Source organism: Crocodylus siamensis, chromosome 5 (assembly GCF_052110815.1).
Source record: "Crocodylus siamensis isolate JL-2025a chromosome 5, ASM5211081v1, whole genome shotgun sequence".
NCBI lineage: Eukaryota > Metazoa > Chordata > Crocodylia > Crocodylidae > Crocodylus > Crocodylus siamensis.
The window spans coordinates 143,693,931-143,794,869 of NC_143399.1; the positions used below are offsets into that span (position 1 = coordinate 143,693,931).

The 100,939-nt window shown below is 44.0% G+C and overlaps 1 long non-coding RNA gene across 1 annotated transcript; it reads left to right on the forward strand.

The window, feature by feature from the left end:
• Positions 1–16,147: 16,147 nt before the first annotated feature.
• Positions 16,148–68,162, forward strand: LOC149864693 (uncharacterized). Its single transcript, XR_016442709.1, has 4 exons — positions 16,148–16,204; positions 41,817–41,910; positions 42,606–42,680; positions 67,130–68,162. It is a non-coding gene; the product is annotated as an uncharacterized LOC149864693 (long non-coding RNA).
• Positions 68,163–100,939: the final 32,777 nt, after the last annotated feature.

A 100,939-nucleotide genomic window follows, 5' to 3' on the forward strand; every position in this document is an offset into this window, starting at 1 on the left:
GGCTTTTGAAACCTCTGTACTTATACTTGGTGCCACATTTGTCTCCCACCCTCAGGACCATGGCTGAGCCTCCCATGGCAAAGCCCCCAAAGGGAAGATGCTTCATTCCACCCCTGCATCAGTCATATTGCTGGCCATGGCACTGCCAGATAGGTTCATGTAGTTGAACCTATCTGGCTACCTGTGGCTGGGCTACACAGGGTTCTGCGTCCTGTGGAAAGACTCCTGAGAGGAAGGGGCCATACTGGCACACTTTCTAAATAGACGGCCAGGATTGGTGCCTCTTTCACCAGGCCCTAGTTATGCTACTGCTTCAGATTATAGAAATTGATCTCCTTGTCCCCGTGCAAAAGACAGAAAATACAAACTTTTCATGGCAGCCTTAGCAAGGCTGTCTGCCTGAGACTAGAATCCACTTCCTGAACCATGTTATACACTAAGTGGAAAACATAAATAACCATCTGTACCCTGTTTCCAGAGTTTCTCAGAAACTGTTCTTGAAGGGCACACAAATTCTTTCTATGTCAATCTATTTAGACCCAGTGCAATTATTACACTTCTGACACATCGGGTGCATCTACACAAGATGCTTTACTGTGCAGTAGCGTAGTTAACTGTGCAGAAACTGCACGTATCTACACATACGCCTGCCTACTGCACAGTAAATGATGCTACTTGCAAGTAAATTTTGTACCTTCAAATGCAAGTAGCAAATTTACTTGCAAATAGTAACTGTGCAGTAACACGCCATGGGTTATGCACCCAGAGCACCGTGTGCCCTAGCATGTCCTGGAGGGTGCCACACATCTCCAGGACAGCCTCCCCAGTGGTGGCCTTGCCCACCCCAAAGAGATGGCCCACATAGCAGAGTCTGGCAGCTTGAGCAGGGCTGTAAACAGTGTGGGTCCTGGCCCAGTCATAATATTGATTGCACATGTTCCAGAGACTTCTAACCTCTAGCCATCCTACACATCTAAACTGCTGAACTTGATGATGCTAGGACCTACTTAGGAAACTGAGGCATTCACAGTTGAAACTTTGTTATATAACAACAGAGTGGGAAAATTATGTTAATAAGTTTGTGTGGTAATAATTAATACTATTGGTCCAAGGAAGTGATGTTATTGATTGATTGGAATGAATGAGTTGTGAGTGGACCACTGGCATGATTGACAGGTGGCGTGAGGTGACCACCATAAAATAGGTTTTGACCATTTTCTCAGCACACGTGTGTATGCGGTGGGGAGTGTGTGCGTTGAGAGGTTGTGGGAGCTGTGTATATGCAGGTAGATGCGACTGACAGTTCATGACTGGCTATATGCCTGGATGTTGGCATGTGTTGGGCGTCCTGGCAGAGAGCCTGAAAGATTGGTATGGTGCTGAATCTGCTGGGCTGTGGTAGAAGCGAGTGGTGCCCGTGTGTGAGCAGCTGGGGAAGACTGGGAGTGCGGGTGCTGAGTGGTGTATGAAGGAATAAGGACAAGTCCGCCAAGGTACACCTGAATTCCACCTGAGACACTTACCTTCGTTCCTCCCATAGGACAGGTAGAGCATGACCCTTCCCCTCGGAGTACTTCACTTGTGGAGGCAAGGATAGAAATCCTCACAGTAGGCCCTGCTGCTTTTTGCCGCCACTGCTGGTGACAGGCGAGTATTGCTCTCTGTACATACTTGTATATAGTGTTATGTTAAATGGCTGTTGATCTAATTCATGTTGTTATGATTGTTGATACCTTTGGCTTATAATACAGATTTGCTTACTAACCCTTAGTTTGGTGTTTGTCTTCACGAACAGTAGTGGACCTCAGGGTGGGGTGAGGCTGCAGGCCAATATTCTGAGGTATTAACCCTGTCAGGTGTAGTCAAATCATAGACCCCTGGCACTGTAGAGGCCTAACAAGCCTCTGCCCATGTAATTACCATAGCCCTTGTGCCACCCTCTGTACAGAAAAGTGGCCTGGGTCATCCAGAAGGCCTCCAGTCACTGCTCATCATCTCAGGTGTGCTGGAGGAAGTGCAGCCAGCAGTCCTGGCTGGCCAGAAGGGCGAGGGCAGCCCTGGTGGTGGTGTCCAGCAGCCCATTGTCAGCATCCCTGCTGGGGTCTGGACAGCTGGATAGGGTCTAGGTGGCAACTGCACAGTGGCAGCAGCCCTGGGATGGAGTGCTGCAGTTGGGCAGGCAGTCACTGCATGTGGGAGGCCCCAGATAGCTGTAGCCTAGCTGGTGGTCTGCATGGCAAGTCAGCAGGAGCCTGGGTTGCTTCTTGCTGCTGGCAGGGCCTGGAGCAGCCATAGTGCAATAAGGCAGAGGCAGCGAGGAGAGTGCTTACCTGTGCTGCCCCTGTGCTGGGCACACCGCTGCTAGCCAGGGAACAGAGAGTGGGGCTGGCTTTTCAAGGTGGCTGCAGCTGCAGCTGGAGCCTCCAGCTCCCCTTGGTGATGGCAGGGGCTCATTGCAGGGAAGTGGCATCAGCTTGTTGCTAAGTGCAGCAAATTTCTCCCACATCCCTGAATGTATAGTCACCTGGCCAGGATTGTTCATTCACAAATAAACTGATTTCAGATGAAATGCATGTGTAGATGCACTTACTGTGGCTATGGAAACCTCCATCAGTACAATGAGGCTATCTTTGTTAGATCGTTGTCCAAAGGAGTTCTGTATAACTCGGTGACATTAATTGTTTATAGAGGCTGTGTGTCCAAAGGTAGATTTTGTACTTTGGCCTCTTGGCCACTGTCTTTGTTCAGAAGGCAAATCTTTCCAGGTTTTGAGCCATCATCACAGTCTTTTTATAAAAATGAAATGAAGGATAAATGCTACTCTGGCACTGTGTGTGTGTGTGTGTGTGTGTGTGTGTGTGTAATCAATAATAATAAGTATATTGATGATGTATTCGATGGTGATTAAGGTAGATCTGCATAAATAAAAGTGACTTAAGTTTGCATTGATGCATGCAATTTGAGTCCAGCTAGATGGAAGCAAATTTCCCTATAAGCATCTAAGTACAGATATGCACCAACATAGGACTTAAAATAGTCACACTTTTCAGTGTAAAAGGGGTTCTTTTCAGTGTAAAAGGGGTTTAAAGTGGCTCTAAATCAGGGCCATAATATTTTGAATTTTTTGAATCCCCTTGCTAGTAGAATTGATCTACAACAGGTATATGAGGGGAAGCCTTTTCCTGAGATCTGTCTGTCTGACAGATTGATTTTGACTAAGGAAACATTTTTACTTGTAGTTTTCTGATTTGTCCCAAGAGCATTGCACTGACTGTAGAAGCTATTCTGATGCAAAGCCATTAAAGCCCTCTTCTTTTAGGCCAGCTACAGACATTACACTTTTATTGGTATAAGTAATCAGAAACTGGTCTATACCCATAACAGAACAGAAATTTGGCACGCACACTAGTTTAAAAATGGCGTAACCTGGTCTAAGATTTTGCCTTTCCTACCAAAGGCCATATATGTTTTCTCTTTGCTACCAAACGAAACTATGCCACTTACAGAAAACTGTGCAATTTAGACTGATTCTGCCTTGAGCTTTTTGAATATCTGGACCTAATCTCTGCCTGTCCATGTGTCAGTATATCACACATTATATGCTCTGTTCTTTATTATATTCATATGTGAAAATGTCAAAGGTCTTTAACAATGCCTATAATAAGAGGCTATATAGCTGTTTATCTGTCATCAGCTTTGTAATCTTTGAGCAGGGATGGATTAATGCACAGGTCTGCAGGGACTGGGCTCAGGGGCCTGTGCCAATTGGGGTGCCAGGGGCAGCACAGCCCAGGTAGGCATCCTGGCTGTGGGCATCCAGGGCAGGCAGCGTGCTCCTTTTCCCCTCTGGCTGGTCCAGGGTCAGAGGCTAGGGGCGGGTGTGGGGCTCCATGTAGGCAGCGGCAACTTCCTGGGGCTGTCTTTTTTGCCAGGAGGCCCATGTGTAGCTCTGCTCCCACTCCTTTTCTCTGCCATCTGGGCCAGTTGCTGGCACCAGTACCACTGGAACAGGATGGGATGGGACAGGGGAGGGCAAGTGAGCAGCCAGGGGCAGCACAGAGCCCATGCCTCCCTCCCCATCCCTGGCCCATCCCACAGCACTGAGGGACCACAGCCCAGACTGTGGAAGGGACTGAGTGGGGTTGGGCCGTGGCCTCCTTCTAATCAGTGGTGCTAACACCCCAGCTCACCCTGGATGTGCTGAGGAAGCTGGGTGGGCCCAGCTGCAGCCCCCTGGTGGGCACAGAGGAAACCTGCTCTCACCTGGCAGGAGCCTTCAATTTTCTTTTTGCCCAGGGCCCCAATAACTCTTAATCCGGCACTGCCTATGTGCAATTGTTTCCTGCCCCACTACTTTTATTTTAGATTTTATTTTGTAGTGACTGCCAGTTCTATATCAAGGTGAGCATAACTGATTGCTTTTGCCAGAGGTATTTATTTTCTGGAAGTATTGTACATCACAGTGAGTGGCAAACCCTCTGTCAATCACCATTTGAGCTCTTAAACCGACCACTGCTCCAGCTCTTTGCTGGTTTAGGCTATTACCTAGGCAGCCAACAATTCTGTATGCTTATATTTTTCTGCATTGGTACAGTTGGTGGCTCAGTGCCTCTGAGACTATTAGTGTTCTGCTGTTGGGAATAGGCATTTCATTCCTAAGCAATCAGTCTGATAACTCAACTAGGATAATTTTTTTTGTTTGGCTTATAGCCTTGTCAGCCAAAGAATTATTTTTTCTAAGCAATTCCTCTCTGGCAGAAGGGAAAAACAGCAACAGAAAGGCATTTGGTCTGACCTTGTGCCTTTGAACCAGAACAGCTTGCTGCAGAGTAACCTGTCAGCAACTGTTTGCGGGGAATCCTTGCTACAGATCAGTGCCTGGCACCATCAGTGGAAATATATGACAAATGGCTATCTTGTTTTTTTAATCTCTCTCTGTCTCTGTCCACTTGTATATGATACCAGGTAATAATTTTAAACTAAAGTGTGTTCAAATGCATTATCCTGGACCAAATTTTTCTCTGTAATCCTAATGCTACCCATGTGACTTGAACTAAAATGAGTGTCCTTATTTGTGCTTTCTATACCATGGAGCCATGTTTTCTTCTCTTCAACTGGAATACATCTGAATGACCTCTTCTGGTATCCAGTAACTTTGGGTTACTTTGGATTTTTGTTGATCTAACCAGGAGCAGAATTTGGCCCTATGTCTGTCTCGGGTTTCTGCTGCTGCAAAGGCTCTTACTGGCAAGAGCAAGCTGATTAACTACAGGCTCTCTGGCTGTTAAATGCAGACAACAATTATCGTTACAATTATAAGCTGTTATTACTTCAGCAGATGCTTCTACTGTTTAGCCTAGAGGGAACTTTTTCATCCTTTTCTTCTGTTCTCTCTGCCCTCCAGTAAGCTTTTCATGAGCAAATGCCAGCATAGCTAAAATCCAGAACCTTGTCATTTGACACCAGACAGAGCGCTGTCTGATTAGCTGGTTTGGGACTTAAACGGCTTTCCTCTGGAGTTAAGACTCTGGAACATTAATCTGCTGAATGCTGCATGTTTAGCAAGTTTTGTGTTTGAATACTGTTTGGAAAGATAGTTGTGTTTACACAGATTTAGACTTTGAAAAAGCAATTATGTGTGTAATTGATTATGTAGGTAATTGCTAGCAGGCGAAAATACTTTTGGAAAAAAAATATGCAAGTACAATTTAAGCTCTATTAATATTCATTGAATTATCTGCAACTGCTATATGTAAAAAGCCTAAAAGTGCTTTTCTTATGGAATTCTTGCTTTTGTGGAATTTTTAATAATCCAATACTGATTAAGCATTTTATAGGTGGCCAGTTCCTTTAAGAAAAAAAAAAAAAGTAGCTTAAAAAAATAAAACTTGGTTTAAAAATCATGGTACAGTATTTAAAAGGTAGCACGCCTCTTGCTGCTTGTATCTGATGGAGTTTTTTAGGCTTCCACTTTCACACCCCTCTCTGTCTCTGTTTCTTTTTCTCTCTTTGTCTTGGCTGAAGGAAAAGTTGTCTTCCCTGCGGATGCTCTTGCTGCCCTGGAGGAATATTTGATGGCAGCTCATTAACTAGAATGTCCCACTTCCCCATCACTACTCACTTCTTCGTAAAAAAAAAAAGATTTAGGGTTGCTTTAAGGCCAAGCAAGCATACATCCATACCCCTTGCTCTACTACAAATGTGCACAATTTGTGCCCGCAACAAAGGTGATAATAGTGCCTGTTGCTTTATTGCAGTGGACATTTGTTAGCTTTAGGCAGGAGAGTGTGGGTAGCCCACACCCGCCTGTGGTCTCCACCCACCCCACAAAGGCAGTTCTCGTGGCTTGAAGGTAACCCTTGCAATTTCCTCACAAGATTAGTTCTCTCAAGCCCTGAGTGCTCCTCTTATAGAGATGCACCCCAGGCAAGCTCTGGGATGTGCCTTTGTAAACATGGAAATTTTGGCTTTCCCCGATTAGAGATGCATGTCCCAGACATTCCCCATGCACCCTGGAGAATGTTAACTTCTGTCCCACGGCATTGAGCCCTTTCCCAATGTGGCACGGGGTGAGGTGCATTTTTTTTTTACCCAAAGAAGCAGATCAGCTTTGTTGGGACATATCTTATCGCAGCTTATTTACTTCATTTGGCAACATGTGTTTATATACCTGATGACCTTTTTAGTACTGCCAGGGGTTATAACATTCACATTGTACACGTGATCAGTTGAGCTATGGGGTTAGTGGATTCTGTTACTGCCTATTTTAATGAAGTGCCTAACCACCAGATTGCAGATGCACTTTAGTGATGACCTCTGTGACTGGTTTCCAATCTCTTAGGCTGGAACACTGGGGACATCTATGACAACTTAGTACCATCTAATATTATCCCCTTTATTTTCAAAGAAATGCTTTTTTTAAAGTATACATTGCTGTAATTTCTCTCTCAGGTGGGTGAACCCACCTGTTTAATAAGCTTATTGAAATTATTGGTCATATCTCTGAATTAATTGACCAAAGTGGATTAGTTGACAAGTACAAGAGAGAAAGATTGGACCTTGAACAGGCTTAAGTAATTTTAGAAACAAAGAAAGCTGTGGGACATCTGGCCTGCTTTCCTGACATTTAATGAGCATTTAATGTGACTGGATTAGCTTTAATGTGAACAGGATAAAATGAGATGGCATATCAGCATGTAAAGAATTGTCTGAAGGAGGTTATATCTTCTAACCTACTTGCCTCAGGCCCAATAATTAAGCACTGGATGTTTGACCAACATTACTTGCTGCTAATGCCTAAACTTCTTGGCTTGTTGCATTGTAATGCTGGATTAACATGAGGGCAAACTGAGAAGAAAAATTCTGATTATACCTCCCTAAAGGGGAAACCTATGGAGCATAGACAGTGGTGGAGGAAAAGCCTTGTGATGTTTTCTCCCATTTTTTTCCTGGTGGCGGGCTTGACATATATTCCAGGAAAATATTTTGTATTCTGCCCCCCAGAATTCAAAGCCTGCCCGTCCTCTGGTGATCTATACAGAATGGTTAAATAGTATGAAAATATTTTATAATAAAAAGACTCCAGGAACTTAATCTATTTTATTAAAGAGAAAGTGAAGTAGTGATTTGATCGCAGTCTATGCAGTGCTGATGCAAGGAACGCAAATTTTATGATAGAGGTAGCTTCAAACTAGTTGATCAAGATGGATGCAACAAGATCCAGTGTCTAGAGGCTGAAACTAGACAAATTGAGACTAGAAATAAGGGGACAATTTTAATTACTGAAAGTAATTAAGCACTGAAGCACCTTACCAAGTATTATTGTAGATTCTTCATCACTGAAAATTTAGAAAAACAGCCAATCTTGATTTTTAAAGAAACAACCTAACTGAAACCAGAATTAATTTTGGAAAAGCCAGTGGACTCTGCTATACAGGATCTTGGGACAGATAAATATTCTGACCTTGAAATATCTTTAGGTCTGTAGCAGATTCTTAAGTTTTGATGTACACATGGTGCCTTGTCGTTGTACTCCAGCTTCCTTTTGAAGCATGTCTTCAGTAAGGTTTCTTTTAGGGATCGATCAACTGTGAAGACCTCCTGAAGATGGTCACTGTCTAGCTATGACAGGTCTTTGCAAGCAAATTGTAAGTCTGTCTCCTGATCTGCCATACTTTTATGTGGAACTGGAGCAGGGTTTCCAAACTAGAGGTTTTTTTTCACTGCTAATCTGCTAACTTTTTACTGACTTAATGTAAATGTAACTCTTCTGCCAGGCCCATTTTAGAAGGGTTTGGTTCAAATTTAGGGATTTAACACCAACCATATTAAAAAAACTAAAACTAAAAATAAAGTGTGGTTGTCAGTAAAAAGCTTGTAGTATAATGTTGCTTTCTTTTGATTTCTTTGGTTGGAAAGTGGACTCTGCTATACAGGATCTTGGGACAGATAAATATTCTGAGAGAGGACTCCTCTTAGGGAGGGAAGACTTGCACTTCCATTGAGACACCTGGTGATGTTGCTCTGCTCTGTTTATCCATCTCCAGTTTTTTCTGACTATGGAGTTTCAGTCAAGCTCTGGTTGATAAGTAGTTTTAACAGAAAGTTTAAATATTTAATGCATTTACAGACAGGCATTTAAACCTGTTTATTTTTTTTACTGATTCTCCATAAATATGTGGACAATTGGCAACACTGAACCTGAGCCAATTCAGCCATTCTCTGGGCTTCAATTCACCATGTGCAATTTAGGGATAGTAGAGTACCTTCATAGTTCATCAAGGATACTTGTAGAATCATAGGTTAAAAGGGACTTCAAGTATTGGCGGTGCGTAGGGGATGCATGCAGGTGCACATGACCCCCTGAGATTGGCAGTGCCGCTGATGCTGCCAGCAGCGCCTGTGGGCAGTCACTGCTTGCTACCTCCCCTCGCTACCAACACTGTTGGTGGCATCTGTGGGTGGTCCCCAATTGCTGCTGGCCTCTGATGCTGCCAGTGGCATCTCCATGTGGTCACTAACCATTGGCGCTCACCATCCCCGCCCCTGCCTGCCAGTTCAGCTGCTTGCATGAATGGAGGGATGCTTAGAATCATACAAAATCAGGAGTGGAAGGGATCTTATGATGTCATCTAGACCCCTGTTCAAAGCAGGACCATTCCCAACTAGATCATCCCAGCCCAGGCTTTGTCGAGCCAGGCTTTAAAAATTTCTAAGGATGGAGATCAGACCACCTCTCTAGGTAACCCATTCCAGTGTTTCACCACCTTCCTAGTGAGAACTTTTCCTAATATTCAACCTAAACTTCCCTTGCTGCAACCTGAGACCATTGCTCCTTGTTGGCATCTGCCACCACCGAGAACAGTCTAGCTTCGTCCCCCTTGGGACTATCCTTCAGGTAGTCAAAGGCTTCTATCAACCCCCACCCCCCAAATCTTCTCTTCTGCAGACTAAATAAGCACAGTTCCCTCAGCTTCTCTGCAGAAGTCATGTGCCCTGGCCCTCTAACCATTTTCATTGCCCTCTGCTAGACTCTCTCCACTTTGTCTACATCCTTTCTATAGTGAGGGGTCCAAAACTGGACACAGTACTCCAGATTTGGCCTTACCAGTACAGAATAGAGGGGAATAATTACTTTCCTCAATCTGCTTCTCCTAAATCATGCCTGACCAACGCTTATCTAGTGTCTTCTTGAAAATCTCCAGTGAAGGAGATTTTACATTTAACTCCAGTTAAATACATTAAAGAATGCGAGTACATTAAATCATTCAGTAAATTATCCAGTGTCTGTGGAGTGTTGTGTTCTCTCTGTCCCCTCCTGTCCCCTTCTGTCCTATCTCACTGACTGCCTTCATCATGTTATACCATGGAGGATCCTTCATGAATCCAGGACAAAAAGATGGTGATGTTACAGAGACAGACTTCCTAGCCTTCTCCCTGCCTTCTTCAATGCAGCAGGGGGAAGATTCATGTTCAAGCGGCCCTAGGAGCATAATTTCTGCTTTGTAGCAAAAGGCTAAGAGACAGGTACCTGCAAGAAGTTGCATTTAATTGTAGAAGTCAACATCTACAAAATTCATTGGGTAGCTTTCCTCTTGCTGAGAGGTTCCAATAAAGGAATTGAAACAAAGAATATAAATTTCTATGAATAGAATGTAGTCAAGCTGAAAAAAGTCATTCTTTTGTACGTCATTAGTGTAATATCTAAGATTTAGCACCTACAGATACAGTATTAAAGCTCAACAGAAATAGTCCCAGTGACCTTGAAAATGTCCCTTTTTAAGGTGAAAATATAATCCACCCTGTCTAGAGTAACCTACACAGTCAGCAAATATATAGCAGTTGGTGAATATACCTTTTAGCTTTATAATGTACTTAGAAGTCTAATCAATAAACCTGACTTTGGGAAATACAACCCTTTCCCTCCCTCTGCAACAAATATGATTTATATCCCCTTTCAAACAAGTTTAAAAAAATACTTTTCCTTGCTTTTTAAACATTGACTTGAATAAATTACAAAAAAAATAAGGCTTTTGTTAAAGGAATTGTGACATTGAATGCTGCTTGATAATTACATTTTCTCAGTGTAAATATATTTGCATTAATAAAATACTTTCCTGGCATGACTCTTACCCTTGTGTCTGTGATACTTTATTAGCTCCAGTCACTTGATAAGGATTTGCTCAAAACTGAATGTTTGACAGGGGATTTGAGGCTAGCACGACAGTTGCTTGCTCCCTTTTAATGTTAATGTGAATTTGACCTAAAAAATATGAACTATGCATAGGGTCATAGTCCTGAATTCTCTCTGATTTATTGGGATACTGAATATATTCTATCTTTAAAGCTAAAACAGGGCTATACTGGAATGACCATTCCTGAATAGATTTTCTTGACCAGTTCGTATTCCAGACAATTTTCTTCAAATCTACTGCTGTGGAGGACTAAGGACTGTAAATAACTGGTATCCCAGAATGTGGGCCACATCTTACTATGGACGATCACCTTTCCTTATAATAATGAACAGATTTGTCATTGTGCCATGACCCTGCAAAGCTATGATTGATTAGATGGACAAGTTGTGGGTTGGATACTGTCACTCTGGTTGTGTGGTAACTTACTCCCTGAGCATTGATTTTTAGTGGGAACCCTGGCAGAGCAAAATGTTGGTCCTCTGTTTGAGTAAGGGAGGCAGAAATCAGACTTCTGGGTCAGAATGTGGCCCTTACTGCCCTTTGCTGGCTATTAGCATTGTGAATGTTTGGGGCAGAAGGAAATGTCATGGGGAGAGCAGTTCTGTGAAGAATGCTTTCTCATGTTTTGGGCTGAGTGAGGCCTCAGTCCCCTCTGCTGTCAGGTATAGAGCTGTTGCTGGGTATGTCCATGTCACCCTCACTCTGACCTGAAGCAAAGGGAAAACTTGGAGGCAGAATTGTGCTTTCCCATGCACAAAGCTTATTGCAAAACCACAATTTAGTTCTATAATCAGGAGGGGATTTGGACATGCATTTTTGTGTCTAATGCAACAAGCATTTTATCCTTCTGTGCTTCCCTTCTTCTTCTTTGTATCCTCTTCTCTTACGTTTCTTATACAAGTAGTACTTGACTTGTTTTTTTGTTCCCTTGCCTTTTCCCATATTATCTCTATGAACAGACCTCTTGGTTCACTTCTGCCATGACTTACACATTCCAGAAACCTTGTTCTCTCATTCTCCTTTGCACATACTGTCTGTGTCTGAACAAGATTAGATGATACTGTAGGTAAAATGCTAGCAGTTGTGGTATTGAAATAATGATAATAATAATAGAATAATGAAAATAGTGGCAGGAATTGCTAGGGTCACTTCAGATTTTATTTTTATTCAGGCAGCTATAGAGACAAACTAACACAGGAGGAATACACAGAAATTAAGGCTGTGCGAAGCTGTGGGTGCTGGTTCAGTTTGGAGGAGATTCAGCCCGATTCAGTGGCCGAATCTCCGAAAGCAAATTGAATCAGAAGACCCTGAGCACTGCCCGACCGCCACTCCCAGCTCTTAAAAGGAGAAAAAAAAGCCCCCATTCACCAGCTGCTGCAGTGGTCTTGGGACTTCTGGGGGCTCATGGCAGAGCCCCCCCGCCACGCAGTGCAGGGCAGTGGGGATTGCCCCCCCCCCACCAGGCAGCAGCTGGTAAGTGTGGGTTTTTTTATTTTATTTTATTTTTATTTGTTTAAAGCCAGGAGCTGGGCCTGGGTGGGGGTTGGGGGGCTTGTGGCATAGCCCTCCATGTAGCATGGGGCAATGGGGGGCAGTGGGGATTGCCCCCTGCCTGGCAGCAGCCTGAGTGCTGGTTTTTTTTTCCCCAAAGAGCTGGGAGCTGGGGCCAGACAGGGCAGCCATTGATGGGGCTGGGAGAGTGGGTGGGGGATAGGGCCTATTTGAAGATTCGACTGATTTGGCAGCGGTGGCATCATTGAATCAATTCTGCTGAATCTGATTTGGGACAGTTATTTGAATCAATGAATGGAATCACTGTCCCTCGAATCGTCCGAATCCGAAGCAAATACTAGCTGCTTTGCACAGGCCTAACAGAAATGTCATAAGGCTGAAATTATTACATCTAGGAAGGAGTAAATTGGATGCTTATTCAAGAGTAAATTGGATGCTTATCTTATACTCTATGTGTATTTATTTATTTATATATTAACATATAATCAATATATTAATAGTAGAGTATGTTACATTACATTTTTATTATTAAGTAATAGTTAAAGAATCTGGTAGAGCCTGGCTTCACTGAAAGCTTAGCTTTTCTTCTCAATATATGTCAGGAGTGAAATCCATATTTCTAAATGTCTGTCCCTCTCTTGTTTCTTTTCTAATAGTTTATAGTAATATTTGAGAGGTATCAAATGGCTTGCAGAACTGTTCCATCTGGCCTGCTGGTAATCAGCAGACTACTTGAAGTTACAGAGGGACTGGATAGGGGGCATGGCCTGCTGGAGAATCTGGAGTTGCTGGACCACAATGGATGCTGTTATTGTTGGAGGGGCAGGTGTGTATGAATGATGACTATGCAGATACAGACCTTGCTTGCCCAACTGTCGCTTATTTCTTGCCATCTGCACTGCTGCCTGATCCATGACCTGTGCCACTACTGTTCCTGGATCTCTGCTTCCCAACCCACATGCCCACTTCTGCACAGCCCCCGTGTCACTGATTCTGGACCTAGATCCACTGAAGCTGCTGCTCGTTCCATGGATCCAGCCCATAAGCCCCGCCCCGGTTTGGATCTGGCCCAGAGACTAGGGTGAGTTTCATACCCCTTACTAAACTAATGGGACAGTTTTCCACCACTAGGATGTCCCATATTGTAGCATACTAAATTGTAAGTGGGGGGGAGGGTTGGAGGGGAGGGAGTAAGGATTCCTTCCACATTTAAGCAACAAACAATCTAGTAGCAAGAAGTAAACTTCCTTTACTGGGGCATTCAAAAGACCAAGTTAGTGTTTCCAAAGGGATATTATTCATCACAATAGTTATTATTCTGGTCATTTCCTCCCAGCATATTTGGACCTCTGAGTACAACCACCACATATAGTTCCTCTAGCGTGAGGCATTGCAACTAGAAAATGTGTCAGTTACTAGTGGGAGAAGGGTACCTTCTGTGGAGTATTTTTTTTTTTAAATTCTTTGTGTAAAACACATGTGAAAGATTAATTATCCTATTCCTATATTTCTTCCTATTGTTCAGGCTCAGTTTCTTTCTCCAGGTCTCGTTCCCAAGCCTTCATGTACTTAATCTTCCTAGCTTTCCCTTTTCTCTATTAAAATTGCATGTATTTTAGAGATTAATCCTTTTTCATTGGAGTCTGCATATCTCAATTGCTCAAAGATAATGAGAGTGTTTCTATATATTTTTTTTATTATAAAATTTGTAGTCTGAAATTATTGAGGGAAAAAATAGACACTTAGCTACTTCTACATGTGATGGGGGTTTAGTCCCCTAAATGGAGATGGTGGGTTTTTAATCTTCACAGTTAAAAACCCACCATCTCCATTTAGGGGACTAAACCCCCATCACTAAACCCACTGTTTCAGTTTAGGGGCTTTCATCACAGTTAAGGTGAGGGGCCCAATCCTTTCCCTTCCCCTTTCTGTGGAGTCTGCCAGACTCCCACAGCTGGTGTGTGTGGGGGGGGAAGGGTGAGTTGCTGGCAAGCCAAGTGGCTCCTGAGCTACGGGGGATCCCAGTCCTTCCCTCTGTGGCAGCAGTGCCCCCCCTGGGTCTGCCTGGGTGGTTGGATGCCACCCAGAGGGTGCTGCTGCTATGGAAGGAAGGTCTGGGGACCCCTGGAGCTCAGGGCCCACCAGCAGCTTGCCCCCCCAGCCATGGGAGAGGTAGGCAGGTTCTGCGGGGGGAAAAAAAGGATCAGGCCCTTTGCTGCTTTTTTCTTTTTCCCCCACAGCAGAGCCGCCCACATGAGTTGCTATCAGGTTGTATAGCCCCTGAACTGCAGTGGGGGGCCGGTCCTTCCCTCCACCGTGCCAGTGACCATTGGAGCTGCTCAGGCAGAGTGCTACCTGCATGAGTGCTGCTCCAGCTTGCAGGCAGCACCTGCCAGGTCCAGCTCTTCCCACTGGAAGCACACTGGGTACTGGTCCCTGAGTGGTCTCTGGGAAGAGCTGGATCCAGTGGGTGCTGCCTGCAAGCTGGGGCAGCACCCACACAGCTAGCACCCCAACTGGGTGGTCCCAGGGAGTGCTTCCACTGCAGAGGGAAGGACTCCCCTCCCCGCCCCCCCGCAGCTCAGGGGCTGTGCAGCCTGGTGGCAGCTTGTGCAAGCAGGCTCTGCTGAGGGGAAAAAAAAAGTCACAAGGGTCCTGATCCTTCTTATTTCCATGGAGCCTGCCCACCTCTCCCATGGCTGTGGAGTGAGCTGCTGGCAGGCCCTGAGCTATGGGGGGCCCTAGACTTTCCTTCAACAGCAGCAACACCCCCTGGGGCTGCTATTGGGTGGGTGGCTACTGGAAAGGTGCTGCCTCAGCTTGCATGCAGCACGTGCCTGATCCAACCGTTCTCTGAACCTGAGCTGGGGTAAACCCGCACACTAGCAGTCTGCCCAGGGGGCACCACCACCATGGAAGGAAGGACTGGGGCTCTCAACAGCTCAGGGACCACTTACTGGCAGCTTGCCCCCTGGCTGCAGGAGACATGGGCAGGCTCCATAGCAGGGGGGAAAAAAGAGGGATCGGGCCCCTCACTGCTTCTGCCTTCATCCCAGCTCTCCTGCTCTGTGTGTGTGGGGGGGTGTCATGGTGGTGGTGGTGAGCTGTCAAAGGCTGCAACATGACAAATAACTACATTGCAAACTAAATTACATGCAGATGTGATTTAGTTTGTAATGTAGCAAACTCATTTAAATTGTAAAAAATCCCCCGCACGTGTGCAGCGTGATGCAATTAAACTGCAAAATCAGCCAATTTTTGTCATGTGTGCTAGTGCCCTTATTCCATTAGGGTTATTACAGATGGCCTAATACCTCTCCTGCCCCTGACATATGTTTAAGAAGGCTAGGGAGTATATTCATTTTAATGGAGCCTACTCTGCTTGCCCAAGAAATCTTCATCCCCATTCATTCTGTGTGTAATTTCCTGTGAAGTTCACTTGAATGCTCTGTCGTGTTTTGAGCCAATTGGATGCAGCTGCCTCCTTTCAGCTCGACAACTTGTCCTCCACTGAGATTCCTTAAAGGTTCCCCAGGGGTTCTTTCCTGCCATATCTTTGTTATGGATTATTGCTGGGAAGAAATCCTTTAATGCATCATCTCCTGATTCCCTCTTTGGTCTCTCGCTTTGGTTTTCATCTCAGGGCTCTGCCTCCCCTATACCACACCTTGCGCCAACCAGTGATGATGTTAGTCCTTGGCCAAGGCTAAAGCAAAGTCAATGAGCCACAGCTGGGCTTTTGGCCCTTGTCTAAGTTTAGTCCCACTTTGGATGGTTTACCATCCTTCTTCAGGCCTCACACTGGCCTGACTTGTTATTGTGCTCACCTTGAGGAATCTCCCTCAGGGCCTCTTTCTCTCTCTCTTCTTTCTCTCTCTCTCCCCCCTCAGGGGGCTACTCACAGCTTCACTATCCTTTCTCTCTTCCTCTCTCTACAGGCTTACCGCTGTCCTAGTCTCTGCCAGCATTGTCCAGGATCAATGGATTTGAGTGAGGTAAGTACCCTGACTTCTCTGAGCCAGTCTTAGCAGGGCATCCCACCTTTTAGGGTTGCCACCATTCACCCCTGCCAGGGCATTCATTTGTTTCACACCGCTTTGGGCTCTCAGGAAGCCTCACTTTTGATCCTCCTTGAATGTGGGTCTGAGGGGCTTTCTATGGTCAGCTGACAAAATGTGCCCATGCTGGTTCTGAGGAATGTGCCTGATCCCCAGCAGTATTCTGCTGTTGCTGCTTCTCTCCTTTCTCCGGCACTGGCATGGCTTGCCTTCTGGTGGTGGCATCTCTGCTGCTGTGTCTTTGATCTTTGGCGGCATTCTGCGGCTGCCGCTTCTGTCTCCACTCCAGTGGTGGAGCTATGTTTTGGTTCATGGTGGTGTCCCTCCCACACTGTGATTTTCTATTTTTAAATAGTTATGGTAAACTTGGATACTACATTAATTTCACTATATGTACAGAGATAATGGATTCTTTGGAAGCTGACCTGAAAACTTTATTTTGGAAGACTTTAGTGTGGTGTGAGAGAAATGCCAATCCACTATGGTTAGTACTGACCTAGTGAAGGGACACTTGGAGGGGCTGGACATATTTAAGTCAGCAAGCCCCGGTGATCTTCACCCAAGGGTACTAAAGGAATTGGCTGGTATCATAGCCCAACCACTGGTACAATTGTTTGAGTGCTCATGGCACTCAGGACAGGTCCCAGAAGACTGGAAAAGAGCCAATGTGGTCCCTATTTTCAAGAAGGGGAGGAAGGAGGACCTGGGTAATTATAGGCCAGCTAGCCTCACCTCTATTCTTGGCAAGAACTTAGAAAAAATCATAAAGGATCACATTTGTGGGGGGCCATCACCTAATACAATGTTAAGGGGAAACCAGCATGGGTTTATAGCAGGCAGCTCCTGCCTGACTAACCTGGTCTCTTCTTGTGACCAGGTCACAAATTGCTTAGATGTAGGGGTGGAGATGGATGCTATTTACTTGGACTTTAAAAAGGCTTTTGACACAGTGTTGCACCCAATTCTTACAAGCAAACTGAATAGCTGTGATGTGGATTTTTTCACAGTAAGGTGGGTGAAAAACTGGCTTATGGGATGCACCTAGAGAATGGTGGTGGATGAGGTGGTTTCTCCCTGGAGAGATGTGGGCAGTGGTGTCCTCCAGGGGTGTGTTCAATATCTTCATCAGTGATTTGAATGAGGGGGTGGAAGGCACTCTGTCCAAATTTGCAGATGACACCAAACTATGGGGTACATTTAACGCACTGAAGGGCAGGGAGGAAATCCAGGCAGCTTTGGATAAACTGGGGAAGTGGGTGGCTCACAATAGGATGGAATTTAAGAAGGATAAGTGCAAGGTGCTGCATCGGGAGAGAGAATCTCCAATACATCTATAGACTGGGATGTACCATTCTGAGTACCATAGCAGTGTAAAGGGATCTCAGAGTCTTAGTTGATGCAAAAATGAACATGAGTCATCAATCTGATGACGTAATAAGTAAGGCTAACTGCACTCTTTCCTGCATTAGTAGGTGCATCATGATCAGGTCTGGGGGGTTGATCATTCCTCTCTATGCGGCATTGGTCAGGCCATAGTTGGAGTACTTCATCCAGTTTTGGGTGCCACACTTCAAGAGGGATGTGGATAACCTTGAGAAAGTTCAGAGAAGGGCTACTTGTATGGTTGAGGGCCTGCAGGTAAGATCCTATGAAGACAGACTGAGGAACCTGAATCGCTTCAGCCTACGCAAGAGAAGAAAGCTGAGAGGTGATCTTGTGGCTGTCTACAAACTCATCAGGGTGAGTAGATAGGGAATAGGGGATACTCTGTTTACTAGGGCACCCCTCAGGGTTACTAGAAATAATGACCACAAACTAAAGGAGAGTAGATTTAGATCGGATATCAGGAAGAAATTCTTTATGGTAAGGGTTGCCAAAATATGGAATGGGCTTTCAAGGGAGGTGGTGCTTTCCCCTACCTTTGGTGGTGTTCAAGAAGAGATTAGATGGCCACCTAGCTGCGGTTATTTAACCCCAGCGTTGTTTCCTGCCTAGAGTAGGGGGTTGGACTTCATGATCTACAAGATCCCTTCTGATCCTAGAAATCTATGAATCTGAAAAATGAAACTGAAAATCATTGGGTTATTCCAAAATTATCATTCCTTTCTGTTTTGGGTTATTTAACCATTTTATACTGCTTCTTATAAGGTTGAGATTTTTAAATGAAAATAATATAAAATGCAGAGCCAAAAATCTGATTAAAAAAAAATTAAAATGAAACATTTTGTTTTTCTCCAGTTGAAACTGGTAAAAAAAAAAAAAAAAAAAAAGGCTTGAACTTGTGAATAGTGTCAGGCTTCCTAAAACTACATTTTGCTGAATTTGCTATCACCTGAAAAAGACTTCCTCAGAGTGAAAATTACCAAAGCTTGAGAATATCTAGTCAAGTTTTTAACACTTTTTGTTTTTTTTTAACCTTGTAAAAATTTTTCTAAGTTTGAAAAATAAACACAAACAACCCTTTGGAGAAAGGGAAAATATATGACGTATATAGGGTTTTTAAAATAAATGGTGCCCATGAGGAGATTTCTCTTCAATATTTCATTATCTCACTAGATATGTGGGAAGTGCTTCAGAATATTTTATAATTAATTATATTAATTAATTTCCTTAACATAAATTCCTTTGATATTTCTGAGGAAGGTACAGGTGCCTGTGGGATGAAGTGAGTCTCATTATAGTTCCCTTTGCCATATAGTGAGACCACCTTGTGTTACAGAGTGCCAAAAAAGACCAAGCTTCCAGTACCTTCTTATCCTTGTCTGCTTTCAACTCACTTGTGTCTATGTTCTCTAAGTCTTGCCCAGGGTCCACAATGAAACACAGCTTGATAATTTTGCAGTAGGAAAAGACTTTCAATAGGTGTCAGTAGAATTGGAACATGGCCCAGTTGATATTTAAATCGTAGTTGGCAAACTGCTCACTCTTGGAACAATGTTTCAGCGCCTTGCCATTCACCATACGCTGCTTTCTGTCCTCCTGGTGGCTCCTTTCCATGATCTTTACCTGTTGTGATTTGGGCTTTTGTAGAGGTCCTTACTGCAGCAAGTTCTGCAAAAGGCTTCTGAACTCCTCCTTCCACTGGTGTTGTATGGCATGTGGGAGCAGACATGTTTCTGAGTGGGTAGGTATGTGGATTTGTGAAGCTGAGTGGTGGATGCAGGGGGACAGAGCAACTGTCTCCTTGGTGCGCTGCGAAGCTACCCACAGCTTTGTGTGGTATTGTATTTGTCTGATAAACCTTCTAAACTGGGATGAAGACAAGGATGACAAAAAAGTATGCCTTTACTTGTAAGCAGTGCTTAATATGCATTTCCCTTAAAGGTTAGTCATTTAGGAGATTTACAGGATAATTTAAGAAACTGAGTGTAACACTTAACTCTTGAATACTCCCAAGGTTCTTCACTTTTTTAATGTTATGAATGATTTTTTCTAACATTCTCATAAATTGTAGCATTTTAAAATGGAGACATATTTGCTACAAGAGTATAAATTTTATAGTATATAATTCAGCAAACTTCAGAGTTCATCTGTAGGAAAAGTCTACATACAGAGGAAGTATACACCAAATCTATACCAAAAGGATATATGTAATATTCTATTGGCATTTTGATGTATAGAGAGAGGTAGTTAGCTATGCTTATTTGAAATCTGGCAGAAGGCCAGGTAAAGTTGCACCTTGTAGACTAACTAAGTTAGAAAGGCATACCCTTTCACAAAAAATTAGCTTACTTTGTCAGGCGTTAAGTTACTTTGATGTATGTCAGTGACTTTATACAGGCATTGGTGAACTCAAGGGGAAGAGCTGGGAGCTTATGTTTTCAGGTTTTAAGACTTTTAATTTCTAGACTTCTGAGATTTCCACTATGGTAAAATGGTGTGATTAAAATATATTTAGACATGTTAATTCTTACTGAAAGGAACCAAATGCTTTCTACAAAGCCTACTGAAGTTGGTGAGAGTGGATCTGATGACTTCAAGGGCTTTGGATCATGCCCCTTGTGTACAGATAGATATTAGCGCCCTGCTCTAACTCTTGGTGCTTTACATGATGCACCATAAGTTAGTGTCCCCTCCCACCCCCTGACCGAACAGTCCTGTTGGGTTGTGGAGCAGGGCTGGAGTCAGCCTGCACCAACCCAGGCCAGCAGATGTAGATGCTCCAGCAGCCTCCCAGGAGGCAGCTGGACTGTCTCTTTCCAGCCTTGCCTCTCCTTCAGCTCTGGAGCTGTCAGTGAGGGATGGGGAGGGAGAGGGAGTTCCCAGCTGCTGGATGACCAGAGCTGGGGGAGGGGGCCAGGGAATGGGGCCCCCTTGCCTCATGGGGAGCCCTTCCTCTCAGTTTTGGCCATTCAGCAAGTGGGAGCAGTGAATAATGAGCTCCTGGCCAGAGCTGAGGGGAAGGGGATGGTGGATGGGGAATGGGGCTCCCTTGCCTCATTAGTTGCTGCCAGCTACCCTAGCTGGGACATTGGGAAGAGCCAGGTAAGGCCGGTGAGGCACTGGGCTCTGTTCCACCCTGACCATCCCCCAACTCTGTCCATTCAGCAGCTGGGAACTCCCTCTCCTTCCTGCTGACAGTCCAGAGGGCAGGGTTAAGCACCAGCCCAGCTCCACCCCAACATATAAGATTACCTCTGGAGGGAACACAAATTCTCTAAAGTGATCTACTTTTGAGTGCCTTTAATGTAATACCTGATTTAACCAGCATTAATTTTTCATGTGATTGGCCATTTTTAAAAGTGCTCTGCAGCTGTTCATATGTGTGGTGATACAGCTGTAGAACCCTGTAAGGGCCAGATCACTCAAAAAATGTCACTTCTGTTGGCCTCTGAAGTAATTTTTGAAGGTCCCTATCCAGGTTTATTATTTAACTATTACCTAATAACAAAACTGCTGAAACTATACACCCGTTGGCTTCTAGAGAAATTAGATTAGCAATTTTAATGGGGAACTTAATGACTTAATAAGTTTAATGTGTTTTTTAAATGGTAGAAGACTTGAGAGTTTAGAAATGAAAGGAAGAGGGAAGCTGAGAAAGTTTCTCGAAGAGACTCTTCAAACTTCAGGTAGCTTAATGAGAAAATTAGCAAGGAAATTAATTCCTTTTGGAAAAGAATAAGGATTCATGCCCGCATGAGAAATAGATGGGCATGCCCTTTCCATCCCACCATTAGAATCCTGAGGGTTTACCTCGATGTTTATTAGTGAATGGTTAAATGGAAATCTTCCAGCAATACCAGAACTTAAGTCTCCTTATGAAGGTAATAATCACCTCCATCTCAGCAGACTCCCAATTACTGCTGAGGCGTCTGTTCACTGCTGAAATACAAATAATAATAATAAAAAAATTATCTTTTTGCTTTTAATCATTGTTCATTGTAGATTTGAAATATTTATGGCACAGAGTAATAATTGGCCATAAAATTATAGTGATTCACATCACTTGAAGGTCTTGCAAGTCAGGGCATAAAAAAATATTATATTGGTTTAATATTACGGAACTTGTTCATTTTGTTGCTATTCGACATAAATCTTTGGTTTTCTATTACATTTTAGCTAACTGTACTGAGCAAATGATTTATCATGGAATTGTAAGGTAAACTAATCAAAATCTTTTTGATCCCAGTTCTTCCAAAACAATGTTACTGCTCCACATGGTAAAATATCACATACTTCAATATGAAAGTATTCTACTATGTGAATGAAAGACCAAAAATTGTTGACCTGAACAAGCAAAATACAAGAACATATGGAAAATCATTCAGATTTTGCTGAACTTATTATTTGCTGTTACGCTGTATAAAATCCAGACTTTACCTCTGCATGTTGTTTTCCAGTTTCCAGTAAACTTGGGTTGGAAAATTATCTCTAACTTTAGGGGTATCTAAACCCTTGTCTCCTTATATTTTGGATTTTGAAACCAAATACTGTATGGTAGATTCAAACTCATAGGTTTGGAAATTGCTTTGCCTCCTTTGTCCTCCTGCCAACCACGTTATGGAACTTTTTTTCTCATCTCATCTTACTTTCTAGTTTACCTAATTCTCTGCTTCTACCATCCCAGTCACTCAGCATTGGGTTCCCTTGACTATATTTCAATTTTATTTGCTATGACATATCTTCACAGAGGGGTTTCTGGTACCTCAACCACGTTTTATTTTGGGGTTACTAGCCAACTGACTTCCAGGGCTGTGCGAAATTTGGCCGGCTGTTTTGTTTCAATGCTGTTTCAAGCTTGAAAGAACGAAATCGAAACGAAACAAAGGGCTTTGAAACAGCCTCAGAACAAAACGAAATGAGGGCAGTTGAAATGTTTCAAAAGTTTCAAAACATTTTGAGTTTTGAAGCCCAAGCTGGGCTTGCCTTCAGGGAAACAGGAAGTAAGGAGAGGAGGGGGAAGAGGGGCTCTGTCAGTTTGGCTGCCTGAGATGCTGCTGGTGCTACTGTGCTGCTGCTTACTAAGTTATTATTTTACCTGTTGTCATTTAAAGTGGTGGACCAGGCTGAGGCTGTAGGGGGGGAGAAGACTTCATTGGGGCACACTACCATGTTGTGTAGAGGCCCCAGCACCAGTGAGGGCATGCCTTAACATACACACAGTGTCACCCATGTCATGAGTTTTGCTTGTCAGCAGCCTGAGGTACAATTTCCCAGAAACCTCTGTACCCATCTCCTTGAAACTTGGCAGACTTTGTGGCCTTAGAAGGGCTACCATATCTCAAGTTTCATCTGAATCAGGCAAGAAATGACAAAGTTATAGACAGTTTTGTACTTTCCCATTATAGCCTATAGATGAAACGTTGAAACAGTGAACCAGTTTTGACAAAACAAATTGGAACAGTGCTTTGAAATGAAATGAAACTCTAAATGAAACACCGTCCCATCAAAGCGGACGTCATAATGGAACGGTGCTGTTTCACTCAGCCCTACTGATTTCCGAACTGTCATCTTCCAGAGGAGTTTCAGGGCCAGCACACGGGACAACTTTCTTCTATGAGGTTTTCTGGGGAGACAGCTGGTTTGACACTGAAATATGCTGAAGCTGTGGGAGCTCAACAACTTTCTTTTGGTTGCCTCTTCCATCAGTCCTGGCCCATTTGTGGTTTTCCTGTGGTGGATTTGGGGTGTAATACTAAACTGTGAAGAAGAACATTGTCCTCTTTCCAAACGAGACAGAAAGCATCAAGAATAATGGGAAAATCCTTAGAGGGCTAATGTATGCAGAAAAGTTGGAAAAATAGATTATACTTGCCAGAAGAGAAGGGATCAGGGGAAGGTTAAATACTGAAGCAATCCCAGTGATAAAGGAGAATATGAGATAGTGAATTATACTAATGTCGCACGAGTTAAAGGAAAGAATGTCAAATTACCTCATGTAGTTGAGGGCTGTACAGAGCCCCCACTTGGACAGCTGGGTTGATTTGATGCATAAATGAAAAACCATACTCGTTGCACAGCACCCTCAGGGAAGGCCCATAACTAAATAGAGCAGTTTAAGCCTGTGTAAGGAAGGATTTGACTTCGTTTACTTTTACTTTTTAAAGTAACAAAGGAAATTTAATAAAGCAAATTTCTGATTCTCCAGGACATGATGTGCTCGTATCGTTAATGGGTGAATTGTAACACATAGTACACAAAGCTTAACTCTAACATTTGCTGATTTTTTGAATGCTTCGGTCTGCAACCTTAATTTTTTACTGCTGTGACTGAACATGCTTTATATCTAATGATGATTAGATCAGTCTTTTAAATAATGGTAATATCCAATACAAGTGCACAAGTCTGAATACATTTAAAAGCTCCCTGTTTCACTTATGTATGCTACGATAGTGCTTTTATTTATTCTCTTTGTTAAATTTCTATCATTTATAATATGTAGCTGGATTCTAGTGGTAGCTGAAGCAATCATGATGTTTGTATAGCTTAAGTTTTATGTTAAATTCTCATTCCTTATTTTTTCCGTTAATACAGATTTTGCACTGGCTTCCACAGTATTCAATAAAATCATAGAGCACACACTAAAATAAGTATACTGTCATATCCATGCTGTCTAACTTGGTACCTCTTATGTGTGAGTGGTTCAAATAAATATGTTGTTTGCTAAAATCCCTTAAGTTAAAACAGCCAGCTTACATCATGCAAGACCTGAAGAAGGGCATTTGGTGGCCAAAAGCTTGTCCAACAGCTCTTCCAACTTTATAATTGGTCCAATAAAAGATACCTTACAAAAAGCCTTGCCTCTCAGGCATTTCCTAGATCATCATGGCTATAAGAACATTCCAGTCCTACTATATCACGATTCCTGAAAGTTGGTAACCCTATTCATGGTTTATATGACAACAGGTAGTTTTGATGAAATTTAATTATTTTGAGTAGTAAATTTTCAATGGAAAATAATTTAAATGAAACAAAACAAGTGGCTTTAATGTTTTTAGTTCATTTTGACAATAATGAAACATTCTTTTGTATTTATATAATTGTTCATAATATGTTATTAAGATTTAATTTAGGCTTTTATATATTTTCTGCATTATTAAAAAGGAACAAGACTCCAAATATTACTTTTTTCAGAATTTTCTTTACGTTTTTTCTCTGAATGGAAATTCAAGTTTCTGATGAGCTCTATAACCTTCTTTACAGTTTTAGAATTTCTAAACCATGTTATAGACTTCACTATAGTATTGTACCTCTGTTATAGAATTCTGTAACATGGCTTAAAGTAAATTTATAGGAAGGGAACCATACTCAATATTATATAAAAATTTTTGCAAGTTGTTAGGGATTGACTGCAAGACTCTAAATGGGAAGTGACTGTCAAATGAAGGAAGAAAGAGGCCAGCCTGATCTGTGTCTTGCTAATATTTTTTTGACCATCAATTTGCAAAGAACTTTTAGAGCTTGGACTACCTGAAAAAGTGGCCTACAAACTGTCTGTGAACTTACAGTTTACTACAATTTCCCCTCGGAGGGGAGTAGTGAACTGTGCATCTTCTGTTACGTGTTCTTTTATCTTCAGTGACCAAAATCAATGGTCTATAACTAAGATAATAAATGAGGCATCATGTAGGAGAAAGTGATTTTCATCTGAAATTTGTGTGCTCTTGGACCTCCTACTATATAGTGTTGATTTGTGATCATGTTCACTGAGGAGATTTAATCAATAGTTGCCTACTAGGAGATCATTGAAGTATGATGGCAAACAGTCTGTTGTATCATTTTAAGACTATTATTGAAAGGATATTGTAGCTGCCAGGTCTTGAACAGTTTCTCCCGGGTGGCTTTCGCTTGAGTGGTAGGTGTCAAATACCTCATGGGTTCATGTTCTCGCCTGAGCTGATGTCTTCCGCCCGAGTCTTTAACCCCGTGCTTGCCTGCCACAACTTGTTGGACCTCAGTGTGTGGGGTTGTTCTTCGAGTGCACTTGTTGGCCTGTGGTTCACCCAGCAGTTACTCACAAGGCTCTGCCACCCCTACACCCCAGCCTCTCACCTCCAATGGAGCAGTGTCCGTCTAACGGCCTCCTTCTTTTGTGAGGGGACACCCACGACTTGAGTCTCGTGCTCACGCCTCTAGGCCCACCTTCCCTCGAGGGAATACCTAGGAACAGGACCAAAACCTCTGAGCTTCCTTCTCGGCCTCACTACTCGGGGACCCACTCCCTTCCTGTACACCTGTAGTCTGGAAAACAACTAATAAAAAAAAAAAAAAGCCTCAACAGAATCACTGGGCAACCTGCCCCTTTGATTTCCCCTTCTACCTTTCCTGGGTCTCTAAGGGAATGGGTTGACTTCTCCCTCCCTGTCACCTCAGCATCTGTTCTTTAGCCTGCTCAATGACCCATCCAGATCTGGCGGCGATACCCCCCTTGACAGCAACCCCTCCAGGGCTCTCCCAGGGTCCTCTTCTCCCTGGCAGGACTTCTTTGGCGTTCCAGCATCCTCGCACTCCTACCTGCAGTCCGCTCTGTCTCCCTGGGTCACTCTGGGTATATCCCCAGACAGTGTTCTAGATGTTCCTTCACCGTCCTGTGCGAGCTGGCGTCGAGATGCTCCGCCTTGTTCTCCCTGCGCTTGCCCCGGCTGGCTCTGACCCCTGGGTCTCATGGGGAACAGCTTCTCTGCAGCCGGTGTTGGCAGCGGTTCTCCTCCTAGACCACCCTCTAGCCATATTCAAACCTCGCCAGTGTTAACAGTTCATTACCCTGGGGGAGGATCCCTTGGGCTGGTATCTCGTCTAGCTTCTGGTCTTGCCTCCTAGGGATTGGATCGGCTCCCTCTGGAATCTGATGTCGCCCTTCAAGGGACTCATTCTTCCTGGGTTCCCTCATCACCCCTCAAGGATTCTAGTCTTACCCCTAGGGCCTGGATAGTGACCCTGTAGGGCCTTGACTGTACTCCTTAGGGCTTCTGGCTATGCCTCACCCTGGGGTTGCAGCCTTCCTCAGCTATGATCTATCTGAGTTTTAAGTCCAGTCCCTGCAGGTCTAGTAATCCTCATGCACCCCTCAGATGCCTCTGAGACCTCCCTCTTCCTTATCAGTCCAATCATGTTCCTCCAGTTACAGCTGTAACAGAAAAGTCAGGCTGCATAAGAAAGTCCCTCTCATAGTCAACTCTGAGTTCCTTTCTAGTAATCAGTTCATTGTGGGGTCTCCCACAGTTCCTCAGCCTCAACCATTGTAGGCTCTACATTTAAACACTGTCCCAGCCTAAGGTGCTCAGGTAGCCTATTCTCCTGATGCTCTTAGCAAGCAGTCTGTCCTGCCCTGGAGTTCTCTCCACTGCTACCTACTTCTCAATATTAATATAGAGTCCCTGGCTTCCTGTTATACAGGGATATATTCTAATTTTATATCTTCTTTGTGCTGTCTCACTGCATTTTGTTTACTGTGCAGACCACAGTTTCAGGAACAACATTTCTGTTGAGTACTTCCTGTATGGAAGCATATTTAACTCAGTGCCAAAAGCAGAATAACTTATGTAGCCATTTGAGATCTTCAGTAAGTTGCTGATTGTTCTTTGGTGCTCCCAGTAAACAAGACTTGCTCTATGTCCCCTCCCCCTTCCCTCTCTTACCAGACTACCTTGTGAATCCTATTCCCCATCCACTGTAGAACGAATTTGAGTAACTCAGGTTTCCACTCCCCAAACTGGGCACCTAAAAGTTGAGTATATCAATGCTAAGCACTGCCATGCTCAAGACCCTACATTGATAGGGTCTTAAGCAACTGAATTAGGGGTCTTTGGCAGTTATCATACTGATGATTTCAGTTTTGTCTTGGGACTCTCTACATTCTCTCAAGAGATGCATCCATAACTTGAAGATTTACGCCACATGTTCAGTTAATGGAGGATTTGGGTAAATTAAAGAAAAAGCAGATGGAGAGAGACAATGTATTTTAATTTATTAGTGTTGCATTTCCAGTAAACACTTAAGTTTAGACTTTGCTAGTAAGAGAGCAGGACTGAGATTCCTTTCTAAACCTGAATGTATAGGATTTAAGGTATGTGAAAAATGTCTATTGTTTTCAGCCTGGGGATCACCTGTGGCTTCTACTTTGGTAAGAGGTACTTGGAGGCGGGTGCCTCAAGGCCAATGCAGAGAAACTAATATTTTAAGAGACCAAGGAAAGGTTCTTGCATCAACAGTACAATCTACCTCAATATATTGGAAAAATGCTGAATAAACTTGCTGCTTGTTGCCTTTTCAGAGGCTATACCAATTGTCCCTCAGTTGACATATGTCCTGGCAAACTATCTTTAATCCTAATTATAATTTGTCCCTCTCAGCCTTGTCTATGTGCATGTTGTTATAAAGCTGCACTGTTTGAGGTAAATAGGCCTTCTTTAATAGGTTTAGCATTTGCAAACATTTAATTTCCCAAGCAAAGATAATGCTCAGGTTTGTTCTAAACACTCAACCAGGCAAACATGAATACGCTTCTTCTCAAATTGAAGGCACTGTCCTTGTTAAAGGCTGTTTCTGAAAAAAGCCGATTCTCACTGGAAACCACTTTCTCACATACCAAATCTTTTCAAATTAATTCTTAGTTAATTTACTTGGCAATACTAACAGGAGCTGGCAGTGATTTGAAAAGTATTTAAAATATTCAACTTAAGAATATTAAAGACTGCTTAGTGTGCGAGTCTCAGAGCTTGAATTTTCAAAGGGAGTTAGGCACTTAGTCCTATTAAAATTCAGCAATATTAAACTGTTAACCTTCTTAGAAAATCTGAGTGCGGGTGCTCAGGGTCTTGTTTAGGTCAATAGGAATTGACCAGATTGATTAATTACAGGCTATGTAAGCAAGTAGTCTTTTGGAGACTTCATGGCAAAGACTTGGATGGGCTGATGTAAAGGCATGTGTTATAGTACAGTAAAGACTAAAGCATCATTATTATATTTGAATATAAAAGGCCTGGAAAATGAGTGCAGGAGGAAAAAAACTGGTGTGTGCCTTATGGTGCAGGAAGGATGATGATGAGGAGAAACAAGATTAATCTCTGAGGAAAGAGCTAGTAGGCACTGCTATCATACAACCTGAGTGTGCGTGTGAATACAAACAGCATTTGAAGGGTGGTTTGGACCTACTTAAAAGACTTCATGCCTAATTTTCTGATTAGCCACCTTAAAGATTTCTGTGGCATCTTTGCAGCACCTTAAAGATACAAGGAACGTTTGTGGAAGTTTACTAATATGATGAGAGGGTCATTCATATGGCCCTGCTGCTGCTCATGTTAGCAGGAACATCCTTCAAAACCAAAGGAGCAAAAACAGTTTATCCTAATGTTTTTCCTACTACTTAATAGAGGCTCCAAAATGGTAGCTGTAAGATTTCATTTCTATATTTGCTTTTTACTCTGTACTTGCTTCCCTATGCTCTTTTTGCTTCTTCAGTGACATGCAGTAGAACAAATAATTGGGGAGAGGCCCAGAATGCAAAATTAGCCATTTATGGCAGTGCATCCCTGGGGCCATGCAGCTCCTGTCCTGTGTTGGCTCTGGATTTAGGATTCAGATACCTTGTTCCAAGGGTGTGTGGAGGAGGACCCACCCTCAGACTGACTACAACCTTCCCATTCAATAATAGGCAAATTTATTGATACAGGGTGATAACAGGAAACAAAGCAACACAAACAATCAAGCAAATCTATATATCTACCAAATCCTAGGGCTGTCATGAGAGTTAAAATACATCTGGTCAGGATGCAGTCTCCACTCTGAGGCTCTTTCTTTTAGGTCGGCATGTCAGCATTCTGGAGGTGGCATGTCATAGTCCACACTCCACCTCCCCCCTCCAGTGGGGTGTATGAGACAGGCTGCTAGTATACCTTATATCCATGGTGGCCCTGGGGACCCTTCCTGGGGGATGGGGCTGAGGAAGGAACAGGGAAGATGGGAGGAAAGACAGGACAAAGGGAAGGATGGAAAGGAAGAGAAGGAGGGACCCTTTTTTACTCTCAAGTCTCTGCTTTTGTATTCTCCTTCCCTCCTGATGACTCCATGGCTATCTCTGGTTGGTCCTCTGTGTGGTCACATGTTCATGTGGCCTTCCAGGCCTTTTCCTAATTTAGTCTGTTCCCCCAAAACTGGGACTCAGGCTGCCCTGCTCTGAAGACTCGTTAGCTGGTGTCACTTTATTTCGTGTTATGGGCTGTGTGGTACATACTCCCTTGGTTCCCAGGCTGTTTTCTAGACTGTGTCCTTTTTGGCCTTGTTATGTTAGACAGCCTGTCTGCTTTAAGGTTTATGAGAGACTGTGAGACAGCAAGACCCAAGCGCTTTAGAAATCAGTTAACCCCTGCTGTCCATTTTAAACCCTAATAATGTATGCATCTATACCTATAAGCCAATTCCCAAAAAACAGACCTTTAAATACCATTTCTAAGCCAACACTCTGGTTCCAGATCTTTGGGTACCTTCCCTTTTCTCTTCTCTGCCATGCCTTTATGGAGTCATTTTATTGTAAAAAGGGAGGCTGCCTCAGGGCCTCAGAATGAGTCCTTCTATGTGCTTCAGACAGCAGATCCCTCCCAGATTCAACTGATCCCAGTCCTGCCCCTCAAGCACTAAGTGGGGCCTTCCTGGTTCCATCCACACCCCAGGCACCCATTTCCTTAGGTGCAGTTTGTGGCCGCCTCCTGCCCCTACAGCCATTCCCCTGCCTTGCAGATGTTACAGGTTATCACTTCACTGGGACAACTTGCCCCCAGTGCAATGTTTAACCCCTCAGGCTTCAAAGTCTTTGTCGGGGCCTTGATCTTCTGAACTTTGGCCCCTTTTTCTGTCTGGACTTCCCCTTGGCCCACATCTGCTATGCTGGACCTCTGCTCTTCTGCATCAGCCCCTATCTCGCCCTTCCTGGATTCTTGGCACTAGTTGCCCTCTTTGGGCTTTGGCCCTAGCCTTCTCCACTTCAGGCCACCTTTATTGCCCTTCCTTGCTCAGGATTTAGCCTTTTTGGTCTCAGGCTGCTCCTGTTACCCCTTCCAGGCTCAGGCTGTAGCCCTCTTGGCCTCAGGCCTGCCCTTATATCCCTGCTCCTGACAAGGCCCACAACCTAGCATGCCTCTGAAGCACCCTGCTGTGTCTTAAACCTTGGTGTGCCCTTCAGGCACCCTGCTGTGGCCTCTTTTTCACCCATTATAGTCGCACTTAGTCTACTGGTATAAACTAGAACAAAAATTCAAGCAGCTGCTTTAAACTTAAACTCCACCTCCTGGGCCAGTAACTTGCCTGCAGGCTACAAGTCTGCCTCTAGCTCTCAATTTGCATCTCTTGGGGACAGCCTGGGTGCCTGTCAGTCCCTTTCTGCAGCCATCCTGCTCCTGAGCTCCTCTCCCTGTTACCTGTAGGGTCAGACTGACCGCTTGTTCTCAGGCACTAGTCTTGTGTACCTCTATAGTCCCACCCCTTCCTTTCAGGTAGCTTTCCAGCCACCCACAGGGGTTTCCATTTAGGCTGGATGGCTGCCCTGCCTTTCTCTGTGGTGGCTTAGATGAGCTGTTTGTATCTCTTTCTGTGTTCCCTGGAGGTCTTCTTTCTGGCAGCTAGCCCTTTAGCAGATAGGCTGCTTCCTAGCTGCTGGCTCCCATACAGCCAGCTTAACCTGCTGTAGCATCCCTTAAAGTAACATGAGCCCCTGGCTCCCTGTTATACATCTTGCTTTTCCCTTTGTTCCTCTGGATAATGACCCTCTGTATGCACCACCTAGAATAACAACTATTGACAGTATTGAAAAATGGATCTCCTATTATATGGCTTTTGTAACAAAGACCAATATCAAATGTACAAGCAATAGGAGGGAAAACCTATTAGTCCCATTGCTTTTCAAAGGGCTATACAGGAGGATTGGCCCTTATTTGAGAGTGGAATTATAGCAGGATGGATGGATGGATTCAGTTTTGTCTAATAGTTAGGATGAAATATACTTTGTTTTAGTTCCTTATCTTCCTAGTGAAACTTACTTGCAGATTATCCACTGTATTTTCTTAATAATGGCATCCAGAATCTTTGGATCCCAGAAATGTATCAGTGTGGTATTTTAGTCCATTTCAGAATTGGTTTAGTTGTTATTGCATAAGATTAGTAAAACATTCCTAAAGATTTTCCCTTTTTGTAAATATACAGCATACTGATACTTACAATATACTGATATTTGCATCTTTAACAAACCAGCTTTCCAGTAAGTGGTAGACTGCTTTGTACTTAAATGCCAGAAAATCACACTGTCTCCAATATGCTTTATTGATGAGACCTAAAAAGAAAATTGCATTTTTGTAATGGATGACCTCCTTTCAGTTTACATTCAATAAAACATTTGCATCTGGGCTACATCTCTGAGTTCCTCTAGATCATCAGAATTCAAATCATGAGCAATTTTTCTAAATTTTCCACATCGGAGATAAGTGTTTGTAGTCCTCCAGACACAGCAACTTATCTGCTTTATTTCACCAGCACCCTTATCAATTTGTCACTTTATCTTCTTTCACTGTTAGTAACTGAAGAATTTTAGTGTCCCATATACAGAATGCTCATGTAGATAGTGTCTAGGAGTTCTCAAGTTCTTATTCAAGGGAAGATTTACTTGGAAAATTCCCTCCCCCAATAATCTCCTTCAAAATTTTGCATCTTAGTAGGAACTTAGTGTAGAAAATAATAAACTCTTGCTGTTTGGTCTGGTCTACAACATTCCTTTGCTTTGGCAATTGCTGATATCCTAGGAGAAATTAGAAGTAGGGCTATTAGTTTGTGTTGGGCCAGCTTCAGTCTTTTAAAATTGAATAAAGCTCTGGATTTCTATGGTCTAAGAATTTAAAATGAATTTTGACATGATTCTGACTGGGCAAGTGAAGGTAATAGCTGATTCCAGGAAAATTATCTGTTTTACTGAACTTCTAAGGTATTGATGGGATGCCCCACAAGTTAGGGTGAGATTACATTTTACAGTTAGTGTTAAGAACATTTAACTTAAAGGATAGCATGGGTTATTAACAAGTACTACGTGTTGTCTAGGTGTCTTAAATTATGACACTTTAGATATGGATTATTTTTTAGTTGTGCTACCAAGCTCGTATTAAGTTAACTTCTGGCTGTTCACCTAAGATAAAACCATCAATTTGTGGTCCTCCAGTATCCTACGAGGCACTGTTCCCAGGTGGACTAGTTGTCATTCATGAATTTATGGACCTGGATTCACAGCTGGGGACAGCCAGGCAGCAAGTGAGTAGGGAGGGGGTGAGTGGGGAAGGAGGGGAAAGGCATAAAGTGGGGCTAGTGGCACAGGTGAGTGGGGAGCTGCTGTATTGCCCACTCTAGCCCCAGATCCCTCCCTGCTGCCCAGATTGCTGTTCTAATCAAGGCCTCCATCCCCCACTGGCCTCCAGATTGGCTTCTCTGCCCCCAGATCTCCTCCCTTCCACCCTGACCCTGTACCCCAATCAGCACAAGAGCTGTCAGTTTCAGCAGTGGCTATGGGCTTTATGGCTGAAGGGGGGCAGGGATTGTGGGGGTTGAAGAGGCCCAGCAGGGCTGGATCTGTGCACACAGCTACAGGAAGCCCAGGAAGTTCTCTGCATGGCCACAGCCACTGCTGTTGCTCTTGGGACAATCAGGGCAGCAGTGGGGCAATCCCAGGGGTGAAGGAGCTTATTTGGGAGGCAGGGGGCAATTCAGGGGGTGGAAGGGGAAATCTAAATACGTGAGCCGGGAGGTTGCTCCGATGCACTGTAATCACATTGTGTCAGAGAACTCAATTAATTGAGTCTGCTCTAGCATGGTAATTACTGCACTCCAGCCAGTCTCTGTGTCTCATGTATCAGTGTCCCCACTCTTCAAAATGGCAGTGGAGATGCACAGATACAGTGTACCCCACCGCCATTTTGAAGCACAGGGATACTGATATATGAGACGGTCTAAGCACTTTAATTAGGACGAGACTCAGAACATTAAAAGAAAATTAATATATTAATTATTCCCTAAGTAAAGGGAAACTACTATAATATATTTATTAAATAAGCAATAACTACATTATAGTAATTGCCCTTTAAAAAATAACCAACTAACCAAATAATAAATAACCTAGATATTGGTTATTTATTTAATTTAAAATTCTATCTAGGTTATTTATTAAATTTGCTGTGTATATGGCTCAATATCTTGACCTTCATTCTAATTTCTTTATGCTCACAGTCTTTTTCTAATAAAGTTCTATTCTGTGGGATACCACTTCATGGTTGAGAAATGATCTAACATTTGAGTTTTATTGGTTCTACCATTTCCATAGATATTAATTATTCTCCGAATACTGTCAAAGAAAGACATTGCATACAAGTTGAGCATCAGTCTGAGGGACCTTTTATGTCCAGGCTTTGGATTTAACCAAATAACATAATACCTTGTGTGTCAGGATTAAACACAGTTTAAACACCATTTTAAGTTACCCTCTTTTAAAATTACTTTGAAGTATTACCTTTTGGAAAAGGGAATATTTTAAGCAACCAATTTCCCCTAAAACAATTTTGGAAGGAATTTTAATCTCTATATACATTTAATTTTTGTGAGCTTCAGATGCTATCATAAAGCTAATTGGGTATCATGGATAATAAATAGGAAAATCCAAACCCCAGTCAGTCTCTCTCAAATTTACTCCTACTTCTACATCTAGGCCAAATTCAGTCTCCTTTGAGAACTAACTTCCTTCTTCTCTGCCTCTCCCTCTCAGATTCTTTGTCAAGCCTAGTTCTGAAACTATAGCTTATCTAGTAATCTTTGATCTACCAATCTCCTCTATTGATTTTTTTTCCCAACGGACAGATTGCATCTATTCCTTAATATGATGGCATTTGATACTGTGTGAGCTTCATTTTGCCAGTGTTGCCATACCCATTAATTAAGGCTGTGCGAAGCTTTGGTAGCTGACTTGATTTGGAGGAGATTCGGCCCAATTTGGCAGCCAAACCTCCAAATCCAACTTGAATAGGGAGACCAATTAAAAGGTCTGAATCAAATTGGAAGCCTCTGAGTATATCTGGAAGTTTCAGCACCACTTTGGAGATTCCGCCATAGACTAAACAGGGAGCAATCCTCACCACGCTGGACACAGCTTCCTCAAGCTGGTAAGTCTGTTGTGGTGGGTGGAATGCGGAGGGGAGAGGAATCGGGTGGAGCAGATCAACATCCCCACAGTGAGGGAAGAATTGGGGTTGGGACAAGCTGCCCAGCTGAGGTGGGAGGAGAGGGGGACTCCCACCACTGTGTGCCACCACGTGCCACTGTTCTGGGTGGGCATGTGCCCCGGATCTGTGTGGGGTGTGCTGGGCCAGGCTTTGCTCCAGACAGGTGGTGGAAGGCACTGGGAGCAGGGTCTATGCTTTCCTGCCCCCTCACTCAGCCTCCCTGTACCTCCTGGAAAAGCCACAGCTTCACTCCAGCTGGGCAAGCAGTAGCAGGGCATAGCAGTGGGCACGTGCACCTGGATCAGAGCTGGGCTGGTGGCAGGGGCTATGGGGAATTTTAAGGTGGCTGCAGGCCTCCCCCCTCTCCCCTCCAAGCCCCCACTCCACTGTGCTCAGCAGGACTGGCAGGGCCGGGGCTGATGCTGGGGCTAGCTGCCTGGTACACAGCCCTGGCTCCACCCACCTTATGGAGCGCAGCCCAGTGATGGGCAGCTGGGTCTAGCCTCCCCAAGTGCAGCTCAGCCCAGTCTGCCCTCCACCCCTGTGCAGATCCAGGGGCACATGCCTGCTCCCATGCCCTCCTGGACTGGCGGTGCGCAGTGATACACAGTGGCACGAGCCCCTCTTCCCAAGTCCTGTGCTCCCCCAACCTCAGCTGGGCAGCTTGTTCCAGCCCCAATCCCTCCCTTGATGTGGGGATGTTGATCTGCCTCCCGAACGCCCCTTCCCTCTCACTTCTGCCCACCACAACAGACTTACCAGGTGGCGGCAGCTGTGTCCAGCGTAGTGAGGACTGCTGCTTGCTTAGTTTATGCCCAAATCTCCAAAGTGGAATCAAATCTTTGGATCTGATTCAGCCAAATTGAATCAGGACAGTGATTTGAATCCCTCCAATCAGCCAAATCAGAATCTGAAGAGAATTCTTGCCACTTCACACAGGCCTGCCACTAATATTTCAAGTGTCTCAGACCTGGACTTTGTTTTAATTTTTTAAAATATACTGTATCTTAAATATGAAGCAAATGTATTTGGATTTTATTCAGAGAAAAGTCCAAAGGGACTTGGTAGGGCTTTTGGCTTAGCTAGGGACTGTATAACTCAATCCGGGGTTTCAAATGCATTCTCCAGTTTACGTTTAACAATCCGAATATGGTATGTGTGACCATTCAAGTTCTATCACTCACTCTTTCCTTTCACGTCACTTTTAATTTAGTTATGTTTCTTTCTTCTGTTTTTGTAGTAATGTGCCCAATGATAAAAGACACTGTCATTTTTACCCAGATCTGCTTTGGGGCAGTGTGCATTTGTACTGCTTCACAGGCAGCACTGCAGGCATTCTGCTTTCTTGGAATATACTGAAGCAGGGAAATTACAACATGTTTCCTCAGTGTAGCTAAGCACACACAGGAGGAGAGGATGGTGTCATGGCTCTGCCTATCTCTGCATTTTTACATGACCTCCAAAGAATAAAAAAAAGATCCTGTTATCCACTGGATGTTAAGACTGAATATCTGCTAAGCTTTTGCACAGATTTCTCAAAAACAGTGGTGGGGGGAGGAAGGGGAGGACCTCGCCCCCTTTAACTGTGGGATCTGGAACAGAAGTTCCAGCAACCAGTTTGACCTCAATCAGTTAAGCCTGATACTACATTCAACCATATTTATCTTGTACCAGTTTTGGCCAGTTTGAAACTGGTTTATGCACACTGAACTTCTGTTCTGGTACAGGTTTTGAAGCAGTTTCTAATCACTTAAACTGGTTTATGTGTAATTTCTGTCCCTAGGCTAGAAGTTTACTTGCTTTTTAACTAAGGTAGGAGTTCCACCCTGAGCTTTTAGATACATAATTAGTCGCCCCACTGGGGTTCCTGTGCCACAAAAATGACAGATTCTTTTTTGCATATGTTTGTTGTTCAGTTCTATTGTAATCTTCAAATGTAAGTTGCCTTCCTGCTTTCTTGTGACTTGCACATTTTTAGGATTGAAGCACATGATACCAGGGTGCTTGAATATCTTACCAGGTTTTACCCATCTTGTCTTAGCATGCATATTGCAGCTTGGAAGGAAAAGTGATACATAAACAACGTGTCTAGAAGTTCTTCAGTAAACTGGAGAAAGATGAAGAAAATGAAAGAATCCTTGTCCCTTTGAATGGGATCTCTGTTAAGTCTTGTTTTGCTGGATCTCAAGAAATAGAGTGCACTCGCTGAAACCTGGGGCCTTTGTCTTTTTGTTCTGAAGTGGATGACTCTTATAAAAAGAATTTACAGAGGAACCGGTCCCTGTAGGCTGGTTCACAGAAACCATTTTTGTCCATGATTCATTTGGCTAGTAATTTCAGGCTGGGATGGAAACATCTCAAGGGTTTCTCTATCAAGCAAGATTTTCTTCTTAGTATGAAGCTTCATGACAGGTGACACTTTTCAGAGGAAGACAGCAAAATAGAAAAGTCCAATTTATGCATGTAGAATATTTTGAATGCTCTCATTTCCCTATCTGGTCCCTCTAAAGGCAGATTCTTTTCTAACACACCCTCTTGTAGAAATGTCTTTCAGAACTTTTCTATACTTCTGTTCAAGTCCTCCTCAAACTCTGAATTTGATTTTAGGAACCAATTTTAATTTTCTTTTATCCCTTAACTTTATTTTCTTTCTTTTTAAAGCATTTGATGTTTTGCTAAGTTTCTCTCTGTAGCACTTCTGTAATATGCATAGCTTTATCTCTGACCCATATAATATTGTTCTCTCTCTCTCATTAAATGAGAAGATTTTTATTTCCCTGCTTTGCCTGAGTTTGAATATTTGAAAATTAGTCTGGAGCAGTTTTAATTCATTCTGACCCATTTTCAGGCTCTTCTGAGTGTCTCATGACACTTGGTGTGGTGCAGCTAGGCGTTTTTACTTCTCTTTTCAGTCTGTACATTCCGTACTTAGCCATTTAATTAACAAATTTTTGTTAAAGGAAGGGGATAAGGAGAGATCCAGCTCTATCCAAAGGCCTACAGGTATGCAATTGTACGGGTTTCAAAATAGGTCTCTTCCTACCTGCATTCATTATTATTCCTGGCCCTCTTCATTGGTTCTCTCAAACATATATTAACAACCTTTAAAGCAGCAGGACCTTGGCCCCCTAGTTTACCTCTGGCAGATTGGGGTGTTTATTGTGCCAGGTTTGACTGTAGTTTTGCAAAGAGGTTAGACAATGGATTTGTGTAGGATGGTTTGGATAGGGATGTTCCTACCTTGGATGACCTTTTGGATTTTTTTCCAGTTCTGCTTCTCTCTCTCTCACACGCACTCACTCACACACTTTTTGCAACTGTGTATTGTTATTGTAACATCATAGAAATTTCTAGTTCCTGCTGTAAATAGAGCCAGACTCTGTGCCACAAACTGATGCAGAGTGAACAAAATCTTTGGAATCTGAGATCCTGATGCCAGATCCTGTGGCTTGGGCTACAAGGGCATAATGGAGCTCTGTTTGCCAGTCCCGTGCAAATATGGAATCCTATCACTGAATTACTACATGTATAACAAATAACATTTTATTGACTGTACAAGCAGCTCTTGTACTGCATACAGATGTGACTTTGTGAATTTTTTACTTGATTTACAAATTCCTAATCAAAAATAAATCTTCACCATATGTGCCTCACAGGTGTTGCTTTTAAATAAACTTTGATCATTATTACATTGCCTTAGTTCCAGTTCCACCAATTAGTTAGAAGAGTTCTTTCATCTAGTTTCTTCCTCTCTCTTTGTATTGGGAAGTTTCTTATAATGCATCAGCTTTCTCTTTGAACTAATATCATTCAGCCTATGATGGCTCCTGTTGGCCTGTTCCAAATACCTAGTTAGAAATATGTAAATAGCTACTGATAATCAAGCCTTTTCAATAACTGATTAAAAATCAATTTGGCGGATCCCATTAAAAAAGTTAAAGAATTTACAGCTTTTCTATGCCATTTTCATTGCAGTAGTTTCCATTGGTGATGTCCTTTATTTATTTCAAATGGAGCTTCATAGATTTCATAGACATTTGGGCTGGAAGGGACCCTGGAGTATCATCAAGTCCAGCCCTCTGCCCCGGGGTAGGAAGTCAGCAGGAATCATAGGATCCCAGCAAGATAAGCATCCAAATGTGTTTTGAAGGGGTTCAAAGTGGGTGCTTGAAGCGCTTCCGGTGGCAGTCTGTTCCAGACCTTGGGAGCTTGGACAGTGAAGAAGTTCTTTCTTATGTCTAGCCTGAATCAGTCACAGTGGAGTTTGTGACCGTTTGATCTTGTCATCCCTTGGGGGGCCCTGGTGAACAGTCATTCCCCCAGATCCAGATGAGCACCCCAATAAACTTATAGGTGGCCACCAGATCACCCCTGAGCTTTTCCAGGCTGAATAGCCCCATGGCTCTCAGCCTCTCATCATAAGGTCTGTTATCCTGACCTCTGATCATGCACATGGCTCTCCTCTGCACCCTCTCGAGCTTCTCTGCATCCTTTTTGAATTGCGGAGCCCAAAAATGGACGCAGTACTCCAGCTGCGGCCTCACCAAAGCCAAGTACAGTGGGAGAATGACATCCCGGGATTTGCTTGAGAAGCATCTATGGATGCAAGCCAGCGTTTTGCTCGCTTTACCAGCCGCAGCATCACACTGAAGGCTCATGTTCATTTTGTGGTCAACCATGACCCCCAAGTCCCTTTCATTTGTAGTGCTAACCAGAGTAGCACTACCGAGCCTATAAGCATGGTGCAGGTTTTTCCTCCCAAGGTGGAGAATCTTGCACTTTTCAGGGTTGAACACCATCAGGTTCTTGTCCGCCCACTTCATGAGTCTGTCCAGATCTGCCTGGATCACCCTCCTGTCCTCAGGTGTGGATGCTTTACCCCAGAGTTTGGTGTCATCGGCGAACTTAGCCAGTCCGCTTCTGACACCAATGTCCACATCATTGATGAAGATGTTAAACAGTATAGGCCCTAGGACAGCCTTGTGGGACCCCACTGGTCACAGCGCACCAAGACAATTGGCTCCCGTTGACCACCACCCTCTGGGTCCTACCATGGAGCCAGTTCCCCAGCCAGCGGATTGTGGTGATATCAAGGCCACAGTTAGCCAGTTTAGCCAAGAGGTGATTGTGGGATACCAGATTGACGATTTTTTTAAAGTCGAGGTATACGACGTTGATCTCTTCCCCTTTGTCCAGGTGATAAGTCACCTGGTCATAAAAGGAAATGAGACTGGTCAAGCAAGACCTACCCACAACAAACCCATGCTGGGTATCCCTCACGATGTTGCCTTCAGCTAGTCTGTTAAGGATGGCCTCTTTGATAATGTTTTCCAAGACTTTCCCCAGGATAGAGGTCAGGCTGATGGGCCTGTAGTTTGCTGGATCTACTTTCCTCCCTTTCTTGAAGATAGGCATGACACTGGCCCTCTTTCAATCATCAGGCACTTCACCAGAGTGCCAAGAACTCTCAAAGATCCATGCCAGGGGCTGAGCTATGATGCTCGCCGGCTCCCTGAGTACCCTTGGGTACCAACCCATCAGGGCTGGCTGACTTGAAGGTAGCCTGTTGAGGTGTTCCTTCATGAGGTTAGCTTTGATGGTGGGCAAGGAATCTCCCTCGCCTGGGCCTCCCTGACCCATAGTGGGCAGGGCTGTCCCATGGGGCTGATGAAAAACTGACGTAAAGTACCCATTTAGCAAGTTTGCTTTTTCCTGGGTGTCAGTTGCCCCATCTGGTTTAGCAGGGGTCTAATGTTGCCCTTGTTTTTCCTCCAGCTCCCCACATATCTAAAAAAGGACTTTTTATTTTCCTTGATATTTGTAGCTAGCTGGAGTTCCATCACAGCCTTGGCTTTCCTGATTTGCTCTCTGCAAGTTCAGACTAAAACAGAGTCTTCTTTCTTGGTGGCGGTTCCAGTCCTCCAACCTTTATAGGTCTTCCTTTTAAGACGCAGGAGGTCAGGTAGTTCCCTGGAGAGCCAAGGGGGCTGCTGCGCCCTTTTGCTGCCTTTCCTCCGAGATGGGATGGACTTTGCTTGCGCATCCAGAATTGCTCCCCTGAGAAGCAGTTGTGCCTCTTGGACTCCCCTCTCCATTGGGTTGTGGCCTTTTAGGGCCTCTCTGCCAAGCTTCCTTAGCTTGTCAAAGTCAGCTTTCCTGAAGTTGAGGACTTCTGTACAACTGACTAACTTGCCAGCTTTACGGCAGATGGTGAAGGTGATTGGTTCATGGTCATTGTTACCCAGCTTCCCTTCGATTTGTTAGGTTGCCAATTAGGTCATCTCTGGTTGCCAGTACGAGGTGGAGCAGTGCCTTACCTCTTGTCGGCCCTTCTGTGTGTTCAGCCACCCTGACCTTGATTTAAGATTTTTACTGATGCATATAATAGACTTTACAATGTGGGCACCAGCAAAGGCGGGGGGGGTGGGGGAGGGGTATGTGCATGTATGCATGTGAATGACTTGTGTCTAGTCCTAACAGGTCAGTAGGCAGAATTCTTATGAAAATTATTTTGAATTCCGTACATTTTTGTAAAGCATATTTTAGGTCCAGTCAACACTTCTGATTAATGCTTTTCCACTACAAGACACACACACACCCCCCCCCCCCCCATGATCTTAATTCTCTAGCAACTGTCCATACCCTAAACCCAAACAAACACCAAAATCCCTACTGCAAACAGAATTGTGATTAGAAAAATAAGTACCAGAGGTCCTTTGTGATTTCAGTGTTGCTGTTTCCTTTATATGCAAGGCACTCAGTAGTTGGGTGATGGGTGGTGGTATAAAACACTATGGACAGATTGATTAAAAAAAATATTACTATGCCAAGTAAGTCCTAATGATTCTTTTATTTTTTTTTTCATTTAGAAAGTAAAGGAAGTCCGTTCAGAGGCCCCCTGAAGATAAAATATTGCTGTTGGAAAATAAAACACCTAAACTGAAAATGCTTAGAGTTTTGCCTGTAAGTAGATTATGCCTGTATACTGACTTTTTGATAGACTTCTTGTAACTTCAAATCTATGTCAAAAACTAATTTCCATGATGATAGTGATGCTGTCTCTGTTTGATTCATTGGATTCTTCAGACAGTTTGTTTTCATATTTTAAGAAATGACTAATAATGCAATGGGTAGCCCTTTCTTAACCAAGGGGGGAAGGAAGATCCTATAATATAGAAAATTATTACTGTCTTTGCTGTTTTTGATACAGGAGCTAGTCACACCATTACCTTTTCTATAATTACTGACATCTATAAAATGGATTGTATCCTCCTTGCTCTATTCTGCTCTGAATTTAATAGAGATTTTAATGAAATTTTTGTAGTAAAACAACTTGCCAGGAGGTCGAGAAAGCCAAAAATAAAACTGGGGATGGAACTCATCTAAATGTCCTTTTCTTTTTCATTTATGATAATAGTACTTCAAGATGGAAAATGTGCTAGGAGCAGATTACCAGAGATGGGGAGGAGGAGGAGTGAAGATAACTCAAATACAGCATAAAGCATTGAGAAAATATAGACTCCTTTGCAAAAAGATTGCTAAGGACTCTTCTTTCTGTGGTTTGGCAGTATTATAAATGTTGTGTTGGCTTAAATGATTTCAGAACGACTTACACAGTACCTTTGTACTGACTCTTTGAATGTTTTCATAATCCCTAGAACCCAGACATTTTTCATTGCTACAACAGCATCTTCTCTGAGAGGTTGAGCAGCTGACCAGCAGAAATTGTTAAGGTATCAGAACCACCTACACAATTTTAGTGTCTAACTCATAAGGCCTAAAAATTCTCTAATTGTTTAATAATTGAAACAAACAAGGAAAAAGTGTAACAAAATTTGTAAAACTAGATTATTTGCTTTCCTTTAAAAATATATATTCTGCTTTGAGTAACCCAAGTGAGCTGTGGTGGGATTAAAATATTGTGAACTGAAGTTTCACAAAGGATCCACTTGGATTTCCTTTATTTAAAATATTAAGGAGTTTTAGGGAAGAAATCACAATCCCTGTTAAATGTATAATCTTCTGCTACCTGGTTTGTGCACTCAAATTTGTTTAGATTACTGCAGTGAATAAGAAACAACATACTGTCATCTTTTGAAATTATATGAAGCTCAAGTTGATTATGTATATGTGTGTATTCCAGAATATTAATCTTTTGAGATTCAGTTATGCAAGATAGAGAGCAAACAAAATTTTCATTGGAAGGGATGAGACTCATTCATCTCAAGCACTGGGATTTTTTTTACTTAAGTCAACACAGTTTAAAAATCATGTCCAGGAAAGTACATATGTTGTCCTTTCATAAACATAATTAACATTAAAGAAAAAAAAATGAGCCTGCTGTACTGAACAACAAGCAAAAAAATTGGTATTTTTTTTTTCTAAAACAATTTCAGGAGTGACAAATGGTTCCTGAGGTATCTAGCCCTTAGCACCTGCTTAAGAGGAAATTATGTCTGTGGCCCATCCCCTCCCTCCTCCCCCCCAACTCCTGCATCCTCACTCTCTTGTGTGACTTCTAAGCCTGTATTAGAAATGCAGAGAAGGAGAGCAGATGTACATAGCCAATGCACTGCTATACCAGCCTTGGTAGGCAGGCGTTGGGTTCCTTAAGTACACCAATCATTGAAGCTGGGATGGTGTGCTTGAAGGAACATAGTAAACTTCTTTTGTTTTCCTTTGATGGATGCAGAAGATAGATGAGTACAGAGACGCATTACTAAGTGTTGTACTGTAGAAACGCAAAGCAGCTGTGCAGTATCTAGTTCTAAGAAGTCTAGTGTAAAGGAACGTGTATAATGGCCTTTAGCCCTTGTATAATGGTGTCCATAGCGTCATTAGGAAGCATTTTGAAAGTATATAAGTGTATACTAAATAATTTGGTAGTCAGTTTACTTATTCCTTGACTATGAATTTGCCAAAAGGGCTTTAACAACTTCAGTTGCTCTGGAGGTAGTATATCTTGGGCTTGGGTAAAGAGAATCATTTACAGATCCTAATCACACTATAAGGAACTGTCAGCTGACAAAAAAAAAAAAAAAAGCCAAAGAGAGAGTTCTACCTAACTTAAATACCAGTGGTGGGAGAACTGTATAAATGTTACTTCTTGCTTTTTCATCTTTCATATAGGACAAAGTTTTAACTAAGTCTGTCTAGAAACACTATTGGGTATGTTGGTGGGTTTGTATAACACAGGCATTGTCAACATCTGGTATGTGGCCTTCTGGAAGTAAGGGGCTTTTCCCACATCTGCACTGGAGCTCTATGGCTGGGAGCTGCACCTGTGCCCACCTATGGGGTGGGGAGGAGTAGCAGTGGCCAGGTCCTAGCAAGGGACTCCCTTGGACTGGAGCTAGGTTGTTCTGACCTCTGTTCTGAAAGGTTGCCAGTCTCTGAATTAACTTATCCTAATTTTTAAAGTACCAAAGGAAAAAAAATCTTGAAATGAAGCCTCTTGTTTCTGGTAGAGGTCCCCTTTTCATCTAGGAAGGCCATTTTTTTAGTTAGAGATTTAGAGGTCAAATGATTAGCCAAGTGTGGCAGAGCACCTTTTGGGTCCCTGCCTCTTTAAGGGCTTGAGCAGACTGCAGACCAGCCTGCAGGTGGGATCAGACCCAATCGGGTGGTCACCTGGCACCCAGGAGGCTGCCTGATTGGTGGAGGTCTGGGCAGCCTGGGTAAGAGCAGGCCCTGAGAGCAGAGCCGGCCAGTTGCAACTGGGCAGCTGAAGGATGAACATCACTTGGCTGGAGGTGTCTGTTCCCAGAACATCTGGAGGTTAGGGTGGTCACTATGGGGAAGGAGGAGGTTTCTAGGGACTCAAGGGGGTCCAGAGTCCTGGTTCAAAGTCCAGTCTGCAGGAGATGCTACATGTGTGCCTCCCTACTGAAAAGTGAGTATGGGACTCCAGAAAGCCTCAGCTCCCACTGCCTTGTGGATAACCCTGTGGAGGGGAAAATCTAGGGGAGTGCACCCTAAGAGAAAAGCACCAGGCTTGGGTGACAGCACAGAGGCCAGGAGGGCCTGAGGCTCAAGGCCTGAGGCCTAGTGGTAGGCGTGAATATGAGTGAGGCCCAGGCATGCCACAGTCCCCTGAGCGGGCTGTAGGCAGAGAATGGGGTCTGGGCATGTTGACAGACACCTGAGGCCCAAGGGGCATAGGGCCCAGAAGCCCCAGTGGGGGGGTGGAGTAGTGACCCCAGTGAGGGAGCAGAGTGTGAGGGGCAAGGAGCCTAGTGAGAAGCCAGGAGCCCAGAGTATGTATGGGAGTGGAGGCCTCAGAAAGAGTCAGGGTAGAGGCCCCAGAGAAAGGGGATGTGTCCCAGGCATATCTAAGGACACCTGAGGCCAAGTTTGTGCCAGAGGCCTGGCCAAGGTATGTTTGGAGACACCTGAGGCAATGTTTGGGCCAGTGGCCAAGTGTGGTCCAGCAGTGGGGCTGGGGGAGTTGGAAGTAATTTTTGGATGCCATCTGTGAGGCATGGGACATGGTAAAGGGGAAGTTGGAACCATGAATTATGCCCTTGGCATCGGGGCATTAAATGGGCAGCCTCCCACCTAGGAACAACATTTTAGTTGCAACAAAGGCATGGCAAGTGAGTCAGGTGGGCGGACTGCCCTAGACGGGTAGGCAGGCCGATTGTTGTGACCAGATTCGGGACGGCCCCCTGTTGCACCAAGATTTTATTCCAGTGGTATAAATCAGTAGTTCCTATGATATGAATAATAAGACAACTGGTTCCCATTTCTTGTTTTTTGATTTTGATTTCTATGAGCTACTTGGATGCATAAGTGATCAGGGGAGTGAGCTCAATTTTACTGGAGGAACATTACTAACAACAGGATGCTTTTTGGATGAAGCATTATGGGTCACATTTTATTTGGCTGTTCTGTGGGAAAAGCTCTTGTAAGACTGTGGGAGCACAGGATGAAAATGTCCTCAACAAATCTCATTTCCCCCACACCACCACCCCAGTACCTAGAGAGAGAACAGACCTTTGCCAAAAGGTTTGCAGAAGAATGTTCTTGGACCGAACGTATACGTGAAGGGTGCAATCTCTATATGATCTTTGTATGGTGGATGGTCTAGCAGTTGAATTATTCACCCTGATCATCCTCTCTCATAATATTATTTTTGTTGTTGGCAGGAACACTCTGTGCAGGTCTGGAAGAGAGTAGTAGAACTCTACTGATCAAGTTGTAGGTAGAGAGTAGTGAAGATTTGGGCCACCCCACAAATATCACAATAAAATGTATATTGGTTATGCATAGCTAAGGGCCTTCATCCTGATTTGGCCAACAAGCTGAAACATCACTAACTTACTCAAAGTTTGGTGCTATCTTTAATTCCTATTGTTGGATCAGCTTGTTTCAATATACAACTAGTGTGGTTACCTGGGACGTGGCCAGCTGACACTATCTGATGTAATGTAATCCAAGACCTTTGGGGTGTAAGGGGATTCTGATCCCTTGACCGCAACTGCAAGCATTGCATTTGACACTCCCATAGCTGACAAAACTGGAGATGCATTATCTGAACAATGATGCCTTCATGCAATCTGGATTAAAAAAATACAGGCACTCCCTTATCTTGAGAAGTCAAAATAAAGAAAGGATGAAAATAAGGGAGGGAGGCAAGTTATTTATTATCAAATGATTATCATAGCTCATCCACAATTAGAATTATTTTCAGTGGGCAAATCTCGGATTCGGTATTTTATGGATTCCTGATATCTTTAAACTCTTACAGGCTAATAATATACTTGTAGAGTAAAATATTTCAACTGGCTGTGTAATTTGATAAGACGGTGAAGAAAGTGGCTCAAGAGTTTTACACTATATACTGAGATGCAACAGTATGTATAATATTTTATTACTGAAGAGCTACATGGAAGTTGTGGTACCCTACTATAACACGGCTAGTATACACAGCATTTCAGTGCTCTTTTGTTTCCACTACAGCAGAAACCTTTTTATATAAAACCTTTATGCAACTGCGCATGGCTGTAAACAGCACAACATATAAAGTACACGCATGATATTTTGTTTGTATTGACTTTATTTTTATATTTTAAACAGTTAAGTTTTCCAGTGGCAAGTTTTTGTGTTATGGATATATTCAAATCGGATGACTATATAGTATAAGAATCCTGATTTCAACTGGCGAGTTAGATAAGGCTCTTGAGCTTTTTTGATAGCAAAGAACTCAACATTATATAAGGTGCTGCAAATTGTTTTTATATTTCTCTGTTACGTGTAGGATGGGAAACCAGTGCAACTGTTTTTTTTTTTATACAATATTTTTAACAATGTTTGCTTGGTAAATGAAAGCTTAAATAAATCATGCATCTTTGAAATTCATCTTCAGATGCCACTTGGAGAACATTAAGAATAAATTAAAAAAATAAAAGATGGAAGATCTGTGACTTTACAGGCAGACTTTGCTAGAAGCTAAAGTCAAAATCTGTTTTCTGAATCTTTTTGTAAGGTGCACAGCTGGGCAGTTCAATAAGTCCAGGAGGCAGTGAGGAGCAGGGCCTTATCAGGCATTTGCTTGGAGTGCTTTCATCTCCTTGGCACTTCGTTCAGTGAGACTGTGTATACAGAAGACAGATTGGTGTCTAGGCTCCCAATGGGCTGCATAATATTGCTCTTTCTGCTGTCTTCAGTGACTTCAGTAAGGAAAAACTGCCAATCTCTCTTTTTAGCATGGTTCACTGGAAAATGGTATTTGAAGAATGGGCCAGGAAGAAGCTTTAGGAGTGGAGTTTAAGAATCTCTGTCGGGTTTTTTTGTTTTTGTTTTTCTTACCTATCTAATCTGTCATCTTGGCACCATCACTCTATTCATTGGAAAGAGTAGGGAAAATGCAAAAGCAACAATAACTTGACATATTCCTTGGTTACTTTTTGGGAAAAGCTTTGGTGTTTTTTCTTACAGGAGAACTTATTTTCCTAACTTTCTGAATCATTCCTAGAAGAACACTATGGAAACTGTATCGGAAAGACCTGTGTTATGTGTTGCTAAAATCAGTAGTATTCATAATGACATTAAGCTGTGTGGGGAAGGGGTTCCAAGACTATGGAATTCTTGTAGAGAAGAAAATGTCCTCCACTGCCATTAACTTTATTCATCGGGTTTATAATCCAATGGCAGTTCCAGATAAGCACAGCTGTTGAGGTCCCAGTCTCAGTAAGATAGTACCCATGTGCCATAGGTCTTCAAAATCTGTAAAAGAAATATGAATTTAGCTTTGTAATAGATGGCAGAGCCCAGGAAGCAAAGCATATTCATAAGCCTGCTTATCAGATTGTTTGCCTGCTTATCAGCCTGTTTGCTTGAGCCTGCTTATCAGATTGTCTTGCAGTATTCTGGACAATTGAATATTTAAGACTAAATAGCAGGGCAACATGTAGCCTGTGGGCAGCATCTGGCCTATGGGTTGACTGCATCTGGCCTGAAGAGTTGGAAGGCCTTGCTTCTATGGCTAGGGACAGAAGTTACACCTAAACCAGTTTAAGGGATCGGAAACTGGTTTAAACCTGTAACAGCACAGAAGTTCTGCACATATAAATTGGCTTCAAAATGGGCAAACTCAGTTTCCTGCCCATGCCTGTCAGCCTGGTGGGATGGGAGTCAGGAGAATGGACTCCCCTGGCCCAGCACCAGCCCCTCCAGCCAGGGTCTGCACAGTGTGAGCTGCTGCTGCACAGGGTTCAATTCAGCAGCTTTAGGCAGTGTCACCATGAAAAGTGTTGCCCGCGAGTGCCCCCAGGCTCTTCGCTTGGGCCAGTGCAGGCTTCTGTCTGTCTTGGCCACTGGAACATTGACCTTCCATTCAGTTTCTTGTTGGTTCAATCCATGAAGCTTAGAAAAACCTGCAAAGAAAGAAACGATTCCATCTTGTGTTTTTTGAACATCTGTACTTAGCCTACATGTGCTGAGGCTGGGTAGCAAAGGGCTGTGTTAGGACTGGGCAGCTAGAAGCTGTGCCCTCATGACTGCTGCTTCTCCCCATGCCCTGCTCCCCAGCTGTAGCACAAGAGTAGCTTCCAGCCAGTGGGGAACTAAGAGGTAGCTGGGCAGCCTCCAGCTGTCCCTGTGCTGCAGCCCTGGGGAGGACTTGAGGAGAAGCAGCAGGAGTCTGGATACAGTTTCTAGCTGCCTGGCCTCAGTGCAGCTCCTCTCCAGTTGGAAGCTGCATCCGTACCCCTGCTGGGGAGCGGGTGCTGGGAAAAGTGGCATCAGTGCAGCTCTGAGCTGCTTGGACCCAGTGTGGACAGAAGTAAAACCCCCTTGTTGACCCACCACTAAAGCCATATGTCCTGCACTGGATTGAAGTCAGGTTGCTCTGGCCCCTTGGCTTGAATAGATTGCTATAATCCGTGCTATATAGTGTTCAGCGTTGGGCTGATAGCATCATTGGTATAAATTAGAACAGCCCTACAGCTGTTGTTTTAACACCTGTGTGTTAATACATGTATTTTAACACATGCCATTGCCTGCTTTTGGACTTTTTCCAAAAGATTTTTTTTCTGCCACTAGGTGGCACATTCTCATGCAAAATTTACTGATACAACTTCTGTTTTGGTGTGCTTGGCAGGCTGGATAGAACCTTTTTACAGGGCAGATTTGGCCTGTAGGCTGTATGTTACCAAGACCAGATTTGAAAGGTGCGATTGAATGCATAATTAGCAAATTTACAGAAGGTACCAAGCTGGGTGGAGTTGCAGACACTCTGGAGAAAATTATTATGATTCAGTGTGACCTTGAAATATAGGAAAAATAGTCTTAAATTAATCAAATAAATTCAGTAAGGTCAAATCCTACGTTTAGGCCAAAACAATTGAGTGCACTAATACAAATTATGGAAAACTGGCTAGGCTGCAGTACTTCGAAAAAGACCCAGGGGTTGTACTGGACTGAAAATGTAATATGAGTCAACAAGATGCTGTCATTGCACAAAATAAATAAAGCCAATAGCCTACTGGGCTGCATCAACAAGAGTTTCTTCTGCATGTCGAAAGGAGTGATTCTTCTCCTCTTCTGCACAGCTAAGGTCTCTGTTTAGTCCCGTGTCTAGTTTTGAGTGCTGTACTGCAAGAAAGACATAAATGAATTGGAAAGAGGTCAGTGGAGAACAACAAAAATGATAAGTCCTAGGAAAAATGGCTTATGAGAGTATTTAATTTAGAGAAGAGAAGATGGAGGGGGTATTTTTAACTCTTTAAATAGACGGGTTTAAATAAAATTGTGGTGGACTGCCCCGGTGTGGCTGGAGTTGCTCACCCCGGGAGCCATATCCAATCCTCCACTGAAGTTCAAGAGGCAGAGAGCAGGGAGCACGCCCTGGGGCATGCCTGCAGCCCCTGCCCTGGCAGCCTGGCACCTGAGCTGGCAGTTCCGGGAGAAATGGGCAGGGTGTGAAGAAGCAGGGTGAGAGCTGCAAGTACCATGATGGTGAGCTGCATCTGGCTTGCGAGCTGCAAATTTGGCCACCATGGGACTAGCCTTTGTGGTTGCAGGAAATGGGAAAAGGTCTTAAATTGCAGCAAGGGGAATTTTAGGAAGTTCTTTTTAACTCTGAAGATCATTAAGCACTGGAACAGATTACCCAAGGAGGTTATGGAATCTGCATCTCTGAAAGTTTTTAAGAACAGGTTTGGCATACATATGTCTCAAATAGTTTAGACAGGCTTGTGCTTGCATTAGACTAGGCGATTTCCTGAGGTCACCACCAGCCCCATCTGTCTGTAATTCTAAAATGATTCCTTTCTAAAGATTTCTTTCATCATCACCAGTTTCTCTTCCTACCTGAAATAACATACAACGCCCTAGATTTTTCTTACCATTCAAATAAAAATTGGTGTCACAGTTTTGACACTGTATTGTATAATTTCAGAATTGCCACATAAGAATAATACTATGGAATTTTTTTTAATGACTTGTGTGAAGAGTGAGAACAAACCAAAAATGATTTTTTTTACTGTATAATAGGATGATTGGCAGCTGGAGAACCTTGCATTGCTCTTGCAATGAATAAATTAGTATGTGAATTAATATACTTGGGAGCTTTTCAAGGCCTGATTTTAAATTCTCTACAGATATATTAAATATGGGGAGAAAAATCCCAGGAATAAAATTGCAATATATTTTAATGTGCATTTCTCTATCTCTTTTTTTTTTTCTCTCTCTCTCTCTCCCCTTTTCTGGAGGCACTGTGTAGTTTTGTCCTATTTCAAACCAGAAAAGCTTTTAATGCCATCAAAATTTCTGTTTGAGAATCTGTGCTCAATGGCTGAAGAGCTTATATATGGCACATACATCTCAGTGGTATATAGGACTCATGTTTAAAAAATAAAATATTGCATTATTAATAGAAAATAGTGGAAAATGTTTGAGCAGAACACTAAATACAACTGATCTGTTTTACTGAAAAGATTAGATGATGAAAAAATTAAGATATGAAGAAAAGCAATGGGGAAAAAGATGATGTATCTGATAAGAATGTAAGATAGCACTTCTTATGTTCTTATCAGATACTAGTTCAGAACAGTGATCCATCTAGCCCAGTATGCTGTCTTAACAGTGGCAAACATTGGATGATTTAGAAGAAGAGTGTGTGTACAGTGCTTGTCTAGTGAAATTTATGCCTTGTGATATCCTTCCTGACATGCCCCATCATAGGTTTATAGGTGTCGGAGAATGCATCTCTGACTGTAAATAGCCAATAATGGACGTGTTCTCCATGGATTTGCCTGATCCTTTTGTAAACATTGTTGTGTAGTATATTTTTGGAAAAATGCATGTATAGAAAAATACTCCCTATAGGCACAATCTGATATCTGAAAAAACATATACTCTGACCATCCCATTGGGCAAATATATGAGTTTCTCTCTTGTACTTCATAACTGGATGTTGAATGTAAATGAATTTATCGCTTGACACAAGCCGACACAATCTGCCTTGATTCATAGGAGCAGAATTGTTGAAGCTACCAAATACAGTAAAAGGAAAACTTATTCCTAGTTTTAATGTTGTAAGCATGGTATATATGTATTAGTTTCAACAGTGTTACTCCACACTTACTGCCTCAACAGAAGTATTATAATCCAGTACAAAAATGTAAAGCTAACAAACTTTTACACAAAATATACAATTAGTGTTGTTCAGTACCACAAGACACTATTAAGGCAAAGAGCTTTAGCAAGATTCAGAAAAGATAAGGCACTTATATATATAAAAAGTCTATAGCTAGAATGCATGGGTAATGGTCACAATCTCAGCTATAGTAATTTTGGATGTGAGGCAATTAAGGGGAAATGGGGTAACGGAAAATTTTTGGAAGCACCTTTTTGTAAGCATGGATCAATTGTTCTTTTAATCTTGAACCTTGACTGGCACAGAAGCAACAGAGTAGTCTCTATGCCAACTCCCTTTTCTAGCCACTCTATGTAAGAGAGATGTTACTTGACACAAAAGGAATATAATCTTCGTCCCAGTGTCATGGTCTCTGAAATTTGCCTTTATTCATGCTTGTAGCTGAATAGTCCTTCAGTTACTTCTAGGACTGGTAAGTCAACAAAGTTAAGCTGGTTTCTACTTTGTCTTCAGTGAGTACACTGATGGCATATCAGAGGGCATGAGCTGTACAAGATTGTGGCTGAAGTTCCTGGTTGGAAGACCTTAAAGGGGTGGGGAAGGAGAAACTGTTAAATAGAATTTTTCTCACCTGACCAATAATAGGTAAGATATACTATATACCAAAGGAGGACTAGGAGCCATGTCATGCATTACACCTAGTACATGATAAATGCCATTAAAAAGCAAGCAAACAGGAAAAAATGTGCCAAGTGCAGTCATATCATAGCAAATTTATGACTTTTTGGGCTCTGGGTATCTACAGATCATATTAAATAACATGTGGTTGAACTAATGTCAGCCTGTACCACAGAGAGAATATGAGCAATTGGCGGTCTTCCAGCATCCCAGGATGTACTACTCCCAGCTAACCCCTGGCAAGAACATAAGACGTGACACACTGGGTCAGACAAATGATCCATCCAGCCCAGTATATTGTCTCTGGCACTGGCAGAAGTAGAGGCTATACAGGGAGAAAACTGAACTGGGTCTCTAGAGTAATCTATCCCTTATTGAAGTGGCATCCACCATGGTAGATTCCAGAGGAAAAGCCTATATTCTTTCTATACAATAGCCATTAATAAATCTATTATCCATGATTTATCCAGACCCTTTTCAATCTGGCTCTGCTGTGTACCTCCACTGCATCCTATGGCAATGAATTCCACAAGTTCACTACATGTTGCATAAAAAAGTACTTTTTCTCATTAGTTTCAAACCTGTCACTTACCAATTTCAGTGGGTGGCCCCAGTCCTGGTATTTTGTGAGCAACAGTTCCCTGTTCACATGGTCCGCACCTTGCATGATTTTATAGACCTCTATCATACCCCCTCAGCCTTCTCCTTTCCAAACTGATGAATCCTAACTTTTTTTATCTCTCTCTTGATATGGCAACTGTTTCATGCCCCTGATCATTTTGGTTGCCCTTTTCTGGACCTTTTCTAATTCTACACCCATTTTGAGATGTGGGGACCAGAACTGCACACAGTATTCAAGATGAGGGTTTACCATGGATTTGAATAATGGCATGGTGGTGTGGTGTTCTCCATTCATGATGCCCAATGTTTTATTGGCTGTTTTGTTATTGATGCATCTTAAGCCAGTGTTTTTAGAGGTCTATAGTGGCTCCAAAGTCTCTTTCCTAAATCTTAGCAGCTACTTCATAACCTAGCATTGTGTATGTATAGTTGAAGTTATATTCCCCCAGGTGCATTACCATGCACGTATTGACACTGAAGGTCATCTGCCTTTTTTTTTTGCCTGCTCACTTAGCTTGGTGAGATCTTTCTGCCACTCCTGTCCATCAGCTTGGGACTTCACTACCTGGAATAATTTGGTATCATCTACAAACCTGGAGATTTTACTGTGCACCCTCATTTCCAGGACACTGATGAAAGTGTTGAACAAAATAGGGTTCAACACAGATCGCTGCAGGATTCCACTTTTGACTGCCCTCCATCCTGAAAAATGACCTTTTTAGTTCTACCCTTTGCTTACTATCTTTTAACTAGCTTTCAATCCACAAACAAACCTTCCCATGACAACACAATGTTTTTAAAAGCTTTTGGTGAGGACATTGTTGAAACCCCGCTTCTTTATGGTATGGTCTCCAAACCCAGCCAGATGCCCTCAAAGTCCTCCCTTCTTACATCTCCGGGGAACATGCAGGTTGTTACAGGCAGTAAGAAAGTCAGGTGTGGAGTGAAACAGAGGGGAAGAGACAGAAGAAGAGCTCCAATACCAGCCTCTCCTGGCATAGGTGGAACTTAGGGAACAAACAGCTGCTGCTCAGCCTGGACTGCTGGTCAGCGTGGAGGAAGCAGTAGCAGTAGTGTCTGACCTAGGAAGAGAAACATGGTGGGGTTGAATGAGCACAGAGGGTGTGGAGCAGGATGAGGGGAACTGCAGGTTTACCTCGGCTCTTTTGCTCACACACCTCTTAGGGGGACTTTGCCTCCTTCCTTCCATGGTGATTTGTCAAACTTCTTGCCAGCAGTAGCAGCAGGGCTGTCCTCTCCTCTGCCACTCTCCAGCCCTTTAGCTATGGAATGCAAACAGTGCATGTAGGGTAAATATCATGTTAAGACTGCTCACAACATGTTCTAACTTTAATGTTGCATCACATCCCACAGATTTTACAGGTACTAAATCTCTCACGTGACAAGGCCATAAGACAGCACTTAAGATTGCTTTGTTTCCAGGAGGCAGTTCCATGTTTTTCTTCACTGATGTTGATGAGGTTACATTACAAATATATAGGGAAAGAAGGGCATTAAGGGATTTCCCTTCAAGAGAGGGCAGCAAAGAAGACCAGTAGTTGTTTCATGAGGAAAAATGCCTGCTTACTAGGAAAATGGGTCCCATTCGATTCGGATTTGAATTCAGCCTGAATCAGGGACGGTGATTCGATTAATTGATTCGGATCACTGTCCCAGATTTGATTTGGCCAAATCTGAATCTGAAGATTCGATGCTGATTTGGCGAATCAGTGATTCGGCCATAAACACAACTTTAAATGTTTTTTTCTACATGCCTTGAGGTGCCAGGTATGGCTCATGAATGCTACGATGCTGGGGCAGATAGAGTATCCCAAAGGAGCATGGAGGCAGCCCCCCTGCATGCTCAGCAGTGAACTGCCAGATCCACTGGGGGCTTCTCCATGCCCTGCCCCCAACTCAGCGATAAGCCACGGGGGGGGACCCCAGATGCTCCCCCCGACCCAGGAAGTACCAGTCACCAAGCCGGGGGGGTGCAGGAGGGCCCCCAGTGTGCTCCCCAGCAGGCCCAGAAGTGGACTGGAAGTGCTCCTGGTCCACTTCTGGGTCTGCTGCTGAGTTCGCTGTAGACCTTCCCCCCCGACATGTTCCTGTGGGATGCTCCATCTGCCCCAGCATCACAACATTCATAAACTGCTTGGTACCTAGAGGTATGTAATTTAAACTCTGTCTGTGTCCAAATTGCTGAATCTCTCTGAATCAATTTGGAGGGTTCCGATTTGATTTGGAGAGATTCAAGGGTCTCCCAATTCAATTCAGAGATTTGGCCACTGAATGGGGTCGAATCTCTGCTGAACTGAATCAGTGACCGAAGCATCACATGGCCCTACATCTTATTACTTAAGTTGCTCTGAACTATAAAACAACACTATATTACCAGATAAGTTATTGAGTCTCTCAATAAGTGTGATTTTTCTTTTAAAAATGACAATTTTTTAAATTGCAAAAGGGCATATCTGCTTTTGACAGGGAAGATGGGAGATCCATTGATTTAAAGCAAAGATTAAACTCATTCCAAACCAAAAGCTTTGCTCAAGTGAGTAAGAAGAGAAATTAAAAAAAATATGTACCAATGATTCTTTATGTACTATTTATATTGATTTCTAGGACATGCATCACCTTACTTGGTTTGGTAGCAGCAGCACGATATGGTGCTCATCTGAACTGACTGTTCATACTACGAGCTGATTTACTTAGAACGAATGATGTTTTAATATTTTTTTTCTTTTTGAGAATATGGCTATGTTACAGACTACAGTGTAAGGTAGAGACACCTGAGCTAGCTGTAATTGATAGCAGCCTGAGAGTAGCTTAAGCATTTTGCTTCCTTCACTTTCTCCTTTTGTAATGAACTTACATAAAGAAGGGAAATAAAATAATAAATACATGGAAGCCTGCAGCACATTAAATTTAACAAAGTTCTTTTTCCCTTCTTTGGCTTTGTACTTCAGTTCTTGATTTTATATTCTGTGCATGTGTCATAATTTGTAATGAGAGGAGATCATCAGAGGAGAGAAGTAAATATAGAGAGATACTTGTGGCTGCTTCAGCCTTGTTTGCATTATAATTCTAGTGAGGTTTGAAGAGCATATTTTTGGAGTTATGGGTGAAACACATCCTTGACAATGAAAGTCAGTTGTTTTCTTATAAATTCAGTTTTCAAAAAGATACATTAAAAGATTTATTAAACACTGCTGGGCTGTTAAATGGAAATCAAGTCTAAGTGGATTACTAGGGAGAGGTTAATGTACTGTATAGGGTGATGAACATTTTAAACAAATTTTTAAATTAAGTGACATACTATAGGATTTATGAGTGGGACTGTTGCACTATAGGCAAATGTTACTGCTGCAGCTGAGCTGTCTCACCAGCAGTAATTTTCTGTGTTCAGTCACCCATGTAATCTTTCATGTGAAAGAAAAGCACAGTGCATTTAGTAATTTGGCAGAATGGTTTGAGATAGGCCAGGTTACTATTATTCATGCTTTCAGTCGTTGTCTTGAGCATCATATGGCTGATAAATGGGTTTAGTAGTAATGCGTTAGTTGGAGATACAGGAGAAAATGGACCACTTAAATTTGTAGATGCCATAAAAGCTAACATTCTGAGTGAAGAATACAGCATACTCATGTGGACTGAGTGGAAAAAGAACAAACTAATGGTAGGCAGAAGGAGGAAGAAATGAGACCAAATGAGAGAAGATGCAACAAGTAGTCATAATTCAAATATTTAGAAAATCTAGAAATTAGGGAGTCAAAGGGACAAAGCTTATCCTCAGTATTCCAGTCTAGCACATACTACAGTATATTATCATAACCACAAAATGCATGTTGTCATTTGAAATGACAAGAAATGAATAATGAAATATTGACTATCTTGCAATGGAGAGGCTTTTCCTGTATCCATCTGAAGTACTTTGGGAGCATAAGTTTGACCAGTTTCAAGTATTTGTAATATTTGGAGCAGGGGGAGAGGGGAGAGCTGGAGGTATAGACAGAAGCGCTAGGCTTTCTTGGCCTTGTTTCCAGCTATTTTTTGCACCATTTAGGCACTGGGAAAGCAGCTAGAAGGCTGATGCGCTTAAGTTTTTTTTTCTGGCTGAAACTATAATAAAGCATCTCTGTAAGCCACTTGTTTGGTTACCGTTAACATAGGGGGCATACCAAAGACATACAAAGGAATAAAGCTGAAGCCACAGTACTTCAGTAGTTCCTGATGATTAAAACGGTTCCAAGAGGCCAGCATAAATAAAGAACAGTCTAATTCACAGCAGAACCTCTCAGAGATATAGTGCCATGTCCATGTTACTTGACTGTCAGTTATAGAGTATTAAAATTGCAGTTTTAATCCTAATTATATTTATTCAGAAACAGAAAGTTATTAATATTGGATGTGGCTTGTTTTTTGGAACTTTTCTGCATGTACCATTTTGCTAGGATGGTGCTCTGGACAGCAGGTACACATCGTAAACATTCTGTCCTTTTAAGCCACATTTCTCTGTAGTAAACCAACTAGACTTGAAGAGCACATGAGAAAGATGCATGCCTTTATTAATTGAATGGGAGTGAGTAAACTTGCCCCATTGCAGGTTTCACATAAAACTACCACTGCCAGCCAATCCAGCAAATGCTTGAGCACTTGAGACTCTGATGACTGAGCAAGAACAGAAGTTGTCTCTGAGGAGCAGACAGCAGCTGCAATAAGCTGTTTTACTTGTATGTTGTACCTTTTATTATTTTATCAGTTATAGGAAAGCATATTCCAATCTCTTCCTTGCAGGTATTGGGCACATGTCATATGCGTATTAGCAGTTATTTGCTGACTTGTATTTTGAGATCACTAATGCATACCCAAACCAACTGATGCCATTGTGCAGAGGTGTGACAGCCAGGATCTGTACCTTTGGTGGCAGCAATGGTGGAAGGGGCTAGGCTGGCTGTGGCAGCTGCTGTTCTTGTGCCCCTATGAAGTGAGGGCCTGGGGCTGGTGCCCCAGTCACCCATTGCTTGTTATGCTACTGTCATTGTGCTGCTTCTCTGACAAAAGCCATGCCAATTGTGATGGAAGTCCCCATAGGGACTGAAAAGATGATATAGAAATATCTAGTGGTACTGATGGATGTTTTGCTCCTACAATTTATATTATAATTTAAAACCTATATCTCAAATTGGGATATTATTCTTGAGTAAAACTTTGATTTCACTAGAACCATTAGGAAACCCTCTATCATTATATATTTCTAAAATGCTCCAGCTTTCTAAAAACCTTCAGGTCTAGATTATCATATTTTCAGATAATTAAGGAGTTTTTTAAAGGTTAATGATGAACTGATTACTTTTCCTTTTTCACATGGTTTTGTTCTCATTCACTACTTTTTATATACCTTCAACCTAGTATATTATCCTATGTTTTCAGTCATGTATGTCACCTCCTAAGTTTCCACGATTTATGACTATTTGAAAGCTATTGATAAAGACTTTTTAATACTACCTAACTGAAGTAAATTTTCTGTTTAGTATGAGTATTTTATTTGCATTTGTTTACTTTTTGTAATGCTATAATTTACATTTCTGTTTGTATTTTCTCCTAAAATTATGTGTTCATGAGAACTTTCAGTTCTAAGCTAAACCTTCTGAAGTTTCTATATCCTCTTCTAAACAAAAGCTTTACTGAACACATTCAGAAGGGAAAGAAACAGTCTTGGAGATGAGTTTTAAATGACAGGCCATAACACATGGCAGTATTTACCAACCCAGTCCTTCATGCTAGTGTTTTATTAGAGTCCTGCCACATGATCAGTAACTTGGATTAAGTCTCCCTACCAAACTGGTTTGTTTCTAAGACCTCCAACCTCATCCCTTGGAGTCAGGGAGACTTCTGTCTGTGAACATAGAATCACAGAATCATAGAAAATTATGGTTGGAAGGGACCCTGGGAGGTCATATAGTCCAACCTCCTGTTCAAAGCAGGAACATCCTCAACTAGATTATCCCAGCAAAGGCTTTGTCTAGCTGGATCTTAAAAACCTCCAAGGATGGAGATTCCACCATCTCTCTAGGTCAGGGGTCTCCAAACTTTTTTGATCGTGCACCCCATCAGTAAAATATTTTTGAGCACGCACCCCCAATATACATATAAATAGAAGTTCTAATATTTTCTTCCTGCACCCCAATGAATCGTCTTGCTCACTCCCTGGGGTGCATTCACCCCACTTTGGAGACCACTGCTCTAGGTAACCTGTTCCAGTGCTTCACTTGATCCTAGTGAGAGAGTTTTTCCTAATATGCAACATAAACCTCTTGCTGCAACTTGAGACCATTGCTCCTTGTTCTTTCATATGTCACCAATGAGAACAGTCTAACTCCATCCTCTTTGGAGCTACCCTTCAAGTAGTTAAAGACTGCTATCAAATCCTCCCCCAGACATCTCTTCTCCAGAATAAATAAACCCAGTTCCCTCACCCTGTCTTCAGAAGTCATGTGCCCGAGCCCCCTAACCATTTTCATTGCTCTCAGCTGGATTCTCTCCAACTTGTCCATGTCCTATCTATAGTTGAGGCGGGGGGGCCTCAAAACTGGATACAGTACTCTAGATATGGCTGCACCAGTGCAGAATAGAGCCGAATAATTACTTCTCTTGATCTGCTGGCAATGCTCCTACTAATGCTGCCCTGTACACTGTTAGCTTTCTTGGCAATAAGGGCACGCTACTGATTTGTATCCATCTTATTGTCCACTGTAACCCCCAGGTCCTTTTCTGTAGAGCTGCTCCTTAGCCAGTCATCCCCCAGCCTGTGCTGGTGCATGGTGTTCCATCCTAAGTGCAAGACTTTGCACTTGTCTTTGTTGAACCTCATGAGATTACTTTTGGCCCAATCCTCCAATTCTGAATCTTGGCCCTACCCTTCAGTGTATCTATTACTCCCCACACCTTAATGTCATCTGCAAACTTGCTGATGGTGCACTCTATGTTATCTTCCAGATCATAGATGAAGATATTGAACAAAACTGGCCCCAGGACCCCTCCCTGAGGCACTCCATTTGATACTAGCTGCCAAATAGACATTGAGCCATTGATTACTACTTTCTGAGCTGATGCTTCAGCCAGTTTTCTATTCATTTAACAGTCCATTCACCCAGCCTGTACTTCCTTAGCTTGCCTGTGAGAATGTTGTGGGAGATGGTATCAAAAGTCTTGCTAAAGTCAGGGTATACTACATCCACTGCTTTCCCCACATCTACAAGAGCCAGTTATGTCATCCTAGAAGGCAGTCAGGTTGGTAAGGCATGACTTGCCCTTGGTGAATCCATGCTGACTGCTCCTAATCGCTTTCTTCTCCTCTTCCAAGTGCTTAGAAATGGATTCCTTGAGGATCTGGTCCATGATTTTCCAGTGACAAAGGTGAGGCTGACCAGTCTGTAGTTCCCTGGATCCTCCTTTTTCCCTTTCTTAGATGTGGGCATTATATTTGCCTTTTTCCAGTTGTCTAGAACCTCTCCTGATTGCCATGAGTTTTCAATGATGATGGCTAGTGGCTCTGTAGTCACGTTAGCCAACTCCCTCAACACTCTTGGGTGCATCCTATCTGGCTCCATTGACATGTATAAGTCCAGGTTTTCTAAATAGTCCCTAACCTGTTCTTTGGCACAGCTGGATGGTCACCTCCCCAAACTGTACTGCTAGGTGTAGTAGTCTGGGAGATGACCTTGCCTGAAAACTGAAGTGAAAAAGGCATAGAGTACTTCAGCCTTTTCTGCATCTTCTGTCACTAGGTTGCCTCACCCATTTAGTAAGGGATTCACACTTTCCCTGATCTTCTTGCTGTTGCTAACATACTGGGAGAAACCCTTCTTGTTACCATTCATGCCCCTTGCTAGGTGCAACTCCAATTGCTCTTTGGCCTTTCTGATTTCATCCCTGCATGCCCAAGCAATACTCTTATATTCTTCCCTAGTTGTTTGTCTAAGGGTATGTGTAGATGAAATGGGGGCCCTAAATTGAAGTAGTGGGTTTTAAAAAATACTGCTTCAATTTAGGGCTGGTTAAACCCCTGTGTCATGCACACACCCTGCTGACTTACCTGCCTCTCTGGTGGGGAGGGTGAGCTGTTGGCAGGTGGAGTGGTCCCTGGGCTGGGGGGGAGGGGCCTGGTGCTTCCCTCTGTGGCAGCAGCAGACCTCACCCCAGGTGGCATCCGCTTGCAGGCATGTGGCTTGGGCAGTCCTGGGGGGCACTGCAGCCATGGGGAGAAGCACAAGGCCCCTGCACAGCTCAGGCAGGCAGGGTCCAAGGGGGGAGGGGGCATGGAAATCAGGTTCACCATTTTTCTTGGGTGGAGCCTGCTTTCCCGGGCTGCTGCCAGGCTGCCTGAAGTGTTTCTTGCAGAGCTCCTGAGCTGCACAGAGCCTGGTGCTTTGCTCCACAGCTGTAGGGGCAGCAAACTAAAACACCTTGAAGGAGTTTTAGTTTGCTGTGCCCCAAGTCATCCCTCGGGCCCTGGGGGAGGCACACCTGGACCACGGGTTAGTGAGGATTTAGATAGGGAGCTTCTGGAGGGGTTGGACGTATTCAAGTCAGCCGGCCTGGATGATCTCCACCCTAGAGTTCTAAAGGAACTGGCTGGGGTCATTGCAAGTCCCCTGGTACAACTTTATGAGCACTTGTGGTGCTCTGGTGAGGTACCAGAGGACTGGAAGAGGGCCAACGTGGTCCCCATCTTCAAAAAAGGCAGGAAGGAGGACCCAGGAAACTATAGGCTGGTTAGTCTTACCTCGATCCTAGGCAAGCTGTTTGAGAAAATTATGCTGGCACACATCCAGGAGGGGCCAGCAGGAGACTGCATGCTTAGGGGCAACCAACATGGGTTCATCAGTGGAAGGTCCTGTCAGACCAACCTGGTGGCCTTTTACAATCAGATCACCAGATCGTTAGATGCAGGAGTAGCAGTGGATATAATCTTCCTGGACTTCCGGAAGGTTTTTGACACCGTCTCTCACCCTGTTCTCATTAAGAAACTGGGGGGCTGTGGTGTAGACACCCACACAGTCAAATGGGTCGCCAACTGGCTGGAGGGCCGTACCCAGAGGGTGGTAGTAGATGGGTCCTTCTCAACCTGGAAGTACATGGGCAGTGGGGTTCCACAGGGCTCGGTCCTCGGGCCCGCACTGTTCAACATCTTCATCAGTGATTTGGATGAGGGGGTAAAAAGCACCCTGTTCAAATTTGCTGATGACACTAAGATGTGGGGGGATGTGGCCACACTGCAAGGATGCAACAGGCTACAATCAGACCTTGACAGGTTACAAGGGTGGGTGGATGAGAATAGGATGGGTTTCAACACAGACAAGTGCAAGGTGATGCACCTCGGGAGGAACAACCGGCACCATACCTACAAGTTGGGGAACTCCCCTCTTATCAGCACGGAGGCGGAAAAGGATCTTCATTGACTCCAAGATGAACATGGGCCGGCAGTGTGGAGAGGCAGTCAGGAAGGCCAACCGCACCTTGGCATGCATCCACAGATGCTCTCGAGCAGGTCCAAGCAGGTGATCCTCCCCCTCTATGCGGCACTGGTCAGGCCGCAGCTGGAGTATTCTGGGCACCACACTTCAAGAGGGATGTGGACAGCATGGAGAGGGTCCAGAGGAGGGCCACTCGTATGATCAGGGGACAACAGGGCAGGCCCTATGAGGACAGGTTGTGGGACCTGAACCTGTTCAGCCTCCAAAAGAGAAGGCTGAGAGGGGATCTTGTGGCCTGTTATAAACTAGTCAGGGGGGATCAGCAGGCATTGGGGAAGTCACTGTTTCCCCGAGCACTGCCAGGAGTGACCAGGAATAATGGTCACAAGCTGGCAGAGGGTAGATTTAGGTTAGATATCAGGAGGCGCTACTTCACAGTCAGGGCGGCTAGGGGCAGCTTCCAAGAGAAGTGGTGCAGGCTCCTACCCTGGGGGTGTTTAAGAGGAGGTTAGATGAACATCTTGCTGGGGGTCATTTGACCCCAGTATTCCTTCCTGCCATGGCAGGGGGTCGGACTAGATGATCTGCTCAGGTCCCTTCTGACCCTACAAACTATGAAACTATAAGGTGCATTATGCCACCAAATTTCCTACAGCGACTGAAATTAATGTGAAATATGCTACTGAAGCATGCAAACACCAACACCATTAAAGTAATGCAAAAGCATTTAGCCCACTTTAAAGTGTTGTCCACACAGGCCTCTTGTCTACACATGGCCCAAGGTTCCACTCTTATAAGCTTCCTTTTTGTGATTTTTTTTTTTTGCTTATTGAAGGGTTCTCTTATAATCCAAACTGGTCTTTCACCATACTTAGTAGTCTTCCTGCACATTGGGACAGTTTGTTCCTGCACTCTCAGTAAGGATTCTTTAGAGTACAGCCAGCTCTCTTGGACTCCTCTCCCCTCAGACTAGGTTCCCAGGGGATCCTGTCTATGAGTTCCTTGAGTGAGTTAAAGTCTGCTTTTCTGAAGTCCAGGATCCTTACTCTGTTACTGTCCTTCCTTCCTTTCCTCAGGATCCTGAACTCAAGATCATAAGCAGAGGGGGATATTTTTTTTTTGGGAGGGGGCAGTTGAGTATGTGTGTGCATGTGCATGCATGCCCCATACCGGTGGGAAAGTCTGCGAGGGAAAGGGGCTGGGGTTGGGGCTGGGAGCAGGCAGGGATCAGGAGGGAACAGAGCTGAGCCGGGCCGGGCCTAGAATTGGGGCTGGGGCCTGGTGTGCCCATGTGGCCACCCCTTCCCCCATGATCAAGGCCAGTGCTGATGTCCCCCTTGCCAATGAATCTGCCACCCCCCAGCCCTCCACCAGTCCCAGCCGCTTCCTTGCACCAGCCCTGGCCCTTACTGTGCACTTCCTGGGGGGCCCAAAGCTAGGGTCTGGTGTGGGACCAGTCTCGCCTGTGCCACTGGGCCAGAGGGGATGGAGCCCCTGGAACCCCAGTTCCTGCCCAACATTGCTCCGAGTCAGAACAGCTTGGCACAGCCCTGGCCCGAACCTGCAATGGCAGCCTGCCCTGCCCTACCCAGATTTGGGGGCACATGCCCCCCCAAGCCTCCCAGGGTGTGTAGCAGCAGGAGCCATGCCCCCCAGATGAGCTGCTCGCAGCTCAGTCCCATGCCCCACTCCCTCCCCACCCCTGATACAGCTGCCAGAAGCCCTGGGCAGGGCTGTCTTGTGACCCTACCACTGCCCTGTGTTTGGGGGGCTAATCCCCGTTAGCCTACCCTTTCCACCACCTATGCTCAAGATCCTCTACACTTCAGGTCCCCTCATTTTCTTTAGCTGGTGGGCCTTATGCATGTTTACTTCTGGAACCTAGATGTTTTAGCCTTTATCTTTTATTGGCAATTATCCAAGGTAGTGCTGGCAGTTAGGTTGATACAGAATGCTGGTCACAGGAAAAGGTTGAAATTGCTGAATAAGAGGAACATGAGGTCAAACTGGCTACTACTCTTGCCCCTTAGCTCAGGGGTGGGCAAAATATGACCCATGGGCCAGATTTGGCTTGCTGGGCCATTCTATCCAGCCTGAAAGGCCCCTAAAAAAATTTAGAAAATTAATATTTATCTGTCCCTGGTTCCTGTCAAAATGACAGGACCCAGGGGCAGTAGGACCTAGGGGAAGCCCCAGCAGGCTCCTGCAACAGCAGGCCCACCTGGCCCTTCCCCCACACCCATCCAGAATCCCCTGGCTAGCAGGGGCTTCTGGCCTGGGACCATGTGGCTGCACCAGGAGCCAGGGGAGGACTGTGGGTATCACCCCAGTCCTCAGGGCTGGGCCAGCTCAGTTCCTGTCCTTCAGGGCAGCACCAGAAGGGAGAGGAGGGAAGTGACCCAGCTCCATAGAGCCCCTGCCTACTGGGACTCGGTGCTCTTGCTGCCCTGCTCTTGGTCCTGCCGGCGCTGACCCTGGGACACCGGTGCAGGCCCCAAGCTTCTGTCCCCACTCACTCCCAGTGCCCTCCTTCGCCCTGTGGCTGGTGCCCTGTGCTGCAGCTGCTCACAGCCTGTGCGGGCTCTCCTGAGCAGACACAGGCAGCCCCATGTGGGCTTTGAGTAGCTGCAGCAAGGGGCTCTGGCCATGGGGCAGGGGAGGGGCCGCTTTTCCCTGTGCTCAGCACCAGCTTGTAACCTGCCGCTGCTGCCAGCCTGGGCCCTGCGCCAGCTCCGGGCTCACCCATTGGGGCTGTGTGTGGTGGCAGCAGCTGCTTGGCATGGAGGAAAGAGGCCCCACCATGTGCTGTGGTAGGCTGCAGTGTGGCTGCCATCTCTGTCGCTGTACTACCCACTGTGCAAGCTCTGGGTGGGCAGCAGTAGAAAACGCTGCCTGATGTGGCAAAAGGGGGTGGGGGGAGCACTTTCCTCCACGCCAGGCAGCTGCTGCTGCCCTGTGTAGCCCCAACGGGTGAGCCCAGAGCTGGCATGGGGCCCAGCTGTCAGCAGCCATGGGTTACAAGCTACTTCTGAGCATGGGGAAAAGTGGCCCTGCTGGCACAACGTGCTGCAGCCACTTGCAGCCCATGTGGGGCTGCCTGTCCCTGCTCAGGACAGCCCCTGGCTGTGGGGCGGAGGAGGGGCCACTTTTCCCTCATGCTCTGCACCAGTTTTTTCCCTGCCAGTGAGTGGGGGGTCAGAGTTGTGTGCTGCCCTCTGCCTGTACCATGGGGCTGGGGGGCACTGGGAGTGAGTGGGAGCATGGGGCCCACACCAGTGTCCTGGGGCCAGCGCCGGTGGGGCTCAGAGCAGGGCAGCAGGAAGACATGGACCTGACTGGCAAGGGCTGTATAGAGCCAGGCCAGCTCCCCACTCTCCCTGCTAGTGCAGCCCTGCCCAGCTCCACAGACTCCTGCCAGCCTGTGCCTCACTCTGCACCCCACTGGCACTGGCCCTGGGACATTGGTCCCAAGATGGTGATTGGGGGCGGGGCACCTATCAATGAGCAGGGCTACCCATATGGTTCTCAACAACTTGCCAAAACTGGGTAAGCAGCCCTCCGCCCAAAATAATTGCCTGCCCCTGCCTTAGCTGATCAAAGGGCTGTAGCAAAACCTAAGGTTTCATCTTTTACCCTTCACTCCTGGGAAAAGACATTCCCTTTCCTGGCCTGATTGGCAACAATCCCTTGTAATGATTGGTTTGTGCTGGAGCTTCTCCTCCTATTCCAGTGATAATACATTGTCTCTGTTGTCCAACCAAATGCTTCCTCTTGTTGAGATAGAAGTGAGGTGGCATCTCATAGAGAAATAAGTCTGGAAGGGACCTCAAAATATTATCTAGTATAACCAGTTATCAAACCTGTGACCTTGGTGTAAGCCCCACACTCTTAATCAACTAAGTTAAACTGCCAGCTGCTCCTTGAAGACTTTTTATATCCAGTTGAAGTTCACTTTTCTGGGTCTGTGGTGCTGTTATGATTTTCTAACTGCTCCTTTACAAATTTATTTTGTGATGAAGAAACAGAATATTTTCAGCAAGGATTATTTTCCTTTGGCTTTAATTAATTATGAACACTTGTGTTTGCATGTTAATCCCTTTTAATATGCACACTGGCTATTCAGCTCAAAATATGTTTTGAAATTGACATGACGTTTGGTAAATGAACACTTAGTTTAATAAAGAGTAGCAAAGGAAGTGTTTCTGCTACAGACCATAAAGGGCAATGTCTTTCGGACCCTTTGGTCTTCCTTGTCCAACAAGCAGATGTGATGGTAATGCAAAAATCTCCTTTTTTTTTACAGCAGTCGGGGACCTTGCTTTCAAATCGATCAGTCACAATAAGAGGTGATAAAGTTAAAGTCTGTGCATTAGCCCCTTGTGGTCATGCTAGATGTATAGCATGCAATAGGGAAGAAGAAATGTTTTAAAGAAATGTGATATTACATAAATGCCTGGGAGACCTGAACTCTGAACTATCCCCAAAGGTGCTGTGATGTATGAAGAGGCATTGAGCATTTCAAGCAAACTGTCCTTACTCTGGAGTCTGATAGATGACATTACTAAGATCCACTCTCTCCTGGAACTGTTTGCCATGTATTCAGTCAAAACATTTGGACCTCAAATTAACTTCTTCAGTCATCTCTGGACTCTCTGACTTTCCTAGCAGTGGAAGACTTGTACTCATATTGAAGGACTACTGATGATGATGGCATAACCATTCAGATGTCATTGCTTTCTACTCCGTTCAAATTGCTGGTTTATTCAGATTACAAAGAAATATCAAGAAAAGCAACTGAAGTGATTGCACAGGGTATTTTGACAAGGTTTATTTACACTGTTTTGGGTTTATACTCTGGCAAGTTATGTTTCTAAAGCGGAGAGAGGAATCTGGCCTAATGGAACTAATGGTTAAGGCACTTGCTCAGGAAGTAGAAGTCCTGGGTTATAGGCCCACTCAGACTGAAAGAGTTTGTATCCTATTTTCTATCTCCTGGAAAAGTGCCTTAACCATAGGCCATGGGCAAAGAGGTGGCATCCTCATGGTAAGCATCTCCTTTCTGGGCAATTGAATTTTGAGATGACGATGTATAATATACAGGCCTGAGTCAACTGGAAGGACAGGAGTTTGTTTCCACCCCTGTATCCAACCATGTATACCATTTCCTAGCAGTGCCTGAAGGCAACTCTCTACTCATTGCTTATATCTGCTGGAGGTGTATAAGGCTGTCCGTTGACAGAATAGGAGAGCTGTATAGCTTCCTGGGTAGAATAGAATTGTTTTCTTGATGAAAGATGCATATTTTTAGGCAAGCAAATTAACCTGAGTCATCTCGTAGGCGGAATAGGAATAAGTGTATGACTTTCTGCATATTTAACATTTTACAAAAGTGGTAAATTACTCTGTGAATCATTAATGTTTCCTTTTGCACATTTAGAAATTGCAGCGCAATTTATGTATTGGTTTATTTAAACATATATTTATTCATTATTTTTCCTTTTCCATTGCAATATAACTCCTCTCCTTCTAAAACATATAGTAATGTTGATTTGTTGTTGATCTTCTATAAATATTATTGCTGCACTTTAATGTCATGTAGTAAAACATAGGAATATTGCGATTACATTGTTTTACAACATATATGTTTATTAAAATGCCATAATCTATCATTTGCTTCCTGTGCTTTGAAAAAACTTTTTTTATAGATCTGAATGATGCATCTAAGAAAGTTCCTCTGACTTCAAAAAGGCAAAAACCATAATAGAAAATGTTATGAACAAAATATGAAAAAACATCAAAGAAACACTGGGATAAAACAAAGATTAGTTAAGCAAAACCTTCTGTACTACAATGAACTTTATCATAGGTATTGCTGTATAAGAATGCCTGTAAAACTATGTAGTAGGCATACCTACTTGATTGCCTTTTATGTGGCCTCCTATTTGAGCACTGTAATTCAAAGAAAAGCATATATCATATCTACAGCATAATAATAGGTGCAACATTTCATATTTGGTTATTTATGAATTATGCTTTTATAACATTTTTACATTTCATGATTTTACATTAATTTGTCTAAATATTATGGTCAGTAAATATAAATCTTCATAAATACCGTGACACAGAGCAGAAGTAAGAAGCAATTTAAATTATGTATTTTGTTAACAGTTGATACTTTGTAGTTTCTCCTTTGGAAATTATTTTATCCTAAACTGAAGAATCTAAAGAATCAGTTTTGTTTGAATACCATGTAATTGTATTGTATTTAAAAATTGGTCAACATTGCATGGTGTGCTAACATGTGGGGTGTCACAATGATTTTTATAGTAGCAACAAAAGATGCATTAAACAGAAGAAATGAATGAATTATTCATTATATTTTATTTTTTTTTTCAAACTAAGTACATTCAGAAATCACATTGCTTTCTGTGAGTTATGTTTGCTCTTTATTAAACCATGAACAGTGGAAATACAGATTTTTGAATTAAGTTTCAACAATTAGGACGGGGGACAAAAATCATGTTCATAAATCATATATTTGGAAGAGGTCTCCAGGGGCCATCCTATCCAAACCTGTGCACAGATTCAGGATTTCCTTTTCCTAAACCATGCCTAACCAGCAACTTCCTGAAAACCTTCAGTAAAAGATTTCACAATATCTTTAGGCAGCTGGTTCCATTATACTCCAACTTGTATAGTTAGGAAGTTTTTTTCCTGGGACTTGCTCTAAAACTGTGTTGTAGTTTAGCTTAAACCCCTTCCCTCTTTCCTGCCACGTGGCAAGGAATTTTTTTTGGTCACTTTTTGGGAGTTTTCAAATAGTCATTTCAACTTCCCCCTTGATTTAGTTATTTCGCACTTTCCCTATGTGCCTTCATTCAGTCCCCTTTATCATCTTTGTCGCACTGTTCTGAATCCTATTCTGTTATTGAAATCCTATTCTGTCTATGAAAAAAAAAAATTACATTCTTTTTATAATGTGGTGGCCAAAACTGGACCCCGTGCTCCAGATGAAACCTAACCAGTGCTACTTTCACTCCCGTATCTTGTGTATCGTGCTTCTGTAAATGCAATACAACATTGCATTTTCCTTTTTTATTACCCCCTGGTGTCACAATGCTTGTCTATATTGAGTTTATGATCTACCATAAACCCCAGACCCTTCCCTGGAATGCTGCTTGCAGCATTCAGAGGCCTAGGAAGTCCTAACCTGAGGATTGACTTTTTAATTACCATGTTTAATACCCACTGGTGGACCTGTCTGTCAAGAATTTGTCCAGTCTCCTTTGCACCAAGTATAAATGATCAGTCTCTGCAGTATCTCTGGGGCCATGAGTTCCACAAGTTAATTACACATGGTGGGAAAAAGCTTCTGTTGGATCGATGCGATTAATAACACTGCTAATTTAATACCAAACTTAGATGAGCTCCTTGTGGTACATCACTGATACCAACTTCTAGTATGAGACATTGATCTGTCGATCATTACTCTTTTGTTGGAATTGTGATTGCAGTAGTAACTTTTATTCAGTCCTTACTTCTCCAGATTATTTACTAGAATGTTATATAGGAGGGTGTAAAAAATCTTACCAAATTTTTGTTAGAGTATGTTCACCATATTGCCTTTAATATACAAACCCAATTACCATGACAAAGTTATCCTTCCCTCCTCCCCACTCCCCTCAAATTCATATTTGCTGCTAATGATCATACATTGCATCCTCTAGGTCCAGTACAAATGGATTATTTTTTAATAAAATTCTCTAACTCCCCAATTATTGCAGTCAGGTCAGCCTGTGTATACTTCCTGGTCATCAGGCCTAGAGGACTTAAATTTAACTCTTAAATTTCCTATTGTTATGTGTTGATGAAGAGAAAACATTATTCTTGTCAGCTATTAAATATGATTAAAATCGTGTGTGTGTATATAGGACTGATTTCTATGTGACTAGTCCCTGGATAACATCAGTCTCCTTGCCTCAGTGATAGCCTTTCAAGGGTACCAAGACTATTGCCCATCATCATTTCCTTTAATCTCCCATTTTTTGAAAGTGATACACACAGCTTGTTTGTAAGTATGATGCAAATAAGAACCCTACTTTCACAGCCCCCAGAATTGTTCTTTTAAAGGTTCCTGTGATTATGTGATTGCAACAACTCCTGTAGGTTGCAGGTAGGTATATTTTCTATCTATCTGCTATTGGATGAATGAAACCAGGGATGGACAAGGACACAGCCAGCCATTATGTGTGGGAAAGTGGCAGATTAGGGAGGCAGCACAGTGGCAGTAGGAGCACAAAGCAGAGCAGCAGATTGGGTAGGGAGCAGGAGAGAAAGCAGCACACCAGGCTGGGGCAGTGAACCACAGTGGCACTAGAGAAGGGTGTAAGGCTTAATTTGTGGCAAAAAGGTTGGCCCCTACTACACCAAACAATGAAGAGGAATATGTATTATATTTAGGGTATAGCTTGGACAACCATATTAAACTTCTCTGAGTTTTGCCAATTTCTAGTAGTGTGCCAAGGACAAGGCTTATATAAGAAAAACAAACGTGCCTCTTTTAAAATCAGGACTGCTGTGGCAGTAGGGCTAGGGTCATATATTTAAAAACCTGAGCCTGAACTGATTCAATCTTTGCAGGTTAGGCTGAACCAGTTTCCAACCATACAGACAATCCCTCTGGATGGAGGAAATTCAGGCACATGCCTGCAGGGGCCCAGACTGGAAGCCAGGGGTCAGTAGAGCAGCCCTCCCTGCCTTTCCACAAAGTTAAACTGAGGGGGGCTTGGCCAGGCCCCAGCAGGGCTCTGATTAGGGAGGAGTGTGAACCCCCACCCTGCCTGCAGTCCCAGGCTTTTACCTGCTCACTGCTCAATGACTGCCAGCCTACAGCCCTGGGCTAGCACTCTGAAGCAAAGGTGGGGAGGGGTGTGCAGTGCATGCATTTGTTGATAATGCAGAGCATTTCACTCACCCCCCCCCGCTTCTGTATACTGTTTGTAGCAAACTGACAGGCAAGCAAGGTGGGTGGGGGGGTGATAAGTATTTATCACCCTTATCTCAGTGTTCATTGCCACATTAAGAAAACAACACAGAGACATTACTACCTAGCTGTTGATTCAGCACAGACCCAGCATGTGGTCTGCTGGCTAATACACAGACACCTCAGCAAGGCAGAGGGGAGGCGGGGAATTTATGAGAGTGGAGGGGGAGAGGGAGAAGACCAAACAGCTCTTCTCAAACATTTCCAAGGAAGGACATTAAGATACCTGTTGATTAGCTCCAAAAAGTCTGTCTGCCTTTTTCTGTCCCACAGCAGGGACTGTAGCCAGCATGTGGTCTGCTAGCTAATCCAGAGGTGCCTGCTAAAGCAGAGGGGCAGGGGGGAATAATCCCTGCTTACCACAAGAAGCCAGGCAGATGCAGAAGGGAGGGGCTAGCCCTGATGTGGAGCAGAGAACCCTGCCCAGCCCAGAGAGCATGCTGGAGTTCTGGGGGTGTCTGGGACAGACATTACATAAACTGGTTTGAGCCAAGTCAGTTAACTCTGATACTATTTTCAACCAGGTTTATCTCAAACTGGTTTCAGCCATTTTGAAACTGGTTTATGTGCACTGAACATCTGTTCTGTTATAGGTTTAAACTGGTTTCTGATCACTTAAATTAATTTATGTATAATGTCTGTTCCTAGCCAATATGACTAAACAATAGCAGCTGGTACAAAGAAAATGGATTCATTAAGTGGAATGAAAACAACATCAAAAAACCTAAGTAGGGATTTGTAAAAAGAAAGGAATTGGGTACTGCACTACATGAATAAGGGTGTGAGAATCCGGTCTTCTGTGTCTTTTTTTTTTTCCCCCCCTGGTTATGGAGTGTCTGTGAACAAACGGATTGTTTTCACTCATTTGTGTTTGCCTCACTATCCAAAGTTGCTCAATGATGTTTTGTTTTCACAGTTTGTAACTTATTTGAAGCTTTTTCACTGTGGATACATTCAAGTTGAGTGATGTATCCTCTGATTCACATATTGTCTTGCTTGTTTTGTTACCTCATAGGATGACGAAACCTTTAGGAATTCTTTTCCTACTAAACAAAAGTGTGTTTATATGATTTAAACACATTTGTTCACAAGTCCTCACATTCACTTCTCTCAGTATTAATGTGATCAAAACTGGGTGTAAATTGTTTGTGCAAAGTTTAAGAAGTATGGGCACATGTATGGATGAAGCAAAATTCTATTTAGAAGTTAATACGCTGTTCACAAATATTTTTTCTTGTTGGACCAGTTCTAATAAAATATATGTGGCTGAATCTACCATTAGATACCTTTTTGAATTGTAACGCTTTTGCTTTTTTCCTTTTAATTCTAAATATTTTTCCAAATGCAAAAAGCATTAGAGTATGTGCATAATACTGTCAGTTCTGCTTAACGTATTGCCTTTTAAATAACTAACCAATACATGAAATAAGCTGCCCTAGAAGGACTGAATATCACTGTATGCCATCATGTCAGCAGCAGCACAACCACACACAACACAGCTCACAAAAAAAAAAAACCCACTTCCAAAAGCCTAGCTCTTTTTTTTTTTTTTTTCCAGGTCTATCACTTCCTGTTGTCACTGAAATGATGGGACTGAAACCTTAAGTGATTATACTCCAGAATGAACTCCTCCAGTGGTGGCCAATCCTTGGCAGGTGTGCCACAAGTGTCATAACCCTGGGCACCAGGAGTCAGAGCAACACATAAGGAGGGAAAGAGGATCACAGCAGGATTTGCAGCTGGGGGTCAGTGCTAGCTCAAGGGTTTGGCTCTGTTCTGGGTTGCCACATCCCACTGGCAAAAGGATTCAATGGCAGTGGCTGAAAATTATGGCTTATTATTAAAGCAAGGCTATCTCATTCTTTGGACTTAATGGCTGCACTCCCAATAGGTGAAATGCGAGGGTTTCAAAGCCTCGAGGCACCATGAAACTCATGATTTTGTTCACTGCACTGAATATTTGCAGCACAGTGGCAAAATTAGATACCAGGAAATCCTGTTTTCTAAAAAACCCACAGCAGAAAAAAGTGGAGTGGTGCATGTGGCTGCCATGTGTACTGCCTACCTACAACTGGAGCCTGGCCAGCCAGAGCCACACTCTAGCTGCCAGCCAGACTCCACAGACCTGGACTGCCACTGCTGCAGCCCTGAGAAGCTCCCAGGACTCCAGGTAAGGCTGCTGGGGCCAGCTCAGGTGCTTGCCCCAGCCTTTCCTACCCTACTTGGGGCAATTTGCTACGTGCCAGAGCACATGTGCAGGGGTGTGTATAGGGACAACTAGTAGTGGCACAACTATGTGCTGCTACTAATTGTCCCTGGGGAAATGCACATTCCCACTCATAGGAACACACCCAATTTGTGGCACATTTGTTGATAAGGTTGGCTGCCACTGCTGTTACTAATAGGAGAACATTTAGCAGTGGTTGAAAACAACAATTTCACTTCTGACCTGACAGTTCATGTCTTGAAAGCAAACCTACATAATGCCTTCAGAATATAGCCCTGGGAGCAGAAATTAAGTTTTGATGGGCAACAAAAATATATGCTTCAGAGAGTGCTTCTACAACTCATTATAACTTACCTCTCACCTGTCTCACTGCTAACCTCTTTGCTCCATAGGTGATAATGGTCTACTTCTTTTTTAATTCATTAACATAATTAAGTTAAACTAAAGCAGCTGTTCTAATTTGTTCATAGCTTGAACTGTGACTCCTTTCTTAGCCCTGGTGAACGATGCTTGAAGCAAGAAAACTTTTCTCTGTTGACCAGCTGTATAAGTTGGTCAGAAAAAAAATTACCTCACCTTGTAAATCTTGCTTGTCTTCAGATGTGCACTTGTTTATGGAAACGTGCTCAATACACCAAAACACTTTTTGGGTTTTCACTTACTTCCTAGAAATACGCACATTTACAAAATCACTGCAGGCTGGATCCAAACCACAGCCTCCTCTTGGGATGGGTCTGTGGCTGCAGCAGTGGGACCAAGAGCCCTCATAGTCTACAGGAGGCAATGCCCCTTTCTGGCCATGCCCTCCCAAACTTCCTGTAGCCCAGCATGCTAAAAGGAGCTGTTCTGCAGGCTGTGTGTTTGACACACTTGATTTAAAACATTTCAATCTCATACAGTAAGTACCAGCACTTATGAACTAATTAATAACTGAGACTGGCAGATTTGGTTTGGTAGGATTAGGATATAATATAAAGATATGGCAGTGTGGTTGCATGAGAGTCATTGTGTCAAAATGTTGACTTATAGTCTTGAATTTTTTCCTTGCCAGTTGAGTGGAGGGGAAGGCAAAATAACTAGTTTAGTCCTTGATATTTTTACATTTTAGAAGCTCAAACTCCCCAGGGTGGGAGGTATGTGTGATGGGAGCTCCTCAGCTATAATTAAGGCTCTTCTGCAAAAAAGGAGTACTGGCAGGTTTGAGTAGTGTGCTGATTAATGCTTTTCCCCCTGCTCCCTCCTCCCAATATTTTTGCATAAACCATTTTTCTATATAACTTTCTATATAACTAAAAATGGTGGCATTGCTTTTAAAACTCAAGTTTTGTACATATTTGAAAATTCCAAGATCTTATTTGTGACAATTGATGAAAGGAAATAGATGAATAAAAAGTTACTCTGGAGATGTTCTTCTGACACTGTACTGAGAAATAAACTGAAGAGCCAGTAATACCTTTAAATAAAAAATGTACTGTGGTATGAAAGGTCTCATGTAGCCTTAGTGCATTTATATACTAAATAATTACTGAATGAATGTAAATGATCTAGTGTACCCTTTTCTAATGTGAAATGCACAGATTATGTGCATGACTGAAGGAAAACTGCCATACAGACCTGCCTTAGAAATTGTAACCAACTATTCAAGGTTAAAGACATTTGGAGCTGGGACAGGATGCACAGGTTCCTTCAGATACAAGATAATGCTGACACACACACTGGGCCACACCACCCAGATTAACTGGGTGTTTTGGGACTACCATTTTGAATGTCCTGTGTAAAAATAAATAAATGAGAGAGAGATTGAGGGAGAAATCGCATGTTTACTTTCTGACTTCACTGTTACTTAAAAAGCATCTTTGAGGTTTTTACCTGCTCTTCTGAGTTTTGAACCAAAAATACAACTTCTGAAGTTGTTTAAGTGGTTAACTGGGCTCTGAAACAGGGTGGGCTTTCCCTTTAAGGAGGTGCACTCAGGCTGGCTAAGAAAGGTCAGATTTAGGGCAGTTGGCTAAGGAGAGAGTAAAGCTCCCAGAAGGGACAGCGGAGTGGAGGAGTAAGCAAATTGTGAAGGGCATAGCTTGCTTCAAAGAGAAGCCAAACTGCTGCACTAGTGTCAGAGCAGGAAGGATTTCTGTTCCTAAGGTGTGTACAGAAGTGCTGTGTGAATGTTTTACAGCACTGTAATTTAGAGCACTTTATATAGCACTATAAAGTTACAGTACTTTTAAACATGACAGAAGTACAGTGTTTGGGGGGGCAGGGAGTAGCACCTTTGAGCCTCCCTACACTTTCCAGGATAGCAGAATGAAACAGCTGTTTTGAATCTAAATGAAATTCAATATGAAACGCTGTTCTGTTGAAACCTCGAAACTCAAGACAAAACGGAATGATGCCATTTTGCACAGCCCTAGTGACCAGTGTATAGAAGTTATTTAAAGTGCTGTAGGTTGCTAAAGTGCTTTAAAATATAGTGCTTCAAATTTAATACCTCATTTAACAAAGTTTAATTTAAAGCACTATATCCATTTTTAAAGTGCTGTAAAGCCATGCACTTCTATTAAGGCAACAAAGTGCTATAAATGGCAAAAAAAAGCAACCTCTGTACACAGAGGACAGAGGATTTTTGTTTTGTTTGTTTGTTTGTTTACTAGGCCTGTGAGAAGTGGCTAACATTCACTTCAGATTTGGTTGATTTGGGGGACAGTGATTCGATATGGTGATTCGAATCACTGTCCTGGATCAATTCGGCCAAATCTAATTTGGAAATTCAGCTAGTGATGAATCAGCTGAATCTCTGAATCAAACAGGCCCCATCCCCTGCCCACTCTCCCAGCCCAATCAATGGCTGCCCTGTCTGACCCCAATGTCCGGGCCATTTAAAAAAAAGAGCTGCTGCCAGGTGGGGGAGATCCCTGCTGCACCCCACAGCCCAGGGGGCTCTGCCACAAGCCCCCAGAGCCCATGATGGCTCCTGCAGCAGCTGATGAGTGCAGGGATTTTTTTTTTTTTTTAAAGTACCAAGGTACAGCCATTGATGAGGCAGCCATTGATGGTTATTGATGGGGTTGGGAGGCACTTGCGGGGGGAGGGCTAGGGGAGCAGGCAGGGGATGGTGCCTGCTGGGGGTTCCCCCCATGGTCCCCTTTCCCTTCCTCCAGCCCCCTCCCCCCACCCTCTACTTACCGGCATGGAGTCCAGGTCCAACTCCCTGCTGTGGTGAGCAGGGACTGCCTGAATCACTGAATCTCCAAATCTTTCTCTGAATCTTTTCTGAATCTATCCAGAGACTTGAAATTGATTTGGACCTTTTTATTGGTCTCCTGATTCAATTTGGATTCAGAGATTAGGCTTCTGAATTGGGCCGAATCACCTCTGAATCGAAGCGGCACCCAAAGCTTTGTGCAGCCCTACTGTTTACTTAAAGACTGAACATTGTTTCAGAAAACAGGCTGAGAAGCTCATAAGGATGTTCTCCTATAAAGGCAACAGGTGCCCAGCAAACGATTTAGAGGTTTCCATGTCTCATAAAATTAAAGTAGGGTAGGATATGGCCTTTAGGATTTCAGATGGCCTTAAATTTTTCCCTACATTTTCACTCCTGGTTGACTGTATATGAAAAAGTGGGCGTGAACTCAATTTACAAATGCTAGTTTAGCATTTGTTTGCCTGCCACTTATGGCATTTATAGCATTGTCATAAATGCCAATGCTAGCTTGGAATTTATTTACCTGCCATTTATGCGTGCAAATTAATGTCTGCAAGAGCACAGAAATGAATGAGCATGGAAAGCATTTGCCTAGGCAGGCTATGTCTGATTGTTATCTTCCATCAGCCCTATACTATAAGATGGTGCAGGACCTGCAAGTCCCAAATGATTTCCAGATGCCAGGGCTTGACCATTTACATCTAAGCTGTGTGCACATGAGAATGAGAATGCAGTATATGAATCTAGATGTAATGGAGTCCTTTTGTGACTGAGGTTCTAATGCTGTGATGTGATTAGATTAAGTTTGTACTATTCCTGTTCTCATTACAATCCCTGTCAGAAGGCTGGATTCATGTGGTGCCATTTTCTGTTCTCATTACCCTTTTTGTCACAAGAATGAAGTTTTTAATCTGTCATACACCCAGCAAATGACAGCAACCAGCAACAGTATTATGGTGACCTTTCCAGTGCTCTACAGTTTGATGGGCTGTCCCTTTTTGCTTTGTTCCCTTTTCAGCTTCTCAACCCATGAGCATGAAAGGATGGTTATCCATCTTAATTGATAAAAAATAATAGGGTTGCCTGTCTTCAAAAGTTTGAAACAGTTTCTAAACTGTTCTCCTTTCTATCATCTATAGATTAGGAAATTTCCTTTTCCTTTTTTCTTTCTCACATGGCAGAAATTTGAGATGGGGTAGGAATGAAGTAGTGGAGTGGAGGTTATCTAGTCATGTCTATGGTACAATGTACTTTTGGTTGCTTTGTCCTCACTATGATTAAGCAAGTAATGAGCTTCCACTGATTATTACCAAATTGTAAAACTGGTTATTACCATTTTCTGATTTTTTTTTTTTTCCAGCCTATTTTTTCCTACCATTAACTTAATGCTGTTACTTTAATGATGCCCCACTTAACAGCCTTAACTATTTGTTCCAATTCCTGTCTTTTCTTTGTATTTACTTTCAGCTGTGTTCATGTGTGTGCCTGTATGCATACATTTAAAGGAGGAAAATACAAAACAGGAACAAGAACTGGAGGAAATGATTAAGATTGTTAAGGGAGCATAACACGTATACATATGTATGCATTTGAACTATATATATAGTTGCCTTAAGTACCCTGCTTGGTAGTCATTTCACTAAGGCATTTTAAAATTGTTTTTTAGTTTCTGTAGTCCACATTAATATCCTTCCTGATATTGGCTCACTCAATTGTGAATTGCTTTCTTACATTAGTTTTCCACAGAAGAATTTGCTCCAGCTTGAGACTTCTCTGTGATGTGATATCCAGAGCAAACCATCTGCATGAACATGTACAATCAACTTCCACAAGGTGTTAGGGTGCTAACTGTGAACACTTGAATTTGCTGAGCTGTAAGGATGCACAGAAGCCTGTGCTAGAACCCTACATCCCAACCTAAGAGGAAGTATATAGCTGTGCTTTCTTAGAAGCCTATCAGGAGCCAGATATGATGCTAGTTACACCACTGCTTTTGTAGTTGTATGCCTGAGGTGGGACACTTTATAATGTGAATGTGTTAATACTATTTGATAGTTTCTGGAGAGTGTAAAGTATTAAGCATCATGATTATGTTTTCAAAAATGCAAGTGTACATAGATTTTTTTTTTATTAATTGATTGAATGGTGCTGTTCCAAACTGTTAGACCCAACTACCATGCCCCATATTAGTTTGTCACATTCTATAGCTACATTCAACCAAGGTTACCATTATAACAAACACATTTGAAAAATTCCATACTTTGTCAAACCCACTGGCCACTTCTAATCTATTTTCAAACAAAGCATGCCCTTGCAAATAAACTCCAACTATGTCAGTTGTCTTGCATCCGTATGTAAACAAGTATATTTGCTAACTGAATACATTTGCCAAATAGTAGCCCTGGTTCAACTGCTGAGAAATCTCCTTCATTATGCTATTCCTTTCTTCTACTGCAGTTATCTAAAGAAGTGATAGTTTTGTGTGTTAACTATCTCTCATCGCTACTGTTTCATAGATTCATAGATGCTAGGGTTGGAAAGGACCTTCATAGATCATCAACTCTGACCCCCTGCCCTAGGCAGGAAAGAGTGGTGGGGTCAGATGATTCCAGCCAGATGCCTATCCAGCCTTCTCTTAAGGACACCCAAGGTAGTGGAGATCACCACCTCCCTTTGAAGCCCATTCCAAATTCTGGCCACCCTTACTGTGAAGAAGTTCTTCCTGATATCTAGCCTAAATCTGTTCTGTCAGTTTGTGACTGTAACAGGGTCCCGACTGAAACCCTGGTACTAGAGGGACTTTGGTAGCTAGAGATAATGATTACTCATCGGGGAGGAGGCATGCCATGCCCGCCGAGAGCCAATGAGACTCAGGCCCAAAGTATAAAAAGGGGAGAAGGCCGGAGAGAAATAGTCTTCGGGCACCACAAGCCAAGGAGACGCTGTTGAGGACCCCCGCTATGAAGGATCCAGAGGGAGGATCCCAGGCGCAAGGGTCAACACAGCAACAATGATGGAGTCCCGGGACTGACTGCCCTCCTCACTATGTACCTGAAGTCCATGCCAGCAGCAGTGAGTCGCGGAGGAGCAGAGCCGCAACACGGCAAAAGCCATGGTTCCGCGCCAGGATGCTGCGGAGCTACCCAGGAGGCAAAGGGGTGTGGGGGGATGCCTGACCTGGCCCCTGAAGAGACAGGGACTTGGCACCTGCACCTGAAGAGAAGGAGGTGGGGGTAATCGACTGATAGAATGCTGCGGTCCCCAATCTGGCCCAAGACACGGCAAGGGACCTTGGCATTGCCACTACTGAGCTGCTAACAGGGTAATTAGCAGCAGGTAATCGGAACTCTACACTACACTTACTGACTGTGTAAGTTGGCGGGGATCGGCCTGGATGCCCAGGGGATCCCTGAGATTGGTCTGATGGACTGCTTCCTCCTCCAGGGGTTCCTGTAAACAAAAGAAAGACAGAGAGTAATAAAAGCACCTGTACCGTACTCCGATCCTGCGTGGTCCTTCCCTCAGGTACCGGCTCGGGTATCATCTCCTTCCTCCCTATTTTCATAAAGATCAAAGTCATGGCAGGAGAGAATCAACAGGCTTAGGGGGTACCCTGCGTGGACGTGCTGACAGTGACCATTGTTCCTTGTTACCCCAAGAGGCACCCTAGTGAACAGGGTATCTCTGGTTCCTTGCTGAGCCCCCCTAATGAATTTGTGAATTTGTAGATGGTCACAAGATCACCTCTCAGCCTTCTCTTGTGGAGGCTGAAGAGATCCAGGTCCCTTAGTCTCTCCTCATAGAGCTTGGCCTGCAAACCCTTAACCATATGAATGGCCCTCCTCTGGACCCTCTCAAGGTTATCCATATCCTTCTTGAAGTATGGTGCCCAAAACTGGATGGAGTACTCCAACTGCATCTGACCAATGCTGCACAGAGGGGAAGTATCACCTCCTTGGCTCTATTTGTCATGCATCTGCTAAGGCATTATAGTGTGGTTAGCTTTGCTGATGATTTTGTCACACTGATGACTCATGTTCATCTTGGAGTCCACTATGACTCTAAGATCCCTTTCCACTTCTGTGCTGCTGACAGGGTCATTCCCCAGCCAGTAGGTGCGCTGGATATTTTTATGCCCTAAGTGTAGCACTCTGTATTTGTCCTTGTTGAACAGCATCCTATTGTGTTCTGCCCACTTTTCCAAACTGCCCAGGTCTGCCTGCAATCCTTCCTTGCCTTCCAGTTTGTTCACTTCACCCCACAATTTAGTATAATCTGCAAACTTGGACAGAGTACACTTCATGCCCGAATCCGAGTCACTGATGAAGACATTGAAGAGTACAGGTCCATGGATCAAGCCTTGCGGGACCCCACTGCCCACATCCTTCCAGGTCAATACTGGCCTGTCCACCACCACTCCCTGGGTGTGACCCCAAGCCAATTTACCACCCATCAGACTGTGTAATCATCTAAGTCACAGCCTCTTAATTTATTTATGAGAATGGGATGAGATACTGTATCGAAGGCCTTCCTAAAATCCAAGTGAATGACATCCACCTCTACTCCTGCAACTAAACATTTTGTGACCTGGTCATTAAAAGACACCAGATTAGTCAGGCATGATCTAAGCCTGCTGGGGGTTGGGATTATTGCCACTTGGTAGCCCACTGGTCAACCCTTGTAAATCCAGCAGGCTAAGGCACTTAAGGGAACCCACCCCTACCCTAGCCCTGGAATGATCTGTAGGGAAGGCAAGGGCCCCCAATGGACACTTGCCTGCCTGTACACCAATGCCAGGAGCTTGGGGAATAAACAGGAGGAACTGGTCCTCCTGCTAAACAAGAATGACTGTGACCTCATAGGGATAATGGAGACCTGGAGGGACTCCACCTATGATTGGGCCACAGGTATAGATGACTATACCCTGTACAGGGGTGATCGTGCAGATAAAAGGGGTGGGAGTATAGCCTTCTATGTCTAGGACAGCTACACATCCCTCCATATTGACATTGGCACCAAGGAAAGATGACTGGAGTCTCTCTGGGTCAAAATACATGGGGAATGTGGCTCAGGGGACATCATGGTAGGAGTTTACTACAGACCTCCTAACCAGAAACAAGAGCTGGGTCAGGAATTCACAAGAGAACTGGCTGAGGTTGCATGCTCTTGGTGCATGGTTATCATGGGAGACTTCAACTACCTGGACATCTCATGGGAAGAGCATTCAGCCAGGTCTGATTGGTCGCAGTTTCCTCACATGCGTGGATGAGCTCTACCTGACTCAAGAAGTATATGGGCCAATGAGAAGTAAAGCGTTGTTGGACCTGGCACTGGCCAAAGGGGATGACATAGTCAGTGACCTAAGAATTGATGGAAAGCTGGGTGATAGTGACCATGAGCAGATCACCTTTTACTATCCATTGCAAAGCTGGCAAGTCAGTCAGCAATATAGAAGTCCTCGACTTCAGGAAAGCTGACTTTGACAAGCTCAGGAGGCTCATTGTTGAGGCCCTAAGGGACCACAGCTTGACAGGAAGAGGAGTCCAAGAGGAATGGTTGCTCCTCATGGGAGCAATCCTGACAGCACAAGGCATGGCCATCTCATCTCAGATGAAGGGTAGCAAAAAGGCACAGCAATCCCTTTGGCTCAGATGGGAACTTGAGGACCGCCTATGCCTCAAAAGAGAGACTTATAAAGGATGGAAGGTTGGAATTACCACCAAGGAGGAGTACTTGGCACTGCTCAGGAAAGCCAAGAATGCAACTGAGCTCCATCTGGCTTCACATAGCAAGGATAACAAAAAGTCCTTTTTTAGATATGTAGGGAGTTAGAAAAAAAGCAAAGGTAACATTGTACTCCTGCTGAACCAAATGGGACAGCTGATAACCGACACCCAGGAAAAGGCCAATCTGCTTAACGGGTACCTTGCATCAGAGTTTCATTAGTTCAATGGGACCACCCTGCCTAGCAAGATGTGGGATGGCCAGGGTGAGGGCATATTTATACCCAGCATTGGTGGTGTTTTAGTAAAGGATCACCTTGAGAGGCTGGATACCTTCAGGTCAGCTGGTCCTGATAGATTACACCCTAGGGTACTCAAGGTGCTGGCAGGTGTCATAGCCCAACCATTGGCAAAAATATTCAAAAATTCATGGCACTCAGGTGAAGTACCTGAAGACTGGAAGAAGGCCTATGTACTACCCATCTTCAGGGTGGAAAGTAGATCCCTGGAGTTACAGGCCAATCAGCTTGACCTCAATCCCTGGTAATATTGAGAAAATTATCAAGGAGACCCTTCTGGATAAGCTGGCTGAGGGCAACATGCTGAGGGATAGCCAGCATGGGTTTGTCCCGGGTAGGTCTTGCTTGATCAATCTCATCTCCTCCTATGACCAGGTGACGTATCACCTGGACAAGGGAGAAGAGATTGATGTCATATACCTGGACTTTAAAAAAGCCTTTGATCTGGTGTCCCATGACCTCCTTATGACAAAATTGGCCAACTGTGGCCTTGGCTACACCACGGTCCGATGACCGGGAAATAGGCTCCGAGGTTGGACCCAGAGAGTCGTGGTCGATGGCAGTGGGTCATTATGGCGCTCCATGACCAGTGGCATCCCCCAAGGCTCTGTCTTTGGACCGGTTCTTTTCAACATCTTTACCAACAATGTGGACATTGGTTTCAGAAGCGCACTGGCTAAGTTTACCGATGACACTAAACTTTGGGGCATAGCGTCCACACCTGAGGACAGGCTAGTGATTCAGGCTGACTTAGATAAGCTTAGTAAGTGGGTGGACACAAACCTAATGACACTGAACACTGATAAATGCAAGGTACTCCATGTTGGGGTGGGGGAGGAGGGAGGGAGAAAACCTGCAGCATATTTATAGACTCGGCAGTGCTATGCTTGGTAGCACCACTGCTGAAAGAGACTTTGGGGTCATGATTGACCCCAAGATGAACATGAGCCACCAATACAATGTTGCTGGTAAAGCAAACAAAACCCTGGCTTGCATCTATAGATGCTTCTCAAGTAAATCTCAGGATGTCATCCTCCCACTGTACTTGGCCTTGGTGAGGCCTCAGCTGGAGTACTGCATCCAATTTTGGGCTCCGCAATTCAAGAAGGATGTTGAGAAGCTTGAGAGAGTCCAGAGGAGAGCTATGCACATGATCAGAGGGCAGGAGAATAGGTCTTATGAATAGAGGCTGAAAGCCATGTGACTCTTCAGTCTGGAAAAGCACAGGCTTAGGGGGGACCTGGTGGCTGCCTATAAGTACACAAGGGGTGTTCATCAAGATCTGGGAGAACATCTGTTCACCAGAGCACCCCAAGAAAAAACAAGGACCAGCCATCATAAACTCCTACAAGACTCTTTTAGGCTGGACATAAGAAAACATTCCTTTACTGTCTGAGCCCCCAAGACTTGGAAAAGACTCCCTCCAGATGTGGTGCAAGCACCTACTCTGGACTTATTCAAGAAATGCTTAGATGTTTATCTTGCTGGGGTCTTTTGACCCTAGTTGACTTCCTGCCCCTGGGGCAGGGGGCTGGACTTGATGATCGTTGAGGTCCCTTCCAGCTCTTACATCTATGAACTCTATGAAATCCACCTGCTATGAATCCATGCTGATTGCCCTGCTGCATTATTTTTCCTGCTGGACTTGCACAAATAAGATCCTTAATAATTTTTTCAAAGACTTTTCCAAGGAGAGAGGTGAGACTATTGTGGACTGTTGTGGAAGGACATTGTTAGGGTAATGATATGGATTTTGGATGTTGAGGTAATGACATGGAATATGGGGGTGCTGAGTGTGCAGCTGAATGAAGGCTTTTCCTGTGTCTCAGCAAAAAGCTGCTGGTCACAAGTGTCGGGTAGTCACCGGGTACAGGTGTGTATCCCTACATCCTGCTGACATTCACTGGTCCCCTTAGGGTGGCTGCATCCCTTATGGTCGATCTGGGTGAGGTCTGGTGCCCTTTCTTCCCACCCACCACGACTTTGATGATAAGAAGAAGTTTATGAAAGGGAGGTGGCGACTACCCGTCCTACACCTGGATTGACCAAGGGGGCTGCCCCAGTGCCCAAAGCCTCAGGATAAAACTGATGAAAAAACCCACTCAAAACCAATTTCTTTACTCTCCTCTCATTTTTTGGGGGGGTTAACTGAAATCTTATTGCTTGGTCTTTGTCTTCCTTTGGGCACCATCAAAATCTGGTCCCAAATGGCTGGGGCTTTGTTACCCCTCGGAGTCTGCCGATGGCTTGGTCTCTGCCTGGGATTCCTTCTGGATACTTTGTTAATTGTGACTGTGCCAGGCTTAATTGGCGGCACATGCTGCTTAATGAGGAGGGGAACTCCCTCTTCCCCAATCAGCTGGTATGGAGGTGCAGTCGTCTCAGTCCATTGGCTTTCCGCCTACTCCCGATCCAGTCCCGATCCCTTTTGGGGGCACATAATCCCGTATTCCATGTGGAGGAGGCTGGGTCCCGATCCACAGCTCCAGCTTTTGCAGCCTTCCTCCTACGTCTCCGGTTCCCAGGCTTCTTCCTTCTCCTTTCCTGCTGTCCTTCTCTCCTCCCTGGCTCCGTTTCCCACCCCTGGATATAGTTTCATAGTTTCTAGGGTCAGAAGGGACCTGAGCAGATCATCTAGTCCGACCCGCTGCCATGGCAGGAAAGAATACTGGGGTCAAATGACCCCCAGCAAGATGTTCATCTAACCTCCTCTTAAAACCCCCCAGGGTAGCAGCCTGCACCACTTCTCTTGGAAGCTGGTTCCAGACCCTAGCCGCCCTGACAGTGAAGTAGCGCCTCCTGATATCTAACCTAAACCTACCCTCTGCCAGCTTGTGACGGTTATTCCTGGTCACTCCTGGCAGTGCTCAGGGGAACAGTGACTCCCCCTAATGCCTGCTGATCCCCCCTGACTAGTTTATAACAGGCCACAAGATCCCCCCCTCAGCCTTCTCTTTTGGAGGCCGAACAGGTTCAGGTCCCGTAGCCTCTCCCCATAGGGCCTGCCCTGTTGTCCCATGATCATGTGAGTGGCCCTCCTCTGGACCCTCTCCATGCTGTCCACATCCCTCTTGAAGTGTGGTGCCCAGAACTGGATGCAGTACTCCACCTGCGGCCTGACCAGTGCCACATAGAGGGGGAGGATCACCTCTTTGGACCTTCTCGAGATGCATCTGTGGATGCATGACAAGGTGCGGTTGGCCTTCCTAACTGCCTCCCCATACTGCCGGCCCATGTTCATCTTGGAGTCAATGATGACCCCAAGATCCTTTTCCACCTCCGTGCTGACAAGAGTGGAGTTACCTAACCTGTAGGTATGGTGCCGGTTGTTCCTCCCGAGGTGCATCACCTTGCACTTGTCTGTGTTGAAACCCATCCTATTCTCATCCACCCACCCTTGTAACCTGTCTAGGTCTGATTGTAGCCTGTTGCATCCTTCCAGTGTGGCCACATCCCTCCACATCTTAGTGTCATCAGCAAATTTGAACAGGGTGCTTTTTACCCCCTCATCCAAATCACTGATGAAGATGTTGAACAGTGCGGGCCCGAGGACCGAGCCCTGAGGAACCCCACTGCCAATGTCCTTCCAGGTTGAGAAGGACCCATCCACTACCACCCTCTGGGTGCGGCCCTCCAGCCAGTTGGCGACCCATTTGACTGTGTGGGTGTCTACACCACAGCCCCCCAGTTTCTTAATGAGAACGGGGTGAGAGACGGTGTCAAAAGCCTTCTGGAAGTCCAGGAAGACTATATCCACTGCTACCCCTGCATCTAATGATCAGGTGATCTGATCATAAAAAGCCAGCAGGTTGGTCTGACAGGACCTGCCACTGATGAACCCGTGTTGGTTGCCCCTAAGCATGCAGTCCCCTGCTGGCCCCTCCTGGATGTGTGCCAGCATAATTTTCTCAAACAGCTTGCCTAGGATCGAGGTAAGACTAACTGGCCTATAGTTCCCCGGGTCCTTCTTCCTGCCTTTTTTGAAGATGGGAACCATGTTGGCCCTCTTCCAGTCCTCCGGTACTTCACCAGAGCACCATGAGTGCTCGTAAAGCCGTGCCAGGGGACTTGCAATGACCTCGGCCAGTTCCTTTAGAACTCTAGGGTGGAGATGATCCAGGCCGGCTGACTTAAATACGTCCAACCCCTCCAGAAGCTCCCTAACTAAATCCTTGCTAACCCGTGGCCCAGGTGTGCCTCCCCTGGGGCCCGAGGGGGGCTCAGCAGGGAGGTGGCTGTTCTGGTCCCTTCTTAGGAAGACGGAGGCAAAGAAATCGTTAAACATGTTAGCCTTGCCATCTGGTGTGACGACCAAATTTCCCAACGCATCCTGCAAGGGCCCCACATTACTCAGGACTTTCTTTTTACCCCCTATGTATTTAAAAAAGGACTTCTTATAGTCCTTAATCCGGGAAGCTAGTCCCAGTTCCATCTCTGCCTTGGCCTTCCTAACTACCCCCCTACATCCCCGAGCAACTGCAGAATAGTCCTCCCTGGTGATGACCCCTTCTTTCCATTGGGTGTAAGCCTCCTTTTTAGCAAGGAGACATTCCCGGATGCTTTTGGTGAGCCATGGAGGCTTGTATGCTCTCCTGCTCCCTTTGCTCCTTGTTGGGATTACCTTCCTTTAGGCTTGGAGGATCGTCTCCTTAAGGAGCGACCACTCTCCTTGGACACCTGGCTCCCCTCCCCTCCGGGACCTCAGCACTTCTCTAACTATCCTCCTTAGCTCGTTGAAGTTTGCCCTCCTAAAATCTAGGGCCACTGCCTTACTGCATGCCTTTGCCAACTTGCGCTGGATGGTGAATTCCAGCAGGCGATGATCGCTGTCACCCAGGTGGTTGAGCACCCACAGCCCCCTCACCAGGTCATCACCCGTGGCCAGCACTAGGTCCAACAAGGCGTCTCCCCTGGTGGGGCTGTGCACCTCCTGGGTTAGATGGAGGTCCCGCACTCTGTCCAAGAACCTATGTGAGTGTTCAGACCTGGCTGACTGTTCTTCCCAGCAGATGTCTGGAAAGTTCAGGTCCCCCATGACTACCGCATCCTTAGCCTTCACTACCTTTGTGAGCTGACCCAAGAATTCCTGGTCAAGCTCTTCTCCCTGGTTGGGAGGTCTGTAGTAGATTCCCACCATTAAGTCTCTTTCCCCTCGACTGCCTTGTACTCTAACCCAGAGCACTTCAGAGTGCCCCTCCTAATTGATGAGGATGTGTATTCCTCCTTAATATAGAGTGCCACGCCCCCCACCTCTCTTTCCTATCCTGTCCCTCCTGTACAGCCTATAGCCCTTGAAATTCACCGCCCAATCATGCTTTGAGTCCCACCATGTTTCCGTAATCCCCACTATGTCCGGGCTGGTGTCAGCCAGCAGGAGGGTGAGTTCCTCCTGCTGGTTCCCCATACTACAAGCATTTGTGTAGAGGCATTTGAGGCCTCCTGTGGGTGTGTGTACTGACCCCCTAGTCCCAGTGTTACCCTGGCCCCTATCTCTTACCTGTTTATTTGCTTCGCTTGTTGGGCTGGGCTGGGCTGTAGCTGTGGGTGCTGTTTGGTCTGGCAGTCTGATGTTTCCTCCGCCTTCATCTTTCCCTTCCCCTGACGAGCCTAGTTTCAAGCCCGCTGGAGGAGATCCGCCAACCTAGAAGAGAACACACGCTTACCTTTAGGGGAAAGGTGGAGCCCATCCCATCCCAGCATGTCTCTCGTCGTGATGTGCCGGTCGTGGTTGAGGAAGCCAAAGCCCTCCTCGAAGCACCATTCCTGTAGCCGCCAGTTGGTCTCCGCGATGCATGTTTCATGCCGTCTGCCTCGTCCACTCACTAGCAGGATAGAAGAGAAAAACACCTGTGCGCCCATCTCCTTCAGCACGCACCCCAGAGCGTGGTAGTCCTCCATCAGGTGATCAGGGCTCCTCCTGGCCGCATCATTAGTGCCCACTTGACTAGGACCATGGGGTAATAATTGGTGGGCTGGATTACGGTTTGGAGCATCCCTTTCACGTCCTGAATCCTCGCTCCAGGTAGGCAGTATACCTCGCATGCCGAGGGGTCTTGGCAACAGATAGGGCCCTCTGTACCTCTCAGGATGGAGTCACCAATGATGATCACGTGATGCTTCTTCCTCCTGGCCTTCTTATCTCCTTCAGCTTGCACGGGATGCGGTGAACATGGTGTTGCCTCCTCCCCGGTTTCATCCTCTCCTTCCTCCTCCTCCTGGCCTGCCAGGGCTTCGTACCTGTTCTCCAGTCGGACTGGAGGAACTGGTGCTGCCGTGTCTTGAGCAGCCCTGGCACGGGAGGTGACCATCTGCCACTTAGCAGTGGAGGGCTCATCTTGAGGTGCATCCTCCTTGGTCGTACAACCCTGCAGGGAAAGAAAATATCTGTCAATTTCCTCCTCTGCCTCCCTGATTCCCTTCAGCCTGCTAACCTCCTCCTGGAGCTCCCTCACTCACGCCTCCAGGGCCCTAAGGCAGGCGCCTGCAGGACAGGTGTGGGGGTCTCCAGTCCTTGCCCCCCCAGGCCTTGCTGGGCAGCTCCCACAGGCCAGGGGGTTGGGGGATGCCAGCCCCCCCATGGGCTCCATCTGGGTGGAGGCCTCAGACAAGCCCCGGGAAGGCCGCGCCCCCCAGGCAGGGGCCCTGGCAGCACTCTGTGTCAACACCATCATAGGAGTCGCTGAGTTTCTAGCTGAGTTCGGGTCCTCTGCCCTGCGCTAACAGGAGTCAGCCTCTGGGCCCCTCCTGCTCCCCCTCCGGCGCAAACGCCGGCGCGCTCTTACAGAACACGCCTGTTTGCGCGCTCTGTTTGCATGGCTCAGGAGCGCGGCTCCCTACCGGCTCAGCTAAGAGGGATCCGGGGGGCTTCCCCTCTGGATCTGGCTCAGCTGCGTCAGTCCCTCTGCCCCACTTACCTTAGGGGGATCAGCTGCTGCTGCCCCCGCTGCTGCTCTGTTTGCTTCTGCTGCTCTTGCCTCCTCTCCGGGTCAGGTAAGGGGGCACACGTGTGTGTAAGACACACGTGTGCCTGTGTCCTTCCTCTCCCCGCTGCTTCTAGCTCTGTATTGCCCCCTCTGTGGATTAGCTCCAATCCTCTTCACCTGGTGAGGAGGTAAAGCAGGGCAGGTGTGGATGGGGAGCTCCTGTCGCAGTGTGGCTGTCCTGATATGGTGAGGTCTGTGCTCCTGGCCGGGGTTGTACTCCAGGTGAGTACCCTCTGGACTCTCACAACAAGGCTGGATGATATGTTGAAAGGTAACCTCAGCAAAAAGCTGGTGGTCACCAGGGTAGCTGATATATTAAAAGCAACTAACTTAGCTAATGCTTAAGTAAGCGGAATCTTAACAGGGGCAGTAGGGTGCAAAGTGCATAACGTGTTTAAAAATAGAATATCCCACCAACTAGTGTCAGGAGACAAAAGCAGAAATACAGCCTTGGAGATGAGGAAGTCAGCACGAAAACCAGCAAGAACCAGTGAGAAACCACAGGTGATCGAGAGAAGGGGGGAGGGGTCAAAGTCTTACGCATGCACTCTTAGCAAAGAGGCATATAAATGAATGAAATGCATAGGCAATACTATGCTAAGGAAGCAAACACTAAACAGAGGCAGAGCTTGAGATAGGAGGAGAAATGGGTGGTACCAAAGGTGGGAAGAGGGTAGAGTTAATATTAATATGTATGAACCAAGGTGTATAAATGTTGGAAAAAACTGTTGTTCATGGCAGGACACCATCTTTTATGGCGTGAGACTCTTGTCTGAAGCTGTCTCCATTCTGAATCAAGCTATTGTGATCAATGTGTTTGCTTCCTGCTCTGCTCTGGCTAATGAGTAACGGGATCCATGGGTAATCGGACCACTGTCTCCGTAGTTGTTGGGCGCTGCATGGAGTAGGGGTCTAACAGACATTAGTATTTGAAATCATCCTGAATATAAAAATCTATCTCAAACTCAGTTTGATGTTTTGAATCTGGAAGCCTAACTTCTGGAAGCCTAATTCCATTCAAATGGCCTCTTGTTTTCCAAAAATGCTGTTCGTTTACTCAGAAGTGTTTTTTTTCTGTTAAAAAAAATTGTTTGCTGGTTACTTAAAAGGCATACAGCATAATTTAGTGAGTCATCTTTGAACTGATCCACAGAAAATTATCCTTTTTGTCTTTTTTAACTACTATGAATTATAATTACACACTTCAAAATTTGTTCAAGAAATGGAATACCAAGTGAGAGCGAGCTTATAAAATACACTACTTGCTAGTTTTAAAATCTAGTTAAGCCCTCAGAGCCATCTGAATTTAAAGAGGGAGGGCCAGATTTTATCACTTTCTCAAAGTGTGGTGTACATACTCTGGGAGTAGTAGATAATACCTAAATAGAAGAGTAGTTGTTCTGGTCTGGCACTCTAAAAAGTGTACTTAAAATCCTCATAGATCACGTTTACTTTCTTCCCCTGATCACAACACTGTGTGGAGAGCAAGCATGGCATTTGGCCACATTCATCCCTGGGGGAAATCTATTGAAGTCAATGAAATTACAGCAGTGATGCACGTGATCTATATATTACCTTTCTTGGTATGAAGGCACTTTCCAATACTATTGAACCTATTCTGACCTTCATTTGATCTGATCTTGATATTTACCCATTTAAAAGGCTTTTCTGGAGGCTGCCTACTCATAATAGCATAATATCAAAGCTTACCTTTACAGTTGCTTTGTCAGCAATATTGCCCATTGTTAAAATTGGTAGATATTGTATGTGTGTTTTGAGGAGGATGGGAGAGGTTAGTGAATGCACTGCCCCAAGCAAATCAATGACTATGGAAAGAAAGGACACATACTTTTGGTACCTCTTCCTCTCTAACTGGAAATTAAAATTGATTTTTGTTGTAGTCTATATTTGAGTCTGTTGATATGCTCTGTTGCATTCTAGCCAACACACTAGAACACCATCTGAAATATTTCTTGGTTGGCTTTATTTCCTCAGCTACCTAGGCCAATGCACAAATAGCCTAAAAGTATGTCAATAGTTACTTAAAACCATTTTTCCCTTTTAATTTTTTTGTTTGTTGTTGTTTTTACAGAGTCACGCCAGTGCTCAAAGATAAAAATGGCATGGTTAAGAGCAAGGGGAAAGAAGAAAGTAGAGGGCCCACTCAGGATCACAGAGCTGAAGATAAAGACTAAAGCCAGAGAAGAAAAAGGGTAAGGCTAAAATCAAATAGAGATGCAGTTCAACAGGAGACAGGATCATCTTCGTGAGAGGCCAGAAATGTGGGTTGTCCAACTTCAGTTAAATCTCATAATTATAGCTTATTGGACTCATAATTATAGCTTATTGAACACTAATATGTGTTGAAAGATGCTGTTGGATTAGGTACTTAAAGTGTTAATGTGTAAAGTCTTGCCATGTTAGGAAATAGTGCTGAGTGTCTATGGGTTATCAATAAAGCATTTACTCTTGTAGCCACTATAATCCTGTCTGAACCATACTGTGGCAAAAAAATCAGTAGAGTTGTGCAATTTGGCCTATCATACTAATCACTAATTTCCAATATTATTTGTTACTTTATGATCTAAACCTGCATGGGTCTGTATATTTTCCATGATATACTGAATGTCTCTCATTGCCTCTTAACTGGATCCAGATTTGAAACTGTTCAGCACTGGAGGGGACATTCATCAGCTGGTAAGACTACTCTTACTTCACTGCTTCTTGTTTTGATCCTTTGATCTTTTATATTGCTCCTTGCACTGGCTTTTCTTTCTTATTATGTTTTTTCATATATTTTCTTCACAGTATTTTTCTGTGGAATGATGCATTACAAAACCCAGCCACTGGATCCAGCCCTGGGGCTTGTCTTTTCATGCCCTACCCTCTGCACCAATCTATTTTTTGCTCTCCCCGGCCCTTTGCCTCCTAACCAGCCATCCCTCTCAACCCCCATCCCACAAGCTGCTCCAGGTGCAACCACTTCTATCAGTGTTCAGAACTGAACAAATAAATCTGGGTTTTGACCCTACCTATAGGTTGTGCCTACCCTCCACCCCTTGTGGGTCATGCCTGCCCCTCCATACAGTCCACGTGTTGTGTCTGACCCCCATCCCCTGGTGGACCCCTGATCCCCTCCAACCTGATGGACTCAAAACCCACCCATTATCCCCCCATAATGACTTACTCATGGGAAGTGATTTTTAATTGATTTAACCTCTCCTAATGCTCCCAGATTTCTGTACTTGGCCTAGCAGGGGTAGTAAACACTGGAACAGGTTAAGATTTTTAAGACTCAGCTAGACAAAGCCTTAGGTAGGATGATTTAGTTTGGGTCAGACCTGCTTTGAGCAAGGCATTGGACTAGATGACCTCCTGAGGTCCCTTCAAACCTAATTTTCTATGATTCTATGATCTCTGGTGACGTGTGTGTGTTAATGACCCATTTTTTGAATATCCTAATTCAGGGGGTGCAGACTTTACTTAGGTTTTTATTATGCCTGAAAGAAGCTCTTCCCATGGGTTTTTTAGTATTTCTTATTTTAGATGAACTTTCTACTTTCTGAGAGTTAAACAAGGGTAGAATTTTTTTATGGTTTACTTTGAAGGGGAAGTTCAGCTGAGAGTCAGTTATAGAAAATCAGGATGAAGGGACATGGAGAAATCATCTACCAGTCCTCTTGCAAAGAGAGAGAATATCTTAATCATTTTAGACATTTATTGTCTTACCTCCTCTTAAAATCCTCCCTGATGGTGATTCAGCTTTTCCTAGGTAACTTTTCCCCGTGGTAAAAAACTTCTTCTTCCTAATACTCAACTTATATTTCCCTCGTCTACAATTTAAGCTCATTGTTTCTTGTCTTTTCCCTAGTACATATGAAGAACAGTTTATAATCTTTCTCCTTACAGTAACCTTTTGCATATCTGAAGTCTTTTTAAAATGTTTCCCCTCTGTTGTCTTATCTCTAGACTAATCAAAGCCATCTCCTTTGGTCATAGATCATATTTTCTCACTTCTGATCACTGATGGTACTCTCTTCTAGATTATCATCACTTGGTCACATCTTTCTTGAAGTACAGTGCCTCAAACTTGGACAGTTCTTCACCTGAGTATTCACTTACTTAGTGCTGAGTACAGTGGAAGATTTATTAAATGTATTTCAATACACTATTCCTATTTATATATACTAGTATGATGTTATATATTTTGCAACAGTTTACTGATCCATGTTTGTTGTGATATACTGTAGTCATTAGATCCTTATTTGTAGAACTGCTGACTAGTCAGATGTTCTTCATTTGTATTTGAACAATTGATTATTCCTGTTTGTTGTTTTGTACTTTCCTTTATTGAATTTCAGACCATTTCTTCCATTTGTCAATATTGTTTTGAATTCTAATCCTGCCCTCCTTAGTGCTTGTAACCCCACCCAGTTTGGTATAAACTGCAAGTTTAATAACTGTACTCTATTCCCTGTGTAATAGACTATGGGTTCTATGGTAATCTTGTTGTTATACATGTGTGGCAGGCTTGCTAGCAGCAGCCTGACTTGATGACTTGAGCCAGATGGCTCAGGCATTCCTTTTCCCCACCAATCAAAAGAGGGTGGAGAGAGGCTAGCCTCACCCTGACCTAGGAGCCTGGAGATGAAGAGGACCTGAGGAAGAAGTAACCTCTCAGTCCTTCCCATTGGTCCATTCTCAATCTGGGGCAGAGTCTTCAGAAGGAATAAAAACCCACGTACCCAGCACACGGGTAGTTTTGATGAGGACCGATGAAGACAGGCTGCAGAAGAGCTGGTGAGAACTGACCTGCGGGAGTGGAGCAGTTGCCTCAAGAGCCCTGAAGGAAGTCCAGTGTGCAGAGTGGCATGTGGCAAACTGGCCAGTGGCAGCTCTCTTTGGCATATGGGCAGCATGCAGGGACTCCTCCGGCCTCGGGGCTGCAAGTGGCACCCCAGCTGGGACCCCACAGGTGATGGCTGCTCTTGGCGGTTCCCTTCAGTGTGCAGGTGGCACACAGGAAATCTCCAAGACTCAGGGCTGCTAGAGGCAGCCCGGCTGGAAACCCACAGGTGTCGGCTCCTTTCAGTGGCTCCCTTTGGTGTACAGGTGGCATGCAGGGAATGTCTCGGGGCTGCAGGCGGCAGCTCCTCTCAGCGGCTCCTTTCCATGTGTGGGCAGTGTGCAGGGAATCCCCAGCCTTGGGGCTATCCAGCTGGGATGGCAGAGAGTGGCTCATGAGCACGTCAATCAGCTGGCTGTGCGGCTGGCCAGGGGAGGCTCCTGGAAGGACAAAAGCTCGAGCAGCAGCCAGTAGCTCAGCCTTTGTTAGCTTAGTGGTGGAAATCTTGTCTGGCACACTGGAGACCTGGGTCTGAGATCTGGTTAAGGTAACTGAGGGCTAAGTTGTCAGAAAGAGGAGATATACACTGGGGAGGTTGGGTCCACAACTTTTTCTTCTCCCTGCCCCTCCGGAGTACGTGTCTCATATTTTGTCCGGGTCACATATGTTAAGATTAGTGACTTATCCCTTCTGGGTTTTTTCTGCTGACCTACTGCTTAATTTGTGTTGTTACTGTTGACTGTTCCCTTGCCTGTTGCTGAGGGTAGGGGTGTACACCAATGGGAAGGTCAAAGAGGGTCAAGGCCTATGCAGATATAGTGCCTTCATCTGCCATACCCAGCTGAGATTGCCTGGGTAATTGTTTTGTGAATTAATATTTGTAAATAATATATATGAATATATGTATATATGTTTCTATATGTTTATAGACATTGTACTGTACAAGTAAACCTGTAAATAGTTAAATATCCTTGGATGTACCTGGTCTCTGCTCTGCTCCATAGGGGAAGGAGGTGAGCTGGCCTAAAGCTAGGCAGCCATGCTCCCACAGCATGGTCACACCCTGCTAACATCCCTTCAATTGAAGAGGGGGTACTGACCACGTACCACCTGGACTACAGATGTGTTCAGGTTGTTTTAATGTTTTGTGCTTTGGGTGACATGTAAAAGTAGTACAAAGGAAAGAAGAGTTATAGAGTGCCCGTTACTTCCCTGCTGTTGAGAGTTGTCTAGCATTGGAGGAGACTAGATGGATTTCCAGCATCAACAGAGCAAACAGCTTTGTTGACATGTCAACAGATGTGGTATTGCCAAGGGCTCCAGGGAAGCTGAAGGGAATAAACATTGCAGTGAATAGGGCAGAGACCAAGGAGAGTGTCTGGCTGGTCAGGGTCTGAGGGGAGAGAGAGTAGCTGGGCAGCTTTGGGACTTGTATTTGTGTTGATGGGAGAAAGAACAGCTGAGCAAACTTTTTGTGTGATAAAGGCTGTGTAAGGTGGATTTGGAAAAGAGGAACTGCTTAACCCTCTGAAGGAAGCAGAGGACTTTTCCTGGGGGGCCTTTACCCAAGTAAATGCTTTTATTGAAGAAAAACTGTCTGTCTTGCTGCTTGGAAGTTCAGGGCACACTTGTTCTTCCCAAAAAGATTCAAAGTTCCTTTCTCAGGAGTGGAACCAGAAGGGTTCTCTCTGAGGCAGGGCCACAGAAAACCAGGGAGCATGAAGGATTGGTGGAAAGGCCATGGTCTTAGAGTGGAATAGATTTAGGGTTCTCTTCCATACAGAAGAAGCTGTGCCTGGGCTGGCTTCAGGGAGCACTCAGAGAGACCAGACAAGACCTTCAGGGTCCTGCACAAGCATTGCCTCAGGAGGGACTCCACGACAATCATCTAAGTCATTTAATCAAAATATTCAGTAGTTACTAGTCCAGGACAGACCCTTATAGAACTCCAGTTAGTACATTCTTCCAGCAAGAATAAGACTTAAGAGTATGATATTCCAACCAATTGTGTTCCCTCCTTATAATAGTTTCTTAAAAACCATGTGTTTCTAGTTTGTTTAAACTATATGGGGCTGGGTAAAAATCTTACTGAAGTCCAGATATATCATGTTTGCCTTATTAAATCTGTAAGGCCTTGTATCATGTCATAAAATTAAATTAGGTTGTTTGGACATGACTTATTCTTGATAGATCAGTGTTGGCTATTGCTTATCACCTTAGTGTATGGAGTTTTTGAAATAAATCATTGAATTACTAGTTTCAGTATATTTCTAAGAATTAGATTCAGACTGACTGGTCTATAATTCCATGGTTTCTTTTTCACCTTTATAAAGATAGACATTATGCTCTCTCTTTTTCTGTCTCATGGAATTTTGCCTGTCCTTCAAGATCTCTCTTTGCTTTAGCCAGTTCCTTAAGCAGAGTGGTGAGACATTCAAGAAAACACCAAACTAAAAGTAGTCTTTTATTTATTCCTTTCCTAGTCTAGCTTGAGTTTTTAGACCTCTAGCACTTTTTTTTTTTTTTTTACTGAAGACTGAGTTAAGATACTTCAGCATGTCTACACATGGTCATACAGCACTTTTGTTACTATTGGAAGTGCTAAAAGAGCGCGGTAACAGCCCATGCTGCACTGTGCCAGCTGCACATGGTTATTTTTGGTTGCTATGTCACCATAGCAATGTGCTATAATGAGGGAACATGTTGCTATGGTGATGTAGCAGTGACATCATGGTCTTTGCAAATGGATGCTATGGCACCGTAGCACATCGCTATGGTGCCGCAGTGTGTTGTGCAGATGTACCCACTGATTAGTGGACTGATTCTTTCCTTTGGGCTGATTAGTGGACTGATTTCTGACTGCTAATATATTTACAGAATGCCTTTTTTCCATGTTTTAAGTGCCTTGTTTCTCATGTCCTTGCCACTGTCTTTCTGATTTTTGTCTCTGCTCTCGCTATACATTTGTTTATTCTTATAATTATGATGTAAAGAATAATTTGACTCTGCTCTTGGAGGTGTGTACAGAAGTGCTCTGTGCATGTTTTACAGCACTGTAATTTAGAGCATTTTTATAGCACTATAAAGTTACAGCACTCTTGCAGCATGTGACAGAAGTGCAGTGTTTGGTGGCGGGGTGAGAGGGGGGCTCTGAGCCTCTCTGCACTTTCCAGGCTAGGAGACAGGAGACTGTGGACAGCCACAGACCAGTGGAGAAAGCAGAGCTGGGATGCGAGGCTGTTAATCATCCCCTCATCCTACCCCTGCCGCCTCCTCCGGCTCAGCGCTGGGAGTGGGTACCACTTCTGTCACAGGCTGGGTGGCCAACCTGAAACTGACTAGCTTCTTGCTCATTTTCAATCCACACTGAAAGCAGGATGGCTTCCTATGATGCTGCTAAAAGGGGTCTGTGACAGAGAGGAGATGAAGTAGAGTCTGAGAGGATCAAACTCAAGAAGGGAAAAAGCCCTGTTTGTCACTATAAACATTAAAAAAATAGATGCTTCAGTTCAGAAACCCTTGTTCAGGTTGAGTAACATTTATGTGACCTGTCCCGCTGAAATCAACATGAGTTATGGCTGTAGAATTGGACCTTAAAAATGTTGTGGGAGATTTACGAAGGCTTAAGGCAGCTATTGTATCACCCAGTGCCTTTTAGTGATGTTCTGGGGTTTAACCAGCCTTTCTGGCCACAATTTATTTTCCTGTTCTTACTTCTTTCTTCTTACTTTCTGCCATGACTTCTTTACTTTGCTAAATACTAGTCCACTGACATCAATACAATTGTATTAGTGATGCATTTGAATGTTTTAGTTAGTTAAGAGATTGTAATGTTAAAAGTTTTATCTGTTGGGATATAAAGAAAAATGGATTAGGATGAAATTGATTCTTTTTAATTTGTACATACTCAAAGGCACTCTTTGGAAGAGAGAGAGGCTGGGATGGGGTGGGGTTAATTGTACTGCCTGTTATAATTAAATTGAATAATGATTTTCTTTGTCAGATAAGGGTTGGTTGGGTGAGTTTTGGGGACAGCCATGCAGTTGAGAGGAAGAGGCCTGTGAGGCACAATTTGAGAGGGACAGTAAGAGAAGGGGCAAATTGCCTTGGATGTGAGGCAGGGGAATAGGTGAGTTGTGGCAAGCATGCCTCCCCTCTTCATTCCCGTGAGAGAGAGAAGTATGGGTTTGGGAAGGATGGTAATGTAGGAGGCAGGTGAGACTCCCCAGGGTATGAGGTGGACAGTAGAAGTGGCTAAGGATGGGAAGGTAAATGGAAATATGGGGATAGTGGTTATGGGTTGGAAAATGAGAATAAGCTGGGTAGCGCTGGATGTTCTTCAAGTTCAGAGGCAAGGGAGGAGTGAAAGTAGGTGAGGTGGGGTGGATTGCTTTGAATTTTAGCATTTTTCAGAGAAGCTTGTTTTATCATCTTAGTTTTATATTTTACTCTACTTTTGTAAGTTATGTCTTTTATTGAAATCTGCCTGAGCCTGTTTTGAGGAGGGTGGCATATAAATCTGATTAAATACATAAATTGATATGGAAATATTTTTCTAATGGTTGAACTTCAGTGGTGTCCATTAGGACTGGGTGAAAATTTTCCATCAAATCACAAATTTTAATTTTAATTCTGGAATGAATAAAGTGTTTTTCAGCAAATGCCTGTTGTTTTCAAAATAAATTTATGTTGGGTTTTGGCAATTTTTGGTTGAAACACATTGTTAAAAATTGCAGAACACCACAGAATTACAATTTTTGTCAAATTGGTCAGTTTTCCGGAGGAAAATCCTTTTTTTTGTACAGGCATGGTATTCATGTTGACAGATTGCTTTGCACATGGCAGATTAGCAAACAGTGTGGAAAAATGGAATAAATCCATCAAGATTGAAATAGGTTAGGAATAAAAGCAATCAAATGGTTCATGTGTTTCTGAGTTAAATCCAGGTCCATAAGCTATGAGGTTAGGAGCAATTTCATTTAAATAGGCATTTGGAGCTGGCTTATGTCATGGTAGAGACCTATAAGCACAGTATGTGGCTGTGTTCAAAAGAAAAAAAGTTGGCATTGAAATATAGGGAAAGGGGCACATCAAAAAAGACCAGCTCTCCATTAGCAGCTTGGCTGAAACTATTGTGCTGTTACACAAACCAAAAGAACAGCAGGACATTCCAGTCATATCCCAGTTGATGGGGTTACTGAATTGACTTTTGAGCATGATAGGAAAATAATACTAAGGAGGTAAAAGATGGGGGGGGAGGGTGTATTTTATTCAAAGAAATCTGTTTATGTATTTTCCTCTAAAAACAGAACTGTTCAGTTTTAAGATGCTTTAGGAAATAGTGGGACTAAGTATAATGTAAATAAGATGTTTGAATTAATGTAAAGTCACAAGCTTGGAGGACAAGAGCACAAAAGAAAGAAGAGTGGAGAATATGTGTTGGGGGAAGAATTCTCTCCCAAAAGGTGATGACCTTGTAGAATAAGTGTACTGATAAACCAAAGCAAACATTGCAACAGCTGCTACCATAATACCATTTTCAAATAAGAACTTGACACATACTTACTGTGAAAGAATGAGAACATTTTTGTTATAGTAATGTCATACTTGATGGATTCCTGAGATACCTGAGGTCCACAATTCTCCATAAAATAGTTATCATGGATGTACAGTGCTTGTGAGATAATGGGTTAGTTATCAGCTGGCATTTTTTCAAGTTTTATGTAAGCAATTGCAATGGTCTTCTTCAATTGCAGTTCGTATTTAACATTGGAATATAATCTTGAT